Raw genomic sequence first — 128891 nt, forward strand, 5'->3', positions numbered from 1 at the left:
TACTATGATCTTATCATTCGAGCCAAGTTCAATTTATTTATTTTCTTTTTTCTAAAAAATCTTATTGGTTAAGGAATGAATTTGAGTTTAATTTCAAGATATGAATACGCTTCAACAAACTAAAATTATAATTAATATATGATTAATCTCTTTTTTCTTAGGCCTTTTATATTATCTATTAAAGTCGAGTAAGTGGAACTTTATTATATATAATTAAGATATTTGTTTTTAATTACAAGTTATAAAAAAACTCAAATTAATAATTAAGTCAACTTAAGATAACTCCATTAATTAAAATAATATTTCATCAATAAAAAAGGTAGGTTGAAGTCGAATTCGAATTCGAATTTCCTTAAATAATAATATTCGGTAAAAAATAAGTACTTTAATTAGACAACAAAGATAAACATTAATGCAGTTTTAAAAAGATAATATTTATTAAAAAAGAAAAATAAAAAGGAAATAACCAAAAGTTTAATTAAGAGTTAGTTTAATTATCATTTTGGTTCTTGAATTCTAAGTTTCATTCCCTATTAATTCTCATACTTTAAATAATTTTATTTAAATCCACTCCTTGTATTTTCAATCGATTTCGAATTATCCTTCCAAATCAATTTATATAAAAAAAACTTTAGTAACAATAATATTCATACAAGAAAATGTATTGTATAAATAAATTATCACAATTAAACATCAAATTTTTTATTTCTTTTATAAATTAACTCTAACCTAAATAAATAAAGTGAAATAAAATAGCTAGAATTGAAGAATGATATTTGAATTTGATAATATGTGTGATTTCTATTTTTTAGGTTTACAATATAGTTTGATAGTGAAAGTCCTTAAAGATCAAAAGTCATGTGAATATGTTATGTCATTTCATATCCATATAATAATATAAGAGAAAAGAAGAAGAAGAAGAAGATTCTCAATAAATTGACAACCCAATTGCCAGCATGATTTCATCTTTACCTCATCCTTTTTTCTATTTTCCCTTTTGTTTCTTTATTAATAATATGATAAATATAAGTAAATCTAATTTAAAAACTTACAAACGTTCGTTATTATTATAGATTCTTACGAGCTTGATCGTCGGTTTGCTTCTCTTGGCATTGAGGCTATAAGACATCAAATCAAGCATGATTAAGTTATTTTTAATTGATGTATATTATTTGGTTTAGTTGATGAGTTCAAAACTCGAGACTTTGACTTTTTTCTTTTGATATATATCTTCTTTTCTGTCATCTCTTCTGGGTTCGTCTAGACTTTGCGCCTATGACAACATTCATCAAATATCACTTTTCTTAAAAAAAAAAACTAAAGTATTTAATAATATGACTTAATTAAATAGTTTCTTATAGTAATCATCCTAAATAAACTAGTAATATGTCAAACCAAGTAGTGTACCACATAGAGAAGATGTCACATCAAGTTTGATTATTTTTACCATATGAATAAGAAAATATTTAGTGTCACATTTTTATTATTCATTAAAGTTTTACAATAAGAAATTTAACCTTACTTAAAAGGTTCAAAGAACCAAAGCTATACAATCTAATAATTTAATATCTATTCATTCAAGTAGCCTTCTATTTTTTAATAGGGCAGGGGGGGGGGGGGTGATCATATAGAAGTGGCTTTATTATAGAAGTCAAGTCAAAATTAACTATTCAAAATTTATTAAATTTGCTTTTACCATGTGATCTAAGAGCCATAATAATAAAAAATACTTTTCCAAAAGACTCATTATTTTGCCATATTTAGAATTAATTATTTGGGTTAATATTTAACTTTTTAAATTTTAGTTGATGAAAGTTTTAGTTAAAGATTTAAAAAACAAATGTTAAGAAATAGTTTTGAAAATGAGAGAGGGAAAAGAAAAGGTATGAAAAGGAAGAACGTTTATTTCATGAATAAAGAGGGAAAAAAAGGTGTTGTTGAGAAATCATCATGATGATCCAATGTTGACATCATATTCATGATTGGTTCAAACCAAAATAAAAAGAAGTTTAGAATTAAAGAAAGAGAGGAGCCCACCTCTCTCTTAATTTCCCCACAATTTGTTTTGAATCTTCATGCGTTGTCCAAACCCAAAAAATCCCCAAATCCGTTTCATATATAAATCCCCTAAATCCTCTCTTCCCAATTCACTTCATGAGATTTTCACTTTCTCCCATTTTCAAATCCCCCGCCATTACCATACCTCCCAAATTCTCCTTCTCCTTCTCCTTCTCCGTCGCAGCCGCCATGTCCTCTTCCGATCACTCTCCCCCTGCCTTCGACCGTCCTCGCTCCGTCATCAAAAAGATTCTCGCTAAACTCCAACACGAAGGTGACGGCGCCGTCGTTCGTCGCGGCATCGGAAGGTCTCTCTTTCTTTCTTCTTCTTCTTCTTCTTCTTCTTCTTCTTCTTCTTCTTCTCCGATCCGTCTCTGATTTTATAATCTAATCTCTAATTCAGGAATGATTTGAAGAATCTAGATCCGTTTCTTATGCTCGATGATTTCTCCGGTAATTTCAATTCGGAATCTGACTGGTTGTTGTTTCTGAATTCGTTTTCTCCGTTTCTTCTTTTACTCAATAATTTTGTTTTCCGATTGTTTCTTTCCTTCATTGCAGTCAGTCCGCCTGCTGGATTTCCCGATCATCCTCACCGAGGTTTTTTTTCCTTCTTCCGTTCCATTGAATTTTCGTTGTTCATTAACAGAATTGGTCTACGAACTCAACTACTACTACTATTAATTATTATTTAATTCGTGTTCTAACTTTAACTATTTTCACATTTTTAATTTATTTATAACATAAGCTCCTGTTTTATAAAATCAATATGTTTATACACGTTAGAAATGATGAATATTCTAATTTTATTTTATTTCCCTCCTTCAAATTCTAATATCAATTCTCTTCTTCTTCTTCTTTTTCCCTTTCAGGTTTTGAGACTGTGACATATATGTTACAGGTAATTTTTCTAATTTCTTTCCTGAAATGAAAATAAACTGCATTTATTTGTTTTATTAAAAAAAAAAACCCCATATATTTATTTGTTTGTTCATGTTCTTTTCAAAGAATTTATTAATTTATTTGTGGATTTATTTATCTTAGGGAGGGATTACCCATCAAGATTTTGCTGGCCACAAGGGTACAATCAGAACAGGGGATGTCCAGGTAACAGTTCAAAATACATGACGCAATAAATACTTGTGTATTTGAAATGCCTTAATCATTATAAGAATTTTCAAATATCAACTTTTAGCGTTCTATTTTCAATATTTTTTTTGTAAGGCTGCATAAGATAATTGCAGTATTTAAACGATGAAGTTGAATGTTTGATTTTTTTAAAATAACATTATTGAGATGAGATTTGATTTGATTTGATTTTGGGGGTGACAGTGGATGACAGCAGGAAGAGGTATAATTCATTCAGAAATGCCTGCTGGTGAAGGATCTCAAAAGGGTTTGCAACTTTGGATCAATCTAGCATCCCATGACAAAATGTAATTCCACACACTGTTTTCCATTAAATTCCTGATCAAAATTAAATGAGAAAGACTGTGATGATTTGATCTCATTTCAGGATGGAGCCAAGGTATCAGGAGATCTCAAGCGACAACATTCCAAGAGCGGAGAAAGACGGTGTGGAAGTTCGTGTGATAGCAGGAGAATCCATGGGAGTCCATTCTCCAATCTACACAAGAACTCCAACTATGTACCTTGACTTCAGTTTGAGACCAAGAGCTCAAGTGCATCAAAGCATCCCAGACACATGGACATCTTTCGTGTACATAATAGAGGGGGAAGGTGTGTTCGGGTCATCGAACTCGTCGCGGGTAGCAGCACACCATGTTCTAGTATTGGGAGGTGGAGATGGGCTAAGTGTGTGGAACAGATCTTCAAAGCCATTGAGGTTTGTATTGGTTGCAGGGAAGCCATTGAACGAACCGATAGTTCAATATGGACCATTTGTTATGAACTCACAATCTGAAATCGACCAAGCAATTGAAGACTACCATTATGCTAAAAATGGGTTTGAAATGGCAAAGTATTGGAGATCTCAGTGATGATTAATATTATTGGAAAAAGAGAGGAACAAAAGTGGTAGCTGAAAAGGAAAGGTTTCTAGAAGATACAAAAATGGTTATATCATTAAAGTTATGATGACGATGGAGTTTGGGGTCAGCTTATAATGTTAAGTCAAAATTTATGTTTTTCATTTTTTTATTTTTATTTTTCTTGCTCCTAAATTACTGTATTTCTTTTCTTTTTCATTATAATATTTTACCATTTCTTTTGTTCGCTAAATATATAAATTAATGTTAAGTGTTAACTTTTCCTTTTTCTTCTTTAAATAATTTACTCATTTTGTATGCACAATTTGGAATATACTTTTAAATGTTTAATTTTGAATATTAGAATTGTGTTTTGTTGGAAAGAGAGAGCAAGTGAGGGATTTTGTATGTTGTTGTGATAGGGTTTGTATATCATAGTTGGTTTTAGTTGAAGATGAGAAATTGAAGTGTTTTGTTGGTGGGATTGGGAGTGTTATGTGGTAGGGTTGGGGGCTTTATATATATTTCTTTGTAAGTTTGAGTTTCTCAATCATATCCAAAACATCCATTTCTGACCTTCCAACCCATAAACAAAAAGAATGTTATTGCTACAACCACTTAATTAGTGTAGAAAAGAAAAGAGAGATAAGTTGTTTTTCATTTTGGGCAAACGATTTCAAAACCCACCTCTTCCCTTTCTCACCCAAAACCCCCCTATATATATTTTCAAAATGGTGGATATAACTCCCAATAATATGGGTCACATTCCAATGCCACTTTTCTACATTTTATTTCATTTTCTTTGCTAATACCTTAACCCATTCCTTTATGTCTTTCTTCAATTCAATTCACAATATATAGTACGAACTAAAGGCTAATTGTCTAGCAAGTATTATATAATGGATTTATTCTCCCTTTCAACCTATTATATAATGTATATTTAATTTAATTTATAAGTGTGTAGTTTGACCTAGGCCTTTTTTCATACGGTTTTAAACTTGTATTAGGTTATTCTTCGACTCATATTAAGTTGGGATCGTGCAAGGGGTGTGTCTCGTTTGAAACTTTTAGCTATATGAACAAGAGATTTGCAATTATTCTTTATCATACTTTCATTGTTATTACATAAAAAACAATTTCGTGAATGTGACCAAAGTCTCACGTATTGAGTAACCAAAGAAAAAAGATAGTAATTAAGATAAATAATAAACGAGAATAATTGAGCTCCATTTCACTAATTACTTTGGAGTTGAATGTTAATTATATGAAATCTTAATATAATTCATCTTATAATTTTCTTCCAAAGCTTTTTTAATATATATTCATTCTAATTAATTGATAGGACTTCTCTTACTGATTTTTATGGTATGGTGTGAAATCAAAGAAATTGTAAGGTTTTTTCTTGCTTTCTTCTCTAATTTTAAGATCAACTTGAGACCTCAATTCAATCAATCAGAAAGCAGAAGTGATCACAGCTCATATTCATTGAGAAATATATATCTTAGATTTGAGTTTGGTGAAGTTTCACTTGAAAGCATATATAAATACTAATGATTTTCCCATCCCTTTGTTTAGGTCTTTGAGTTAATTATTGAGTATAAATCGTGTATTGGGAAATTATTGGATTGAAAATCATATGAAACACAAAAAATGTCAAAATCAGAATCTTTATTTCTTTTCCCATTTCAAATTGTCCACATTGCTCCAATTTATAAACCATCTAATTTCTTCTCTATTCATCTTTTAACCTATAGTTTCTAACTAATATTATTAACTTACTTAATATATAATATAGTGGTTTAAATCATACTCTAGTCTGTATGAATCTTTTTCATAAGATGTTGTTTTCGTGTTTCGAAGATACATAGTTAAATATATGAAATTATAAATGTTCGAAATTGTAGATATTTTGACATTATTCTTGAATAATTAGGTATGTTTTTATAATTATTGAATAAAAGTTGAACTTACCTAATATATTTGTTTTTATTTTTAATTAAATCGATATATGAATTATTTTATTTGTTTGTTTTCTAAACCTAATAATATATAATAACTTAAATTTAATTTTGGGTATTTCTAAAAAATAGAAATAATCATGACGTGATTAAAGAAAGTGAAATACATGGTAGATAATATTTATTTTGATTATAAATTAAAATAAAGAAAGGTGAAATTATATTCACGAGACAAAGAGGTTAAAAGAATAAAAAGTTGATGTCCGATCTCTTCAACACAGGAATCCAAAAAATCGGTGTTTTAAGGACATCCAAAATTTTGAAAATACCTTTCGTAATTAGGACATCATAAGATGTCCGAGAATCTCCAAATACTCAAACATCTTACATTGCCACAAAACAAATACGTAATCAAGATGATCATGTACAGTCCATAGAAATCTTAGATTCATTCCCACCAAACAAACGAACCCTAAGATAATTCTCTTTTGAAAATAGGGGAAACTCGTAGGCATATAGTTATTATACATGAATAAGGGTGTGAAAAGAGGTACACATCAATCAATTATATGGAAGACTATATGTGAGTTTAACTTTGTTTGCTTATATTCATTTTGCTAGAATACCTAACAATATTTTTGTAAATGTGTCTTCTTCTTCCATATTTTCAATCCAATAATTAATTTATATAGTTAAGTTATGTTTAGTTTCGTAATAATTTAAGCGTTGTTAGATAACTTATTTTTGTTTTTGTTTTTGAAAATTAAGCCTATAATTAATACTTTCATCAATTAGATCAAATTTTGAAAGCTAAAAAAAGTGACTTTCAAATTGTTATATATATATATAGAATTAAGGTAAGAATTCAACCAATAAATATGAATTGTAAGACAGAAAAAAAAATGAACTTAATTTTTAATGGTTGAATTTATTTTTCCTCTAATTTTTTTGATTTATTATTTAAATTTCTTAATTGATTATATCTACTTTTGACCAAAGTTTTAAAAAAATAAAGAAAAAACAGCTTTCTAGAGATACAAATGATACAAGAAATTGAGAGTATTGTGAATGTTGTCATCTTTTCCATATGAATTTCTTTTCTTATCATCTAAAAGGAAAATAATTAGGTGCACCTCAAACAACACAACTTCCAATTATAATTATTTACCATATATGGAATTCTTCTTACACTTTTTTTTTTTTTTTAATTTTTAATTTTGAAATATTTATTTCATTTTTTGTGTGTATAATAGTTGGAATACATGATGATAAAGATGCATTACTCTATCAAATATATATATATATATATATATATATATATATATATATATATATATATATATATATATATATATATATATAATTATATATATATATATTATATATGATAACAAAGGTTTCATAAATTCCAAAATGGTAGGTAGAGATGTGGTTAATAAAATCTTATGAGCTGAATATCCAATTAGCTCGACAACAATAATGTAATTAACCATAATAATAATTCCATTTAGGCCATATATTTATTATCTCATAGGTTGTGATAGAGCTTTCAATGTTTTCATCCATGGTTAATTTTTTTTAATTAAAAAAATAGTGATTTCTTGATTTGTCACATTGTAGTTAGGCCACAATTTTTGACAAAGTAAAATGAGTAACTCCAAGCTAATACATATATCTATATATTTATGGATAGGTAACTTTGATTTCTTAGGATTCATCCAATAATTTGATGAAACAATCCATGAGATAAATTTAATTTTTCAAGAGATCATTCGTTAGTGAACGGAGGTGTATTATATTCCTATATTCAACCACCTCAAATGGGAAAGTAAGTAATCTTTGTAGGTTTAACCAAGGAGATGTGGGTTAGCTATAAAGCCCACGAGAGGCCTCCAATGAAGCCCAATGCAGACGAGCTTCGAGCCCATTTTTATACACAGTAATTCCTTTTTATAATCTATAAAATAATCAATAATTTGAAGTCTGTTTAGTCATTGGTGTTGAGACAAATCATCCAAAAATATCATTTAGATTATCATTTTTGTTTTAAAACAAACGTGATGGCCTAAAACTATTCAACAACTCATACTATTAAGTTATTGATTTAATTTTCTTAAAGCTACTTTTTATGTAACATCGAATCAAATAACTCAATTAGTATTATTATAGACTTCAATGTGAATAAGTCCCAAAATCTACAAACCAAAATAATATTTATTTTAACTCTTCATATTATTTTTGCCACCACAGTATTACTTATTTCAACTAACCTATTTAGGTTACTCAAAAAAGAAATATATATTTACACATAAGATATTCTTAAATGAAAAAAAAAAAGAAGGAAAAACAAGACTGAAAAATCTGCAGAAAGTTGAAAAGATGAACAGAAAAAAATAGTGAAAAAGAGAGAAGCAATCAATCATTGGAATTATTAGATCCTTTTCATCATATTATGATTTATCTAAGGATCTATCTATCTGTCTATCTATCTCTCACACAACAAAACCCCAACTTTACAAACTAAAAAGATATTCAAAAATTAAATAAAATAATGTTCAAATTTGCTTGCTCTTACAATTTGCTTCAAATAAATAATTAATACAAAAAGTGTTTTCTTTTTCACTGTCTCTTCTTAATTAAATTGAAAGAAATGATTTCTTTTCTATATTTGGAAATGGTCTTACATATTGCATGCATATGTGGAGCGCTTTTGAGTGAAATTTATGAAACAAACAAACACATAAATTTGATTGATTCACCACACCAACCAAAAACAGGAGACTTTAGGAAGCCAACATGGTGAAAATAACAACACTAATTTTGTGGAGCTAAGAGATGAAAAGATAATCAATCACCTGGAACAGCAAGACAAGTATCCTTCTGATTGCTTCGATCCACCGTTGTTCACAAGGCTCACCCGGTTCACCGATAATTCTGCTTTGTATGTATCTGAATTCAGGACCTTCCTGCTCACATTGTTGTATATTTCTCGGATCACAATTTCAAATGCCCTTTTCACATTTGTTGAGTCTAGAGCAGATGTCTCCATGAAGAACAACCCTTCGGCTTCTGCAAGACTCGTGCCATCCTCGACACTTACATCCCTAATGTTCTCCAAATCGCATTTGTTCCCGACTAGCATCATTGCTACAGTTGTATCGGAATGAGCTGCAAACGATTTGAATGAAAAATTGATCACTTAATCAACTTTATAGAATAAATTCAACATTAGAAGTGGAAAAGAGCACAATAATACAAGACATTAACAGTGGAACAGAGATATCAAGCAATCAAGCATGTAGTAGCTAATGATGACTACTTATCAAACCGATTAATTTGGACTCATTAATCACAAAACACCAATTTCCATTGCAAAGGTTGATGATTTGCTCCAATTGATTAAGTAAGAATTACAGGAAGGCCGCTCGATTTTTACAGACAATTTTCCCAGCTCCAACCCGAAACTATTTTTGAAACCAACTCAACTAAGCAAGATCACTGTTGTTGAAAATAATGATTGAAAGATCAGAAAAAGAAAGTAACTGCCATTGTATATAGTAAGATCACTAGTCACAGATCCATCATCTTAGAAGAAATAGCTCTGTTGTTTCTTTGGAAAATAGATTATTTGTGTGAACGTACTAAAAGAAATACAGAACACACCTTTTAAAATAAGAACAGTTACCCAAACTACTATAATTAGAAGAATGTACAAGTAAACTAAAAAAAAAAGAGCCCATATCTCTTTTCACAATATGTTACTTTCATGCAATTCACAATGGGAGACAGTAATTTCCATTCTTAGCATCATACTACAAGAAATACAGAACACAAATTATTTATTTATTTATTTAAGAAAAAAAAGTTATCAAAACTACTAAGTTCTCCCTAAAATTGGAACAAGTGTTATTAAGTATGGTATCCGCTATCCGGAATTCCAAGACAGTGACAAAACCTAAGCAATAGAACAAATGACAGGGAGAGTTTCTTGATGCTAGCTCGGATGTAAATTTGCATCAAATTCATATCTACACAAGGTTTACATCAATTACTATTCACCCAAACAATGAACCAAGAATTACGCTAAATACAATATAAAGATTCACAGCAAGACCCAAACGAACAGAAATGCAAAACCTTAGTGAGCAAATCCAAATAATTCAAAAGTATAAAGACCAAAGTTAAGGGATTCAAATAGGATTTACCCCAACAACTTTTCAAGTGCAAGGTAAGGCTATGAGGTTAGCATCATCAAGGTAATCTCACTCCCATGAAAGGCGACCGAACTTTCGATCTAAATGGATACTCCAAACCAGAAATTATCTTTTCTTTCTTTCTTTTCATTTTTTTTGGAATAATCAGTCATGTAGGAATTGACCACATCTAAATTATGAGCAATTACTCAACTCAAAGCAGTGCCTAAACCAGAAATTTTGTAAGAACAAGTGACACAGGAGAGATTTGTTGATCCAAATGTAAGGCCAAAACATGAGCCGGTAATTAAGTTCTACAAATTGAACTTAATTAAGCCATTCTAAAAAGTAACTAGAAGTTTTCAAGAACAAGTGCATTTAGGTTGGCCAACACCTAACATTTGAAGCTTGAAGTCTGAGAATGAAATTTTCTTGTTCAGAACGGAGGACAGAAGCACCGAATTAGATGCTAATAAGACAAGCAAAATCCAAGAAACAGAATTTCTCATCACCCGAAATTGTACAGAACAAAGACAAAACCGAACCAGATCTGAATTATTTGAAAGATGAAAGAAAACTTAAAGTTCAAGAATCAAGAGTAAGCCATCTCAATCATCAGGATTGAGTTAGTTAAAGTAACTAAACAAAATCTTAAAAGCTTATCAATCCAGATCTAGACATCTCAACCAAAAGACCACAACAAGAACAAGATCAAAAGAAGAGAGAGAGTTGATTGAGTGAGAGAGAATAGAAAAAGACAGGAACTCACTCTTGAGCTCGTCGAGCCATCGGCCGACACTATCAAAAGTGGAGCGACGGCTGATATCATAAACGATAAGAGCACCAACAGCACCGCGGTAATAGGCAGAGGTAACAGCACGGAACCTTTCCTGGCCAGCAGTATCCCAAATCTGAGCCTTAACCTCTTTGCCGTCAATATCCATAACCTGAGTTTGAAATTCGACGCCGATGGTGGCTTTGGAGTGGAGATTAAACTCGTTTCTAGCATAACGAGAGAGCAAATTGGACTTACCGACGGCAGAATCTCCGATGATGACGATCTTGAAGAGATACTCCTCACCGCCTTCGTCGTCGGAGGATGACATTTGCGAAAAATTCAAATGAATAAAAGCAAGAATGTGGACGAAAGCTGGTTAGAGAGAGAAAGTGAAGAAGAAGAAGAAGAAGAAGCAATAATGGAGAAATGGAGGAATGGATGAAGATAGAAGAAGCAAAGCTGGCAGAGAGACAAGCTGCGCATGTAGTGCTACTGCTCTCCTTTCATCATCCTCTCTTTCCCAATTCCCTTTTTCTCTATATAATATATATTCTTACATTTTTCCATCCATATTTCTACCATTTTCTTTTAAATCCATTTTTCTATTATATCCTAATAATCCAATAACTCTCTCCATCATACCTAAATATTTTTACTCATACACAAAAGAGTATAATTAACATATCCATTTATTTACAACTAAAGAGTTTAATCTTCCAATCTTCTTGTTCTATATTGTAATGATATTCAAAGATATATTTTACCTCACCCCATAAATATTTTTGTATTTAAATAACTAATTAAAGATATCATATATCCTAAACTAATAGTGTATAGATTAGAAGAAGAAATTAGAGTTTGTTTGAGAGATTATAATTGGGAACAAGTATAGTGATGCCCCAAAAAGGAGAAAGTAGGGCCAATAATAATGCTATGTTTTGCTCCCCATGTTTGCAATAATCTCATTGCATTATCATAACATTGTTCCCACATTTGGTGTCAAACTATCCCCTAAATCCTAAATATATTTTTCAACCTTTATTATTCTTTAACTTTTTCTTTTTCATTTTAATTTGTAATGTAATCTATCCACATTAATCCCCTTCAAATTCAATTAGTTTCAAAACAAAAGAAAATTATATTTCCCCTCTTATTACCCCATTAAACATTAAACATATATATCAAACTAACAATGCATAGTATCTTTCAAATGACAATAGAAAAGATATATCGAACACCGATATTTTGTGTATCCTTACGAAGATATAGAATATCAAACTAAAAATGAAAGGATCACTTTGGTTTTAGTTACTATTATTCAACCATATATATACACACACATGGTAATCTAAAGCTAGCCAAAGAAATTGTCTAGAAATAATAAATAATTGAATATGAATAATGAAATTAAAAAGGGAATCAAATTTATATGTTTCTCTAATAATATTAGAAAGACAAATCAACAAAATGGACAACCCAAAAGAAGAATTCAAAATTATTTTACATGAGAAAAAAAAAAAAAAAGAAGAAGAAGAAGAATCAAAATAAACTTGAAATATTTTAGGTTACTTTGCATTATGTAACCTAAAAAATTGTGATTAAAATTTGGGAAATAATTAGAGCTGGAGAGCTGCTTCCAATATTATTATGTACAAACCAAAATGCCCTTTTACTCATTCTTGTTTTCTTTCGTCCCACCTTTTATTGTTTCTTTTAATTTTTTGGGTTAGTGAAAAGAACAATTTCTTTTGAAAAAAAAAGGCAAAATTTGAGGTAGAATAATTCATATTTCCAACTCTAATAAATTATTCCAAATGTTATAAGCATTCTTTGCTTCCACAGGTGCAATTCTCAACCTCTTTGTTAAGCTTCTGAAAATGAATAAAAAAATAAGAAGAAAAACAACAAAGTGTTAAATCTCAATAATGAAAGAGTTTTGATTGAATGTGATAATATATAATCAATCACAAGAAGTAAATTTTAGGTTTCTTTGTTAACGGAATGCATGAAGATATGGGTACAATCAAATATTACTCATATGAATAAAGAAAATATACGATATTATAATATTATAATTTTAATTTTAGTTTCTCTAGCTGAAAATATTGGATTTTACATTTCACCAAGTTTAGATTAGATTTGGACCGAGAATTAACTCGATTTTTGAACTTCATGTCCATTGAAAAAATTGATATGTAATATATGTTCTTAAATCACTACTAAACACAATTTATCTTTAGGTTGAATTAAATTATAAGAGTATATGATATTGTAAGTTTGTGTTAATAACGAAGTTATTCAACTTTTTAAAAAGATATATATATTAGATATAAGTTTGATATCGATCTTATATATTTTGTGTATATAAGATCTTTTAGTTGGTTTATTTGTGAACTCTAACGTGACTTTTGATCGAATCTCATAATGGGTATGGTTTGACAATTTTTTTTAGGGTTTAAAAATTGTAGAGTTGTTGAAAACTTTGAGATTGGGATAATCTTAGTTAACAAATTTGAAACTTTGATCTGTAATTAAACATTTGCTTCTCACATGGAAGCAACAATAATATTTATTTTAATTAACCAGACTCAACAATTGAAAAAAAAGAAGAAAATAATTTATGAGAATAAGTTGGATATTAAAATTTTAATAATGAATTAATTGGTGTAAATGTAAAAGATTGTTTAAATTAATACCTGAATTTGATTTTGAAGACCTTTGATATGCTGCACTGCTAAGTCCAACATGTCTGAATAACTTGTTTGCTGTATAAAAAACAAAGTATAAGAACATAAACAATTTATTTACTTACCATATCAATCTTTCATGTTAAAGGTTTGAATTCTCAGTAAACGATAGAAGATGATTGATTGAATAATGCATGGTATACCTTATCCATGTTGGGAACAAGCTCTTGAAGCTTTTTCAATTTTCCACTGATTCTAGTTCTCCTCTCCTGATTATAATTCAATTTTTTTTTTTTTTTTGTTAAAGTAATAAACAAAACAGAATCGTTATCAAAATATGTACTAAAATACACATGCAATGGACGTAAGATTTACCCGTTCGGCGATACTCCGAGGATGAGTAGCACAACCACGCTTGGCTCGAATCTTACAAGGAACGGAGTCTTCAGGAATTTGTAGCAGCCTCTCCACAGCTGCCATTTCTAGAGTTGTTTGTGGCAAGCTAAACTGATAAATTAAGAAAGTTTAACACCGGCTAGAGACTATATGTTCAGTACACTCAAAACACATAACATATATTATTATACGTACTTGAGATTCGAGGCCGGTGAAGAAGTCAGCATCGGAATGGTGCTTGGATCTTTTAGCATGAGGAGCAGCAAAGACAATGGAGTTACTAGAAGTGTCCCAAGAAGAATCCATAGCAAAGGCAGAAGAAGGAGCAAAGGAATGCGTTGAATTGGTGTTGCTTTGAAGGCCATTGCTACAAGAATTGGCTGCCTCTACAAAACTTTCACTAATTTCTGAGATTTGAGAAAGTGAGTTATCTTGCCCATTGAAACTCATTTGACTCTTTAATCTTCCCCCTCCATTTCCACCTCCACCTCCCCCCATTGTCAATGAAAACCCACCTGCTATATATAATGATTTGGTTAACTAGTTTGACGTAAAAGTATATGTAACAAACCATCAACTAGTGTACTAACTTATTCGAATTTAGTCACTCTCACTAAATTTAAAAATTGAACAGTAACTTTGTAAGTCAACTAAAATGAAAAAAGCAATAATTTAAATGATGGAATGGTCCAGTGGGAATGTAATCCTGTGGAGCATATGTCTTTGTATATATAATAAATATCTATACATAGTTCATCCATTTGTGGACCATAATACTTGTAGTACTACAATGATATAAAAGTAATAGTTTTTTTTTCTTCTTTTTTATTATTTAAAATATTCCATCTAATAATGTAAGGCTACAAATTTTAGAATAATTTGGTTCACCATTCACTCAAAACTTTATCACCTTTGTTTCATAACTTTATAATCATTTGTATTTTTCTTAAGAAAAAATTGTTGAATTTTTTCTAAATAATTTTTTTATAAAAAAAACTGTTTATTAGTGGGGGAGTGTTTACAAACTTATTTTAAGAAAAAGAAAAAAAAAGTTGTCAAACAGAATCTAAACTATTTAGCAATTTTCATGTAATATAATGTTATATTTGCCAAAATAAGCAGAACCTAAGTGGCCAAATACTTACCCAAATTTTCAAAAAGAAAAACAAGGTTATATTTATAATAACAAAAAGGTTTAAATTTTGTTTTCATCTTACTCACACTTTAGGATTTGTTTTGTTTGCTCAATTTCAATTACTCCTAATTTTAATAAACTTTAAATTTAGTTATTTGTTAGATAAGTCTAATCATTTTCATGAAAAACAATATGTTATATTTGATTTTTTTTTAAAAAATCTAAAAAAAGGTTAACTTAAACCTTAAATTGTTGGAGTTGTATTAATTTAAACTCTAAACAAATAATTGTATCAATTTAAACCATAAATTTTGGGTTGTACTAATTTAAACTTCAAATTAATAAACTAATAATTATATCAAATTAGTTGTTGGACTTTTATAAAATAAACTAATAATTATATCAAATTAGTTGTTGGACTTTTATAAGTGTATCAATTTAAACCCTTAACTTACACAATTGTATCAATTTAAACTCTCTAATTATAAGAGAGTGAAAGAAGAAAAAGGAAAAGGAAAATTGTATTAGATGACAACAAAATTTAGAAAAAAGTTGTCAATAACACTTTTTTTTTTCATATTGCAAATATGATAGGTAATTAGATATATCATAGGTCTATCTAAGAGCTATTAGAAGACTATTCACTTTTAAATTTGTTATTTTTGCAATTTAGAAAATGTAGTGATATGAGTTCTATTATCATAATTTTTTTTGCTATTTTTGCAATATATATAAAGAAGAAGAGAGAAAAATAAATCCTCAATTTATGTTTTATTTGAATACACTCGTCATAGCTGTGAGTTTAAATTGATATATTTAGATTTAAATTGATACAATTCAAAGTCTAATTTGGTATCACTATTAATTTGAGGTTTAAATTAAAATAACGGTAAAGTTAAGTATTTTTTTTATTTTGCATGATTTAAAAAAATAGCTGGAACTAAATTTAAATTTTATAAAAAAATTAAAACGCAACGTTTAGAAATGCATGGATGGATTAAAATAGAACCCTTTGAAATTAAACAAAATTAAAATTAAAGTAAAAACCAAAATAATAACAAACCATGTTGAAGTCAAATAAAAGAGGAAATTATTTCTGAGTTAAATACACATACACACATATATATATATATGTAAAGCTATAGGACAATTTTGAAATTAAAATGAGAGTAAAATGAATCCAATATTTGATTCACATTAATTTTTAGTGAAATTCAACACAAAAAAGAAAAGAAAAGAAGCTGACTTTATTGATTTAAATGAATGAAAACAAAAAAACAACGTTGGTACCTACTTTTTGAATTCATTCAACCATACACATTTTTCACATTAAAAAAACGACAAATTTTTTTTTCACAAAATCAAACCTACTAAATTAAATCAAATCAAATCAAATCGAGATCGACCCATTCAATCTCATCTAACTCTACCAAAAATTTTCAAAAATATTTTCAACCATCATCAAACCAAACCCTTTCTCATCATCTTACAATAACCAAAATAAAGCAATCCAAAATTGAATTCAGCGTGGAATCATTTTCCTATCTAAAATATATATAAATAAATATATATATAGTGGATTCCATTTCCACCATTATTTAAGATGCTCGAAAACAACGTAACTCCTTTAACCACATTGCCCACCGAAACTACATGTCGGCTTTCACCCATCCGATCATCGGAAAGTAATAATAATAATAATATTATATATATATATAAAAAAAACTAATGGACATCATCATGCAATTGCAATGCTGACAGCATCTTGCACGTGACGTATGACCTGGATTAGAAATTTTAAAAAAAATACAATACTTTTAAATTTAAAATTACATGGAAAAAAATAATTATATCTCAAAGTTAGATTATCAATTTGGTTTTTAAATTAGCCTAATAGACTTATTTTTAATAATTAGTAGATGAGATTTAATGGGAAAATAGTTGAAATATATGCAAGTTGTACTGACACTCACCAATATTAAAAATTAAAATTTTAAATAATGGAAATGTATAATGGGTTTTTTTAATTATTGGAAATACTTGTTTATTTGTCTTAGATGAATATATTGAAATGTGTTAAGACCCAAATTTAATGTGTAATTTAGGATTAGGACAGGATATTAAACATTAAACACGCAAAAAAAAGAAAGAAAGAAAGAAAGAAAAATCAAATTTAAAGAGAGGATTGTAAGCAAAGAAGGGAAAAGGGAGGTTAGTTTGGTAATTTTGAAAAGTCGATGGGTGTATTTTGGTAAATTTCGGTGTATAGTCAACGGCAAACAGAGTTTTGAGAAGAAACGCGGTGAAACCACGCGCCGGTGAAGCGAGATACAACATTTAGAGAGAGAGAGAGTACCGTTTGGTTCGGCGACGGAGAGATGGCCGAGAAATCCAGCTGGAGAGCTTCTCTGGCGAACCAACGGTGAAGAGGAAGAGGATTGACCACCATTACTATTGAAGTTTCTACCCGTCGAGAAATCCCCTAACGCCAAATCATTGAATCCGTACGACCTATTCAAGGCGGCGGCGGTGGCAGAAGACGATTTTAGATCGTTGGAAGTAGAGGAGGACTGAACAACTTTCCTTGAGGATTCGACGACGGAGGAATCGGCGGAGGAGAAGTAGTGGGCGCCAAAGGAGGGCGGGGCACGGAGCGTGGCGGCGGAGTCCGGTTGACGAGTTCCAATCACAGAATCGACTGCTGTTGTCAGGAAAGATCCAGGGGCGGAACCGTAGCGAGTGAGACCACCAGCAGAGGCGGGGGCGCCACCATGGGCGGAGGACATGGATTTTTGAGAGGAAGAAGAGGAAGAAGTTGATTGGTACATAGGATTTGGATTTTGGATCTGTGAGCTTTGGGTTTGAACAAAATGAAATGAAAAGAAAAGAAAGAAAGAAAGAAAGAAAGAAAGAAAGAGATTGATTGGGCGAAAGAAAAGCAAATGAAAAAATTAAAAGAAAAAAAAAACACTAATAACAAAGTACTTTATATAGGTATAAAATAAATGGAAATAAATATTTATTAAAATCGATGCTTTTTTCTTCTTGAGGAAACACCTAAGGCCTTTCATAACATTACTTCAACTTCATTTTTACTCATTCTCAATCATAACACATATAACTTCTCCATTTTTTTTTATTAAATCAATTAGGGTTGAGTTAAGTTTACTTTAGTCTATTTTTTCTAATCTACTTTAATGTTTTTTATAATTTTTTTCTACTTTTTTTTTTCAATTGTTATATTGTTATTTAAAAGATCAATGTTTATAAGCTATATGTAAAATGGTTTACAAAGGAGAGATTCTTTTATATACATGTTTTGTTTTATATATGGATGCATAATAAGTATCAATTTTACACTTTCATTCAATGATATATAACCGTTTGAATGTTGTATCTTTTAAGTTATTTGTTATTTACTAATTGGACATGATTACAACATCAATTCACATATGAATAAAGTATTTAGAGAGAAAAATACAATTAAAAGAAAGAAAAAAATGAAAAAGAAGTTTACACAATATTTTAAATGATTTGATTAGATGCCAACAAAATTATTTTTGAAAATTAAAGACAATTTAGTAAAAAGAATAACTTAACTCTATCGACATTTATATATGCAAAACATTTAAATCGCCCCAAATCATTTGTACTAAAAAATGTAAACAAAAGAAATTAGGTTGATCGTGAGACCATTTAAGTGTATAGGAACAATTTTTTAAAAAAAATTCTATTTTGGTTTTTTGGTTTTAACAATTAAGCCTAGCTAGAAAAGTTTCTTTGACCTATGAATTTTATTGCTTAGTTATATAGTTTTTACCAACTAATAATTATAATGGATAACAATTTTAGAAAGAATAATCAAGTGTATGTATATCAAAGTTTTTAAAATATTTCAAACTAGCAAAATTTATTAGTGATAGAGATTTTTATTACTGACAGACTATCGTTGTCTATTAGTGATATAACAATATTTGCAATATGATTTATCGTTTATAGACTATAACCTATATTGTTATATATAGAGATATTTAAATATTGTTATATATGTTAATCATTTGAATCTAATTGTTATATTTTTATTTGTCTCTTTAATATCAATATTTTCAAAAATCAAACTAAAATGTAAAAGGTAAAAATATAATTTAATTTTTTTTAAAAAATGGCTAAGAATTCGACGAAATATGAAAGAAAATATACTTTTTTTCACCTTATAAATTTATTTATTCTTTTGCTTTTTAGGATTTAGAAAAGAAATTATGTAGTTAGAAAAAGAATAATGGGTAAATAGTTAAGGAGGTTTTGTTAAAAACAATACTAAAATGCATGAAAAGAGAATGGAGTTTGATTCCTTTTATCTTTTCCATTTCTAGTTCCCACTTGACAAAAAGAAATTATTAATTTATGTCAAATTGCTAATTGTTAAATGATATTATATTAGTTATATGTGTATATATTAATATATATGTATGATCTTTAAAATTTGAAGAATAAATTAAGAGGTTTTTCTAAAAATAATTCAAAAAACAAATGACTTACCCTCAAACTACTAAAAGGTAAAATTAATTACACTTAGATAAATTTTTAAAAGAAAATTTATATTAAATATTTTACATTCTTAAATAGCTGTATTTGGATTAATTTTTAAAAATAAGTTATTTTAAAAAAAATTAAAGTATTTGACCGCCACATAAAATAACTTTTAAATTATATATATAAAGTTTAAACTTTATTTTTTTGGGTATTCAATCCAAATAGTCCCTAACTTTGGTATTCTATGCTATTATTCTAAATGATTAAATAAAAATGGATATATATAACGTGACAAGAGGTCAATTGAAAAATAAAAACAAATATTCTATTTATTTTTGATAGGGTTATTTTTAAATATAGTAAAATTAATTCAAATATTTACAAAAAAAATATAATAAAATTTTATATTATATGAATGATGGATCATTAAACATTTATAAAAAAAATTATATTTATTTTTACTTTCGGAAGTATTTCCACCAATCTTATAATTATTTTATATACATGCATAGCTGCATGGGTAACTTTTAACTATTTACTCATGAGTAAAAATTGGAATTTGTAAAAACTTTTAATAAAATTAATTATCCATTTACGTACATGAGGAGAAGAAGTGTTCAAAGAAAAAGTTTAATTAAAAATTTTAATCTAAAAGATAGCTAAAGTGAAGAGATGGCTATTGATTTTTCATTTGGTTCACATCAAACTATAATATTTCTCGGGGAAAAGTTCAACCTCTATGCAACTTGGCAATGTTAAACTCAAATTTAACCTAAGATTTTTATTTTATTTGATCGAAATTTGAATAACATTTTAAAAATATGTAGACTAAAATAAACAACCTCCAAAGTACTTAAATCAATGCAGAAAAAGGAAAAGAAAACTAAAATCAAATTATTATTTAAACTTTTTATTTATATGTGACGATCACAGCTAAAAAAAAATTAAATGTGAGATTTAGATTTCACGTGTTTGTTTGGTGTTTGAAATTTAAGAAAAATAAATAAAATATAAATAATCTCAACTTGATGATTAGTTTTAATGAAATTCAAACCCTAACAAAGCAATATCCAAAATACAAATATTAATAGCAAACATTAACCGTTTAATAAATCGAAAAGTTCTAATCAATTTCAACGCAAGAATCTAAATTTATTTTCTTGGTATTACTATATTTCCATCCATTTAGACTCATTTCATCACAATTTCATTGTAAAATTTAGGTTAAAACTAATTTTTAGAAACACATTCAAATTCCTATAAAGAATTGATTTTTCAAAACCCTACTATCTATCTTTTATACGTTTCAAAATACTCTTTAGCCTTATTAATTTGCTTCTACTTCTTAGTCCATATAAATGTGACAAAAAGTTTAATTTTAGTTTTAGAATAAAAAACCAAATTGGAACCTTTTTCAAGTAGGAAAAAAACACATAATCCAAATTTATGTGAAGAATATAGGTAATAATCAATTAGGGTTAATGTTGATGGTATGTTAAACAAAAACTATAAACTCATTGTTCATAATTTCTTTTAAAAAAACGATATCTAAAATAGAATTATAAGATTCTTCCTTGATAGTAAAAAAAAAAAAAAAGAAAATTGTATTTTTGAAATAGATTAATGTAAAAAGAGATTGTCTTACATGGCGTGGGGTGAGATTTAGAAGAAAGAAGCCAACTTGTTTATTTTTATTTAATTCATTAGTACATATCGCTATTCCCTATACAAAAATACAAACACTGTCCGTACACTTTTACAATTTTATACCCTTATTTATTTATTATTATTGTTTTCATTGGGAGAATCTTGTGAAGAAGATTCAAGATTCAAGATTCAAGATTCAACCATGAAGATATGTATGTAAATTATATGATAATTTAGAAGAAATTAAAGGAGATTATGAAAAATAATTTTGAAGATAATTAAAGACTATGTAAATATGACCTAACTCAACTCAATGGTACGATCTAGTCTCTACTACTACACATATAATATATAGGTTATTGATTAGAAACTCAATAATTGTGCACCCTTAATTATACTCTTCATGTTTAGGAAGAAAATTAAAACACACTTATAGTTGAGCTTATTGTTAAAATCATTTATGAATTGTAATATTAATTTCATTAAAATTGAGATTTATAAAAATGGCCAATGTGATTTTAGTGGCACTATTTTAAAATCACTTTCAAACATTACTTTAACGGTATGTTTGGAAGTGAATTTGATACGTCGAAAATGACTTTTGCTAATATCAAAATCATTTTTATCGAAAATAATCATGTTTGGCCATAAATAAAACCGATTCTTACAAATAAAAAATCACTTTAAATTGATTTTTGAAGTGGACGGGGATGAGGAGTGTCCCTCCACTCCGCTCTGACATCGTTACCAACTCCTTGATCAACTTTAGTGACCATGCTAACCTCTAATCATCATTTTCAACTACAAATTTTTCCCCAACTATTTGTGGCCAACTTCGTAGTGAAATGCTAGCATTTCTTGATGACAAAGGAAAAAATAAATGAATAAAAAATATATTTTATTATAATTATTTGGTTAAATAATTTCTAAATATAAAATATAATTTGTTAATTTTAATATAACTTTTGGAACAATACATCATCTTCCAAAATCAATTTTAAAAGTTTGAAACCTAACAAAAGTTGAATGGTATAGAAATCAATTTTACAAAATTAATTGTACATATTTTTTTTCTTTCTTTCTAATCTAATTATTATTATATATATTTTCCTCAAATAAAAATTTCCAACATAATATTTTTCTTTCTAAATAATGTTATTTTAATAAGTAAGAGCAAAAATAGGGTGAAGAAAAAAATTAACAAAAATAGAATTCCGAATCAAGTATTAGATATATGTACCTCGATCGACGCCTAATAAAATAAATTATGGACTTGATACATAGTTTTAAAATAAAATGAATATTCGGTCCACAACTTTAGTCTCACGTGGCTACTTAAGTTTCTGTATTTTGTCAAGTATTTCTTTCACGTTTTGGATAAGATTCTTATATTGACTACACGTACAATAGGAAAAAAGTCGTGTACGTACTCGATACACAATCATGGACTCTTGCTCGAGGATCACAAAGTTCATGGTCTCCCTCATATCTGTTATTCACCTCCTCTGAACTCCCTTTTCTCTCCAGTTTCTTCCTTCCAGCAGCTAGCCGTCGTCGTCCACTACTCACCACCTGAAGGGTTTTCTTTTTCATTTACATTGTATGATAGTATGAGTGAAAAGATCTACAGATCTAAAATTTCTTTTTGCATGGATGAATATCCCTATAGATCTGAAGTGTATATGAATCAAACCCAAAATAATATTTAAACCTCATCCATAGTCTATGAATATTATCAATAAGCTTCTAGTGGAGAAGGTGAATCATTTTTTATGTAATTTCAGAATCCGTACTTACTACAATTATTATTATGAAAAAAGAAATAATTCCAATCAATGCTCTGAATAATGAACATGTCTGTCTCTACCCCCATAAAATAATTTCTATACCTTTCTAAAAAATCAATTAAAAATTTTTAGACCATTGTTTTCTTATGTATTTTCTCTTTTAAATACTTAATTTCTAATGAAAATATTTTAAATCTCTAACCTATAATGAAATAAACTTTTATCTTAACTTGTATTTAGAATTTGTTTGGTTGATATTTCAACGTTCCAATCTAGATTCATTGAGTTTAAACATGTGTTTGACAAACAATTTAAATTATGTTATTAAAAGTTGTTTTATGATTCAAACCCTACAAATTTGATTAATAATATCATATTTGAATATTAAAAAAAAAGTTTTATCATTAAATTATTAAGATGGTTAGTAATAAATGAAATCTAAAGAAAGTTATGAAAAAAGAATATGATATTTTGACTAAAATTTGTGTTCCTCGTAAAGCCTCCATAAGTCTTTTTTTTTTTTTTTTTTTGACTAATCTCAATTTCTGAGTACCAAATTATATATATAATTACACTCTTTTTGGAAATATATGAAAGTAGAATATATTTGTTTTGAAGATGGTGGCTTTTTTAAACTCTCATAAAATAATAAAAATTAAGAACGTGATGAAATATAAATGGTCAATTATCACTCACCTGTCGCTGTAGCAATAAAGTAAAAAGCTTAAAATTATATATTTCTCAAAATTAAATAATAATAACACTATCCAATCTTCGAACATTATATCGTTAACGTGATAGTCTCTTGAGAATATGATACAATTCGTTGGTTTAGAATTTAGCAAACGTGTTTCACTTTTTAAAATACTTTTAATATAATCTTAAATTTGTTATTATTTCCAAACTATTCTTTAATAACTTATTTCTTCTTCCATTTTTAATACTCATCTCTTCTCAACCTATCAAATTCCTTTTCTTACTAGAAAGATGATTTGTTTCTTCGATAACATATGTATTTCTTCTCCCACTTTTAAGATCATAATCATCCTTTCTTTATATGGGAATGGGAAAAACAACTTGTTCTTCCTGCCTTGATCTTGATTTTAGGATATTAATGATACATTAATTGCAATATGAAGTATAATGGTTGCTGATTTGAGTAATTTAACTTCGCTTGTGATTGTTCCCCACTTTCTTCAATGTGTATTTTGAGTTGAATCTAATTTCAAATGATTTTGTTTTATTTTTTATGTTGGTTTTATTTTTGTTTTACTTTTGTACCAATTTTGTATATTACTGTCGTGAAGTATTTATATTATATGTATTAGTTGGTGATATATATTTACTACACATTTTTCATTGTTTCTAATTTTATGCAGTTCATTGTAGTATTATTAAGTATACGAACGATATAACTCAGTGTATCTTATCAAGTATATCAACAATATATTATTAATAAAAATCAACATATTAGCATGGTAAATCATTATCAAGTACTTTACAAGTGTATATCAATAGTATATCAAGTGTATAAGTAGGATTTTAAGCATTTCAAATGTATTTAATCTATTGAGTATATCATTAAAGAATACTAAGTGTATCTGCAGTTTATGTATCAAGTATATCACACGCATCAAGCTATCAAATTTGTTCAATGTACCGATAAAGCATAATCAAGTGTATCAAACTTATCGATAAAACATTATTTAAATGTATCAAGACCTAAAGAATATCAAGTAGATAAAAGTATGTAATTGTGGATGAATGTTCGGTTTAGGTTGGAGAAAGAGAAGAATAAAAAAGGGGATGAACCAAAGATAGAAAAAGAAAAGAAAAATGTGTGGTTTGAGAAAGAGACAAAAGAAGGGAAAGGTTTGAGGTTAGTTGAAGAGATTAAATGAACATTTAGAGATTGATGGATATATGGATGTTTGTTAGCTAAAGATTCAATGAACGGCTTAGGTTTCACGAGTCCCCTTTCTCTTTTCTGCCTTCATTCTTATCCATCATGATGCCGTCTTTGACCCACCAATTCACCACCCAACTTGTTTTCATTCAATACTTTAATATACATATCTACATATTCATTCAATTTAAAACAACTACTTACTACTACGGATGCCCATAGATTCCTTTTTGCAATTAGTTTTTCTTTAATACTATAACCTTATAACCTCGATGATATATGCATAAACAGATTGATTTTATTTGTTTACAAACACACCAAATAATCTTATATATCAAACTAGCTAATACTTAAAACTAAATGTAGCGGAGAGCTCATTATTTGAATATGAAGGACAATATAACATAAGTTTTATAGGTTCATTTTTCGACTCAATTTTAAGTAAATAGCAACAAAAGATTACAAATACTTTTGTCGTTGATAGACTTTTATAGCCTATCAGTGATAGATTACTCTTAGAGACATTTTTAAAAATAGTAAAATAAATTAAAATATTTACAATTAGATTCAAAATAATTAATTATATAACAACATTTTATAAAAAATTCAAATGTAGCAAAATCTGTAAAGGTCTATTAGTAAAAGAATCTATTAATGATAGACTATATTGTAAATAACGACTTATCATTGACAAACAATCATAAAAGTCTATCACTAATAAACTTTGCTATATTTTTAATTTTTTTTTAAAAAATGTTGTTATATATTTAATTATTATTTTTAAAATTACTATCTATTATAATTACCATCGAATTTAATGGTATAAGGTAATTATAATTAGTGGCAATTTTAGGAATAATAATTAACACTATATAATAATATTTTTAAAAAATTCCAAATGTAGCAAAATCTATCACTCGTAAATTCTTATGGTTTATTAGTGATAGACCAATATTTGCAACATGATCTATTGGTGATGAATTTCTATCATTGATAGACTTTGACATGTTTTGTTATATTTGTAAATTTTTAAAAATGTTTTGATATACTTAATTATTTTGAATTTAATTGCTATATTTGAATCCGAATGTTATATTTGGTTATATTTCGGTATGGACAGTACCAAGCTCTAAAAGCTAGCTATCATTCTAGGCTTAGTCCTTCGAAAGGTCCAAATTAAAGTTCTTTAACCCATTCATTAATTGGGCTTGGGTCTTCAAAGTATCCAAGGCCCACCATTGGACTTAAGGGCTAGTGATCTTCAATGAGACTTTATGGCGCTATTGGAACCATAAGCCAACACACACACATGTATACAATCAATTAAAACAAAAATGTTAATAGCTTTAGTGTTGGGTTGGTGGATGTTTTGGTAACTTAGTTCTTATTTTTGTCTCACTAGATATTCTACCAGATAGTCTCAAACAAAGAGATCAAAATTCTCTTTATTACAAAAACTATATGACTTTATGGCTCGGTCTGTTATGATCGACATTGTTATGATTCTTAATTTTCTTTGCATTTGGTTTCACAGGGAATTACTTTTTTCTTGAATAATAAGCATCATATTACGATACTTCATATGCTTTGCTTCTTAGAGTTTGAAGTCCAAACTCTTTTACTGTTCTCCCAACTTTTCCATATTTTGTCTATAACTTTGGCCCAATTTCTCCAAATCAACAACATCATCACTTCAAAAATATAATTCTACTACAAAACGTTTCATGGTATATATCATCATGTCAAACACTAATTTGAGACAACATTCACAAATAAAAATGCTTACGTTGTTGACTTAAAACCCATGTTTTTATTCATGATACTTCAGCCACAGTGTATTTATATTATATATGATCATCATGAAGTACTACACTCTCTCATAACCAGTTTTCCATAGCCGTCATGGTTGGTAGCCGGCGCGTCCAACCGCAGCCTTCTCTGCTGCATGGGGTTTGTTAATATAGTTGCCACCTCGAGGCAGAGCCGAACTCAGAAAACGACTCCCATCCCTATTCTTCCCATCCATATTCATCGTCTCAACTGTTACACCATAAAACACACAAAACTCAAGAACAACTAAAGCTCTAATTTGATCATCTTTCTTTTCTTATAATGGAAATGTTACTTATATATATAAAATGTTAGTCATGTAATTACATTTCTTTAATTTTTGGTTTTTTCCACCATTAATTTTGTGATTGGTTTTGAAATGACTTTGAAACATGTTGATAAACATTTCAAATTAATTAATTTAATGATTGATTTTATATTTTTAAATGTCATAGTACCATTCTACATCGCAAAATCTCTATTAATTGAGATGTAAGAAATAGAGAGGGATTGGTCTTTTTTTTCCTCTCTGTCACCAACTTTCTCATCCTCGATCGTTAACTTATTTAGATTAATATTCCATTAATCTTTTAAAACATGAATGATATTCACATCCATCAAAATTGATTTTAAATTTCTAAAACCAAGTTTTCAAAGTGATTTTGAAAATGAAAAAACTCACTCCCGAATCACTCCAAATGTAATGAATATTTGCAATGAAGAGGTAATTAAAAATAAAGAGAGGAGAAGTAGAATGGCATATGGGGACTTACAATCTGCATGAAGTGAAGTAGAATGGAAGAGTACTCTCCCTGTTGCCATATTTGAAAGAAGAAGAAGAAGCATAACACTAAAAAATATGGACTCTCTCTTTAAACCCATTGACCTCAAACTCTCTTTCTAAAAACCTTTTCTCTCTTTTCGATGAACTCTATGCCGTAGTTTCAAACTTTCATAGGTATATATATAGATTTAAAAACAATTCACAGTAAAAACACAAAAAGAAGTCGTAAAAGCATCTTTTTAAAGATTGTGAAAGTTGTCTTCTTACTGTTTAATCTTTCAACTTCAAAGGAGGCTGTAACATATTAAGATTTTTTTTTTCTTTTGTTCTTTTTGGATAGATTGATTAGTTTTATTTTACAGTACAACATGTCTTACTAAAAAGTTTCATTCAGTACACTACAACTGTGAAGATGGTAAAAAGACTGAATAACTTTCGTTTATTACCTAAAAAATTGTATCAATTATCATAATATTTGGTTAAGAGTTCAAAATGTAACTAAAAGTACTAGTGGATATATATTTTTGTTTTTGGTGGAGATATATATAAAATAATAATAATTAATGAACTTAGTGGACTTGGGAGTCAACCACTGAGGTTGAAATCAATTGTTCACCAAACCCACAATATGGCATAATTTATGGGCAGCAAAGATTGACTGTTTGGGATGCCCATGCCCTACCAATAATATAGGTCATAGGATGATCCACATCTTAGAAAAATTACAATAATGTTTTGGATTTATGTTTTCTGATCCTACCATTCACATTTCATTTACAATCATTCGAGTTTTTTGTTTCTGTAAAAAGTTGCTAGATTTGAGAAACTGCTAACTGCTACCTCTTTTCTCTTCAAATTACTTTTTTCCTTTTCAACATCTATCTCCACATATGTTCTTTCAAGAAAAATTAGGGTGTATATAGTTTGATACATTTGGTTTAATGGCTGAAGACATGAAGGTTAAGAACTTTGAGATGAATTGATGGATTGATGACCAATGTTGCAAAACCATGCATAATGCTTCAGTAAATAATGTTAAGAACTTCAAATATATAACCGGATAATAAAAACGAAACAAGAAAGAAATTATTAATAGAAATTGTTCACCAAACTCAATGTCTATTTCAAAAACGTTTCTTAATTTTTAGAAGCGAGTAACAGAATTAGTGGATTAAATAAGTTTGTTTTTCAAAACAATGAAAAGTAAAAAATTATTAATAGTAATATTTTCCCATCATTTATTAATAGTAATATTTCCCCACACAACACGATCAATAATACACACACTTTCTTAACACCGAAAACAATTTTCTCTAGGACGGAGGATACTACATCATGTCAAGTTTTCTAAGGCGTTATGGTTGGTAGCTTTGAGTATCTCAAAATTGCCACCTCGACCAGGTCGAGCTGTGAGTTCATAACTTTACTTTCCACCATACTCTTTTCTCACCTATATCGATCTTTCCAAATGTGCAATAAAATATTGTTTTTTTTGTTAAATCATCAATCAACTCAAAACTCTAACATGTACATAAATCAAAATAATAAATAAACAACAAACCGTACGCTTATAACTAATACTAATTCGAAAGGTTTTCTTTTTCTAAATTCTTAATATATATAAAATTAGGGCAAAATTTTGTTTCATATTTGTCCCTAAGAAAAAATTAATGAAAACTTTTTGGGTAGAATAAAGAGATATGTATAGGACTTAATTACAATGTGCATAAGGTAAAGTTATGCTTTGGGTGAGTCTCCCTTTTGCTGTATGAAATTAAAAGAGAAGAATCATAAAGCTTAAAATGGTGGACTCTTTCGTGAAACCCATTGAGTTAATTTCTCCTTTTTCTCTTTGGCGATGACTATTAATTTCATGATCATTTTATGGGTATATATTATATACAAGATCAAAGCAATTACGTAGATCTACAATCAATAAATTAAAGAGACACACTTTTGGAAAAGAGAACGAATTTTTAATTAGTTTCATCTTTGAAACACTATATATATATATATACTAGATTTGAGTTTCAAATGATATAGTTTTCTTTTTTCTATACATCAATTTTTTTTTTATAATTAATTCTTTCTATATATTGATATAGAAGAATAAAAATATAACTTATTGATTCTCTTGAGAAATCAATCTTTTAGTTGGACTTTGAATTCATTAGCTTCCATTTGATCCTCTTTATAAATTTAGTAAACTATCAAAGTCATAATTGATATATCAATCTATATCATTATATTGTGTCATGGTCTATTGATATATTTGTAAATTAATTTAAAATTATTGGAATGAAAAAAAAGAAATGTGAAAAATAGATAATGAGAAAACAATATATATATAGTTATATTATACCTAACTTAATTATCATTTAATCTTGTTTTATAATAACTACAAACTCACATGATTTTTTCCCCTCATTTAAGAAAGCTTAGTGGAAAGTTGTGGTGTATAGAAGAGGAAGTGGAACTTTAATTTGATGGCAAAAGAAAAATGGCCAAACAAATATATAATTAACTTCTTCTATTGTCTCTATATCTTTTTATTTTTAGATTTAATTTTTTATATAGGCTACTTAATATAGTTGTAACAAATTAAACACTTCCATTATTTTACTTAATTTCCTACCAATTAAGAAAATTATTTATAAATATTATAACACATGTATACGTACATACATACATATAGTTTATTCATTTTTAGTTATAGTGAGAGTGTGGGTTTGAAGTCAATCACTAGTACTTCTCCAGAAAATATCACTTATACAAAATGCCAAAAGTCCTTTATGCAGCCAACATAGACTTTAGAGAGGATGCCTTTATATATATATTTTGGGTCGAAGAAACAAACGGATATACATTTCATTTAAACATTTTTTTCAATTAAGAAACGAGTGAACTGTAATAGGATAGGTTATATGTATGAACATTTAATCGTTGTTCAACATATATATATTTTTTCGACGAGCTCTTCCCATGATTATGCCAACGATGAACAAGACATCAAACAGATTAATCATAAAACTTCTTTTAATCGTTTGCTTAATTTCTTTACTTCCCAAGTCTTCAATTTGTTATAACTTTAATTTATTTAGAACAATAATAGAGAACAATTTTTTTGGGTTATCATTATATTAATTATAGAATACATCATTATTATATTAAATGATGATTAAGTTTGAAATCATATCCCCTATTTTGTGAAGAAAATAGATATTTCTAAAATTTCAGTCAACTATCTCTGACCATCATTTTGGCAGCTATTATAATTAATGGTCAATTCAAACCCCATTTTCAAGATTTGAACAAGCTCTCAAAAAGTTGAATATTAGACATAAAACCAAAAATAAAATTCTAGAAGACAAAGATTGATAAACCTAATTGGTCAACACCAAAGAAAACTGATATCTAATCATATATATCCTCAAGTTTTAGGCTATTAATATGATCTTGAAATTGCTTTTTCTAATTACAAATATATATATTGGAGAAGATATCATAATAAAAATGGCTTCAAACAAGGACTCGATGTTGTTTAAGGCTTTATTTGTTGTCATTCTCATAATTACTTCTTCCCAATATGTAGCCTTTGGAAGATTGCATATTTCTGATGCTATTCCTCATTATCGATCTGGTAAGAGTCCCAACATTATTCAACATTTATTTGATCTCAAAAACACCTTCTTATGGAGAAATAAAATTGTTATAATTTTTTAGTGTAGTTCCATGTTCTCATAGTTGTAAATATGACTGCAGATCATAAAGATGATAGGGAAAAGGAGAAGACTATTTCAAGAGTTGAACATCTTTCCCAAACTGATACCCCAAGAAAGGGTAACTATGGAGGACGTGGAGAAGGGCCAACAAGTTAATTAAGACAGCTACTAAATTCATGGTTTATTTTGGGGAAAATTATATATATGTTGTCCAAAAAGTGTCCATGCTACTGTCATGATCATTATATAATTTATAGATTTTTCTTTGTTGTATTATTGGTTTATTTTGTATTTGTTTTAGGCGTGCTATGTCATATTGTGCTCACTCTAAGTTTAAACTTTCACTTGTGTACCTTCAATCAAAGTTAGATATTAATTTAAAGTTCATATGATTCAACCAGGCTTCCAAAAGAAATTAGTTTGTTAGAATGAATCTTTTTTTATTTGTATTGATTATAGTATATAGTAAGAACAGTATATCTTGTATTTGGTCATTTGATACTTTCTCTTGGAAAGTAAATTTGTCCCGTAGCTTGTTCTTGATTGTAGATTTATCTTGAGAGCTTTTTAATTAGATCGTTGTTGAAGCTATAATTCTTGAGTTTTGGAAGTCATTTGATCTTTGACGAAGTACTTTTGGTAAAGTGTATTTGATTCATCTCAACAGTTTTGAGAGATGCTTTGCTTTTTGGATTATCTATCCTAGAATATCTTGCAAGAACGTTTTTGAGTTTTTAACTTCAAGAGCTTTAGAAGGGTCTACTTAATTACTGGAAACTAAGTCTTATGAGCTAATTTAGTTTTCAAATTTCTAGAGAACATGTACTTAGAGCTTGAGAACTTTAGAGTTTGAGAGCTTTTGGTTGAAGGCTTTAGAGAAAATTATTACAAATGTTTGATTTTCAGAACATGAGAGCTTTAGAGTTCTGAAAAAACTGGAGAGCTCTTTGAGAAATTCAAATTGATATTTTGAAAATTGGAGATCTATCTCATATATGTATGCCTTTCAAAATTGGACTTTTGAAGAAATGAAACACTTCAAAATTTATGGCACCAACCTACTTATATATTTTCAATTGGCCACATTATTATATCAAATTAATCACAAAATTAACTGTCTTTATTTATAGACTTAAACGAGGAATACACTTAAAAAAATTCAAAATAATATCTCCTAAAAATAATTTAATTACTTTAATAGTTTATAACTTAAATTTATCCGGAGATAATGGCATAGGAAAAAGGAGAAGGATTCAAGAGTTGAATATGATCCCCAAACTGATGTCCCAAGAAGGGGTCATTATATGGAGGAAGTGGAGGGGGGCCATCAAGTTTAATTAAGGCATGCATGAGCTAGTAAATTTTCAAGTTTTATTTTATTTTGGTGTAAAAATATGTTGCCCAAAATGTGTGGCTATGCATGCTACTCTGATCTTTTGACAATTCATAGATTTCTTTTATGTGTATTGATAATCAAACACAAAATAGGTTTTTCTTTTTTAATACTAAGATTTAAGAATGGAAGATTTGATGTTATTCTGCACTATATAAACTCCAAAATGATTCAAAGAAACGTTCATAAACCGACCAATTTTTTCTTTTTGCTTTTGTAAAAAATGAGTGTTGTGAGTAAGTTTTAATTTGTCAATTTGGTTCTGTCATGTTCGTCAAATTGCATGGGTTGCCAGCTTGGGCAACCAACCCCACCACACCACTTGCCACATTATTCTTTCTTTCGAACTATTTTCTAATTAAGGAAATGAACTCAAATATTTATATAATTTAACACAATATTATTAGTAATATTATAATTAGGGTTTATTAAGATTATTAATAAAACAGAGACAAACTATTTACCTAAAAGAAAAACCTGCTGCACACTTGATTTTGTCAACTTTATCATTTTTGACAATTTTCTTATAACACTATAAGAAATTATGGATCTTGAAAGTTCTCCATAATCTTCCGACGCTATATGTTGTGTGTTTAAAGATTCTCTTCTGATGCATTTTGCTAGACCCTAATCCTAACGGACATTTGTGCATCAAGACATCCTTTCTCGACACATTTTCATATATTTTCCTAAGCTTTTGTGATTCGGAAGAGATCTCCTTTTCTTGTAGTATCCTCTTATATAAACCTTATTTTTAACAAATATGTATAAAAAAGTTTAAATGTTTGGATGAATTTGATTTGTAAAATCTTTCATTACTACTATTTAATTCTAAATAGGATTAATGTGGAAATTCTCTGAGCTGGAGAAAATAATTAAAAAAAATTAGTGTGGAGAAAAAAGATAACCACATAAATCTCTCACCAACCTTAGTCACAAAAGCACTCTTTCAAACTATTATACCACACAACTAAACTAAGTTAGTATACTAACTTTAAAGTAGTTCAAACTGAAACAACTGATAACTTAATTAAAAGTAGAAGATACTTTTATAGCCTTTGTCGTGACTGTATTTCATCGAATTTGAGCCTTCCTCTAGCTTGTTTGTACCTTTTTTTTTTTTGTCAATGCAACATTATTTTGGAGTGAAGATATGATGAGGACTCAAAAGGTGTGTTAACCAGCTGGTTTGAAGGTGCATGGACATGTGTCTACTGATCTCTCTGCTCTTATTTCTTGTTAAAAAATGTTGGGGCAACTACATTTTTTAATAGTTTTCCAAAAAAAAAAAAAGAAAAAAAGCTCAAAAGAATCTTTGTCTTTCGCTTTCTGATGTCGTGGGGATTGAAGAAAAAGAGTAAAGAAACAAAATCGTGGAAGTTGGCCCTCGTCTCTAATAAAAGTTTAACACGGCTACAAGTTTGAATTTTGACTCGTCTCTACTTAACCTATCGTCTTGTATATAAATACAAAGCAGCTTAACACACTAACAACAAATAAAGCTCAAAGAGTGATTACATCTTCTTCATTACAAATCATTCAGCTCTTTCTCTCTCATCTCGACTCTCTGTGTAACGACCCAACTTTTCTAAGTAAGTCGAGATCGTTAATTTTTAACAAAATAAAAGACTTTGATTAATGTAAAACAAAACATAAGCAATTTTAAAAAAAAACATCTTCAAGTCAGGCCTGATTTTTAAACATTCAAGAAAACATAAAATAATACTGTTTGCAACAAACGTTTGTAAACTAAATTTCAAATCAATCTTAATTAAGCGGAAGCAATTACACGTTTCCTATGGCATCACGCTTCCTTCCTACCCCTCGCCGGTTTGCTGCCTTTATCACCTTTGCCTGAAAATTAAACATAAGAAGGGTGAGTATTTTAAATACTCAGTAAGAGACCCTCTACTGGTCTCGTCAGGGGAAAATAAATTGTTAAAGTTCTATTGGGACACCCTGTACAGTCGCAGTCTTGTGATCCCGTAGGATACACATTTCAGTCTAACGCCCCGAAGTACGTACATATCAGTCTGACGCCCCGAGGGACGTACATATCAGTCTAACGCCCCGAGGGACGTACATATCAGTCTAACGCCCGAGGGACGTTCATATCAGTCTAGTGTTCTGCAGAAACACATATCAGTCAAATGCTCCCGAAGGTGCAAAATAAATTGGTGATCCCGTGGGACACCTACAAGGTAAACATCCCAATACAACCTAACAATTTATCCCCTCATTCCATTCAACCATCTTTCAGTTACTTCAAATCACAAAGTCCTTTCTTTCAACATCCTAACAGTCAACTTATTTTACTACAATCATCTGTCTGTCAATAATATGCTAATACATCAGTCAATCCACTATACAGTCAAGTCAATACACCCCTCAGTTCACCAGCACAAACCACAGTTCAGTATAATCCACATCCAACCGAAACAAATTCACTAGTTCACATCCAATCTTTATACAGCACAATCTATTAATATCATCATGTACACATAAGCATAATTTCAGTCATTCACATGTATACTTTCGGCAATCCACATCAATTCACACATCAATGTATATATATATGTTTCCAGTCAAATACAACATACACTAAACATTTAGTCTGCAATCAAACATATACATCTTAATCATCATCCATACAGTCCAACACAACTCAAAAACTTTAGGTGAGTCCAGTAGAAAACCCCTTACCTTCAAATTTGTTAAGCTCCTTAACCACGTTGAAGTCTATGAAGAACGAACCTAAACATTAAGACAATTTCTCAATAATTCCCTTCAACGCATCAGTCATTTAAATTCAACCCAATGTGAATCTTTTTGCAACTTACCCAAATCTTCGCGAAAGAAATCGAGCAGTGGCTTTGCGAAGAGATGACGTGCGACGGAGAGACCGTATACAGATGGTCGGAGAGTCGCGCGGCAGTGCAGACAACGGAGGAGAATGAATCGACGGCGGCTGGGCTGAAAACAGAGGAGAAAGGAGAGGGGAGACAGCCGGCGGTTACAGGTTCACGCGGCGGCCTTGCTTCGCGAACAGAGATGGCGGCCGACGGATGCAGCGACGTCCGGCTGGGTTTGGACGGAACGGAGAGGAAAAGAGAAGATGGAGATGGCCGACGGCGGTTGCTGTGCGAACGGATGGGGCGGCTGGCTGCGGCGGAAAGAAAATGGAAGTCGCGACGCACGGCGGAAGAAGGAAATAGGGGTGGCGGTTGCTGGGCTACGACGCAGATCTGGACCGGGCAGCGGCGGAAGAGCAACGACGCGGTCCTGCTTCGCGAACGGAGATGGAGACGGCAGATCGGGCGTTCGGCTTCAGTAGGGGAGACGCGACGGTGAGGTTGGGTCTGGAAGGAGCGGAGAGGAGAAGAAAAGATGGAGATGATCGGCGGCGGTTGCTGCGCGAACGGAGAGAAGAGAGGGATGGGCGTACGGGAGGAAGAAGAAAGTAAATTTTTTTTCATTTTCTTTTCTTTTATTTAATAAAATGTAAAATATATATAATAATAAAAATATAATTAAATACATATATATATATTTAATTATATTAATACATTTTCAAATCTTCTTTCTCCCCTTCAACATATTTTAAAAAAAAAAATCTTGAACAAATCGAAATAATTCTCTCAAAATAATTTTCCTTCAAGTTTGGGGCGTTACACTCTGCTTCTGAAATGGCTTCCAAGAGAGTTTCAATGATTTTGAATGTGGTGTTCTTCATTATTATGCTTTTAATTTCATCTAATAACAATTATAATGTTTCTGCAAGAAAATTTCTTGATGTTAATACCCCTCTTGATGATGCCTTCAACCTTCAAATGGATGCATCTTCATTATTCTGTGAGTTTTCTTAACTTTTTTTTTTCTTCTCAATCTTAAGATGTTCTTGTTTTAGTTTGTTTAAATGAGTTATTATTTCGTTTTCTATTTTATAATTAGGGTTATAAACACTATTCTTCAATATCTAATTCTGCCTAGTATTGTTTTTATCTAATTTTTAACCTATTTTTACGAGTGTGTTTTCAAAATGATCCAAACCAAAGTGCTAGCTAGTAAGTTACGTTATAATTATAATTATAGGGTTTGAAAAATGATGTTAATTTGAATCTGTAATTTGATTTACTTTTATGGCTTTAATTTGTTTCAGATAAAATGAAGGGGGAGCTACAAAGGAGATTCGAGGATTTATTAAAAGCAACCACTGATAATGATATTCCTCGAGGTGGAAACTACTAATTAAAATGGAAAATACAAAAAGTATATAGCAATTGATCGTTAATATCTTTTCATATCTTTTGTATTTGAAATTGCAGCATATTAATGAAATAACTTATGCTACTTTCTTGAGATGAAACTTTTTGAACTTTTTTTTTTTTCTCCTTTAAACATCTCTTTTATGGGTTAACGTTTGTTTGGATTGATTTTTCAAATATTTTAAACAATATTTTTTAAGTGATAAAGAGGTGTGTTTAATCACTTAGTTTAGAAGTTTAATCTAAATAAAAACCATTTGATTGCTCGAAAAAAAGCTTGAAGAATACACGAGGTAATCCTATGACTAAACTACAACTTTGTTTGGAAAGATATTCATATCATCGTCTTTCATTGATCTCCAACTAGAGGATGTCAACTTAGTTGGGATGCTTGAGTGCTCCATTTATTTGTTGGAATATTCGGGTGCTTCTTTTAATCCATCATCGTATCTTTTTATAAAAATGACATAATTAATGTAAATAAAGTAAAGGTATCATTCTTCTATAGAAAATCGTAACTCTAAAATTTTATAAATAAATTAAAAATGAATAGGAGGTTTGAATTGATCTTGAAGTGTGAGAGATTGAAGGATCAAACCTCTAATATCAAAGTCGATAGTACATGATTTAATTGGAAATTTTATTTATGAAAATATATACAATGAAGAGTTTGATTTATTCAAAGATATTCCATCTCAAAATCAATTAATAATAAATGTTTACCGTGAGTAATTTTTTATTAAACCTTAATTAAGAATTATCTCAAATTGTGTATCGGATCCATTGGTTAAGAAGGGTACATAGAACCTAATAATTTCATCAAAGAGAGAAAATTAAATGGCTCAACTATTCATATATTGTCGGATATGTTTGTCTTTTTAGTCTACATATTCTTTATATATTATAAAGAACTATGTTATTCAAATGCATGTGTAAGTTCATAGGTTTTGTTTAATCAAACCATTATTTCATATATAAAAGACTACAATAATGTCACTTTAGTTGACATATATATTTTCATTGATTAATTATAGATATAATAATTAGGTTAATACTCAATTCTAATCCGATATACTCTTGACTTCTACGTATCATGATTATTTGTATAGTGATTTAGTCTCTTAACACTTTTCAAATATCATAAAAAACAAAGAAAATTTTACCTAATTAATTAAACAATCTTGACTATCTAAACCAAAGTTAATAAGGATTGGACCAGAGTTTTATCTTGGAGTTGAGGTGCACATGCAAATCAACAAACTATACGTCTAATTATAAGTTTCAATTATAATAGACAATTTTTAAAAATAGCAAACTAAATTAAAATATTTATCAAGCTATAACAATTTTTTTAGATTGTATCAATAATAACGAGTGATATCCTAGTAATATATTTTAAGTAATTTTTAAAATACAAAGGTAAACTTATAGATCAACATTCTCTTCTACTTTCAGTTTTCAGGAAGTAAAATTTCTCAAATCATTTTTCACCACCGGCCAATTTCTAACTTTGCTTCTTCTATTTATAAACAACTCAGAAGACAAGATAGATTTTGATGATGGTTGAGTTCTTCAATAGAATTTTGGCGAGTTAACTATTTTTCTATGTTAATTTTGGTTACAAAGAGTTCGTGTTCTTCCACAAAATTGAGGCACATTTAAGATTAAAGAGTTTATATAGTAAGACCCGATGTATGGTTCTACAGACAAAAATTTGCTAGTTGCAAAATATTTAATTTTTGGGTAAGTAAGGATTACTGGATGGCTCTAATATAATTATCCAAGCTATTTACAACATAGAATTTAGATATATAAATAGAACTTGTGAATAAATTTATCATATTTATTAACTAGAAAATATTCATCATCTAATGGACTAAAAGTAAAACATGATTACAAAATCGATGGACATACAATGTTTAAATAAAACCGACTAAATCTGTTTAAGATTATAACGAAATTAATTATGAATAATCAGAAATTTTGACATGGCTCTGTTTAGTTTTTGTAAATTGCAATATTATTGCATAACAATTAAAAATTAAATGTTTTAGATGGATTGTTGACTGACCCTTGTCTTTTGTTGTATTTGGGAAAAGAAAATAATTTTAAAAAAGGATGAATTTTAAAGTTGAATAGTCTCACCATTCACATAATTATTTATCAAAATGAAGAGCATGCAATAAGATTAATATTTGTTTTTATGTATATAAATACATATTAAGCAACTTTTGACACACTAACAACAAATAAAGCTCAAAGAGCGATTACATCTTCTTGGTTACAAATCATTAAGCTCTCTCTCTCTCATCTTTCTGCTTCTGAAATGGCTTCCAACAGGGTTTCGATGATTTTGTATGTGCTGTTCTTCATTATTATGCTTTCAATTTCATCTAATAATAATTATAATGCTTCTGCAAGAAAATTTCTTGACGTTAATTTCCCTCTTCTTGACGATGCCTTCGACCTTCAAATGGGTGCATCTTCATTATTTTGTAAGTCGTCTCTCACCTTCTTTCTGCTTCTTTCACTTCTTTTCAAAAACTAAGTTTATAAATGAGAAATTTTTAAATATAGCATAGTAAAATTTAGATTCTATTCATGATGATAGACATTAGAATCGAAAAGTTTGACCATGTTTTTTTTTTTTTGTATATTTCAATAATTTTTCTTTTCAATACTTGGTTTTGCTTAATATTATTACTTTTTTATCTTCTAATTCTTACAAATGCTTTCAAAATAATCCAGACCAAGTTTTGCCTAATAGTTCGAGTAAAATAAAGAAAAAGAAGCATAATTATTTAAAGAAAACACGAAACTAAAAAATGAAATCATGAACAGACGAGATGTTAATATAGATTGTTTATGATTTTATTATTATTTGTAATCATTGAATGTATAATTTGATTTACTTTTATGGTTTTGTTTTTCAGATAAATTGGAAGGAGAGCTACAAAAGAGATTCGAGGATTTATTAAAAACAACCACGGATAATGATATTCCTCGTGGTGGAAACTATTAAATGTAAACACAAAACTATATAGAAATTTATTAGAAATTATTATATTCTATATGCATATGTATGAACTATATACATATATGTTCCCCTTTAATCTTGTACATGTGAAATTGAGGCAAAATAATGAATACAAGTTTGTATAAGTTAAAAAAAGGTTTTTCTTTTTCTTTTTTTTATGTGTAACTTATAATAGGTTTGGATTGACTAGTATACTTAAAATATCTTAAAGGTGTGCGCGATCTACTAGCCCTAACTCGTGCATTTGTATTCCATCCAAATTCCATAGTTAAACATGTTTTGACGAATTAAAAAAGTACTAAGTTTAGGGTGATGACTATTTGAAAAATCAAATTTTCTTTCCTTAAATTTTTTAAAAAAGTAATTTAAGCATTTTAAAAAGTCAATCCGCACACGCTTGTTAATTATTAGACGAATCATCTATTCTAAATTACTATGTAAATCATACTCAAACTCTCGCTTCACCGTCGTATATTACTTTTAATAGGAATGTTTATTAGGAATGGTTTCTCTAATAAGGTTTAATTAAACTCAAACTATATAATTTCTTTAAAAAAATATTATGATACTAATACTAATAAATTTTCTAAATGTATGATAGAAAAATTGAAGAATCATTTGAGAAAGAAGTAATTGATATAAGTTTATTCAAATAATTTTGATAAGAATGTTTTATTTTTTTTAAAAAAATCCTTTTAATTAGTATTATCTTTAGAGTGGTTGAGGAGAGCTTATCGTTGAGTAGCAATTAATTATTTCAAAAGATGTGAGCAAATTAATAATTTTGTGGTTCAACTAAAACCCACCTTTCTTAAAATAAAAAAATAATTTGTACTTGTTTAATTTTTCTGAGTAATTACATATTAAAGAAGTTAAGTACCTCAATTATTGTTCATGTATTGTCCGATGTGTTTTGTCTTTAAAGAATTACATATTGAAAAAGTTGAAGTTTAGTTGATATATAAATAAATGCATGTGTAAATCACAGCTCTTTGTTTGATGGAAGCATTTCATAATTTAAAAGCTATACATTGTCAACTCTATCCCTTAAAAAAACCACAATCTCCTTTTAGTTGACTTATATATTCATAAACTAAAATTTTAATTTTGATGCGGCTAACAATAGGGAAAAAAACTACAATACAATGTTCGAATGAAATCATATACTTGTTAGTTCATATGGCATTGTGATGATGCTAAAGAAGTGTCAACCTAGTTGAGATTTTCAGGTGTATCCACTAATCCCTCTTCTTTTAGTATCTTGTTTTTAAAAGAAGTTGAAATGAAGATTACCTGTAAATCAATAATTATACAATATGAGCGTTGTATGTTTGTCATAGACGAAACTCTAATACTTAAAGTTAGCTTCTAATAAAGAGTCCAACTTTTAGGAGAAAGATGTCCTTATCTAATATGAAAGTTATCATTTTCTTTACATTGTAAGATTAAACTTATCCCTTTTAAATAAGAACTCAATTTACTTCCTATATTTCAAAATCTTACAATTTTTTCTTAAATTTAAGTTTTGTTTTAATTAGTTGTTTAAGTTTTTTTTTTTAGTATTTACACTTTTAATCTTGATTTTTTTACTAATTAAATAATCAACTTTGTGCGTTTGGTGTTAATACTGATTTTTTTGTCGCTTTTAAAATTAAATTTGAGTTGTATTCATCAACAAAAGAAATATGAATCATGTCAACTCTAGAAGTTGATAATACAAGGAATGAGGTAGAAAAAAAACCTTCCAATTCAACCATTTAATTTGTAGATTTGTACACCACAGAGCGGTCATTTAATTGATATTTTTTCAAAGATAGTGAACAAATACAGAAAGTGAGTAGATTTCATTTTGAACAAATATATATTATAATTAACTACTGTTGTTGAACTAGTATGCGTTTTGGATCGTTAGGGTATGAAGTTTTTATATTTTAGACATCCTTTTTTTGTTGGAGTTGAGTCTAGGCATCATGTATTTTTTTAATGAGCCTTTTAGTAAGAGGAGAATGTGTTTTCGTGAGGAAGATCCATAAGGTTCTCACATTGGGATACAAAACTTAGTTGGATATATATGTCACTTTAGTGCAGGTAATATTATTGATTAAGGCGTAAGGTCTAAAGATTTGTTTAGTGTGTGTTTGTAGATTTTCATGTGTTGTGCAAACATAATACGTGTATCCATAGTGTTCTACTTTGTGCCTCCTATATGATAAGTTTGGATGTTCGGTTTGAATTTTGTTTATTTGTTGTTTTCAGTGGCTTGGGAACTTCTCATATGAGATTGTCTCAGTCATCGCTTTTTCTTGGGACCTTTTGGAGGTTGTTCTCACCAAATTTGCCAAAATCTTGAAGTCGACCGTGTAAATATGGTTGATCATCGAAGTTGGTCACTAGAATATGTTGTACTCATAGTATGACAGTAGTATAATCGTTGATAGTGACCATTAATAGATGAAACTATTGAAAATGTTGGAGGATGACATATTTGAAGAGACTTAGAAATGAATAGAAAAAAGTAACTCAACTCCACCGATACTTTAACATACAACGACACAACGATAGAAAGTTCAAAGATAATCTACCTCCCATGTTTGTGTTTTGTCTTTAATTAACTTTGGCATAATATTTATTCCAAAAAGAAATTGATATGTAAAGGGTTGGTAGTTAATAAATAAATGTGTGCAAGTTCATAGTTTTTTTTTTATTAATTGAAGGATTACATAATTAAACAGCTAATTAATTAAAATGTCACTTTAAGTTGACTGCTCTATATATTTTTGTCATTTTGGTGAGAAATTTCATGAATTATTTCCAAGTCTTCCCAAAAAGTACGATATATAATTAAAATATTCAAATCTTCATTTATTATTAGTTATATCAAGTCCTTTCCTTCTTTCTTTCTCTCTTTTTTATTTTTGAATAAAAGCACAGAATTACTATAGGAATGAATAAATAATAGATGTGCACTAGCACGATATATTATGTAAATCACTCCAATAATAGATCTTAATTATGTTCGACACATTTATAAGAATTCTTTCTCATGACGACATAGAAAACATTTATAAGAATTCTTTCTCACGACGACATAGAATGAGAGCTGGCAATTTGAACTTGAATTGCTAAATTATTAGGTTGGGTTGGATCCAAGTTACGTTCTTAAAATTCTGAGTTGATTCAATCCAATCTAAATTTCTAATTTTATTTATATATATTGTAACTCATTCACATGCATACATACAAAACCCAACAACCAAACCAACCTTACCTACGTACATCCTAGTTCACCATTCAAATTTCTATAGTTAAGTTTATTGATTTATTTATAATGATAGGGTGGAATATCGTAACTCGGACTTCGAGATGAATAATATAAATTTTATGTTTGTCATATTTTTTGAAAGAAAAATATAAATTTTATGTTCATTTTTTAGCCGGCTATGGAATATTGACTTCTTCTTCTTTTTTATTTTTTTGGCTTTTAACACGAATATTACCTAAATCGTTATCAAGTACTTAACTCTAGACTACCGTGTAACACGCTTCGCCCTAGAATTGTGATGGAATCTAGTGTACTAATATTGGGTATATAGGATGACACCCAACAATCGACATGTCCTATTGGCCTCTAACCTAGAAGTCTCCTCTTCTTTTAATGGAAAGTTAGTATGATAAGTACTTATGATAATAACACCAAAAGTAAATCACAATCTAATGTGGAATATTTTGCAAAATCTTACACCAAAGTCAAGTTAGTGTGGGGCCAAAACCTTCACGACTAAAATTACAAGAGAGAAATATTATCATACATAAATAAACCAAGTCTTTGTAATATATTTTTCCATGACATTTAATTTTTTTCTTCCAAACATTCATATGGAAAAAGAGAAAAAATACATACCCTTTAGGTGTATAAATATATGTGATTCATAATTCAAACTTTAGGAATATTTATAAATCTGTATATCCCAAACATGAATCCCACAATTTTTTTTATAGCATAAATATTAATTTATGGGTTCAATTAAAGTCTTACATATTTTGGTTGCACTTTTACTTATTGCCCTTATATTGGCTTCTAATGTTTCTTGTTCCAGGAAATTGCTTGATGTAGCTCGTAAGTACTCAATTTAAATCCATTTGTTTTTCTCTTCATTCTATTTTGTGTTGATTTGATCCCTAACTCTCGATATGTATATATATATTGAATCCGTTCCTTTTTAATGAATGCAATTTTTCCAATCTAATCGAAATATCTTGTATAGGCTATCATGTTTTAATCCCATCTTGACACTGTGTAGTTATATAATTTTGCACTTTGTGTGTATGTTTATTTATTACGATCTTACTTGAGCCTGATTTACATTGTGTCCTTATATTCTAAAGTTTTTATTTATTCATTTATTCATCTTATTCAGAAGCACCAAGTTATGGACCAGCAATGCTGATCCAGCCCGCTGATGCTCCCTTTGATGGGAACTACTCTTATGGACCAACCATGAAGCCAGCAGCGGCTGCAGCCAGCTGATACTTCCTTTGGTGTGGGAATTACTCTTAATAAATGGTCAAGGATGGAACTTAGTAAAGAAATATATATTTGGTCTTACATTTGAAAATTTATATTAAGAAGTTTGAAATTGTACGTCGTCAATACTTCAATATGGAATTGTGTGTTGTGTTTGTGTTTTCTTTAAATAGATACTTCAACAATAACGAAAATGAGAATATATTACAATCTATTCGTGAGAATATATAATATACAGAGAAATTTTACTATATCTTTTAAATGTTTTGATTTATTTTGTTATATTTGAAAATAGATCTAATAAAAATGCAAATAAATGAGAAACAATCGTACTAGCTAGAAAAGAGCCTAAAGATATACAATAGACCTAAGGCGCGAACTTCCCAACTTCCATAATTGTCAATTGTTATGGTTTGAGCTTGAAAAGAAATTGTGACTTATTATTATTAGGTTGAACTAATATTATTATTAATTTTTCTTTTTGTATATTTAATTTTTTTTAAAAAATTTAAATGACAAAACAATTAAAATATTAATAAATATAAAAAGGTTTTATAGTCGTCTATAAGTTGAAATATTAATAGATATCTATTAGTGATGTTGCGTTGTATTAGTAAATATAATTGGAAGCATCCCTTCAATTTTAGTTCATATACTTTCAATCAATCTTAAATTTAATTAGTTTATGAAAATTGACTAAACAATTATCGTTATCACTATCAATATCATGGAAATAAACAATATGGAAAAATATATTTTCAAAACTTAGGGTGGAAAAGCCAAAGTTCATATGGTATAAGATTTTAGGCTATCTTTTTTTTTTTAAAAAAATTAATTTACAAGACAAGAGGAATCAAATGGTACAACAACACCTCTCAACTAGGTATTCCGATTCATTAACTAAATTAAACCTTGCTAATTAGGTATTTAGATCCATCAATTTTGTATTTTTTTGATATTACGTGATCTCGACGTATAATCCTCATACATGATTGTGAAATATACTTTCAATTATTTTCGTCCTTTTGTGTTTCATTTTATGGCAACAGCCTTGAAGAAAGTTTCACAATCTGATATTATTAGTGTGAAAAAGAAGAAAGAAAGAAGGTATGAAAAGCAACCCCCTTTACTTATTAATTTGCTATTATTTTCCTCATTATTATTGTACTTTAATTCAAAATGGCAATAAATGGTCAAAGTTGTAGGGATATCATAAGTCAATAACTCATAGTATTTTCCTTTGTTGAACCACTAGTACAACATGGGAAACTGTTTCCTATTTCTTACGTACAAATTTGAGATTAGGGTTTATTTCAAATCTTCCCCTCATGTGTCCATACTTAGACCCACTAAAACATTTATATTTCCAATTCTTTTTAAAAAATAATTTCTTCTCACTCCCAAAAATTAAGCAATTTTCCATATACAAAATTAATTTTAATTTTACACTACTTCTAATAGGATCAAGTTAATTGTATTAGAAGATATATCACACAAAAAAAATTACAAATATAACAAAATTTATATACTAACAATATAGTGTATAGTTGATCAATCGTTTAATTAATTAATATCATATTGGAATGATGATGTTTGAATAAAATGTTTAAATTGAAAAGCCAACAGATGGGGTCAACGCAGTATATCATGTGAACTAAAACTCTACACTACACCTTTACTTCAGCTTTTTTTTCCCCTCAATTCTTTCAAAGCACCTAACGCGGTTTAGTACTCATATAAATGGAGCTTAAAAGAGCTCAAGCAAATGCACTCTGATCAAAACAATATATTATATCTTCCAAACTTATATTTCATAGTTTTCTAATCTACCATAAAAAAAAAACAGACAGCTTCTAAAATGGCTTCAATTATTTGGAAACTCTTCTTGATCATCACACTCATCTTAGCTTCAAATTATGTTCATGCAAGGAGATCTCCTTCCTTCTATATTCATCGTAAGCTTTTCCCCCTCTTAATTTCGCTTCAATTGTGCTCGATATCATGCCTTTTAAGTTTACTAGTAACCAACATGATCTTTTTTTGTATCTAGAGATTTAAAGTTTGATTCCAATCTTCATGGTTGTTGTACTAATGAGAGATAAAAGAAGAACACGGAATGATAAAATGATTTTGATTATTAGAGAGTTGATTGTGGTTAAAATTTATTATTTCTTATGGTTATTATAATTACATTATCTTTCCAAATGCTGCAGGTATGGAGTATGCTGAGCTAAATGTTGATACAATTGCTCAACCACCTAATACTCAAAATGATGAAGATGGTAGGGTTCTAAATAATAGGAAACTACTTTTGAAATTAAGAATATTATATATATATATGTGAAAATAATTAACTTTTCATCATTTTCTAACTGTAGGTATGAAGAACAATACAGAAACAAACAATACAACTACTGCTGCTCCACCACCAGCCAAACATGAAGATGGTGTGTGGGATGGGAACTTTTGATACTCAATATCAATGTAATATATACAGTATTCTTATTATCACAATTTGATTCAATTAATGTAACAAATTCATTTACAGCTTATTAATCATTCTTTGTTTTGGAAAGGAAAAAAAAAACTTAAGGATATGGAGTATTTGCTTCATATATGGTAAAAAGCATTATCTACAAATGATCACTAGTTTGCCGATATATATATATATAATTTCATTAGAACTTGGCTTATTCAGAGTTTAGTTTTAATAAAATGCTAACCAAACGAGAAAAACAGGAAGAGCACTAGAACAACATCTCACACCTTCGTAGCATCTTCAACCTACCGTAACCAAAAGCATTATATACATATACATTATATTATATAATTTTAGTTAAATATATAAATAGTATAGTAAAGTTTCATAATTAAAAAAGAACTTGATCCAACTACTATTCTATTTGAGTTCAAATGATCATGGCTTCAAATTGAGAATTACTTTAATACCTAATTTTGTGTGTACTCCAATCTGATACACATGTGCATCCATCGATACACTGACCAACACTTGCCAAGTGGTGGCATTGTTAATTGCAATTTCCTTCTACTCAAAACAAACATCTTCTTTTAACATTTGGGGTTCATGTTTTTTTTTTTTTTTTTTCAAATTGAATATCTCAACTAATTTAAGAGGTTTGTAACATTTTCAATGAATGTAAAGCCTAAAATTACGAATTTAGTATTTGAAATTGACAACTCATAGTAGAGATATCTTGATACATTGGATAAAGAAAATCAGATTACATAGAATCAAGGGCAGCATAATAAATAGAATCAAATAGAAGTATTAGCAGGAATTTAAGCTACAACAAATTAAAGGGCACAGTATCATTCAAGTCCAAAAACAGAAAATCCTTCAGTTAAATCACTCTACGGATGGAAAATTAAGATTTCTCTCAACTACATTTGTGTGTATATATATATATATATATATTGTTTTTGAACAAGTAAAAAGGAAAGGGAGATCAGCACACACACCCAAATTACCATCGGAAAATTAGTACATTGCATATTCACAAAAGGTTGGACTTCAAATTCTTCTAAAGTCCAACCAAAAGTTGATTATTGAATTCATTACGGATTCATTAAGTTTATTGTGTTTCCTTGTCTCTTAATTTTATCAGAATTAGACAACATTGTTAAAAATTGTAATATATAACACCCTAAAGTAAAGGATTTTCTCATTTAATTTTAACACTCAGTCGTTCATACATTTTAGAACTTTGTCCTAAAATTTCCATATCATCCATATTTGGAAAAAGGAAAAAAGAATGAAACAAAGAAACAAAGTTAATAATATTGACATCAATATTGATGACAAAGCGTGGGGAATCGTGAAGTCTTTATTCCTCAGCTTTGTAATATAATTTTAAAATGCAATCATCAATTTATTATTAACTATTATTATAATTGAGAAATTGCAACTATCAATTAACTACCAATGGGAAAAGAAGAAAACAAAAAAACACATTTTGTTATTGAGATTTGATTTATTTAAATATGAACAGTCCATCGTCAAAATTGTAGGGCTCATGAATGAATATTGATTTTTGTATTCAAGTCAATTCAATTCATATGACCTTTACCATTATGAAAGTTGAATAAGCAAACGTTTCTAAACCTTCAAGAAGTCATTATTTCAAACTGATTTTGAATATTTAAAAGTCGTATTAAACAAACTTTTTTCTAAAAAAAATGGGGCAACAAATAGGATTTCTTGAGTGGTCATTTAATTTAGTAACGTGTAATTACACCCGAGCACAATTAATTGTGAAATCATTTGTATATGATTCAGTACATTAGTGCTAGTACGATCGATTGCACTCCATTTCAAACAAAAATTCTCAATCACTAAGAGCAATTTCAAATATTTTTCATTTAAAATAATCGGTTATATTGAATCTCATGTTAAAAGACTAAAGAATCTCATAATCTTTATACAAATAGGTGAATTATACTTATCTTATTGTCTATTATAATTTTTTTGGACGGATATTTTTTTTCTTTCAAAAACAAATAATTAGAATAAGATTAAAAACAGAAGAACCCTAATAGATGCATCATCTTGAGAGATATATGTTCAGACTGCACGTTGAAAAAAATTAATGAATTAGAAAATTGCTTTAACTTTTTCGATTCGGTGTGAGAAGAAACATTACATTATCAAAATAAGATATTAAAAGTTAGAAAAGTTAGAAAACACAAAAATCTGATTCAAGAATGACTCTCATCCACACTCCGTTCTCCTGTTCACATTGTTATTTATAAAGACACATGAACTATATTCCCATTGCCAAATAATTTTGAGTATCATCATCTTTATCTACTATATATGCATTGAATGTGCTATTGAAAACAATACAACTAAGACCTTTTTATTATTATTTCTTGAAAGAATCCTAAGGTCAAGTTGCCAATAGGATGAAGAGAAAAAGTCAATAGATCACGAGGCCATTAAATTAGACCAAAAGCTCTACACTTTCAACTTGTCCTCATTTTTGTCTTTTATTAATTAATGATTCTTTCAAAATGGCTTGTCATCCATTGTATAAATTAAGATTTGAGAGACCTCAAACAAATGGAACTTCCTATTACAATAATCTCTTCCATAATATACATATTTCAACAATATCTCTTTCATTTGTCTACCCAAAACCAAAATTTGATTCAAAGATGGCTTCTGTTGTTTGGAAGAAACTCTTGTCAATTGTTAGACTCATTGTTCCTTCCAAAGCAAATGCAAAGAGATTGAGTTCCACAAACGATATTGATGGTAGGTCGTAATTTCTTTGAAACTTTGTTTAAATATTATTCATATCATTTTAAATAGGTATGCTTTTGTACCGTTCGTTCATGTTTGTTTCTCACACACTCAATAATAAAAGTGTGGTTTTTTTTCAAAAGAATATTTTAACTAAAAATATTGAAATAACAAACATTCATGTATATATTTAGTATATATTAAAGTTGGAGAGTTTAAACTTGAATCCTTTTGTTCTTAAGTATATAGAGGTGCATGCTAGTATATATGGAGCATTTAATTTATTTTGATTTTGGCTTTCTTTCATTTTCTAAATGTGTATAGGTATGAAGAAAAAGAAGTTTCCTCCTCGTCCATTTGATGAAGAAAGTTCTGCTGCTCCTCGCAATGGGAACTATTGATTCTTAAATTGTATATACAATTTTCCGTTATCATTTTTATTATCATGAAATAATTATACCTGTTGTTTTTTAATTTTCAATCTTTTATACCAAAGAATATATATATATCAATTCTAGCTCTAATCCGATTATTTCCTTAATTCAAAAAAGTAAAATTTAACACTTTATTAAGACATAATTATTAGTGAAAAGAACTTACAGAAACCGCATAAATATAGGAATGGCAGAGGGAGAGTTATGTAAAATTATTTTGATCTAGGTACGATATATGTCATGAAATCAACAACCAAACATAAAGCAAAAAAGTGCAGAAGGAACGAAGTTGACACAGATTTTTGTGGTTCATATTAAAACTGTATTTGCTATTTCTACGAGCAGAGTGATATATAAGAATATATTACATAGAGGCACCTCTATGTCAAGAGCTTAACTATTTTTGTAACCAACAAGCAAGAGCAACAAATAAGAAATAAAAATAATAAAAAAAGTGAAACAATTCTCCTTTGACAATCTCATTAAGAATGAGGGGAAGTAAAGTGTCTAGAAAACTTCTTCCTAGATCAGAAAAACAATTAAAAGAGGATGGAAAAAACCCACAGTATCAAGGGCTGGTCCATGGTTTTATTGTAGTCGCTTTGAGGAATATGACAAAAAGTGCTTAACATTTAAAGGTTGTTTTAAGCTAGTAAGTTGAGTTATGAAGTATGACTTCCTAAACATGTTGGGTTAGAAAATTTGTATTTGGTGTGTAAATTTTGTTTAGTATGGAGTTAGAAAGAAAATCTGTGTTTGAGGTTGCAAGTCTGAGTTATTAGTAATAATTTGTGCAGTTTTTGGTAACCTAAAAATATATGATTTGTTGTTATTGTTTGCTTGAATTTATCTTGTTTAACCCTTAAATTTCACATGTATATATATAGTTTCCAAAAAATATTTAAAATTCATTTGAAACGTCAACTTAAAACCTTCACACATATTTTACAATTTTTGCACTAAATCAGAGAACACAATGCAAAATAAGATATACAATAGTTGATCAATTTGGTCACCATCCACTTTCAGAGATTTTTTAATGACAGAAATCAACAGGTAATCAACAATCTGTAATTTATCATTCCGAACGACTATACCTTCAACGAAAACACCAAGAAACTGATGAGAAACCGATGCCTCTAAAACCAAGATCCAAAACCCACCGAAAACCACCTCCTCTGACTGGAAATCAACATGTGGAACAACCACCTCCTCTTAGTTTGGAAAAGAAAAATAAGTCCAATTTCTTAAAGGTATCCTCCATTTAGTAACTATATATATATATATATTCTCCACTGCATATAGACAACACTAGTTTTACTTTCAAATGTCTTCATTTATTATGTACATTTTAATTTTTTTTTGTTTTTTGAATTTGGTTAAAAAATCAACAATACACCTGACAAAATGTAAATTGTAGTAAAAGATAAGATTAAATAATAGAAAACTAAAAAATTGTTATCAAATGGGAAGAAAATATTTATTAAATGGGACTACAAAATATGAATACAAATAATTTCTAATAGATCTTTCAATCAAAATTTCCTCAAAACCCGGAAACACAACGAAAAGTCTTCAATTTTGGATGAAAAAATACAGTATAAAAAGTATGGAAGAGAAATATAAGTATTGCAAATTAAAATGTTAGTTTTAATTAGAAAAAAATGGTGCAGAAGAAGATTGCATTTTATTGGGAAATAGTTATGTTGATTATTGTTATGCTTTTATTGGCTTCTTCAACTGCATCAAGAGATCTAACAAATCCCAAACTTTGTAAGATATCATATTACTCTTCTAACTTATATTTATCACTTTATTTCTTCATTCTTTCTTCTTTTTTTTTCCCTCAAAGTTTGACAGTGTTAAATGATGATAATTTAAGCTCCCTTTGATATGTATCAGACAACAAAGTTAGGAGACTGTCATTTGATGATTCTCATGATGGTAATTACGGTATACAAAAGAGGATGATTATATAATAATTATGTACCCATATTATGTATATGTTCATGTATTTTCATTTTCTTGTTTCTTGTTTTTCATATGTTTATGTTTTTCACATGTGCTTAAAACAATGATATATTATGTGTAATAATCTTCTTTTCAATGCAATATTATATTGTAAAAATACTTGTGATCATTTTCATCAATGAAGCATCATCGAAGTTTCTCATAAAAAATAAAATTGAATTAGATCATTAGGGTTAAAGTCTAGAATCGTGCAACGTAATATTTAATATATAAAATAATTAAAGTAGATTTAGTGATCACAAGTATATAGTTTTTTCTTTATCATCTCTACACATTACATTAAACAGTATGGTTTATGCCTTTTTATTGTTTGGTTAGTCAGTAACGTAAGTTAATATTGTTAATTTTCATTAACAGAGACGATCAAGAATGAGAAAACGAGTACTACAAATAATGTTCATGTTGAAAGTCCTCCACAACCATGCAATGGCCAACGTAGCAGACGACCCAAACGGGACACCCCTTGGTGTGGCAACTATTGAAAGAAACTTATTTTTATACAAAGAGTGAAAACTGAAGAAGTACTGCATTTACATATTTCTTTTAGATATTTTTAAGTTGAAAGAGATCTGCTCAATTTAAAATAAATTGATAAATTCAGTTTAAAGATAGGAACCCATTTGAATTAATATTAATATGCTTTAAATGTGTTTACAATTATTTTTGTATATGCAGAAATGAGAAACAGAATGGTATTTCTGATCTTTTGAATTTATTGTTCTTAAGTCAATTTCTTGTTTGTTAAAAGAAAATTGTTTTAAATAATAAAACTTTTTAAAAATATTCACAGAGATATAGCAAAATATTAATTAAAAAAAAAAAAAAGATGCTTCATTCCCTTAAATCATTCTAAATAGTTTAGACATTAATGTTATGACATTACTTTTACTAAACTATATCGTTTCTTAATGATCTTTATTTTGACTTCAAGTAAACATTAATTACTTTCGAATATTGTTTTCTTTTTTCCAATTCCTATCAGGAATAATCAATCAACTTCTAATTCTTCACTAACCCACATAAAATTATTATTATTATTATTTCTATAATAATAGAATATCTTCTATTTATTTAATATATAAAATTTTTACAACTTTCCTTCTCGAATCACCTAAAATATCTCAAATCAATACATTAGATAACTATGTCTCTAACGTATATGTGTTACGATTCTCTTTCTATCTTAACCAATTTGAAACTTTGTTTGTACATCCAGTTCACTGTTTCTAAAAAAACTTAACCTACTACTAGGTTACCTAAAATTTAATTATTATATCAATACTATGATACATTTTGTTTGTTTATGAATTTAAAATTATCGACGAGTGAAAAAATATTAATAAAAGAAAGAAACGAGGTTACACAAAATTGAAATACAAACATCCTTCGTTTCCACATACCATATATTACTAAATCATAAAGTAAGATTTGTATAAGAGTGGATAAACCTCACTTAGGAAACCTACCTAAATAATTCCATTAAAAAAAAAATTGAGACTCACATTTTTTCCCATATAGTATATTAATATCATTTTAATTAAATTTTCTTTCAAAAATTAAATATAGCTAAATATTTATTTATTTATTTTTGGTAAAAGATGAAATTTTGTTATATTTTGTAAATATTATTTATTATAATAAATATAACTAAAATTACGCTAAATATAATAAAGAACAACCATCAAAATTAAAAGATAGCCTATAATTAAAAACTTGTTTGGAAGATCCCTTTTGATGCCTAAAAATATAACGTATTGTGTTAGTACAAAAAAACAAGTTTTATGTAGAATGATTTGTAAACTCTCTAGCAGCGAATGACGCAGTTCTGTATTTTATAAAACATTTTCTTTAATAAAATTGTTTTTTCTCTACTATATAGCTGTAACTAATTATATTATTCGTCAACCACGTATATGTATGAGTCGATTTTTGATTTTTAAGCTTTAAAGAAAAAGAAAAAGAATGAAAAATATGGATGATATGGGTGTTAGTGGTGGGTGGTGGGTATATCATTTTGGAAATTTCAATATTCAACTTCCACTCTAGTCAACTCTTGAGTGGCCAAACTTTTTTTACTTAAAATCAAACACACTGCACAACTATGATAACATTTTAATATATATCCTTACAAAACACAACAACCAAAAGCAACAACAAATTCTTCTACAAAATAATATGTAATTCTTTGTCCTCCCTTGTTTTGCTTTCTCCAAAAAAGGCTTCTAATTAAGATATCTATCATTTAGCAATTGGTTGTGGTTTTGATGGGTATTTTAAGTTATAGTATTGAAGGCAAGGAATTGGGTTTATACTCCTAAAACTGGTTGTACTATCATCCACTTTAAATATGTTTCTATCTACTTGTTTGTATAATCTGTTTGTTTTTTCTTACATTTTTCAGACTAGGATGTCATGTGAATCAAAAGCATATATAAAAAAGGTTGCTAATAAACCCATTCCAAGGAGTGATAATAACCTAAGGATATATAAACTTGGGGATGGAAATCACTAATCAAGTTGGAAAAATAATTAAAATACATTGGACGACTATGTCAAATTTTCATAACATTTTACTTTATATAATACAATAAACAAGCTTTATTAACCAAAATGGCATGTAGTTTCAATCTATTATTCTATAGATTCAAAATCATTGTGTCATTTAATATATATATATATATGATTATTTTCTGTCCGATTAATATATTTTCACTTGTTCATAGTATATAGATTATAATCGAATTTTATTATATTTATAAATATTTTAAATAATTTTAATGAGTATCTATAAGAAAAATAATAATAAAGATGGATGCTTCTTTCTTTGGATCATTCTAAATAGTTTAGAGATGACATTACTTTCATCATCGCTAATTGCATATATAATAATAAACTATATGTTGTTTCTTAATGATCTTTATTTTGACTTCAAGTAAACGTACTTAGTTTATTTTCCTATATTGTTTTCATTTTTCAATCCCTTTAAGGAATCAATCAACTTCTAATTCTTCACCAACCCACGTAGAATTATTATTATTTTAAATATGAGGATTTCTTTGACCCGCTATATTTTATAAATATTTTGCTAATTAATAAGCTAAAAAAATTATGTTAAATAAAAAATACAGCCAAACACAAACTCCAAACATAATATACAATGTCATATAATAATAAATATACATATAACTATATATTGAAGAAAAGAGAGTACATATATAGGAAACACAAACATACGACATAATATACAATGTCATGATAATAAATATACATATTTCAAAATTACTTATCATCATAACAATACACACAGAAAATACGTCATACTGAAATAAAAAAGTTATCTCCAATATTGCACAATAGTTAATTACAAGATAATGAATTAAACAGTTTATCTCATCTCCAAATTTTGCAACATAATATGATAGAAAACAAAAGCATCGAGTATTTTGAAAATTAAGTAATTTTTAGAAAGTAATATATGACAAAAAGAAAATAACTTTACAAAAGAACTTTGAATATCCAAAATTGAAGGTACATACGACCTATAACAATTGAAATAGTAAAATCTCAAATGAAAACAAATAAAAAGTAGAAGAAAAATTGGAAAGGGAAATCGGTGGAATATGAAATAAAGAACCGAAAAGAAATGGAAGAATACAATTGTATATTGAAAACGTAAACAAAATGGGAGATGAACGTAATTAGTTATCTAATAATATTCCCACAAATATGTGTTTATCTTTTTCAAGAAGATGCACAACACAACTTTGGATGTGATAATCCAATTTAAGACTATTGTATGTGTTTTTTTATATCATATGATAGAATATATAGTAGTATATCAACCATTAATAAATAGATTATGATAATTTAGTCATTTAGAATGATATTAAAAAATTGTAAAGTTTTTTTTCTTGGTTAAGCTCCTCTTAGATAGAATAAAAGTGATAATTAAAAACGTGTTTGAACAAGGTCGTTTTGGATGCTTAAAAATCCATTGTGCTTTTAGTACAATAAAAGTGATTTTTTAAATACTCATGGCTTTAATACCTTAAATTTGCTATTTAGTTACAAACAAAACCAATTACAAATATTTTTAAACTTTGTAATCCTAGTGGTGCAACTTTGTGTTTTGAAAACATTTTTCTAATAAAATTATTTTTCATACATAGTTTATAGACGTAGTTAACATACTATCTTTGTCAATTTAGTAACACTCACCCTGCTACAAATAACTTTAAGTTTTTTTAAAAATATACCACAGATGTTTAGCTCTAGAAAAAAAAATATGTTTTTGTAAAGGAATATGGTATTGGTCTTAGTGGTGGGTGGTGGGTGCCATTTTGGACATTTCTAGTCAAACTCCACTAGGAGTTTTCATTTTTGAGTAGCCAAACTTTTTTCTTTCAAATCATACACTACACAACTATGGCTATATTTTATTATGTAATAAGAAGCTGCTGAGAAATAATCTCTTCAAATTTTTGAAAGGGAAAAATATATCAAATCCCTATTTATATCCTTACAAAACACAGCAAGAAATGCAATAAAAAAAACTTCTTGCTCTACAAAAATTATAATAAGGTTTTTTTCTTTGTCCAAAAAAAATGGCTTCTAAGATATCTCTCATTTGGCAACTGGTTGTGGTTTTAATGGCTATTTTAAGTTGTAGTGTTGCAGCAAGGCATCGGGTTTCTACACCTCAAACTGCTTGTAAGTGAATCCTAAACCCATTTCTTTTGGATAAATATGGATAGTATAAAGTTTTTGCATTCTTAAACATACTTAGTTTAATTTTGTTTTCTATTATGTATATACATGTGTCTGTGTAGTTCCTTCCAAAACATGATGATGAAACTGCAACGATATGAAAATGATTAACATGATGAAATTACAAACACATCATATAAAAAAAGATATCTTGTCTTTGCTTATTCTTGGGTGGGGAATGTTTTTTCAGATTATGTATATGTAATCTAACAATTCGATATAGAACTCAGATGCTCATATACAAAGGTTGGTCCTGGTCGTAGCTAGGTTTAGGTTATTGGTCGCTCTATTTGATCCTTTCAAGTTGATCATATAGTTAATCAATTCAAATTCTTTGTTCAGTCCAACAAATTAATATCATTTCACAGTCTTTTCTTTTTATATGATTCATCTGAATTGCAGCTAAACATAAACAATAGAGTTTATATAATCATTTGCAACCATTTTAGACTATTTTTCTACAAAGTAATGGATCATACTATCTACTTTATTATGTTGCAATCTAATTATCTGTTTTATTTTTTTCTTATCTTTTACAGACAAGGACGCAGTGGGAATCAAAAGCATAAAGAAGGTTTTTAAGCCCGTTCCAAAGAAAGATAAACCTAGGGGTGGAAATTACTAATCAAGTTGGAAAAATAATTAAATACATTGGAGGATGTTAAGTTTTCATAACATTTTTACTTCATAATAAATTATCTTTTCGGTCAAAATGACATGTAGTTCAATTCACATAGCACTTGTCCTAAAAAAAAGTACTCTTGCCACACATATTACTCCAATGAATTCACTTGAAAAAATAATTCCTGCAATCTCCCTTTTAGCTTTTTGTCGAATTCTTAATTGAATATGCTAATCTTTTGTAACCCTAAACAAAATCAATTGTAAAAACTCGAGCAAGATGAACAATTATTAGAGGTATAGTTCACTCTTTTTCACATCCTAAATTGTCATTTAAGATGTAAAGGATTGAGAGAGATTTAAGGGAGGAAAATTTTATTCCCTTTTGTGTTCTTAAAAAAAAATAGGATTACCACTAAATCAAGTTTAATCCATATGTCAATTTAGGAGTTTAAAAGTTATCCTCTACTCTACAGTTACTAAAATAGAGATTCAAATAAGGTGACAGTTGCTAACAAGGCTACTTTATTTTGTTGTAAAACGCTAATAATTAAGGCTACTTTATAATTTATTCACACATTTGGTCCAATGGTTTGTTTGAAGGTTTTCAAGTACAACAACAATGGTAGGGATGTAGATCCAATATCCCCAATATCCCATCTCTAAAATGAGAAGTCAGATCAATTAGGTTTGACGATTTTTTTGGTTCCTGCATAAAAGTTGTTTGATATACTGTGGTTTATTATTATTATTATTATTATTATCAGTTATTGATATTTTCAAATGAAGCAAAAGTGTCATGAGGTTCCAATCATATATTTGAGAATCGATTTTTAAAAATTGTTCTCACTTTTATCATATACAACTGTGCCACAATTTCAAGAACAAAAAATCAGATTTATTGTAACTCTTTTTGCAGAAAATGAGGTATACTTTCAGTATCTTGTAAAAAAAATGCCTATATTTAGTTTTGGTTTTTATATATAAAATTGGTGTATATATATATATATATATATAATTTCATATATTTGATACATTTGAATTTCTTATCTTTAAAATCCATATCCATAAAATAATTATATATACCATCAAACAGTCTCTAAATGAAACAAGAAATAAATCTTGAAGTATGAAAAACCTTTTGTTTTCTGACTTTATTTCAAAATGAAAACAAACCGTCAAAGTTGTAGTGCTCATGATATAAGAAAAAAGGTCGTAATCCATATGGTTTTCTAATTAAATGCTTATGGTATACGATGGAATTGCTTATTTTTCAACATTTTATTATGCAATTTTATACATATGGTTTTCTAATTAAATGCTCTTGAAATATATATTTTGTATGTACTTCAAAATTCATTTTACGATATATTTTTTCTCGATTTGGAAGCTTTCTTCTAACCTCTATTTTCCAATTTGAACATAAATTTTGGTTGTGGTTTGTGCATCACAAGAATAACTTAACTAAAGCGATTAGTGATGCAAACAAGGTCTCATATTTGTTCAAGAAGAATTTTTAATTTTAAAAATTTAACTAACGTTTCTTTGAAAGATGTGAACCACATCATGAAAATTGAAAAAGGATATGTTTGTCAAATATAAGTCATACCAATTCAAATTATTTTACATTGACATGTCCTAAAATTTCACAAATAGTAATAATAAAATGTCAGATTTTATGCCTCTCTATTTAAAATTTTGCTATATTAATTTATTTTTTTATATTTGAAATTTGAAAATCCCTCAATAATTAACCAATTTGGTTGTATGTACAACGAAGGGAGAATCGTTCTAATCATATTAATCATTTTAATAAATGCCACCATCATCAATTTTATACTAATGAGAAACGACGAAAAGTGGGAAACCTTATAATTATTGGATTTTTAGTTCATTTAATATGAACAATGAATATCACAATAATTGTCAAAACTGAAGAAATCATGAACTGAGAAATAAAGTCATAGTTAAGCAAATAATTTAATTAGTAGTTTCTACAACACTTTTTCTACAATGGTAAGTGTCATCAAATTTCTCCCACTTATCTATATCAATACTTATATCTTTAATCTTTTATTGAACTTTTTATTGAGTGTGTCAATTTAAAATTTCTTTTGGATTTTGTTGAATCATCCTGCCTTAAACTTATAATTTGAATTAACTAAATGTTTAAACTTCTAAACTTTTAGAAACGAATTAATTAATTTAGAGATTACTTATTAAAATCATCCATCCATTCATTTTTATTCAGATCCAAACTTCTTCCAAAGGAAATTCTTACTCAGGGTATATGTGATTAGTAGAATTTGATTGTTACTATTTTAAATTAATTCATAGACATCAATGCTAATAATTAAAATTGAATCTTTATTTTAAAAATCAAGGTTAAAAGTATAAAATCTTGAAATCTAAGAATCTGAAATAAAACTCAAATATATCAAGTGATTAAACTATAACTACATCATTTTGAGAAACTAAGGTTTGAATCGAAACCAAATTCACAATTTAAAGATTATTTTTATAAAATCTAAGGTCCCAATTATGCAAACTAGACCTCCAAATTTAGGGCAAAAAATATTCCCTATAAAATATAGGGTTATTGGTAAAGGAATAGCGTTCCCACTCCGTGTTGGCTGGGCTCCAAAGAGAATAGGTTTGAAAGCAGCCAAAATTGAAAGGCAGTGTTCTTGTGTAAAGGTAACACATGTGCTTTGACTTAACAATATTCTGACCTCTAAAACTTTGATTTACAATTTTGAGTCAAGTCAATTATTGAAGGAGGAAGCTAAGATAAGTTACAATTACAAGCCTTATTTCTTCTTATATATAAGCCATTGAAATCAAGCTTGGTGCTCCAAACACAACTATGGCTTCCAATAATGTTCTATGCAAACTAATAATGCTCATCTTAGTTACCATCATCTTTGCCTCCAATAATGTTGCCACAAGGAACTTGCTTTCTACGCCTCATCTTGCTCGTATGTTACTCTCTTGTATTACATTATATTGATTGAATCTTGATGTTTAAATTGGATATCTTTTAAGTCACTTTTAAAGTGTAATTAAAAGTCATTCTAAATATATAGGGTTTTTTCTTTTTATATATATATATATATATATTGGTGGTTGTATTATGGTTTTTTATCTTTGAATTTTGCACCTCATTTAAAAATATAAATATACGTTAGACCACATTGAATGTTTATATAAGCACTACACAAAATTTGGAATATAATGCACATTTACGTATATAGAATCTAGTAATCAATTCATATTGAAAATGAGAACAAAATACTTTAAAAGATGATAACTATTTTCATTTTTTTTTAGTTTTTCATATATTGTATGGAAACATTTGAATACTTAATTAAACTTCAAAAGAAAAAAACAACTATCATTTTAAGTTAATTTTTCTTGTTTATGGCTTTTAAAAGGTTGTTTTCTCCATTTAGAATTTGGCTTAAAATGCAAAAATGTACCCTTTTACTTAAGATCTAATACAAATTATAATAAGAAAACGAAATAACAATAGACTTAATTTTTGAAAAGTAAAATCTAAAGATAAAAGGGTTACTAAACAAAACCACAATAATTAAATAAGAAATTGTGGTTGATTTTGAACAGATGTGAAGCATGAGGAGATGAACAGTACAAGTGTTCCTGCACCCAATCCTCCACAATCACCACTAGACAATGGACCATGGGATGACCCTTGGAGTGGAAACTTTTGAGGATATAACACTGACTTTCTTTCTTTTCGTTTCTTTTAGGTGTAGTCTGGGTGCTTTCATCTTTTGTGCATCCCAAAATATTTCTTCTTTTGCAAAATTTGTATGCGTATAATCAAAAGGTGAAAAGTATAGTGGACAAGTGCAGGTTAGGTTGGTTGTACTTAATCAACGTTCATTGAATGAAAATTTAAACTTTTAATCTTAAGGATAAATATAAATTAATATACTTTTAAATGTTGGTGTAGCTCATGCATCATATAAAGTAGGTCGTATTTGAAATTCTTAACAGTTTTTTTTAGTCATTGTATCGTCCGTCAAGGAATGACTATCTCAAATTGTCATAATATGTGTTTTCATAACAAAATATAAATATCATATATCCAGTACTATTGATAAATAATAAATGTCATTATTTTATATTTTATCACAATATAACTAATTATCATCAGCTCACACATATTAGAGTAATTATCTGTCATTCTTTACGTATTGACGATAGTTATAAAATGTCACGTATTTATATAATTTGACATTTTTTTTCCTGTCAAGAACCTGTCAATCTTGACAATTTTTTTTTAGAAAATCAAATTTCAGATACTCTTCTATTACTACATTTTTTTTACAAGAAAATACATTAAATGACAGTCCCTATTTCTTTTGTCGTCCTATCATTACACAGTTCAATTACAACGTACTTCTAATACAACACGTCCATGTGACAAAACAAACAAATAACACTTTAATATATATACATTATCATACATTTTGTAATATTTGTACAAAAAGATTGACTAATTAATAACCATTTTTGGTAGAGGGTTTACAATAAAAGAATAAACAAAGACAACTTTACTACGAACAAGTTTAAAATCAGTACATTGCAACCAAAATTTTGCTATCAACCCTATAAAAAGTCTTATAAATAAATAAGTTATTCCAATACGCCTTCACCCATCCAACAGATTCTTGCAAAACCTAATTAAGAAGACAAAACCTAATTTTAGAATATGACTCTACGTATCACTGAAAGAATATATAATAAGGTTTTACCCTTTGTAATGCCAACACAGATACCACCCTAGTTAAAAGGATAGAAAAATCAAATCTACTTCACCCAATTATTAGTTAATTGCAATTTAAACTAATACCAAAAAAAACTTATAAGAGTAACATTAAACATAAAAGGGAAATGTATACTAGACAGGTTACGTATATAAAAAAATAAGAAGAAAAACTAGGAGGGAGAAAACAGAAGTCACGATTTCCAAAGACTAAATATTAAGTATGAAGTTCATGCAGTAAAACTGGCAAGGAATATTTACATGAATCTTTTATAATAGATTCATAATTGCATTTACCTTGTAAGAAAGTGATTTACAAGAATCTAAGATAATTAGATTTACCTTTTCATCATCAAAATCCTTCAATTCAGCATGCAGCTGTGCGTGAAAATCATATTAACTAAAAACTTGGTTGTCAATCATAGCTGTTTTGCCCTAAGTAGGATGAGTTATGAACAAAATGCAAGAAATGGGGCCTTTAGATACCTCAATTATATATTTATTTTTTCAAAAGATCATGATTCAACTCATATCTTGATTCATGTTTTGTAAAACCCCTCTGCCCAGGTTAAACATCAGAAAATACCATCAGCTAATAATATTGAACTTGTTTGATTTTTTCAACCCTCTAGCAGAGAGAATTAAGACTGTGTTTTGGAAAGTATCGTTTTCATTAGAGCTTGCATTCTTGACTGAAGCCTCTTGGTTCCAAGAGATGGTGTTTCATTCAAGTCAACCTTCAGCAAGTAGCCAGATGGACCCCTTGGCTGGTACAAGGCCAGTATATGCTATTGCGGAACCTGCATTATCTTCAATCTCCATCGCCACCTTCACCTCGGCAGGGAAAAAAAGGCGAGCTAAGGCCACTGAAACGAAGGAAATAAATTTTGAGTTCTTGATGTGTCATAAAACTACACAAACAGTTGCATTTTATAAGAAATTGTTAGGATCATAAAACCAAAAGAAAATTACAATGCTAAGAAGATAAAATGATGCCATATGTTTCCCATATAAGTAGGCAAAGGAATTAAAACAGGCTAAGTTTGAAATATGAACTTGGCCTAATAAATATTAAACTTGATCAACTGAAATCAATTTGTAGGACTTCCTAAAGTAATATATTGGTCCAGAACCAACCATAGTATCATAATTCACTTTCATGACAGAAAAACCAAAATTTCGATGTAGAGCCCAATAATACACGTAGTTCAACTTGAATCATCAAATTTATGGGTAAACTAAACTTATGGCATGTTTGAGAGTGATTATTAAATTAGTACAGTTACGTTTACTTTTGTTTTTTTTTTGTCTTTAAATTCCACTCTCATACAATAAAATTTGATTTTAAAATTTAAATTATTTAACGCATGCTTCTCACTGATTTTGAAGTATATGAGAGTTGTGATTTTAGCCTTTTAAAAATTACTCCTAAAATGTATTTCTAAAATGAATCCTAATAACTTAAAATGTTTTGTTAACTTTACAAATCACACAAATTGAAAACTAAGTTCATGGATTACAAATTTTTCACCAACAGCAATCAAATACAACAGAATCAATTTTTAACGTTACACAAGGCCATAATCAATATCACGATATTACTAGCAAATTAAATAAAAAAAATATAAATGGTGTAAAAAAAAAAAAAAACTTCTAAAAACCAACCTTAACTACTGATTGTATTGAAGCTATTTGTTATATATATGTTCACAAAAATTATCTTCATGTTAACACATGGTCTCCAAATCCATGCCAGAACAGACACTTCCTCATATTCCTTTCTCCAGGAAGTTCAGCATATAATCTTTCCACTCTTTTCCAAAAGCCCATAACCTTGTGACATCTTAGGAAAAGATAAACAAGAAAAACAACGAACTACATGTTTCAGAGGCCATATGCATTCTTGACGACCTAGACTCTAGAAGCTTAAACACATTGTAGAATTTTCCTTCCTAGAATAGTAATGGCAAAGCAAGACTCGTATTAGCTATCTTATGAGGGAAAAATAGGTAAAGATAAATAAATAGGAAGAGAATATCACCTGTATTTTCTAGATAGTCTAGCATTGGAAATCTGAGTTTCCATTTCCATGCCACTAGAAAAAGAATTTCTACGCATCTCTCTCTCCAGCACATCAATGCATAGATTCCTGTTCTTTTTGAGTCGTCTCATTATAATCCCTAGGCCTAGTCAACCTTCGACAGATTGTAACAGCAGCTTGTCCATCAGCTGTAGGTTCTAATGCAGAGGCTCCCTTGTCCAGAAGAGCTACAATGATTTTAGGATCCTTACACCTTGCTGCAACATGGAGAACAGTTTGTCCTCTAAGGTTGAGATCTGCTAACCCTAGGTTAAGAACCTCCTTAATGATCTTAGGGTCACAATAGGCAGTGGCATAATGAAGAGCATAAACATCACCTGTCGGACTATTTCTTCATCAAAATCCAATGCTTTGTGGAGCCTCCTGCATTTTCTACTCACGGTGCAGATCCACTTCTTCCACAATATCTTGCTCAGTCTCTTGCTGAGATTTCATAGGAGTGATTTAATTTCAGTTGCAATCTCATCAGGAAGCTCTCTCTCTAGAGACACAGCATCAAGGTCCGACCTTGCGACTCTTTGAATCATTGTAATCACCTACTAAGGCTAACAACTGTAAGACTACGATTTAGCGCTTCTTGACAGATACGAGAGCCCACAAATCCATTTCTACCCAGCACCAGCAGCTGATCAAATCCACACACCAGGGTCGTGGGGTCTGAATAATATTGGGGACAAAGGCAATCACATTGTTCTCAATTTTGTCTCTAGTGCATAGTGAGACCGTAACTGACTACCAATGAACTGAACAACCCTACAGTCAAAATAATCCAAGTTTATAATCATCGAGGAAATATTTTCGCTTTGGATTGCTACATTAACAGTGAGCAGTTCGACAATGGGACAACACTTCTGGAAAAAACCCAACTTGCCAACAAGTCTAAAACCTCAAACTGAAATTCGACTAACAAAACAGCACAATCCTCCCGTTTCAGCACTCTTTTGGAGCTAATAGGTAGTAACGAACAAAATTAACCCCATATAAAAAGCTGAAGGCACAACAGAAACTCAGTGAAATCAGTGAAATCTAAACACCAAACATGTATTTAATATAAATTACAATCCGTCATTCTAAAACAAAATTGAGTGGTAAAATGAAATGAACTCACTAAAACTTGGGAACTTGGAAAACGATGATCTCGAATGGATCAACCGTGAAAGAGTCGATTAAGTCATATTTTTAGAACAAGCATTAATTACAACTTGGGAAACGATGTTCCCACTAGGGTTATTGGCAAAGGAGTAGTGTTCCCCTTCCCACTCAATCTGGCTGGGCTCCAAATAGAATGGTTCGAAAGCAGCCAAAGTTGAAAGGCAATGTTCTTATGTATAAAGGGACGTGCATTGACTTGACAATATTCTGGCCTCTAAAACTTTGATTTACAGTTTTGAGTCAAGTCAATTATTGAAGGAAGAAGCTAAGAAAGTTACAACCCTTATATTTCTTCTTATATATAAGCCACTGAAATCAAGCTTGGTGCTCCACACAGCGCTATGGCTTCTAGTAATGCTCTATGCAAACTAATAATGCTCATCTTAGTTACCATCCTCTTTGCCTCCAATAATTTTGCCACAAGGAACTTGCTTTCTATGCCTCATCTCGCTCGTAAGTTACTCTCTTGTATCACATTGAATCTTAATGTTTAAATCTGATGTTTTTTCAGTCAGATTGAAATTATTTTTAGAGTGTACTTAAAAGTCATTTTAAAATATACTACAAGAAATTTGGAAATACATACTATGTATATAGAATCTAAATCAATTCATATATATTGAAAATGAGAACTAAACACTTAAAAGGGTGATAACTACTTTAATTTTTAATTTTCTGTTTTTGAAATAATTTTTCAAACTTTTCTTAATTTTCTAACTGTGCGAAAAATATTTGAATACTTAATTAAATTTCACAATATGGAAAAAAGTACTTGCTACTTAAGATTTTATACAAATTATAATAAGAAAAAAAATAGACTTAATAAAAATTCAAAAGATGAAATGGTTATCAAACAAGATCAATATAATTGAAAAAGGTAACGTAAAGAAATTGTGGTTGATTTTGATCAGATGTAAATCATGATGAGATGACCAATTCTCCACCAACACCACCAAAAGATGGACCATGGGGTGGAAACGTTTGAGGATAACACTGCCTTTCTTTCTTTTCTTTTGTTTTAACTAGACGTTTCCATAACTTGTTATTTCCATACATCTAAAATAAGAAATGAACTTGAGTGTAGTTGGGATGAACAATATTATCTTCTTTCGAAATATGTATTTGTATGGTCAAAAGGTGGAAAGCATAGTGGTTCGATGCAAGTTAGGTTGGTTGTACTTGATCGTGGCTTGTTGAATGAAAATTTAAACTTTCAATCTTGTGGATAAATATGAATATACTTTTAATTGTTGTTAGTTCATGACGTGGTTATTGTTCAAATTTTTTTATAAAAGGTAGTTTGTGTTTCCATATTATTGTTTTGAGAATTGATGTTTCAATATATAATATTTTCATCGCATATGAATGTACTCAAGTTTGAAATTTTATAGATAATATATTTTCAAGAATCTATTTAATAATTTACCATATCATAATTATATATTGATTGATTCCATATTTGAAAAATCGAGGGCACAATTTTTTAGACAATAAAGAAGTTGTTCATCTTAATGTCAATTGATTTTGAGATAAAAACCCAGGTTAACTAATAACCCTTACATTTTCTTTTAAATTGGTTTAAAAGATAGTACTTGTGACCCTTTAAACCTAAAATAATTTTTCTTAAATCAACACAACCTTTATCGACCAACTAAATAAGAGTTTAAACAAATATTTTAAGATGTTATCGTGGTCTTAAAATATTTTACTATTGAAGTATTTTAAGATTTTTGTATGTTCTTGTCTTTACCTGAAAAATATTATTAAAAAATGATGAGTAACTCAGCAAATAATTTAGGTTACGAAATTAAATACATACAAATGATTTGTCATATAACTAGTGGCACGACCTTCATGCTATAGCTTATATTTTACGTTACGACCTTCGTATAGAAGTATTGATACTTAAAGCAATAGAACTAGCACAATAATTAGAGAAAAGCTTCGATCTACTAGTCCAAAACACCAAGGTAGCTTGTATGTCGTCCAAAATCGCACCAGAAATTTTTTCCAACCCCTTGAAAATTCTGTTATTTCTTTCAAGTCATATGGTCCAAATTGCAGCAGAATTTTTCTAAACAATGTATTATTATTATATACACTCGACGTAAAATTTCACTATAAGAAAAACAAAATACCTCTATGAACTACCTGTTCTGATCATCTTAAGTGATCACCAATTCAACCAAAAACTTACGTTGGTGGTTGAAAACCAATTTAATTATATATTACTAATAATTGATATATAAAAAAAGATATAAGAAACATACCATAGAGCACTTGAATCTCCTTGAAGAAAGTGAAATATATGCGTCTCGATCTAATTGTCGACATATTTGTTTCTTTAATACAAACTTCATTTTCCTATGTTATTTGTAATTTTTTCTTTCAACTAGTTAATTTCGAGATAAAAATGGAAATTTATTTAATACAAATAGATCACAAATCTCAAAAGTTTGTGACTAAACTTATACAAACCTTTCGTATATGAAAAAGATCAATTGGTAAAATATAAATTTGATGACATGAGAGAGAGATTTGTATTTGGAAAAAAGAGTCATAATTTTCAAAGAACTTATGACCAATTCTCTTTTGGGTTCAAATATGAATATTCAAATCCACGTCGCCATTATCTTTCACTAAAACCCTAATTAACTATTTATTATTCAATTTTAGTTTTTCTTTATTTACTTTTTTTCAGAAACCCCTACCTATTTTTATTTACTTGGTTTAGATAAAAATAATAATGAAACTCATCCTGTTAAAAAAAAAAATCAATCAAAAGATAAAGAAAACTTCTAATATTTTTCCTTATTAATTCGTTTCTAATTTTTAATATCGTTTACTTCGTAATGACTTTGAGCAAAGTAGTGAAAGATTTATTCATGAAAGTTCTCACATAAGTATATAAATATGATATGTTTTCGAGTCTCTACGACAATATGTATTTTTTTTTATAATGAAATCTCTCGTAACCATTGTTTTGTTTTACATTCTATGAATATTGTGCATATATAAAACATATTATGATATGATATATTTTACACTTTTTCTTTTACTTTATGCAAAATTACTTTATTAACAACAAGATTAGATTTTAAATTAAAATAAATAAAGAATCCAAATAAACAATGTGTACACCATATTTAATATTATTAATTTCTACATCCATTTTTTCCACAAGTCGGTCTATAGTTAGACTGATTGAGACAGAACTTGGAGTCCATTATTTTGATTTTAGGAAAATAATAATAAATAAAAATGTAAAACAAATGTGTGGTTATTGGTTTTTTCATTTATAATTTGGTCCAAAGAAAAATATATTTGTTCAATTCTACGTCACTCAACAGAACTTCCAAATTTTCTATTCTATATTCCAAATGCCACATTAATTCAAATGGGTTCTTTTTCAAATCTTCTATTCTGTTTTCCACATGCCACAATAATTTTCAATTTTTCTAATCTGTTTTCAAACTCCAAAACTCTAACTTGATTGATAGTAGGATATGATGTTTTAGAATATAGGAAATGAACCAATTCAACACCGTTTATTCAACTAATTGAAAATAAAAAATTTCTACCATTCATAAATACTTTTCATAGTTGTACTATTTAAAACAATTTTCTTACTTAAATAAAACGCAACATGCATTTTAAAGCTTTATTTCTAGTTCATTGTGTTGAAAAGCACAATAGTAACGAACAAAATTAACTCCATATAAAGAACTAAAGGCACAACAGAAACTCAGTGAAATCTAAACATCGAACATGTATTTAATGTAATTTACAATCCGCCATTCTAAAACAATATTGAGTGGTAAAATGAAATGAACTCACTAAAACTTGGAAAACGATGATCAAGAATGGATCAACCGCGACTCTTTAAGTCATATTTTTATATAACAAGGATTGGTTACAACTCGGGAAATGATGTTCCCACTAGGGTTATTGGAAAAGGAGTAGGGTTCCCAGTCTAAAGAGAATGGTTTGAAAGCAGCCAAAGTTGAAAAGCAATGTCCTTGTGTATATAAAAGGACATGTGCATTGACTTGACAATATTCTGGCCTCTGAAACCTTGATTTACAATTTTTGAGTCAAATCAATTATCGAAGGAGGAAGCTAAGAAAGTTACAAACCTTATTTCTTCTTATATATAAGCCGTTGAAATCAAGCTTGGTGCTCTACACAGCTATGGCTTCCAATAATGTTCTATGCAAACTAATAATGCTCATCTTAGTTACCATCATCTTTGCCTCCAATAATGTTGCCACAAGAAACTTGCTCTCTATGCCTCATCTCGCTAGTAAGTTACTCTCTTGTATCACATTTAATGTTGATGTGATATCTTTTGAGCGGGATTGAGATTATATTTTAAGAGTACTTAAAAGTCATTCTAAATATATAGTACAAGAAATTTTGAAAAAGTGCATTTTATGTATATAGAATCTAGTATCATTCTAAATCTATATGCATTTTATGTATATAGAATTCAAGAAATTTAAAAAGGTGATAACTATTTTAATTTTCTGTTTTTGAAATAATTTTTTAAACTTTTCTTAATAATTTTCTAATCTTAATTAAATTTCATAAGAAAAAAACTATCAGTATATAAATTAATTTTCAAATTGTTATACGGTTTTTGAAAGTTTGTTTTAATTTGTTTTTAGAATTTGGGTTAAGATGTAAAATTGTACTCTTTTTACTCGAGGTTTTATACAAATTATAATAAAAAAATGAAAGAAAATAGACTTAACTTCTTAGAAACAAAATTAAAAAACGAAATGGTTATCAAACAAGATCAAAATAATTGTAAAACGCAGCGTAAAGAAATTGTTGTTGATTTTGTACAGATGTGAAGCGTGATGAGATTAACAATCCTCCACAAACAGCAGATGATGAACCATGGGATGGAAACATTCGAGTATAACACCGACTTTCTTTCTTTTCTTTTGTTTTAACTAGAATTTCTATGACTTGTTATTTCCATACAATTAAAATAAGAAATTAACTTGGGTGTAGTTGGGATGCACTCGTGTGCATCCCAAAATATCTTTTTTCAAAATTTGTATTTGTATAAGCATAGCGGTCATGTGCAAGTTAGGTTGGTGTTGTACTTAATCGTGACTCGTCGAATGAAAATTTAAACTTTCGATCTTATGAATATACTTTTAATTGTTGTTAGTTCATGACGTGGTTATTGTTCAAAAGTTTAGCGTGACTCAAAAACTACGATTACTAATTTCTTGATAGAAGAGACTACTTTTAAAATAAAAGAAAAAAAATCGAGATGAAAGGTAATTTGTGTTTCATATTATTGTTTTCAAAATTGATGTTTTGAAGTATAATATTTCGATCGCCCATGAATGCACTCAAGTTTGAAATTTTATAGATAATGTATTTTTAATAATTTATTTAATAATTTATCATATCTTAATTACTTCAATTATAAATATTAATATATTAATTGATCTCATGCTTGAAAAATGGAGATAACAATGTTTTAAATAATAAAAAGTTGTTTGTTTTAATGTCAATTGATTTCAAGATAAAAACTTGTGTTAGCTAATAACTTTTATATTTTCTTTTAAATTGGTTTAGATGATTAATTAATTTAGGAGATTAATCCTCAATAAATGTGATTGATTGACGAACGTCCTAGATCAACAAACACTTTGTCAAGACCAATTAAATAAAAGTTGATACAAATATTTTAAGATCTTATGATCATGATCTTAAAATATTTCACTATCGAGAAGTATTTCTTGTCTCTAATCTGAAAAATGTTATTAAAAAATAGTGAGTAACTCAGCAAATACTTTAGGTTACGTAATTACATACAAATGAAACGTCACATAACTAGTGGGACGACCTTTATGTTATAGCTTATAATTTACGTTACGACCTTCATATAGAAGTATTGATACTTAAAGCAATAGAACTAACATAATAATCAGAGAAAAGCTTCGATCAAATAGTCCAAAACACTGAGGTAGCTTGTATGTGTCCAAAATTGCAGCAGAAATTTTTTCCAACCCCTTGAAAAAAAGAGTCATAATTTTCAAAGAACTTATGACCAATTAATTCTCTTTTGGGTTCAAATATGAATACATGCTTAAAGGAAGTTGGTGAAAACTGAAAATTCAAATCCAGGTCGCCATTATCTTTCACTAAAACCCTAATTAACTATTTATTATTCAATTTTAGTTTTTCTTTATTTTATTTTTTTTAGAAACCCCTACCTATTTTATTTACTTGGTTTAGAAAAGAAATAATTAAACTCATCCCATTAAAAAAAATCAATAAAAGATAAGAAAACTTTAATATTTTTCCCTTATTAATTTGTTTCTAGTCTTCAATTTTGTTTTCTGAATATTTTTCTTTTTCAAGGTTTTTCATAAAAGGTAATTGGGTTACTTATACGTGGTATTTTACTTAGCAAAGTATTGAAAGACTTTTTTTACGAAAGTTATCTCGTAAATATAAACATGATGTGTTTTCGAGTCTCTATACGATAATATGTACTTGTTTTTTTTTTTTTCTTGTAATGAAATCTCTATAAGTATTGTTATGAACATTGTGCATATAGAACATATTATGATATGATATGCATGAGTAATGTAAGTTGATATTTTACACTTTTTTTTCAACTTTATGCAAAACTACTTCATTAATAACACGATTAGATTTTAAAGTAAAACAAATAAAGAATCCAAATAAACAATGTGTACACCATATTTAATATAATTAATTTCTACATCCATTTTTTCCACAAGTCAGTCTATTGTTAGACTGAGAGAGACAGAACTTGGAGTTCATCATTTTGATTTTAGGAAAATAATAATAAATAAAAATGTAAAACAAATGTGTGGTTATTGGTTTTTTCATTTATAATTTGGTCCAAAGAAAAATATATTTGTTCAATTCTACATCACTCAACAGAACTTCCAAATTTTCTATTCTGTATTCCAAATGCCACATTAATTCAAATGGGTTCTTTTTCAAATCTTTTAATATTCTATTTTCCACATGCCACAATAATTTTCAATTTTTCTAATCTATATATTTTCCAAATCCAACCACTCTACTTCATGAATAGATGTTTTCAAATATAGGAAAAATGAGAGCCAACTTATGATAGTTTATCATTAATTAAAGGTAAAACTTATAAATATTTAAAAAATATTTTCAATAATTTTACTGTTAAAAATAATTTTCTTACACATTATTTATTTTTAAATGAAAGGCAATAGCTTTATTTCTTCTCCATTGTATTGAAAATATTTATATCTAAGCTTCTTAGTTAAAATTTTCAAATAAAAATAAACTTTCTAAACAATTTTTTTTTTAAGTTTTCAAAACTTGCATAAATTTTTTAAAATATTAATCAATAGAAAGTATATGGCAAAATCACCTTAGGCATGAGATAAGTATTTATAAACCTAATTTAAATATCAAAAACCAAAAGCTCATTTTTGTTCTTGTAGGTTAGCTCAGAATTTAAATATGAAAAATCACCAAATAAGAAATTAAAAAATGAGCACAATTTCCAAAAATTAAAAACTAAAAATGAACACTCCATTTGGTAACCAATTTTTATTTTTGTTTTTTGCTTTTATTTTTTAAAAACTAAGCCTATAGACAATATTATTTTCACTTCCAAAGTTTCTTTTTTAATTATTGTCTACCAGTTATTTAAAAAATTAAATCCAAAATTTGAAAGAAAAAAAAAATTGGTTAAGAATTCAACTATTACACTCTCCATTTTCAAAAACCAAAAAACTAAAAACTAAATAATTTTTGTTATCAAGAGAAGACCAAAATATATAGTAAATGGGACTTTACAAATATGAACACACATAACATTCAAGGGATCTTTCAATCAAAAAATTCCTCGAAATTGCCAAAGTCTTCAGTTTTGGATGAGAAAAAATGAGTATAAATACATTAGACAAAGTTTGGAAGAGAAATATAAGTATTATATTGCAAATTAAATAGAATATAATCTTAGTTTAATTAGAAAGAAAAAATGGTGCAGAAGAAGATTGCATTTTGTTGGGAAATAGTTATGTTGATTATTTTTATGCTTCTATTGGCTTCTTCAAGTGCCTCAAGAGATCTAACAAATCCCAAACTTTGTAAGATATCATATTACTCTTCTAACATATTTATCACTTTATTTCTTCATTCTTATTTCTTTTTCCTCAAAGTTTGACAGTGTTAAATGATGATATTTAAACTCCTTTTGTATAATTTTTTTTTGCAGACAACAAAGTTAGGAGGTTGTCATTTGATGATCCTCACGATGGTAACTACATACACAAAGGAGGATCATGATTATATAATAAGTAATTAATTATGTACCCATATTATGGTTATGTATTTTATTTTCTTGTTTCTTGTTTCTCGTTTTTCATATTTTATGTTTTCTATGTGTGCTTAAATCCAACTATATACTATGGGTAATCATCCTCTTTGAATAATGCAATATTATGTTGTAAATTATACTTGTGATAGAATTATATAATATTAAATTTTAAATTTATCGTTACCAATCGACCTATAAAAGAACATAAAATGTTTGTTTATAGAGACCTCAATATCTTAAAAGTCGATAGTATGTAACATATTAATTTGAAGACTAGGTTTAAATATCAGTGGTATGACTATCTATTTTATTCAAAGTTTATGAATATTTTAAAATTAAATACAAAAATTTACGTCGGAAGCTTTTTAATTTGGAGAAAAACCACGGACAAGAAAGATAAATATTTCATTATGCAGAAGATTACTAGAATGATACATAATAATTTTCTCTCTTCTAGCCCTATTTACAAAATCACTCTTTCAAAGCTATTGTTTCTCGCACTTTTCTCTCACTATCCCCACTAGATAATACAAAAGGAATTTAATTAGAGTTAACACACTAAATTAGCTTAAATTGTTTCTAGCTGAACAAATTCATGACTTTTCTAAACATTTTTTTTAATGTTAGATAACTGTGTTTTTAATATTTTGCCAAAAGACCCAACACTCACCCATTCATTTTAAATTGAAATGATATGTAAAAATTTAATAGAAAGTGTTTAAAAATATATAGCAACATTTTAAAAAATTACAAATATAGTAAAATCCATCAATGATAGACCAATATTTGTAATATAGTCTATCAGTGATAAACTTTTAATTTTGACAGATTTTGTTATATTTATATTATTTATAAAATATTATTATAAATGGTAATGTTTTGAATATAATTGCTATATTTTTAAATGGTTTCTTTTTTCGGTTTCAAGTTTCTTTGAAAATTAAAGTTTTAGATTTAAAATAAAACTAAAAATTGATAACAGTTATTGGAAATAGTTAGAAAAATAAGATGGAAAAAATTACTACATTCTTTATGAGTAATATTATGTGCAATTGGAACGATAAAATAAAATAACCAATTTGTGTACCCAAATTTGGAGGTGTCAAAATCTTAAATGAATTTTTGTGGTTGAGTCTCCAATTTGTTGAAAGAAAATAATATTGTATTAAATTCCTAGGAAATTTCATTTCAATGGGAGAAAAGCAAAGTCCAATTTCATAAAATTGTTCTTTTTTCTATGTCCCCCAAAGCATATCAGTTATTGAACTCTGAAATGATTTTGTGCCCTGTTCATTCAGAAATGCAATGAAATTGGCCTAAATGGGCTATGAAATTAAACTTCAATCAAAGAAACCCAATTATAAAATGATAACAAGAAAGCATATCGAGAACAGTGACAAAATAAACAGAGCAACAACTAGCAACATCTTCCTACCATGCATCATACACCAATAATAAATAGTTGTACAATGTATAGAACAGATCATGTTCAAGTTATGTCACTGCACCTTTATATCAATTGTACGAAGAATGTCATCCAAGTACAATACAACATCTACTATTTACTTCAATTGGTCAGCAGTATTTACAGTTAAACTAAATTCTCAAAGACATAAAGATCCCTTACCAGCAGTTATTTGCAAAGTTGAACATGTCATCATCTAATCCCCAGCAGTTCCGGATCAAAATCTCCCTCGCAGCCAACATGTCATAAATAAAGCCCTTACACTTACTTTATCTCGCAATTGAGAATTTTGCAAATGCAGCCGCTCAAGAGCAGGGCAGGAGCTCAAATACTCATCCGGACCAGGATTTGCATCAATCCTCTGACACGACATGATGTTCAAAGTCTTCAGATTCTCGCAATATGGAAGACCAGCCAGCCAGCCATCATCCATCCTATGATCACGAAGTGTCAATTCCTCCAACATTTGACAACACTGCCCAATGACTATAATCCCACCAAAACTCCCTTCACACCCACTAAGCTCAAGCTTCACCAATCTTCTACAGCCTCGAGCTACAATAGTCATCCCAATATCTGTCACCAAAGAGTTAAAGAACCCATCAACACTCCCAATTAACTTCAGTATTTGAAGATTCTCAAACGCAGCAATTCCTTGGAGAATGCAGTCACTGCACTTATGCAGTTCAAGTTCTTGCAAAAGCTCACATTCCTTAGCCACATTCAATAACCCCAACTCACTACCACCAATAACAAGCCCCAGTTTGCGCAAGTTTGGACAACCAGTGGCTAAAAGCTTCAACCCTCTATCAATCAACACATTTTCCAATACAACATTCTCACCAACATTCGAACAGAGCAAAAATCAAGGATCAATATGCATCGAAAGAAGAAACCCAACACCCAGATACCAAATCCACTGGATTAAGATTAGGAAACCTGGAATTTGTCCCACATCGGATAAAAAAGAAAGGGAATTACTTAATAAATAGGTTTTATCAAAAGTCATTATTGCCGTGGGATAGAGTGATCGGGTCAAAGCTTCTACTAGAAGTTAAACTCAGGAAAGTCCTCGGGCCGTCACCCGTAGAAATACGGATTCGGTAACGAATTCAGCCTTGTGAGCCCATTGGGTGCTGAGACACGTGTGGAGCATTAAAGCCCAATGGGCCAAAGGTTAATTGGCCAAATTAACAGTTATTCACTCAGCCCCTTTGGGGCTACAGAACGGGGCTTACTTCTCACGGCACAATTTTTTTCCCCCTCCTTGATAACTAGTTAAATTTCAGTGAGTGATACGAATTTAGAAGAGATATATATTATTGAGATTGATATGGATTTATATATGATATGGAAAGTGAGACAATAGAGAGGTGAATAATTTAGGAATAATAATGACATCAAATTTCACCATCCCACAAATCTTGAATAGTTTTGTATGGGCTTGTTGTGTCATTTACAAAATATTCTCCCCTCATAATCTTTTTCTCTTCTAATTTCTCAATTTCCAAGCAATCTTGATCGTCCAATTTGAGATCAAGGGCTCCAAAATTCTCTCTAAGACGATCTTCATTGAAGCTCTTCACTATCACACTTGATCCTTTCAACAGTCCCCATTGTAGAGCAACCTTCAACATTCATAAAGAAATAAACAATCATTAATCCAAAAGCTTAGGGGACAAAAGAAATAATAATGAATTAAGGGTGTATTTGGTTTTTGAAAAGAAAAGAAAACCTGAGGTGGAGTTGCATTGTGTTTGAGAGCAATTGATTTGATGATTGGATTCTCAATCACAGCCGTTGATCCCCATGCATTACCTGGCCCTCCCAACGGTGAATATGCACTCACGTGGATTTTACGCTCTTCACAATACTCTCTTAGCTTTTTTTGCCTCCACATTGGATGCATCTCCACCTATATATTATCATTCATTTCAAAACAAAACTACACATATATGTAACATTGTTTTTCTTCATTCCTAACTTATTAGGGTTTTACTAGTTTAGGCAACCGGGTGCTCACAAGCCAAAACCTCGGTCCAATCCATGAAGCTTTTGTATTGGTTCGATTAGGGTTTCAAAATTGTAAGAGAATTAGATCTTTTTAAGTTTATGGTTTAATTTTGCACAATTTGAAGTTTGCATCTACAATCTACAACCAAAGAGAATCGTTTTTAGTATATAGAAAATCGAAAACAAAATTATATATTTGTGATTCAATTTGGCATGAAATATATATATCCAAATCGAACTAATATGAACCTCTAAGTTTAACGGAATAATATAGGAGGATAAATGATTGAACCATCTTCTTCGATCTTAAAAAAGATAATAAATATATTTTTACTCGTTGATTAGATTAATTTTGAATCAACGCTATCCAAAAAAGTTGTTTCTTTTTTTTTTTCTCTAAAACATTGTTCTATTAAGAATTGAGATAGTATTTCCCTTCTATTATGAATTCACCACTATACATATTTTTTAGAATAAAAACAAATTAAAAGACATAACCAAGAGATAGTTCTTTGCAAGTATATATATATATATATATATATATATATAATTTTGGCCTCCATGATGTTATTAATAGTATGATACATTAATTAGTCCGTCACATTATTTTATTAAAATAAAATGACATCAACTTATTTTCCTTCTAAAGTCAAAATAATGTTATTATAATTTCTATGGTTGATGATTTAATCTCTCACTTATTATGCTATTATGTGCCAAATATGTAATAATACCTTCCTACAAATTTTAAAGACTCACAATATCTAAATAATTTGCTAGATATAGTAATTAATTTGCATCTCAAATTTTAATATGCTAGCTACCTGGCTTCTATATATATATACTAAACTTAAATGGTTGACTTTTTATTATATATATATGTATGCTTTCTTCAAATGATATCAATATAGTAGATTGATTATAGATTTTAATCCTTAATACTCCAATTTTAATTTCAAAAGTGGAAGGTATCAAACTTTTTTAAAAAAATATAGCAAAATTAACTAAAATATTTATAAATTATAGCGAAAGTTCATAATTACTGGTAGACTCTAATAGATTTCTATTTGTCAATAATATTAAATAAACACTAATAAACAGTGTCTATCATAGATAGAATCGATATTTTTTTTATAATTTATAAATATTTTCAACAGTTTTGCTATTACTTACTTTCTTGTTGATTGTAAAATGATTTTATAAACTTTTTTAAGTCTGTCGAGCCAAAACAAGAGTTAACCCTAGTTTTCTTTTTACAATATTTTTTTTAAGTGTAATATATACTTAATAAACTATTTACTAGTTGGGGGTGGTAATAAGAGGTTTATATATCTTCAAACTTTCCTAATTCCTTTTCCATATACTATAAAATACATATTAATTAATTAATTGTTTGAAAATTGTTTGAGAAGTGGATTAAAGAAATGTATTAGAGCATACCAACAACTAATTAAGTTTCCTTGATAACTATTTAGTTTTTATTTTCTATTTTTTATTTTAAAATTTTACATTTAATTACTTCTTTTTAACAGTTTCTATATCACCATCTTCATCTTTTCTAACTAAACAATTGAGATTATTTTTGGCAAACCTAAATAACATTAATAGAAGTGAGAGAGAGAGAGAGAGAGAGAGAGAATTGAACCTGATTAACAGCTGGAGGAATGGTAGCAAATTGCAAAAGAGAGTCAAGTTTTTTGGTGGAGAAATTGCTTACACCAATGCATCTACACAAACCCAACTCTAAGCATTTTTCCATTCCTTTCCAAGTGCTTTCAAGATCCAAAGTTTCCTCAAAATCACTTTCCTTGGGAACTGGATAACATGCCCATGGCTTCAATTTGAATGGCCAATGCACTAAATACATATCCAAGTATTCCATTCCCATGTTCCTATATAAACACATATAATACACACACAAAATATTACCAATAATCCATGGCTAAAACCAAACACAAAACCCAAAAATTTAAATCATATATTTTGATACAACCAAAAAATTTATACGGATAAATAAGTAAATTTTATCCTATATATATAACATCTCTATTGATTTAAAACATTCTTTTAAAAAATTAGGGTTTCACCTTCATACATACATATATGAATGAATATTAATAATTGTGTTATCGTGTCGTGGTCAAATAAGTCTTTCTCCGTTGAATTTTCATGAATAGGGTTCAACCCCAAAGAAAAAAAAGGAAGTTTGAAATTTCATACTTACATGTTAATTATTGTGGTAAGGCTATATATATATAACAATACCTTAGTGTTGTTTTCAATGCTGAAACAGGATCATGATGGTCACTTCCCCATACTTTTGAGGTAAGAAAAATGTCTTCTCTCCCCAAAGTTCTATAATTCAAAAACTCATCATTAAGAGCTTTGCCAACAGCCCCTTCTGATCCATATATAGTTGCTGTATCAAAATGCCTATAACCCATCTGCAAAAATCAAAATCAAAATAAAAACCAAAACATAATATATATATATATATAGAGAGAGAGAGAGAGAGAGAGAGAAGAGAGTTTAGAAGTACAAATGATCCATACTTTGATGGCCATATGAACAGCTGATTCAATGGCATTAGGGTCAATTTGATAAGCAAAAGTTCCAAATCCAAAAATTGGAAGCTTTACTCCACAATTCAAATTGATCACTTGATTTGATCTCATAATTTTTTCTCTCTAAATTAAAATTTATGTAAATAATAATAATAATTTGGAGTATTTATATAAGAGAGGAAGGTGATGAAGTCAACCTTTTGTTAACTGTCTCCTAACAGGACATTACAGCTTATGATGAATGAATCATTGATGTTGGTGTTTAAAAAGTTTTAAAAAATGTTTACTAATTAATTAATCTTTTTGTGGGATCTATAATATATATTTATATATCCATGTTTTATGGAACACCCTTGGATTGGCCATTTTTATCTTGTTCATCCAAGGGATAGGATAATTACTTTCATTTTGTATTATGTTTATTAATTTCTCTCCTCCTAAGGTGTCATGGAATTTTCTTAGAAATAAGTCAACAAGTTGGTTATACTTAATAATGAAACATTTAATTTGAAGAATATAATGGCACTTAACACCTATCATCATCTTCCTACCCTTCCCTCTCTCGTTTTATTTAATATATACCAACATTAATGATCATTATTTGGTTTTGAAATTAACAACACTATATGTGTTTATTAAGAAATTGTTTTAAATGAAAAAAAAAAAAAAAAACTAATAAAGAGATGAGTTTTTTTAACAATAATTCAAAAACAAATTATTCACGCTTTAAAGGAAAAACTAAACAAATCATATGGTAAAATAATTAACCATTCAAATTAAGTATGACCTCTTTAGTGTTCAACATTAAACTCTTGGTTCCTATCATCTTTTAACGTCGGATATTAACTGACATTAAAGCAAATTTTGTACAAATATTCACTATTGTCCATCTTCAACAAAATTAATAATAATAATAAGTTGTGTAGTTTATATTTAAGTTTGAATATATTCTCAAATATTTAATTTAAAAATATAAATAATTTTGGACAAAATTAGGATTAAGGAATATTTTAAACCGTTTTTATCAAAACAATTTAAATAAAATGAGGTTTTTTAAAATATATATTTTTTTCAACGAATGCTAATCAACCCTTCAATAAGTCCAAGTGATTATTTTATAAACACTTTGGTTCGTTTAGTCTAATGGTTAGGTTCTTTTTCTTTTCCTCCAAAAATCATTCAGCTATCCAAAATGATATTTTTAAATATGTATAGTTTTTTAAAAATAGAAGCAAAAGAGAAATTATGTTTTTCAAAATATATATATATAGCTCCCAAATCTACAATTGATTTTCCTTTTTAAAGGATCTAGAATTGATATTTAAGATACTTCAATGTCAAATTTTAATTATATTAAGAAAGTTGTGATCTAGGGTGTTGACTTCTCTATTAATACACATTAAATATAAAATAAAATCTTAAATTTTGCTTTGACTAATATTCAAGTCAACGTTTACTTAATTTTCTTTCTATGAAACAAATAAAACAAAATGGGATTATTACTTTAACCTCAATTTATATACCAAAGCCTTAGCTTAGACATCCACTTTGCAATAAGAAATATTAATCCACAGCCTACCAAACACATTTGAGCTGTTTTTGTTGGCTTCATGCATACATATATTGAGGAAATCTTCTTGTTAAATCAAAAATATATCTCTTTCCCTATTTTATGCACCACCCTATGGTCTTCTTTGTTAAAATATAATATATTGAAAAGTTGCAATCGTGACTATATCTCAACTTGTTGGGTAACGTTGGTTTAGTAGTCTCACTCGATCAAACATCTAAACTATAGTCATCATATATATCTCATCCTAACAACGATATTTTCTTTACGAGTATACATCACTTTCTTAGATGGAAGGTTTAAATTCCTTTACCACGTAATACTTCAACACAAATTGAAATGTTGTGTGATGATGATATAAGACAAGAGAATTTAATTTCATAATTTAAAAATGGTTGAATATGATAGAAAATGAATGGAGAAGATGACTTATAAACTTGAAAAGCCAACTAATAGATACAAAATCATGTAAAGTTGAATGAGCTGTTGGACACTTTTTGATGAACTATTAGATGCTTTTTAGAGTTTTACTTTACCTATTGGACACAATGTATTTGTATAACCTTTAGATTTAAATATGTAATTTAATCCATTTTCAAAACATAAATTAATTAATTAATATTACATTTTGTTAATTAAAATTCACTTTTTAGTGATTAAAGTTTGATAGAAGTAACAATTTAGTGCACATGTACTTTAAATTTCGTAATTATTCAGTACTTGTTGTAGGAATGAGTGTGAAACTTAATAAAGCAACAAATTAATTAGAATTCGATAATTTTATAAAATTATATAACAGTAAAAATTGATATCAAATTTTGATTATTTTGTATGTTTGGGATTAAATTGTTATAAATTTGAAAGCTAAAATTATCAATTACCAAAATTTAGAAACTAAATTGATACAAAATTAAAAGTTCACGAATTAAATCGTTACAAATCAATATTTAGAAACTAAACGGTGACTTTGAATATGAAACTTTTAAGACTAAAAATGTCTTTTTAACTTTAGTTGAACTTAGAAGTCAAATATAAGAACGATTATTGAGCATAATTCTAAAGAAATGTTAGGGTTAAATCTCAATACTTTTATTATTTTCCAAATTCATATTAAACGTTTCACATATGTTTTGATAAATTATTCAAAGAAGTCGCCATTACAGATATATCTAGATAGTTTTCTTTTACGGTTAAAATCTATTTTTCTAGAACTACGGTCATTTTTATATCTAGTAGTTATTAGTTAGAAAGGATCCAAGCAAGCAAATTCTTAAATGTTATAAAATAGTTAATTAAAACAGACAGATTTGAATAATTTTATAATGAAACGTTATACATACCCTAATAATATATCAATTTTAATTTTGGATATCATTTGTAAGTATACGTATAATGATATTGTGTAATTTAAAAACACATGGAGACAGTGGTTTGAAAAGTTAAGATCATATAATTAAGACATTAAAAAAACCTGTTAGGAACATGCTGGCCAAATTAATGATTAAGCTAAGATAAGTTCAATTAGTGCAATCATTAAGCACAAGAAGACACCATTAAACTAAATATGCCTTGCATGGCAGACAAAAATAATAATAACAATAATTATATTAATCATAACAATAATAATTTTACTAGCAATTAATTGCTATGTTTAAACATGTTCTCCCTTTGAGCCTCACAAACTCACATGTCATATATAAATTATCCTCTTTCATTTTGACTATATATATTATGTTAATTATGCAGCTGTATGGAGAAATTAGATCTTTATTAAGAAAATAAGGTTGTTTAATCAAATATCAAACAATATTAATAAATAAATTATTGTTGGATTTTAAATCTAAATTCTTGGTAATTAATTCGAAACATGAATGAATTTTGGGTCTCTTTGTTTAAAGTTTTGTGACAATTTCTCAGCAGTTCTTTAAACACTTTCTCAAAAGAGTTTAAATCAAATTAATCTTTTTTATCTATTTACATAACTTTCATACACTAACTCGACATAAAACTCGAGATAAAGCTGCCAAAATGCACTTCACTTAAAGGCTATTGACATAACCAAATAACCTTCCATTCTAGAAGCAGGTTTGATCCTCGTCTCTACAATTGTTCGACTAAGACAGGCATCAAGTTATCAATAACTTCTTGTAAAGTTCTCGACATTCCAACTATCCTTCTATAATTTACCAAAAAACTTGGAATGAAGTAAACAGGGAGATTCTTTCAAACGTCCAACCACTTAGTCTCATAATTCTAAACTCATGTAACAAGATGTACCCAGACCACCTAGAATAAGCAAACTTCTTTAGCTACTCTTAGCAATTGCTGACCAACTTCCAAGAATTCAAACAGAATATCAAAAGTTATCTAACACCAAAACGAAGGCCAAGGTCTATGTTCAAAGGATCAATCCATTGCATTTGTGCATTTCCCTACTAGAAGAACAATTCTTTACAATTCAAATAATCCCAAGTACAATAATTGGCATTTAACATTGCTAAATCATTTAATAATGTAGCTAAACTTTACTATGCTCTTGGAAAATCAAAGTTCTAGCAAATAGGTGAACTGGGTCAGGTTAGTTTCTAAGTGATCTGAAACTAAAATGTACTTTAATTTCTTTTATTGAACATCTAATCTAACCACCTATCTTCATTATATAAACCACTATGCTATGTATGTTTGAGCTAACAATTGACAGTTTGCAACATGGACATTCTAAGCACACCATGTAGCAAGTTCAATCTCATATTTGCTAGAAAAACCTCCCACCTTTCTTTCCCATACAAGTCCCGATCAGACTCGACGAGAGAAGTGATTTTGTATCTGGCCTCCATTTCAAATTCTTAAGAACCGAGAAGACTTCCGAAAGAGCAGGAGAGATGCAGCTATCTTTTATATTCTTACACGATACTACTTCGAGGCTTTGAAGCTCCTTCCACTGAAGAACTACAGACTCCAATCCTTCAGTCGTTAACAACGAACATCCTTCAAGCAAAAGTAACTTCACCCTCCTGTGCAATGAGAAAGAAAACACAAATCAGGTATCTGCTTTGATCAAAATGTTTGATTTCAATTGAAGTACTAGAGTCATCATTCATCAGGATATATTTACTTCAAGAAATTTTTAGCACATTCTTGGCACGTTCAGCTTTAAGCGCTGTAAATGTGGTCTGGTGGGACAAAAGTCACTTTTCCAGTTTAATCAAAGAGAAGCCACTTGAGTGGCAAACCAAAACTAGGTCCACTAGGTTATAATGTCCTCCTTGTGAGCATCGGTCACTAAGCCTTTTTGTAACCGTGATCTAGCTTTAACTATTTTGTTGGGTTTATTTATTAAGAAACAGAAGGAAAGAATACAAGGGCATACACAAAAAAGTAAAAACAACCGCTTTTTGTTGAGTTGGAATTTGTTTTTTAGTTTTCTAGAGTTTCCCTTTTATTTTGTTGGAATGGTTCTTTTATGTCTGTACATTCTTTCATTTCTATCCATGAAAGCCCGATTTCTTACCCAAAAATAATAACAATAATAATAATCATCGATGTTGACCATTTTCAGAAAACAAATATTTCAATTGCGCAAGATATAAATTCTACACTTGTGCTGTAATACTTCACCATGTTCATTTGGTGTTGAAATTGTCAGAAATTATGTCTAGCCAAAGTCCAAACAAACAAAAAATAATATCATTCTCTTCTTATGGACCCAAGAGTTCAAAACTCGACAGAAAATACACCATGATAAATAAATGACAAAAACAAGTAGCCATATATTGGAATGAGATAGTCACATAACACCACCCATTCAACAACAAAAATTATTGCTCATCCTAATTCATGAAATCAGATTTGATCAGTTTTAGAACCATCTATCTGTAAGAGGTTCCTATGTCCCCTCAAAGCATATCAATTATTGGCCTCTCAAATGATTTTGTGCCCTGTTCGTTTAGAAATGCACTGAAAATGGCCTAGATGGGCTATAAAATTAAACTTCAATGAAAGAAACACCCAAAAAAATGATAACAAGAAAGCATATCGAGAACAGTGACAAAATAAACAGAGCAACAACTAGCAACCTCTTTCCTAGAATGCAGCATACACCAATAATAAATAGTTGTACAACGTATAGAACAGATCCTGTTCAAGTAAAGCAACTACACTGATAACAAAATTGATGGCTCGAGTTCTTATTAGCCCTTCATATCAATTGTACGATGAATGTCATCCCACAATACAACATCTACTATTTACTTCAATTGGTCAGCAGTATTTACAGTTAAACTAAATGCTCAAAGACATAAAGATCCCTTACCAGCAGTTATTTGCAAAGCTGAACATGTCATCATCCAATCCCCAGCAGTCCCGGATCAAAATCTCCCTTGCAGCCCCACATGTCATAAATAAAGCCCTTACACTTACTTTATCACGCAATTGAGAATTTTGTAAATGCAGCCGCTCAAGAGCAGGACAGGAGCTCAAATACTCATCCGGACCAGGATTTGCATCAATTCTCTGACACGACATGATCTTCAAAGTCTTCAGATTCTCGCAATATGGAAGACCAGCCAGCCAGCCATCATCCATCCTATGATCACAAAGTGTCAATTCCTCCAACATTTGACAACACTGCCCAATGGCTTTAATCCCATCAAAACTCCCTTCACACCCACTAAGCTCAAGCTTCACCAATCTTCTACAGCCTCGAGCTACAATAGTCAGCCCAATATCTGTCACCAAAGAGTTAAAGAACCCATCAACACTCCCAACTAACTTCAGTATTTGAAGATTCTCAAACGCAGCAATTCCTTGGAGAATGCAGTCGCTGCATTTATGCAGTTCAAGTTCTTGCAAAAGCTCACATTCCTTAGCCACATTCAACAACCCCAATTCACTACCACCAACAAGCCCCAATTTGCGCAAGTTTGGACAACCAGTGGCTAAAACCTTCAACCCTCTATCAATCAACACACTTTCCAATACAACATTCTCTCCAACATTCGAACAGAGTAAAAACCAAGGATCAATATGCATCGAAAGAACACCATGACTCAACAAAATACTCGAATTTCTAGAAGAAACCCAACACCCAGATACCAAATCTACTTGATTAAGATTAGGAAACCTCAAAACCAACCTACCCGAGAGAAGAAATTCAAAATCCGTAACCCTAAGAGACCGTACAAGACGACCCTGCAAGTAAAGCCAACGCTTGCAAACAAGAAAGTTGGAGTTTCGTTGAGAATCAGGCAATTTGGAGAAAACACGAAGAAGAAGCTCGTCCGAAAGCAACAAAGTGAAGTCAATCAAATTGGAAACTGGGGATTTGGGTTTAGAGTCAGGGGAAGAAATGGGAGAATCACTGGACAAAGAATGGAGTCGCATTGAGACAATGACATGCTCAAAGAAGTCCCCTGTTTCTTGAACCAGAACCCTCCAAAGCTCACAAACAACAAAGCAACTTCTTCTTCTTCAAGCTAGGGTTTGGCTATGGCGAAGGATTGAAGAAAGGAGAAGAGGATAAAGAAGCAAGAACTTGGTTTCTCAGCCTCAAAATGACGGTGGAACAGAACAAGCAGTAATTTTCATAATAAAGAAGACATTTTTTTTGCTTATTGGAATTGGAATTGGATTGTGACATTTTTGAAAATAGAAATTTTAGGGATTATATTATTAACCAAAAAGATAAAGATCGATTTTTTATGCCTTTCTTTAGGTGGAAGGGACAACAATTAGGGTTAGAAGTTTAGAACTAGAAGTGGGTTTAGGTATCTTTTTTCTTTTATAAAAAAAAAAAAACCTAAACTTTATTTGGTTAAAAATGAATTAGTTAAAATCTATTGGTATGATCATGAATGAATGTATCATATTTGTTATCAAATCTACTCGAATGAGTTGTTTTTGTTATTTATCTTTCTTTTTTAAAAATTTTAGTTCTAAACTAGAAGATATGAATGAACATTTATAGTTTGATAATTTGAGAAATAGTTTTTTTAGTTCATGAATAAGTTGGAAGTTTAATATAAAATTTTAAATTAGTATATGATATCAATTTTATAATTTATCGAAATCACAAGAATAAAGGATCGGTGATAATATTCTGTTATGAAATAAATATAAATGAAAGAAATGCATTTTTTTTTAGATTGCTAAGTTTGATAATGTATTACTTTATGTGTGTGTGTGAGTATATATAAGAGATGAATCGTTGGAAAGTTTGGCAAAAGCACAAAAAGAGATATTAGTGACCAAAATATAATATTTAACATTCAGAAACTGTAGTAATCTACAGCCGTGCCAGTAATTTCTATTAAGCTTAACAAATGAAGGAAATGATGATATTTCCTTTACAATGTGTCCACTTAAACTAAGAATAGCAAATTACTAAACCAAACTAAATTGGTAAATTCTAATCTACACTATTTCCATGGAGTAGATAACCTGGCAGCTTCATCTTTCCCTCGGTCCAAAACACAAAGATGAAAGCCCAGTTATGTGTTGTCAGCATCTCAACATTTAATTAACAATCTTGACAATGACGAAGACGATTACAGTACGACAATATCTTCGGTTCGAGGGTTTTCATGTCTGTCGTGTGCTTGTGTGATCGTGAACACCAGGTAAAACTTTCATGTCCCATGTCTTTTTGAAAAATCTACCACCCTTCTTTCCCATGTGAGTGCCAGTGAGGCTTGAAGAGAGCAAAGATTTGGTATCTGGTCTCCATTTCAAATCCTTGAATATCGAAAACAGGGAAGAGAGTGCAGGAGAAATGCTGCTCTCTTTTATGTTCTTACACGATTCGACTCGAAGACTTTGAAGCTCATTCCATTGAAGAATTACGGACTCCAAACCCTGTGTTGTTAGCAGTGAACATCCTTCGAGAGAGAGGAATTTCACTCTCCTGTAAGAAAAGTAACTACAAATTAAACATGGATTGAAACATGATGAACAGTTGTTAATTTCTTCAAGTTCAAGGGGAATTTAAATATTGTCAGCAAAAGCTGGATTTCCAATCTGCAAAGAACAATATTGATTCTCTATGTTTATTAGTTATTCAAACTTTTAACTCAAATACCAAACTTTGGCCCCCTTGATCTATTCCAATGGATCCCTAAGAACAAGGACAAACCTAAAACCTAACCAAGGAAAAGTTATTCAAAAGAAGTATTGGAGGTGCATTCAATAATTTGTTTTTTTAGTACAATAGAGGGATTCCAAACCTTTTAGTCGCTAACATATATGCATGCTAGTTGTGCTCGTTTTGGCAATCTAATAATTTGTATGTTCCCAATAACAATATTATATAAATTCAAGAAAATCTTCTCTCTACATCTGATGATGAAAAACTGTAAGCGACATAGTAACGACTTTACCAATTAATTTCTTCTCACAAAGACAGTAAGAGGTTCAATTCAGGAAACTGGACCAGAAAAAAGACGACATGATTCTACTACTAAAAGGATTAAATAGTTAGCCATGGAGAATTTAATTGTCACATCCCAATCACAGACAACATGTTTAGGCAAACATAAATTTCTTGTGTCTCAACATTTCTTTCCTTTTTCTTTATTGCGAACAAAGATGCATTACAGCTTCCCATTCGCTTGTAACCCATTTGAACAGTGAACTCCATTAAAAGCCACAGAATCTTTGGAATAGTTAAGTAAGTCATGATAGAATAAATCGTTTCTTATCCCCAAAGGAAAAAAGGTAAGATAGAATAAAAGGAGAAATTATTTACCAGAAGTGACTTGCAAAGCTAAATATGCCATCAACCAATCCCCAGCAGTCACTGAAGAAGATCTCCCTCGCAGCTCCACAGGTAACAAACAATGCTTTAGCACTCCTTCTCTCTCGTAGTTGACAATTGTGCAAATGCAACCGCTCAAGAGCAGGACAGGGACTCAAATATTCGTCGGGTCCGGGATTAGGATCAATCTTCCTACATGACATGATTCTCAAAGTCTTCAAATTCTCACAATACGAAAGCGCAGCCAACCATCCATCATCCATCCTATGATCACAGATTGTCAATTCCTCTAACATTTGACAGCATTGCCCAATAGCCTTAATCCCATCAAAACTTCCCTCACAACCATTAAGCTCAAGCTTCACCAATCTTTTACAACCTTGAGCTAAAATAGTCAAACCAATATCAGTAACCACGGAGCTATAAAGACCATCAACATTTCCAATTAACTTCAGTATTTGCAAATTCTCACAAGCTGCAATTCCTCTCAACAGATTATCATTACACTTGTGCAATTCAAGTTCTTGCAAAGTTTCACATTCCTCAGCCACACTCAACAATCCCATCTCACTCCCACCAATAAATGCTAATTTGCGCAAATTTGGACACCCACTAGCCAATGTCTTCAACCCTTTATCAATCACCATATCGTCAAGTATATTTTCCTCACCAACACCAGGAACAGGTAAAAACCAAGAATCAACATGCATCGAAAGAATCCTATTACTCAACAATATGCCAGAATTTCTAGAAGACATCAACGACCCAGATACCAAATCCACACGGTTAAGATTAGGAAACCTCAAAATCAACCTACCCGATAAGAGAAAATTCAAATCCATAACTCTGAGCGACCGTACAAGTCGACCCTGTAGATTCAGCCACCGCTTGCAAACGAGAAAGTTGGAGTTTCGCTGAGAATCCGGTAACTTCGAGAGGATCCTGAGAAGAAGCTCATCGGAAAGAAGCAAAGTACGGTCGATTTTGCAGAAATTAGCAAGAAGGGGTTTGGTTTTGGAGTTAGGGGTAGGGATATGAGAGTCCTTAGAAAAGGATTGAAGTTTCATTGCAAGAATAACATTTTCAAGCGAGTTGGTATTCTTCAGCCACACATCAGACCAACGCGGTGTTCTCTTCTTCTTCACCGGTGAGTTAGGGTTAGTTTGAGGACTTGGAACAGAGGAAATGGAGCTTCGTCGTCTTTCACCTTCAAGTAACACCGACTGTTGTCGGTGATTTGCAAACCCCATGATGGTATTACTCTCTTCTTTTGTCTCTGTCTTCTTCAAGATTTAGTCGTGTTGTACCGCATGGATTCACCAATCAAGGCTTGAAATCTGACGAACTGGGGTTGCTCAAATTCATCAGATACTTCACATTCTAATTCCCAGATGGAATTTTTTGGGTTGTTATGCTTTGAACTTTCTTCTTCTTCACTCTAATTTGAATCGCTCGTCTCTTTCACTAAGCATTTTTGTATGTCTCTGTAGCCAACGGGCAAAGGGAAATTGTAGGGTCCTCCAATTCCAAATTTGAACATTTTTCTTTATTTTAAAGTTTGGTTCTTTTTGTTCTTATTTCCCATTTTTGTTCACTTTTTTTTCCTTTTTTTTTTGCCTTCTATGTAATTTCTTACCATTGAATTTACTTTCATTATAGCTTTGCTAAGTTGGATTGGATTTATTATTTGTTTAGGCATGTATATACATGCATCTTTTCATTATTTTACCAAATCTAAATCCAAATCAATCAGATCTAGTCGAGATTCATTTAAATCAAATATTATTTCACAACACATCCGTCGCAATTAGTTTCTTGACCAAATCATCACTTAACCAACTATAATTGATTTAGTAAATGTTCAAACTGATCCCAATCATTAAGGAGTATAAAGTCTTACAAATTTTTTAAAATGATGTCAACAAACCCTCCTTATCTCCGACCGACCACCACCTTCGGTTCAATTTTTCAGTCTCAAATCATGATCGAAAATATGTTGAGTTTGTTTTCTTCTATTCGATATCGAAATGTGTTATTTTCATTTTAAAAGTTTTGGTGTGGAAGGAGGAAGGAAGGATGTTATGCCTTACTTGATATCATCATGTTAGACTTTTACTTAGGTGAATGGATGAAATTTGTAGCAATACAAGAGAGGGAAAACTTTAGTCTCTATGATAAAGATATGCTTTGATTTCAAATATACCAAAGAGGTAGGCATCATGTGAGAGACTATTAGTCTCTTTTTATTACTATTTTTGTACGTGGTCCAATATTATAATGTTTGATTTAGATGTACAAAAGTACAAAAGTAAGAGAAACAAAAACTCATAAATTCAAAAAAAAAAATCAAAATCCTTTAAATTGTTACTTCTATCAAAGTTTAATCACTAAAAAGTGAATTTTAATTATGAGTTCAAATTTCACTGACAAGTTGCTAAAGGTTACTGTTAAATTGATCGTAAATGAAAACCTACTTCAATATAAGTTCCACTAATCGAGACAATATTTAAATATATATACTGCCAACATAGTTTTATACTATTATTTGAACTTTAGCTATATCATACTAAATTATACAATGTTTGAAAATAGAAAGACAATAGATTAAATTTTAACGAGTCATATTATAAAAAAAAAAAACAGAAAGTCATGCATGTCAATATATAAAATAAAAGTGTATGAATATTTAAATCGGGCAAGAAAATTGAATATAAAGAGATTAGTTTAGGTCAAAATTTCATTGGTATCTTCAAGGATGAGATATTAAGTATGGAATAAACAAATTCATTGGTTGCTGCCATTTTACTTCATCATGTAAGCTACTTAATTTATGAACTAAAGCTCCCAAACGTGTATATATATATATACAAGAGGTTCAAATTTTCAAACAAAATAAAATAAATTATTTATTATTTATTACATTGACATTTTATTACTTTGTATTATTACTACATAACGAAAATATCATAAATGTAAAATTTGTTAACATGCGAATATGTTGTAAAAATTTAATATCATCAAGGTCGTATTTTCAATCTAAAAATATGATGATATAACTTGGAATTAGAGTCCATGACAGTAAGAATGAAAAGGAAAGGATAGAGTAATACATATTTTATTTATACTTAAAACCAAAGTTTAGATCTAGATCCAATTATATATATAATTTTCTCTCTAACACATTTATATATCAATTGAGCTATATTCGTTTGAGTTAAATATAAGTATATAGTTGAACATGATGAAAGATATGTTTAAGTTTTGATTTTGTAATATGGAGTAATATGACACATTACTGTATTACTGTTGAGGAGTCGTTAAATCCAAATGTTATTTTTCAACGAATTGGGACCCTAAGTTTTTAATGATTGGAAGTGAAAAAGGAAGAGGAGAAGACTACAAAATGAAGTTCCTATTTTTCATCAACATTATTATTAGAGTTGAAAAGTGATCCAATATCAAATGATGAATTAATTTTATATTTTGTAGATATTAAATTAGCAAATAATTTTTAATATTTCTAAAGTAAGTCTTAAATAGAATGAGTTGAAATTTAAATCCTAATTCTATCTATTTAGGTAAAACAAACTTATCATGAAATTAAGGAAAAGTAATATACTAATAATTAGCTTTGTTAAAGCTTACACCCTCACAAATATATATGTGAGTTTAAATACTATTTTAATCTTTATACTTTTAGCGTAAGCGAGAGGTCTCAAAAACACACATATTGTAGTTAAGCTAAGTTCATGTTGGCAATACTTATATATTTAAAAGCTATAACAATATATTTTTCTAAAAACACTAATATATTTTATATGATCGATGATTTTTCTAAAAACATAGTCGTCGACAATTATTTTAAAAGTTACAACAATCTTAAACAAAATTATACTAAAAAGATCATCAAATCAAGGGAGATACATGATAGGATAGGAGTCATAAGACCTCGCATGAGGTTTTCAAAGAAACGTGCTTGCGTTGATGTTGATTTTAATGCAATGTAGTTCGCCCTCTAGTATTTTGTCATCATATTCTCTCAGTTGAATGTTTGTGCTTGATTTGAGAGAGTGAAGCACATGTTCTTGGGTAGTCGACCGTTAAGGGAGAGTCTTCTAATTCTAATTCTCTCTAAACCTTCTAGAGTAAAAATTTGTCATTTAAGCGAAGAAAACTCATGTGCTTTATGGACTTAAGTTTTATTGGTCAATGGATCAAACTCATGAGTTCAACCACATAAATTTAGATTATAGTTAGCATTTAGACTAAATTAAGCTTATTTTTTTACTCAATTGAACTTTGACCAAAATAGTTAACCTGATCCAAAGTTTAACATCATCAAAATTGGCTAATTAATGTTTCAATTTCAATTTGAGACACATCAACTTTTAATTAGTCTCAAATTCAATTATTTGTATTTTTGTCGTTAATTTGATAAATGATAGAGCAAATTGTGAATGATCCAAAATTTCTCGAGATAATCCACTGTCCTTGCAAATGACCTCAACTATACAACAATAATAAAATGATCCTTACTTATTATCCCCCAAAAAAATACTGTATATATACACATATGTATATAAACTCTATAAATAAATACACATCTGACAATGAACTGAAGAGTCATATGAACAATAATACCTTAGCATTCACATGGCAAAGGGAGCTGAATCAAAGTTCAATCTTTCACCTTCATCTGACACACATTAAAACAAACAACTAAGCAGAAGAACCTGTACAAGTTTGTATGCACCTATTTATACACCATACCAAAATAATTTATCACCCATTCCTACAACTATAAGAAATGTATTTTGAAATTCAAGTATTTTTACTTCTAATTTCCTTCTCTATACTTGCATCATAAAGGCATTCATCTCTCTTCTTTCACTTTTGCTTTTCTCACTCAGGAAGATTTTTCTTTTTTTTATTTCTGTTAAACTACAAGTTTAGACTCGGACTTCCATATTTATGTCTAATAGGTTCTTATAAAAATAATTGGGAAGCAAATAAATTATAACTTTTTTAAAGTTCAAGGACTAATTTGACAATCAAACGACAGTTTAGGAATAAACTTTGATATAACTTTTTTTTCTTTCCTAAGAGAAAAACAGTAAAAGAAATAAAAACAAATAGAAACATTCAGCTCAAAGAGTTTCCCAGAACAGCCACTTCTATTTCAAACCATGCTGAGTAGAGTACTCTCGTACACTAAGCATATACAAAAGAACATTTCTTTAGCTTTCAGCTTTTGATTTTCCTTCTCTACTTTCTCATAGATATAACTGTTAATTCTACAATTCATGGTTTGAACATGGAGAATATACATAAAACAGTGGCAAATTTTCCAGAAGGGTGAATAATTTGAGAATATATTGAAACAAAAGAAGGATGGGAATCATACAGAGATCGCTGAACAGCATTGAGCTCTCATAAATAAATGCAGCAGGAACATCACGATCGAGGAGCTGCCATTTGTTGCTTCTTGATTCTTTCTCCTTGTTTTACCACCCTGTAGTTAAAACCCCAAAACGTAAAGTGTCTCAATACTTCATCAGAAAATGAACTTGTGCATAGTTGAAAGAGAAGTGAGAAATTTGTGCCTACGCAGTTAAATTGTTAAAGATCACATCATTCACTATACCAAGTGAAACTCAAAAGACTTAGTATCTCTGTAATTACCCGATGTCATGAGGCGTGATAAATATCCATTGGGAGCCTTGTGCCAATGCAAAATCCACAAGAGTGTCTAAGCTAATTTTCCGACTTACTGCATCCTGTAAATGTATTGGGAGCTCGTGAAAAGACTTGATTCTTTTCGTGTTTCAAATAGAAATTTTAGACTATTTTATGTGGTGATCCATATCAGAAATATAATTAAACTATAAACAAATGACAAGAATGGAACAATATCTTACCATAAACACATCAAACTCATCCATTGCTCGAAATGGGGCTTCTGTCATCTCGTGTAATGCCAAAGCAAAGCATAGAGTTGAAAATGATCGTTCTCCGCCTAATATCATTAAATCTTTCAGTGAACAAGCTATATAATACATAGATAAATAGAAATTTGGGGGGGTGGGAATCATCCAAACAAATTAGAGGGAGGTACGTAAACATAAACTATTAGAGGTCTTAATAATCAGCAAGTAGGAACCCAGTAACATTAGGTAAAGCATTCAACTAATCCATTTAGAAAAACCGAACCAAATGGAAATGATGCCGTAAGTTTAGGAAGAAGAAACCTGAAAGTCCACGGGTATCACGAACAGAACTGCTGGATGCATCCTGGGGCATCTTCACCTGTCGAGTATTGAAGAGATGCATAATATTCAATTACATAAATCAACATGAAGTTTCTAGATTGGAAACCTTAAAGTGGAGAGAGAAAAGAAAAAAAAAATCCATTTAAAATGTTGGTGGAAAAGATATCTTTTCATTCCATGAAATCCATTAAGTGGGCTTACCTCAACTGAGAGGGTCTTTTCCTCATAATTAACTTTTATATTTCCGCTGATCCCTTTTTTTCTTAAATGGCCATTAAATCTGAACAAATGTATCATAGTCAAGTAAGATCTAACAAACTTTAACTAATATAACCAAATGTTGAAGAAAACAAACTGAAAAAATCTCTACGAGTGCAAAAGAAATTCATACTGCCAAGTCAATTGGCGCTTCAAAAGACTAGCATTCCTTTCAAACTTGTTCCACCGTAGCTGAAGAGCTTTCTGGCAAGCCTGTAATTTAATTCATGAGTAGGTTACAAGTAAAAATGCTTTTTTCGAGACTAATGATTACAAACAAGAATGCTTTCTTGGAGACTATGGAATGCATCAATAGGGTTACTGGTTCATACTGTCTTGAACAGATTAAAATGCAATTTGGCACGTCGCTATCAAATATTAACAGCTAATGCAACTAGTTTCATTTTCTAACATCATTTAAATTCAAACAATAAAGATTTCTGGAAAAAGTTTGCATTGAACTGCAACAAGATTTGTGCTATCTGTCAACCTACTATAAGCCCCATTTCATCCGTTAGCTAAGAAAGGAGATTAAACTCAAAACGCAATTTTTATAGTGGTCTTGAGAATCCCCTTCATAGTGGAAGTGAAGTTTATGATTAAATATCCCACCAAACCCAAAGCAATCAATGACAGAAAAACTTCAAATATAATTCCCTTCTTTTGGCAAGTTTGGTGCTTTTTTCCTCGTATACATAAAGGTCTAGTTTCATCAGATTCTGTAGTTCCTCTCTTTCTTTTTCATCCTTTGAAGAAGAAAAGTGAAGTTTCATGGTTTGATTTTATTAGAAGCATTTTATGGTGTACTTGGTCAGAAAGGAATCGTAGATTTTCCTTTTGTAGAGCTCGAAAGGGATTTCTTTGCTTTTGGGGGCAAAGTAAGAAACGCTGCAGATACAAACTCCATCAAACATATTCTACTTCGATATTTCATCCAACTCCAAACTAGGCCAATTCTGTTCAATAGAACGTTCTCAAAGACATTGCCAGCCTCCTGAGAACCAAAAAGAAAACCAAGGAGAGAATCCTCACACTCATAACAAAACTGTGTCATCAGAAATCATCAACAAGCTGATTGCAACAATATCAACATTTTAGGCAGCAACTAAGCCACTAAGAAAAGGTGGGCATCTAGATGCAAAATACCAGATTTTTAATGTTTGTGCATTTCATTTTAAACGCAACATCTTGGTGCTCTTAATCCAAAACCTTTAAGGATTACTCTTTGGAGGGGATTTTGCTGAACTGGCCAGCCTTCATCCTCCCTCCAATTTGATGTCTTGGACAGCATGTTCGATGGACAGCCTTTTTGTTTCTACAGCATTTCATTTTAAAGTGAGGATCGTTTTACGAATGTCTTTCTTTGTAATTGTTTGTGTTCTGCATGGTCCAAATGGTATGGTTTGATTTGTTTTGTATTGGCTTATATTAGCCTAGAGGAAGGACCATCTTTATTTCTTCATTCGCTTTATGGACATAATGAGGATGTTAAGGAGGTGTCAACCTAGTTGAGATGATCGAGTGCATCTATTGATCCGTCTCTCTTTCGCTCATTGTATAATCCTTTTGTACTATGAGCTTTTGTCTCTATTTAATTATTAATAATAGACTTGTTTCCTCTGCCAAAAAGAAAACTTTGTGCATTTCATTCTTAGTTTTGAAACGTATCGACAATCAGGAAAAAATTGCAATGCTCCTAGAACCACATGATTTATGGAATAACGCAAAATATAAATGTGTCCGTGCATGAGAACATAAACAAGATGTCAAAGAATAAACTATAAATCTCAGGTAGATAGAACACCCATGAAAATCATAGGAGAGACAAACATCAACTAACTCACATCCAACTTCTCTCTAAAACTTTTGTAAGTCTGTCGTTTTCTTATAATTGTGCGCTCCTTTTTCTCATACATCATCCTCAGGTCTTCCAAAGATTCAGAACATCTGGGATGGGCTAAAAAGTTAGTATATCTTAATTATTATTGAGACTTGGCATATTCAAAGTAAACAAGTTAATGTCAAAACCTTCTGGTCTCGTTATTAAGTCTCTGATTTAGCCTCGTTAATTGTGCACTGAGTTGTTCAGGCGTGCTCCCATCCCAATCACCTAAAGCCTCAATTTCACTCTCAGGACATATTATTGAAGCCTTACTGTAACTCTCCTGCAATTGCAATGTCATCATGCCATTGAAATGAACAAAAAGTTAGAGCATGCTATGCAGTAGACTAATAGACAGTATTCGTGCTTAATGCACGATCAAAATTAGAATTACCTTACGATGACGCTCAAGCTCCTGATGTTGTCTCTCTGCCTCTTTAATATCAAAAAGGACCTTATTAGTCATAATACCTTCATAATGATCCTTCTCCTGTGACATTTTTATATTCATATGCATAAATTAACTAATAACGAGCAGCAAAAATTTCAATGAACTATCCATAGATACAGGAATAACCTTTTCTGCAGAATGCAATTTTCTTTCAAGCTGCAACATATCTCTCTCAACTTCTTCAAATGCATCAATTTCTCCTTTTGCCGACTCTACATTTTTTTTGTATGGGAAAAGAAGGGGAGTGATCACTTAATAATGCGGAGAATTATGAAGAATCTGAATGTCAAAATCACTGCCTACATACCACACAGATTTTCAAATGATACTTTAAGATCTTTTGCCTTTGCTTCCGCTTCTTTCATCCTAACTCTAAACTTTTCAAGAAGCATCTTATTCTCTTGTATCTCCTCTTCAATTTTCTGGTAAACATTCACAAGAATACAATGATATTAAAAGAACTGTGCAATTAAGATTATTATTTTCTTCTTCTAGCATCTCCTCGTGAATTATGAAATTAAGAAAATAACATTCACATACTTTGACAGGTGTGATGGTAAATTTGTTTGCCCATATATACGTAAAACACAAATGTTACAAGTAGATCTTACAGAAATTTCTTGGTGTAGCTCATCCACATTTGATGAAGGTACTGAACTAGTTTCAGCAACTTGTGACTTTCGTAAATCTTGCAGCTCCAAATTTTTGGACATTAAAAACCGTTCTGCACTCCGACACCTCCTCTTTAGAAATACAAAAATAATAACAAAGAATCAGATGATGGCATGATAAAAACTCTTTTGCAGAAAAGATACAGAAACACAATCGCATCTCCTGGTTAAATGTGTTTTTGCTACAAAATTTTGTTCATCCCTCTTTTGGCTGGACCACGGTCATACCAAAGAACCTACACCAGGTACTGTTTTAGACACTCGGTGCCCACATCCCCCTTTAAGGATGAGAAAAAAACTCTTGGAGAAAATTTTATTCGTGCTTCTTGCTGGACCCTTTGGCAAGAAAGAAACCAGAGGATTTTCCAGTATAAGGTACAGTTAATTCATTCAACATTTGTTTATTGCTTTTTGTGGGAGCAAAGATAAGCACTCTTTTACTCATTTCAGTGTCATATTCAGCCTCCAATTGGAAATGTTTTTGTTACTGCTTCTTTGCTTTTGGGATTTTCCCCAGTTTCTTATTATGAAAAAAGAAGAAAGAAAAATTTCCAAACCACAACCCCAAATAAAAGAAAAGGTTCGCTCACAGTATTGATAATTTGTAATTCAAGAACGTAAATTCTTATTTAGAAATTAACCTTCAACAAAATGGATACAATAAAATAAGAGAATAAAAAATCTCAAAAAAAAAGAAGAAGAAGAAAAAGACAATTTCATTACTTTAGAATTTTTAACTGTCTTCTAGTCTACTGCAGTGTTGGCTATGATTTTGCCTTGCACCTTATTTTTATCAACCTACGCTAACCTTTAACAGTTAATTCTTTTCTGTCATTGAGAATTTCAAGAATTGGATTCTGGACACTAGAATCAAGCAACAACAGACACAATCCATGAGGTAGAAAGTGATTGCACTTCGGCTACTCCATCTCAAAAACAGAACACAGTGAACCTCACACCCAACCAAACAGGATAAGTGGATAGCCAAGGACCAAACGATACAAAACAATGGTTGCAAACTAGAATACCTTCGCATTGTTTAGGTTGTCTTCAAGATCCCGGAGTTGTTCTTCTGAAACTCTCTTCCTCTTCCTACATTGTTCAGCTTCTTGTTTTACATTCAATGCATCTTTTTCAAGACTTTTAATTTGGTCGTCAAAGGAGCTACAAAGTCTGCCACTTCTGGGCTTTCTAACTGGGGGAAGAATTGTCTGAACAGAACCACGTGAAAACCTATAAAGAAATTATGAAAAATTCTTTCTGATCAATAATTACCAAATGAAAAATAGAAACACATCTCATAATAGCCAAAACTATTGATATAATTAAATTTACCATAACCCATTAGCTTTAGATTTAGGCTAATGGATGATTTAACAAAGTGCCAGAGTAGAAGAGTCCTGAGTTTGAAACCTTCAAAAGTCATTTCCTCCAATTAATATTGAGTTCCACTTGGACACTCAACAAATCTTCAAGCTCACAAGTGAGAGGATAGTGGAACCCAACAAATCATCAAGCTCACTAGTGAGAGGAAGTGTTGCAATATTGATACAAATTCAATTTACCATAGCCCATCAATTAAAGCTATTGGATTAACCGACCATTTAACACAGAGCTTTACATTGGGCTTGGGCTATACAGTAGGAAGGAAACAAAAAAATCCTCAAAGATCAAATGGAGGATTTGGGACTCTACCATTTCATCAATCAATAAAACAGTTTCTTATAAAGTATAAAATTAAAATTAAAAATTAAAAATTGAGGGTATTGAACCACAATTATTACTTTTACTTATTTTTTGTGAAAAATGTGAAATTATTTAATTCAGCATTTGGCTTGCCTCGTCGTATTCTAGATGAACTAATTTTCTGCCCATCAGAAGTTTGGAGCACAGAAAACAGCTCTTGGATTTTGGATACAAGCAAGAATATTCAAGATGATGAAACCATGAAACTAATGAATGGATCTCCTCCATACAAAGCCCTTTCCCTACAGCCTCCTGGTTAAGTAAAACTGAGATATAACTATCAGCTTGAGTCCACAAAGTTCTTGAAATGCAAATCCATTAATTTATGGTTAGAACAGATGCAAACTGTGACTGAACTTCGAACTCTTTGTCTTATGAAATGATTTTGATATATGTAATCACTATCTAAACTCTAGAAATTCATAATTTTGTACACGAAACACGCATCCATTCTCAAACATTCGAGAGTGAAAATGATATAAGCAGAGGTAAAAAATATATTTGGATTCAATATTTCTGCTTACATTTTGTATCCATCTAATGTAAAGACCTCCTTGAGATTTGAGATCCGTTGGTCAAATGCAACTGATTTACCCACATTATAATCTTTAACAAGCACTTGCCTCTCAGCATCACCCTAGGAAGTAAGAATCATGGTTACAGAAGAGAACGAGACATAATTTGTCAATTATCAACAACATGGGGGAAAGGAGGTAGCCTAATCGAATAAGCTAAAGAAAAATATAAAACGTGAGAATTACCTTATCTATCAAAACATTGATGACAGTATGGTTTTCAGAATGAATGACAGAAAGGGTCGTAGGATGCTTTGTTTGAGGAAGCATGTGAGCTGGAATATTTAACCTACAAGAAGTAAAAGCACGGAAAACGATAAACTTAATGGCCAAACCAAAGATCATTAAAAACCAGGGAAGAAAAAGAATCCCATCCACCTACACTGGTCTTGAAAAGTCATAGATGACAATTGGGAGTTGCCTATAATTAGCTTCATTTGCACATCTTCTCAAAAGAAGAGAATCTTGGTGATCAGTCACGATGAAAGCATTGAGCAACCTCCCAATGGCAATTTCAACAGCAGGAGCCCACATGTCACCATTGACCAAATTCTATCGAAAATAATTAGCTCATCAATAAACAGTACTAAGCTGCTGCCACAGGAAGAACAATCTCCCGGAGACAAAAGAACCTCGATAACACACCAAATCTGAAACATGTTGATTATCAAAGAAGCCAATCCATATGATCATGACTGTAAGAAATATGCATCAAATTGTGTCTTTCTGGATAAAGCGCGCAACTTCTTCAGACAAGAAAACTTTTGCAATGATATTGCAAAGTTCTCAATGACTCGCCCAACTTCATCAATAATCCCACCTCTTTAGTTTGCATTTTCCCACCCAATTGTCACAAGGCAGATAAAAAATCCTCCCAGCATATCATCTAGATATCTAGATTAACATTTCCTCCAAACATTTCTTTCTTTAATAATATAACCTAGATGATGGCGTACAAAAACAAAAGATACCAATAATTTAATTTCTGGTTTCTGCTACTAACCAGATGGGAACCAATTGGACCAATGGGAGGTTTCTTGAACCTTTGATGGTGTCTCTCAATCGCACGTAATAATTGAATGACTTTGTCACCTCCAAAAGCTGTGACCTGTCCAAAACATAAGCTATGCCTTTATCATCATTGGAGGCAATAGGTTAAAGTAAGAGAGCATCTGCTGCTTATACATGAAAGTATGTAAGTTACATAAGCGAACAAAGATACAAGCATTCACATGCTAAAATTGAAAACCATCCCTAGTTTGACGGGTATCTAAAACCATAACCCATTTATTTTGCACCTTGTTGGTTTGATGCTGCTTGAGCTCTTGAATTGAGTGAGAAAATTCATAGCCTTTTTTCTCGTAACTTGCAATCTGCAAAACCACCATCATTTAAAAGTACATATGAAACAATTGTATAAGAAAAAATTATGCAACATAGCCCTAATATGTTCTGACACAGAAAGCATAGGGACAGCAGAACCATGGAAATATCCTTCACTTCTTCAAGCATTTGAAGAGAGAAGGTCAAGTCCAAAAGCAACAAGATGATAACACACATACTTACACTTGGAAACAAGAAGCCAAGGTAAATAACAAAGATAATTAAAATCAAAGATACAACAAGTCTAACAATATAACAATTTGAGTAAGAAAAAAAGAGTCTAACAACATAACAATTAGATCAGGAGCTATGAGTAAATAGGATAACTCGTGAGTCATGTGAATATTTCACACGGCTAATACATAAAACTTCCGTTATAATTGGCATGGACCTTGTAAAGCGCCAATTTTCCATCCCAAGTTCATTAGAGAAAAAAAATGAATATTTGGGACAGTAAAAACCAAGTTGATGTTGATCACACCCATTTGTTAAAGTCAACCCATTTTCAACCAGACTCCCAACTTCTAGGAAACATTAATATCATTGATTGCATTATGTGTACCAAGAAATAGTTTCAGTTTGATCCATCACTTATCAACATTTGCAAGTAAGTAAGTTGATAGAATTTATAAATTAATTAAAAAATTTAAAAGAGAAAAGTTCCTCGTTCATGCATGCAGAAAGGTGATGACCTCTCATTATGTGAAGAGTCACACAGTATCAACCATGAGTACTACAGGAAAAGCACAAGACAACCAAAGAGAGGACTCTTTTTCCATTCTTCAACGACACAACTTGCCACAAAATATCCAGTGGGTTGCCATGCAAGGATCCTCATCTTACCTCTTCGGCAATCTTTTTTATTTCATTTCTCCCACTGTACAGACTTTCCATCAAGGCATTCTCCTCCTCTTTCAACCTGTTGATTCAATAAGATATTATGCAGTCTTTTCTTTAAACAAATAAAAAAAGGAGGAATTATGAAGCAAATGAATAGATAACCTCATTACTGTTGACTTAGCAGCTTCAGTCTCGGATTCGAGTTCCTTCAACTTTTCTTCAATTTCAGATTCTTCAGCCTACAGATAATTAACAATCATAGAGATACTGAAAAGGAGAGAACTAAAAGTTCAATGAGAAAATGTATATTATCTACATCACATAACATCAAGAGACATGATGAAATCTCAAAAGATTATTTTTTTGTGAATATTATCAATAGAACTTTGACTAAAACAACTTTTTTAAGTAACTGCGAAGAAGAAACCTAATGCCAAGTGAACAACATGGACGCATCATTTATGGATCCTATATGCAAGATCTGTAATGGCTTGAAGATATAATAAAGGTAAACGCATAATGTTGGAAGGTAATAAGTGCACTGACCATACATATATTAGTACGCAGACTTGCATGCATGCACACAAACATAGCTACGGTAGGAAAATGAGAAATATATTTGGGAAGTAACTAAATGTGTAACTACCAGTACAAATTGTTACAGTAACGTACACAAATAAATAATTCAATATATGACATTCAAAATTAAGACAGCCTAGCCATTTCTACAAAATCCAAGAGAAAGGAAAACCTGGGTATTTTTTATGTGCTGCTCATGAATATCTTGAACTTGTTGCTCAAGCAGCCTAACACGCTTTGCCAGCTTTTGAATGTAGTTTATTTTACGACCATGCTCCTCTTCAAGTCCGAGCTTTTCTCTTGTTGCCTAAAAATTTTGTTTGCATTAGAATATTTATAAGAAAACGCAAAGGGATAGAGATTACTCAAGTTCTCATAAGATATATGCATTTACAAAATAGAAATAATTAAATAAAAATAAAAATAAAACTGAGAATAGCTCAATGGTCTATGCATCACCGCATCGACTCCTTCCCTTGAGGTTGGAAGGTCAAATCTAAAACGCATATTTATTGTAATTGAGAAAAAAGAAAAGAATGGAAGAAAACTATGAGTTACTACACAGCAGCAAGGAGTAACTATTATAGTACTTGTCCATCCAACGGATATCACGGCATTGTTCGTTTGTCTAATGTCATAGACTTCCAAATTATAGATTCTGTGAAATGTATTTTCAGAAATAAAATATGGTTTAATAGGGATTTCATCACAAATTGTTTGACGATGTATGTTCCGTTGACAAATTGATTGACCGAGGAAAGAGTTGGAATCTAACTCATATTACCGAGGTAAGAGTTTCCTGCAGTTCATCCTTCATTCTTCTCACTTCTGAAGTTCTCTCCATCATGCTTGCAATTTGAGTTTTTTTCTCGATATAGCGATCTCTTAATTTTTCCACCAGACCCTACAGCACCATTCAAAAGTTGAATGTAAGAAATAAGATTAAGTAACAACTGTCCCTGATATGAAAGAAAATGAATAGATAGAGCCCAATGGATAATCTACAGTTCCAAAAAGGAGAGATAGCATAGGTTGACATGGTATATCAGAAAAGTTCCCAATATTAAGTTCAACATGAGAAAAGTAGAAAGAGTGATGCATACCATAACCAACATTGTTCATTACTCACCAGCTGATGATCAATTTTTGCTCGACAAATAGGAATGCGATCTTGGAGCTTTCCTATTTTTGCACTTTGCTCCTGAAGCTGCTTGTCTACATCGTATACCCATGACCAAGCAAGCTTTTTCTTTAATTGTTGAACTTGTTGAGAGATTTCTTCTACTTGCTCCATGTTTTTTATTTTTCCTCGCAGTTCATTCAGTTCCTTCTCTACAGGTCGTATGGTAGACTCCAAGTCATCAACAAGTGCATTAGCAGATCTCAAATTATCGAAAATATTTTTCAGCAGATCGTCCACTTGCTGAAGAAGAGTTGCCTTGAAAAAGAACTGAACAATAGGGTGTCACTAGAGAACCATAACACCATCAGACTGAAAAAAACAGTTTGCATTACCTTAAATTTGTCTTTGTCGTTTCCAGAATGCAGGAACTCTCTACTTTTGTCCTGACTCATTATTACACATGGATTCTCAACATCTATCTGCAAAAGATAAAGCATATTGGGTTCATGGATTGTAAACTTCTGGAGATGAAAGATGATGACATTTCATATCCCCTATGTGTTCCAGGTGACAAGGATATGATCTTTTATTAAAATAACTGCTTTCATTAAGAAAAAATGAAATAATACAATGGCATCAAAAATAAAAAGAAATAAATAAACTAGGCTCACAAAAAAAAACCATTGAAGAAAAAGTTTCCAACCAAATACGATATTACCTAGGGAATAATTACAAAAAGTCTTCGAAACCCAAGTCCATATGAAAACAAACCCCACCAAGGACCAAACCTCAGTAGGGTCCCTCCCCACACCACATGACACTCAATTGGTCATTTCCCTCCAAAGATCCTACAATAACAGTCACACCCTCTGAACCAAAAAAACAACATTTCTCTTTGAAAGGCAGATGGAGGAGGAACTCCTCAGTCATCAAAAGTACGCCCCCTAAACTACTCAAAGAAACCATTCAACATGAAAGCCACAAACTGACGCTCCCAAGGAAGGTGGTTCAAGTTTTCCTCCGTCATTTAACAAAGAATATAACAAAAAGAACACAATAATGAAGTCATCTTTCTCAAAAGCCTATTCATCGAGTACACACTTGCCATGTAAAGTACTTGACACTCTTTGGAATCTTAACCCTATATAAACATCAAATACCTATTCAACAATAGGAAAGGAATCTAACAAAATCCTGAAAGATTTACAAGAGAAACGCTTCAAACGGGTAGGACTCTTAACAAAAATATCCCTTCTCACAAGCCTAAAGTCAAAACCCTCAATCAAGAAAAAAGAGATGTTAGCTCTTTTATTTCTCTATTGAACAATGGCCAACAGAAACCGAAGAAGAAACAGAATTCCTCCAAACCAAAAAAGTCTGCCATGCAATTATTTATCAAGAAGGACAAATGAAATAATCAAGGAAACACAAATGAGAGGGGGCTATCCCCTGTGATCTTACCTGAAATATGTTTCTATGAATATGAAAGAAACTGATAGTTAACATGATCCCTTAAATCCCTTAAATTTTGCAAAACCAACTCCACTTAGGAAGTAATACAGCAACAAAACGCAAAAGAATTCTTTAGCTCGTTTAAGAGTTCAGGACACCCCAAAAAATTAATACAACTTAAAAAGGTGCAGGCAGCACAAATTTTTAAAGCATCATGAATGATATATTGAATACAAACTTACACTTAGGTATCAAAACTGATGACAGGTGAAGAATAAATTTTCACATACTTTACCCTTGTTACTCCATCTCAAAAAATAATAATAATAATAAATAGAGAACCTCATGTAGAAAAGTAAACAGATTGCAATATACCAAGGCAGAAACTCACGTTAAAATGTTCTACTAGCTCTCGTAGTTCATCCCTTCGGCTGGCAACCTTTTTTCCTGTAAGATACATATATGTACAGAAATAAATAGTAGCTGTGAACCCCATGAAATTATACAATACTGCTTTTCTACTCTGTAGTCCATCCAATTCAAAATATGATTCACAAGTACGTCATTCAAAAATGCAATACGATTCACATTACTGGACAACTAGTCATAGGACAGTATCTGAGAGGACCAGTGCAAAAGCAAAACGGAATCATAGTAGTATACTGAAAAGAAAAACTGAAAAACATCAGCTAGAACTCAGGTGAGGTGAGTTTGAGAAACAGGACTCAGGTGAGAATTGTGTGACAAATATTGCAGAATGTAGATGTTTTCATTTCTAACCACAAAAAAATTCGTTGAGATGCAAAAATGGTAGCAACCACCTCTCCATATATGTGCACATCCTAAGCTGAATAATTTCTTGTGAAAACAAATTTACAAATAAGACTAATATACCGCATGCCTATGATGAGGTCCATTGGTCTAATGGAAAAATTGATACATAAGATGTTATGTTCTGATTTTAATTTTCTTACATACACACACACACATGCAGATTTCAATTTACCATTGGACCACATGGTGCAGGTGCACATAATAAGCTGAAATAATTTCTTGCATGCCAAGCATGAGGTAAGTATAACTCATTTACCTCCCTTGTACAAACAACGTCAATTTTCAAAACAAACTTACAAAAATGACTAATATACTCTGAAATAATAGACTCGTTTACAGCCTATAGTATTTTTGACAAAAATGTATTTGCATACAATGACCGAAGCATTCCACATGTCTACCCTTATTTGGTAAATTGATAAGTAGAATATGAAGGAAAAAGGTTGAACTTACTAATTGAAACAATTAGCCTATTTTTGACTAACGGAATATGAATGGAATACGAGATTTGAAAAATGTTTCTAACCTTGACAATCCTTTAAAACAATGGCACTAGTGGATTCAGAAATCCTTCTTTCGATGATTATTACGTCTCCATATATTCCATGCTTGAAAGCATCCTCCCCATTATTTTGCAATACAACATGGATGACAGCATGACTGTTAAGATCCAAAACCGTATGTGAATTGAAAACTCAAAACAGATGGTATACATGCTATTCAACTTGTGAGAACTTCTAGGCGAACGCAGTGTAGTTAAAACCTAATTCAAAATATTTGTATAACCTAATCAGCAAAAATTTGTGAGCATGTGCGCGCTTATAAACAAAATGGTTGAAAAATAAAACAGGAAATTGAAAAGTGATTGGGTTGAAGATAGTAAAGGGACTTGACCTCGATGATTGAGTTCAAATCCTAGGTTGCCACCTATCTAATATACAATCTTAGAGTGTCTACCAACTAAATATTTGGGTTGGAAATTATACTGTCAGAGTTGCACAAGTTAAATTACTTGTACTTGTGTGCGTGAGTGTAATATATAAACAAAAAAACGATCGAGCTAGGCCTCGGTAGCTCAAGATAATAAAAATCTTCCAGGTGCATTAACCATACAATAGAAAGGAACACAACTGAACAAACCTGCAACCAGTTTTAATAAAATCCTTCAACGTAGCTGCCCTTTGGGTCCCTTTAGCTCGACAGCCAAATGCAACACACAAAGCAGTCAAAATAGCACTCTTACCACCTACAAACACCAAATTTCCTGACATTAAAATCCCGATACAAACCATAACAAAATTGGGAAAAAATAAAATAAAGTTTCCTCCTTTAAAACGAAAAACAGCACCAATGGATAATCCAAATAATGGGGTTTTGTAAGATCTTCATTCCTAGCAGATGAACGCCTCCGGTAACAAAGTCCTTCAATACCCCATTCATTCGCATCACACTAAACAAAACCCTCAAAGCAAAATGCGTAGAAACAAATAAAAAAAAAGTCAAGTAACTCCAGTCTACTTACTTCCATTCTGCCCAGTAATGAAATTGAGCCACTCGCCAAATTGAATATACAAGTTGCTGTGACACATGAAATTCTCTAAACGGATACTTTTGACTATACCTGCTCCACTGCGATGAGGAAGAGCTCGGGAATCAGCCATGGTGAGGCTTGTTTAGGGGTTCTGCGAACCGTTGAGGAAATGGGTAAGGAGAAATATGTATAGTGTTGAAGAAGAATTAAAATTTTTTGGATTGAGAAGGAAGAAAAGGTTTGTGGCGGGAAGAAGAAACTCTTTATGTCTCTCTTCTTCCGTTTTCTACTGAGAAAGAGTGCAATTACAAGTTGCGCGGGGACTCCTTGAAAATGAGAAGGAAATTTAATAATATTAATTATATTTATTTGAATGCTTGCTTAGGTCAATTCTTGAATCTCCTCCATTACTTTCAAATTGCTCCATTTTGATCTGCTTTCAAGTTTGAACAATAATATTTAAACTTTGTATTTGAATTGATTTTAGTCTTTCAAGTCTTCAATCTTGAAAAATGTCTCCATGATCAAACCACCAAGCACCAATTTCGTGAAATTTAAAATTATAATCTTGATATCAATTAAAGGTTCTAAGTTTGAAGCCTGGAGTATTCAAAGTTTTTTAGGCGTTTCATTTTTTCAGTCTCACATTTTTCTCTCTGAATTGAATGATGAATATTCTCTCTATATTAGGTGGGTTTACGCCAAATCAGTTTATGGGCCAATAATTGATATCGGGATTGGGCCAAAGTTGAGCACTGTCCAATTTTACTTGGCCCAGTAACTCTAAAGGTTACGATATAGTCTATCAACTATAGATTTTGACACATTTTGCTTAATTTGGAGTTTTTGTAAGAATGTTGTTATCTATTTAATTATTTTAAATATAATTGATATATTTTTCACTATTCATTCGATTTAATTTGATAGGTGTATTATTGTAATCAAACGATCATGAAATGAGACAACATTTTAATTTCAATGCAAAAACTTAGTCGTTTCTAATTGGTCATAAATTTAATAAATAAAACAATAACATGGTTGAAGGTTTAAATCGATGTAATTATTATCTTAAAATTTAAAAATATACTGATATTTGCTTTTAGAATAATAACTATAAAAAAAACAACTCAAATGTTACCATAAAAGGCGATAAGTTAGGAAATAATTACACGAAGCATCAGATTCTATATTTATCTTCACAACGTTGAAGAAATTGAACTATCATAATATAAGCACATGATAAATAAGATAAAATACATTGTTTAAACGTGACTGAAATAATACAGTTTGAGTTAAAATGTAAAATCAACGAGTATGACACACTCTCGCCATCAATTTAAGAATCACATTCTCGTTTTTTTTTTTTTTCGATTATCACATTTTCCTTTACAAGACTAATCACATTCTCGGTTTTTATTCCGTAAATTGCTATTTCTTTTCGAATTGTTTTGTTTTGTTTTTGTTGTTTATATGTCATGTACTAAACAACGTATACCACATTTTTGTTGATTATTTTTCAAATTTTATCACTCCTACTTATGTTCATTTATTATTAACAAAAAATGTGTTGACAAACTTTTACTTGACACAACATATTAAATGTCATTTGTTAACTTTTATTTGTCTATATAATCCAATCTTCTATTTAAATAGAATATCTTTATTTGACACGTCATATAAATTGATTTGTAGTTTTATAGTGCAACTTTACCTATTCACTGGACTATTAAAAATGAGTGAAGGATCGCACATCTCGAAATCAAAGTACAAACAAAACACGACAACAACAAATGAAAAAAGATGGAAACTAAAATCAACCAATTACTACTGATTTTGGTTTTATAAACATACGTATTTAAATGGCAAGAGTTAAGTAGATCCATCATAAGCTAAAAGTTTAACGACTTAGGTTTATATTTCGATTTTTAATTATTTATTTAAATTTAATTTCCATTTCACCATGATTTGTTTTGATTTCATGTAAATAAATGAGATGTGGGTTATTATCTATATTTCTTAATACAATGTGATAAATTCAACCATAAAGGTGTTCTTTTTCTTTTTTTTAAATATTAACTAGTGAGTGAATACTTCACTTTACTCACATTGAACACATAGAAACACCCTTCAATTCATAAGCATATAAAGGCAAAATGAGAGAAGAGAGTCCACAAGGACACATTAAAGCTACATAATAACACTACAAATTCCAATGGAAAATAAAATTGGAAACAAGAAGAGAAAAAAAAAAGAAGAAAAAACTTCTCCTATACCAATCCCCACCAATTGAAATTACCCCCCCCCCCCCCCTCCCTCCATACAAAAATATCATATTAACATTCATCTACCGTCTTATGACCTAAAAGGACGTCACCATCGCCATGACGACGGTTGCAAATTATATTATCACTACTATCACAGTTACCATTTCTTTCATGGATGATGTTCCCGAATAATTTTCTCTTTGGTTTAGCCTCTTGTAACATCAAAACAACGTCGCGCATTGACGGTCGGTCAGCAGGGTTACGACTGGTACAAAGCAATGAAATACGAAGCATTTGTATCATTTCCTCTCTAACAGACACACAAGACGCGCCCGCATTCTTATCTAATATTTGACTGACTCCATCCTTAATTTTAATCTTGGATCTCACCCAGTCCACAATACTATTTCCATCGCCAAATTCTGAGTCCACCGATTTCTTGCCACTCAAAATTTCCATCAACACAACTCCGTAACTATAAATATCACTCTTTTCATCCACTTGAAGTGTATATGCATACTCTGCACAAAAACACACATCATCAAAACCCATTTAAAACACAAACTTACTAAACATCACATCAGTTCGTAAACTTAAACAGTTAGTTACAACTTAAAACGAAAACATAGTTGTTACGTAGAATCCTCATTTGTTTGATCTTGGTGAAAATGAGAAAATACACAACTGGCCATGAAATTTAGAGGTGGGGTATAGAGAACGAAGAGATCGAAAAACAAAGGATTTAATTTTGAAAAAAAAAAAAGAAAAGAAAGGAACAAAAGAGGGAAAGCTAAGAAAAGAAGCTTGAGGCACAATATATAGTGTTGGATTGGGTTAAGGAAAAAAAGAATTGCATGTGCCAAAAGAAGGATTGTTTAGTTGTGTCCCAAATTCATTGGCTTTACAATTTTGGGGTATGAAACTATTTCTCACACACAATAACAAGTTTGGTGTGGCCTCACTCATATTGCTTTTTTAAATAGGTAATATTCTCTTGGATCTCCATTCAAAAATTAAAGTTTTAAAGTGTGACACTCCTTGGTTTATGTGCAACATCATTTGGAAAAAAAAAAAAGTAGACATAAAAATCAATTTAGGTTTTTCTTCTCTTCAGAAATTACATCAATATTACCATCAGACTACAGTGATAGTGATAATTACACACTCAAAATCGAGTCTTAAACATATAATTATAGTAGAAATTAGACTTTCAAATAATAAAAAATTTAATCTCGAACTTATAAATTGTAACACTTAAATTTCTTTTATTTATGTACATGAATTTTAGGACATAATTTTGTAACTAGAGTTCTATTTTTCATGATTTTTCCTGAATTTTGTAAAAAAATCAACGAGTAGATATATATATAAAAATAGAAAAAATAAACTATTTACCCAATAACAAAATTCGAAGGGTAAATATTTTTTTTTCTTTCCTTTTTAAAAAACCATAATTTAAGGTATGTTTAAAAAAGGGTATTAGAAAAAAGAAGAAGAAGAAAAAAAAAGGATTATATTTTAAATTTAGTATTGAAAATTTTAATATTGGTCGGTACAACTTTTGAATTTGTGGTTACCAAAGTAAATACGAAAAGTAGAAGATTTATACGAATTTATAGCGACCGTTTTTCAATATAAATAAATACATAAAATATCGTTTTTAAAATATGATTTGACACTGAAAAATCCAATATTAGTAACTCCATTATTTGTTTTTAACTTCTACAAATAATAAAGTAAAAGATTTACACGAATTTATTGTTTTAGTTTACATTTTCTTTTATAAATTATTTTCAAATAAAACACATTTTATAATAATTGAAATTAGAAAATTATCAAGAAAAAAATAGAGAGAGAGAAATAGTAGAAACCTGGTGCAATGTAACCGTAGGATCCGGCGATGACAGACATAGATTCATCGGTCTGGATCAATTTAGCGACACCAAAATCCGCGACTCTGGCTTCCATCTCACCGTCCAATAAAATGTTACTGGGCTTCAAATCGCGGTGAACGATGACGGGATCACAGTCATGGTGAAGATAACAAATTCCTTGTGCAACACCCAAAGCAATCTTATACCGAGTCATCCAATCAGCCCCTAAATTTTCACCCTTGTTTTTACCGTGCAGTAAATCATCCAAATTACCATTAGGCATATACTCGTAGAGTAACATAGTACACTCCCTGTTACTGCAGCACCCTAACAATCTCACTATGTTCCTGTGCCGCACGTTCCCAAGTACATCCACTTCAGCCAAAACCCCTCTCCGCCGTCGGATATTCTCTTTGTACTTCCCCCATAATTTCTTCACCGCTATGATCTCGCCACCTGGCATCTCCGCCTTATATACGGTCCCTGTGGACCCCATTCCCAGTATTTTATCCGTCATTGTCAAACATTCCAATACTTCCTCCGCCGTGAAGTTCAACCGTTGAAAGGCGGTTAACTTCCACGGTCCGATTTCCTCTTCCCCACCGCCGAACCTACGGTTGTAATTCGCCTGAAAACACCGCGTTCCTGCTACTAATATGAACAGTCCGATTCCGAATGCTCCCGCCATTATCCAAACTATTGCTCCTGCCGTCCTACGTGGTTGTTGCGGCCGGACCTCTATTGCGCCGGCGGTTAATGTGTCGGTGTCGCATGGTTTTGAAACAATCTCTCCGCAGAGTCCATCGTTGCCGATGAATGACGATGGGTGTAATGCAGGGAAGATCGTTCCGGTTGATGGAATAGGGCCGGTGAGCATGTTGTATGATACGTTGAAGCTTTCGATTGTGCTACAGTTTTGGAAATTTGAAGGAATTGTGCCTGTGAGGGAGTTATGAGATAGATCAATGGCGGTGATCCCTGGTAGCGTTGATATCTCCCATGGAATAATGCCGGTTAAGGAATTCCGGCCTAAATTCAGAGTGATTAATTTCTCGCAGTGGCCGATTGTCCATGGGATACTGCTGTTTAAGTTATTGTCCTGGAGTTCGATCTTGTAGATGGACCTACAGCTGATGAAATCCGGGATTTTACCGATGATTTTTGAAGAACTTGCTGAGAAAATCTCTAACCTCGTCGAATTCCAGATATTCTCCGGTAAGGAAGTTCCGAAGGCGTTCTGTGAAATGTTTAAGTACTGTAACCTAACCGCATTACCAATATCCGCCGGAATCTCGCCGGAGAAGTTATTGTTGCTGAAATCGGCGAATGTGAGATTCTCTAGCAAGCCGAAACCGTAAGGAATCGAGCCGTTGAGGCGGTTATTTTGGATTCGAAAGCGAATGAGAGATTTGCAGTTGGCTAAAGACGCGGGAAGTTCATGCTCTAATTTATTGGAAAAAAGAATGAGCTTGAAGAGCTTATTTCCATGGCAGAGATCCGGAGGTATCGAACCGGTGAACATATTTGACGATACATCAACTTGAAGCAACTTACCGTTGGAGCCGAGTTTTTGAGGGAGTGGACCTGTGAACGAATTGTTCCATAATCGCAAGGACACGAGATTAGGAAGATCGCCAAGTGCTTGTGGAATTTCCCCACTCAAATCGTTCTCCATCAAACTCAAGTCCGTCAATTCCTTCAGATTATACAAATCCGACGGAATCGTTCCGGTAAGTTCATTCTCAGACAAATCAAGCTCTTCCAACGCTTCTAATTTCCCCAAACTTCTAGGAATTTCCCCACTGATTCGATTCTTGAATAGAAGCAGATTCTGAAGGTTCGTCATGTTCCCAATGTCTTGTGGCAGAGTCCCAGAGAGATTCGCTTCGGCAATATCCAAGTATTTCAGATTCAACAGCAAAGGAAATTTCGACGGAATCCCACCGGAAAGGGTATTGTAACCGATCTCCATTCTCTCTAATTTGTTTAAATACGCAAGCTGTCCCGGAATTTCCCCCTCAAGAACATTTCCACCCAAATGCAAATATTTCAACCGTGATAAACCGCCATAGCTCGCCGGAATATTTCCACTGAAGTAGCTTCCTCCGAGGCTAAGCCATTCTAGAAAGTGGAGATGGGGAAGGTCTTGAGGTAACGGACCGGTGAAGTTATTACTGTAGGCATTGAAAACGTTCAAGAACTTGAGCTTGGAAATCCCAGGTGGGAAAATGGAGCTGAAATTATTGTGACTGATATCCAAAGTTCTAAGGTGAGGAAGCTCAAAAATGGCGGTGGGGAAAGCCCCAACAAAGCTGTTGCCACTCAAATTCAAATGGATCAAGCTGGTCAAGTACTTGATTTCAGAGGGAATATAGCCAGAGAGATTACGTTGAGACAAATCCAAGGAACTGATTTCAGCTGAGTTTCGATGACATTCAATTCCAGACCACGAACACCAAATTGGGTCTTGAGAATCAGCTCTAGTGAAAGTGGGTGTAGGATAATCCCAGTCATGGAAGGTTGAAGATGGGTCCTTAATGGTGGATTTTAAGGAAAGCAGAGACAGAAGTTGAAGTGGTAAAGCTGTTGGAGTACTTACAGAAACAACAACCTCAAGAAGAAAAGTGTTGATAATCAAAAGAACTACAACAACAAACAAGAGGAAACTAGAATAATCTGGGTTCATGACTTTCATTTCAGTTGCTGAATTCTTGATTTGGGCGAGACGAAGAAAGGAAGAAGAAGAGAAGAAAATATAAGGAAATGAAGGTTTTGTTGTTGTTGACGACGATGATGAATTGAAGTAGAAGTGCTTTTTACAAGTGGTGATTTGAGCAGAGAGTGTTTCATGATGATGATGATTGATTTCTCTTCAGTGGGTTTTGGTTGGTGGACATGATCAAGAAAAAGAAAAAGAAAAAGAAAAAAACCTCCTACAAAAACTCTAGATTTCCAAGTAACTACAGGTTCTTGATCTTCATCTTCCTCTTCTCTTTATTTCTACTACTGCTATTTGCAAGTAACCCAGTTTTTTTTCTCTCTCTCTTCTTCATTGCTTGCTTTAAATTTTTGTTTCTCTCAGTATTCTACCTTTGTCTGATATTCATATACTTTTGGTTTTTATGAATTTTCTTTTCTTTCCTTTTTCTTTTGGTTCTACTTTTCATCATTCCTTGTTTTCTTTATGTTGGATATCAAATTGATAAATATTAAGAACAGTACACACTGTCTCTCACAGGATCCAAGAAAGTTATTTCAATTTCCCACCATTCCTCTACCACCCACCCATTTCTTTTTCAAAATTAAACCCCTTTCAGTTTTCTATTTTCTTTCGTTTTTTTCCCCCTTTATTTCATCCAATCTCTGTTTCTTTCAATCACTGGTTTCAACGTTATGAATTTATGAATTGCTCATTTCTATTTTCTTAATACAACGATTGAAAGTGAATGAGAGATTGTACTAATCACAGTTGAACTATATCATTATTTCTAGTTATATGAAAGATTAATATCATATACATACTATCTTTAATTCTGTCTTAAAAACATATCATTCACAGCATTTGCATAATCAATTTCTGTACTTTTTAGTTTGTTTTGCTCATTTATGTAATATGTTTTGGAACACATTTAATTTCAAAGTTATAACTATATAATTTGTGTTATATCATGTATATTTATTTATTTCTCTAAACTTCCTTTCCTCTTTCCTATATGGCAATTGGCAGCTGTAGCAGTTGTTAAACAAATAGAATAGATAAGTGTAGAAAACGAGAGCCTTTTTTTCCTTCAGTAATTTAATGCTTCCGTACTTACTATATATGTATATAAAACAAAATCATGTTGATTGTGACACATTCTACGTCAAACATTAATACATTTTAATATTATTTGTTTTTTTTACACATAAAACAAAAGTGAGTTTAATTAATTGATATACGAACATATTAAACTCGTTTCGAAGTTTGTGGTTCAAATTCTCATGTACCCAATTATACTGAAGTAGAGAAAGACAAACAACCAAAAGTATCATGACCTACCTTTCCAATACTCTTAAACATTTGCTATTTGTACAAACACAAAGTTACGGTGGTTGATTAGATATGTTCACCTCGACAAAATTGTATAGCGCTATTTGCATTTTCGTGGAATCTCAGTTTCGGCATGGAGGATTCTAAACATGCGTCACTCATCTCTCTAGGTGAATTTATACATTCACAAAAAATAATATAATTTCTTGCATGATCACAAACTATCCAATTAAACCCACCTTGATTACTCTTTGACGACCAAGTTGTGTCACTAGGTGAAACAAGAGTGACACATGAATAGATAAAAAAACCTAGTCGACTAATCGAACCAAAGACATTTGATCGATGTTGGTTCGTAAAAAAATCAATTAAAAAAAAACTAAAAACTTAAACTAATTAATTGATAGATTTGTACTGATTAAACATTTAAACAAATTGATTGCTAACCCCAACCTAAGTTTGGCGAGTTACTTTTATGGATAATATTTGTTATATAGCCTTACTGTTTAAGTTTCTTCTCTTATGTTGATCTCTTTAATACTTTTAGGATAAGTACGAATTAGAGTAATTAATTCCTTAATTAATTGTTGTTCGTTATGTTCTCTTTTTACAATAAAGTATTTCTAACCGAAAAAATAAGCATTTATTAATGAACTGATTTGAAAAATTGAACATAAAATAATTTTTGAAAATTAGAAAAATAAAAAATAAAAAGCAACACATGCAGAATCATAAATGAGCACCCTAGACATGAGACATAAGAGGCAGCTTTTTTCATAATTTGTGTTGAAAGAAAATTGCAATTTCATATATAGATACTATAGAAGTCCTTTTTTAAAACTATTTTTTTATGAAATAAATCAAAAAATTCCAAAATCCATCTTTTTTGAATTAAACATATTTTTTGGGATACACCAAAAAAGAAAATTGAAATGAAATTTAAAATAGAATAATGAATATCCCTCTCTCTGTGTTTGACTTGAATAAAGTTTTTGTGGCATGATGTGTGTTCTTGCTTTGTATCATTAATGCTATTTAAAAGCATTTCTCAAGATAACAATAAGGCTTCAAACACAATCATCTCATCTCACTCATTATACTATTTTCATCTTTACTCTTTTTTTTATATATATAATTTTTTCTTTGATTTGTTTGTATTTAACTTTTCTTCACACTAGTTAAAAACATGTATTTACTCAAGAAAAATTAGCACATTGATTTTTCAATTATCAAATCATCTTTATCCCATGCTAAAGTTAATTGGCTACTATTACCCAATAACTAAATAGGTTAAAATCTAGTTTCCTAAGATTTTTTAAAAATAAAATTTAACCTTATGAATATTTTCTTTAACAAAAAAGCTACAATTTGGATACTTGAAAAATTAATTTAAAAAAATATGAGAAAACAAAATTAATTTAAAAAGACAAAGAGAAAAGTAAAATAAAACCTAAACTATTTAGTTCATCAACATACTTTAGATCCACATGTATAAATCTTATTATTTGTATACATTATTACTTTACACACAATGATATATAAAACCCATTTTGGATTATTTTGGAAAGGGTTGTGTCAAAACTCATATTAGCATACTTCCTCCCAACCTTGACTAAACCTCGCAAAATAGCTAATCACATGCTCCTATACAAAAAGACACTCTAGGACGTTACCTCTCTATATAAATATGATAACTTGAATCATACTATCAAACTATTTCATTTTTTAGCTTTTAAACAAATTAAATTCATTTTTAATACCACGTATAAGTTAAGGTCAATTTTAACATCAACAAATTCTAGTAGATCGTGAAGAGATTAATTAATTTGATATTTAGCTCAAAACTTTTTATCTTTCTTAGTTTGATCACATGGTCTTAAAAAGCACTTCTACATTCAAAATATGAAAAATAAAGTTGTTGAAGAAAACATAAAATAAAATACACATTAAATTTTGTTGCTTAAAGACCTACATCAGAACCCATTTCAGAAAGAAAAAAAATGTACTAAGAAGGGCTTAAAAAAAATTAAAAGAAAAAAAGGAAGAGAGAGAGAGAGAGGAAAATATAGGAAATAGAAGGGTCAAATTGTAATAAAATAATTGAGAGGGACAGTTGAATAGTTAAGAAAACAAAAGAAAAAAACTGATAGGAGAAGCCTTTTGTCATTCATTCAATTCAATTCATTCCTTATTCCCTTCTTTGGACCCCAACTTCTTCTATTCCTTCAATTCAGAATCTCTCCATTTTCTTTCCCCATTTTCTTTTAATTATATCAATAAAATAACTTTTCTTTTTTAAACTCAATACAGTGTCTCTTTTCGGTTTACCTATCTTGAATCAAATACGTGTTTGAGATCCGATACCATATTTAATAATGATGGCTCTTTAGATTCATCTATCTTAAACCGAATACTGATTCAAACTTAATGGGGTATGATACGTGATTTGATAGTATGAGGTTCCATATCAAAACCAATTAGCTCATTTATCTTACAAAAATTGTGAATCTTTTTCCTTTCAAACTCTCAACAATTTATAATTTAAGCGTTTATACATTAATATTTACCGATGGGGTAGTCAATAGACTATAAAATGTATATCATAAATATATGACATTTTCATCTTTATAAATACATACAATTTAAAGTATATCTTATATTTTTCTTTTAAATGAATTTTTAAAGTACGTGAAATATCTTCATTTTTCTTAATTTGATATCTAATTATATATCATTTACCTATTTCACCAAACTCTATTAGATATAAATTAAAAGTTTGGAGATTTCATAAATATAAACTTAATGTTTCATTTTTCAAGATAAAAGGTATTACTCGATTGTGACACTAAATTTTAATCAACTCATTAATATTTTCATATTTATATGGTTCGACGTTGACATGAGAATCAACATATTTATGGTATTGTAACATCCACGAAACACATAAAAACAAACAATGAGATAAATATAATATCAACAATATAAACATTTTTTAACTTGTCATAAAAAAAGCATAAAGTATTTATGGATTAATTTAAATATTTATATACATTGAAAAGAAAAAGTAAATGAAAATTGAGGAATGTAAGATTTTAAAAGGTTGTTTGTTGGTGGCATTAGATAAGGGTATTATGGGAATTAAGAGAAGAAAAAAAAGGGTTGGAGCAATTCCTTTGGTCATATCCCTTTTGGCGCGTGCCTAACACCCTTTCCACCGCTTCCTTTCAAAATTGCCCCTACAACAATCATAACATTTTCTTTCACCTTTTTCCCATTTATTTACTTTTGTTATTTAACCTTCTATTTCTACCCTTCTATAATAATTGGAGAATCGTAAAAAAATAATTAAATTTAACCGAAGAAAATATAAATATTTACGTTATATAGTAAAAAAAATAAAAACTTTGAACGTAGAGTTAAATTTTTTATATGGATGGTAAATAGTTTTTCAATTCTTCTAGTTTAAAAATCTCTCTATCTATAAATATTTAGGTTTATTATTATTTCCTTGCGTTTAAACTAAAATGTTGTCACATTTTTCATATTTTTTCTACTGCTTATGTTCATCAAATTAAAATTTTATGTGATAAATTAATATAAGTTAATATTGTTATAAAAACGAAAAATCTAAGAAATATAATATTAAAACAATAAAATATAATTATATTACAATATAAATAAGAAACAAGAAAATTAGAAGTTTCTCTCAAATTTCTATGTTTTCTTCCATTAACTTGGAAACTCCTCCACTTCGGCCGTGTCTTACAATTCCACAAAATGTCACTGTTTATAGATAACTTGGCTGGTAGGATGTGACATTAGATGGTTATTAAGAGATCATATTTGCTTGACATATGACATAAGTGTTGGATGTTTAATGAGATGACAAATGTTGAAGGCTTGTTTGATGGGTATATATATATTAAACAAATTATTCTATATTTTCACCTATGTTTTAAAAGAAACGTTGTTTTTATCATTCAATCATCACACTTTCATTTTGGCATGTCAAATAATTTCAAATATCTTGAAATTGTACAAGACATAGATGTGAATGCCATTATTTTATAGATTGAATGATGTATGTTTATTATTCCCTTGTATTCCAATATTTCTTCAATCTAATCTTGGTGTTTAAAGCACTTCACTTTGAAGTTTCTCTTGCATGTCATCATTTTTACTATTGAACATCAAGTGAAATTGCAAAATTTAAATGATATAAGTAAAGTCTCAAAACTTATACTAACTTATTAGAAATCAAATTTTAGTAAATTGAAAAGAGAGGAATTCATGTAATATTTAATACAATTGAAATAGAAAAAGATATATAAATTACAAGGTATTATTAAATATAACCAAAAAGAAAATGGAGGAGCCATGAGGGGCTTAAAGGGGAAAATGCTTTGGCCCAAAAGGAATAAAATTGAGAGGGAAATTTCAAACTTTTAAAGTATGTTTTGGATGAGAGTGTATAAAGTCTCAAACTTGTGGCAAAAAGACATCATTGCCCATTCTCCATTTCCATTATAAAGTAATTTTGTCCACTTCTTCATCTCAATTACCTAAATACCCTTCATTCCCTTTGTTCCTTAAAAAAGAATTTGTACTTTTTTTCTCCTTTTTCTTTTTGTATGAGAGAAAAAAAAAAAAATAGAGAAGTGGCTTTCCATGTATATGGCTTAAAATACTATTGATTATATGTTCTAGTGAGTAAGTACTCAAATGACCAAAAGTTATAACAATCTAAGTTGTCTCTCGTCTCGAATATAGTTCAATTGATAAGCAAAATGTTGAATTTTGGAGATGAATTAAAGTGAATAGAAGAAGAAGAAAAATAAAAGAATTTGAACGGTAAGATGTGTGAGTGAAAGTACTATCAAACCAAATATTAGCTACTTGAGATTTGTTCGACACAATGTCGATGTCCATTTCATGTAGCTACTTTTGAGCTCCAACATTTATGCAAGTATACATAGGGTGACATAAGATTAGGGTTAGTTAATAAAACTTCTAACCTATCGATCGAAAGTCAACCAAAACCAATAGAAATCCAACCAATCTATAGTATATATAAAGGTCCTGTATGGAGAAATTTTGTTAGTCCATTTTACCCTTTTGATTATAAGTATTCTTACTATTTATTTGACGACAGTTTTGTAATTCAAGTTTGCATGAATAGTGGTAACCTTTTCTCTCCATTTCTCTAACCGTTATGATATTTGATTGAAAAATAAATAATTTTTGTAGAGATGATAATGAATTGAAGAAAGCGTTTTTGTGATATGGAAATAACAAAATTGGGATTGTGACCTAAATATTTGGTAAAGAAAACAAAAGGAGAGTAAATGACAAAAATAGCCTTAGAGAAAGAATAGTATGTCTCTTGGAATCTGTTTTCCCACCTCTGGCTTTAAACGTGAGTGAGGAGAATGAATGAGAGCATGGCATGCCATAGGCCCAAAGAATGAAAATGGGCTAGTGGGCCCAACCTTTTTCTTTAGAAAAGGAAAAGAATTGCTGGGACCCACATCTCTCATTTTGTCTTCTTCATTCCCTTCCCTCATAAAAATGATTCTAAAATTCCAATATAACAATTTTTGTTGATTGGGAAGATTGGATTGGTGCTATGTAGTAGCACGTGCCTGGCACCGCATGACAAATAGGACCCCCCACGGCCCCCACCCCATCAAAATTTCTCACATCATTTCATCACCACCCCCCACCCATCCCACGCCACGCGTGATCTTCTTTCCTTTCTTTTACAATACATACGACGACGCTTTTCTCTTTCCCTTTTCTCCTTTATCACATCTCTACCCAACCCATCCATCTCCATGCATTTTCATACCTCACCTTACGTTACAACAATCTTCTTTTCAAATCAAATCTAAATTATATTTACACCTTACTGTATATATGAGTTATCCACGTTAGTTAATTAAATTTCACCATGCACAAGGAAAACTTTTATTTTAATTATATATGCTTTCTTTTTCTTTTATATCAACAAAATTATTTACACTATACCAACCTGGCATATTCTCTATCTACATCCAATCATGGTTTTCTTAGCTAGCTGGTTCATATGTATATAGCTCGATGTATTGTAATTTACGTGGGTGAGTTTCTTAACGATAATTTAGAGATTATTTGTAAATCAGTGCATGAATGAAATATGTGTAAATGAATAATTTGATTTTTTATTTATTGATTATATTATATATTAATCATCATTTAAATATGCAAACACATATTATCTTGATAAAGAGTTAAAAGAAGTCATGAATTCAATCCATACATTTACCTAGATTTTATTATCTTATATAAGTTTTTTTCTACCATGTGCCAATCTAATTGATAAACGCATATATAATATAGCATCTGTTTTTGTTTATTGTTTATATTTTTTTCCTATTTATGGTATTCAACTTAAATAAGGTGGGACAATTATTAAAAGTAAAAATAAAAAGTATGTTAACCACTTCTTTTATATATAATTTGTTGATAAATTTAAATCTTCTTATGCAAATGTTAAATTAATTCCTTACAAAAAAAATGATATAAATGAATAAACCCAGAATTTCATTTAGGGGTTCCCCTAAAGAATAATATACATAAAAATATTTTAAATTTTTTAAAAAGTGCTACCTTTTTTCCTTAACATTTCCAAGATCAATTGAAGAACTGCAACATTAATGTTGAAAATTGAAGTGTAATTGTAATTGATGTAATTAATTAAGCATGCACGTCATGAAGCTAATTATGCTTGATTAAAACTTTAATTTGGAATTGGGAGAGTATGATAGCTTAGCTCATTAATTTAATTATAAGAAACAAAAGATAATGATTAGTAACTTCAATTATGATTCTTTAAAACTTTTCTTTATGTCATTTAATTAATTTGTCAAACATGCCATAAGCTACACCCCACCAAACAAAAGGGCCACTATTATTTATTTGGATTGAAACAAAAACCAAAAATATTTATTTTGTTTTCCATTTCAATCCAAACAAAAAACCTCATTTCCCTTCAATTACACTACTCTATTTTTCTCTTATTACTATTATTATTTTAAAAAAGCTATTTAATATTCTTTATCAAACATTTCTCCAATAATTCATGGTTGTATTTTACTCATTTTTCATCACTAATAATAACAACTCCTTGATATTATGTATAATACTTAGAAAATGATAATATAATATAAAAAATGTCAAGTACAAAACAAAACTAAAATTTTGGAATACACATCGATAATTAAGAAATTGAGAGGGTAGGTTGTATGATTATATAATCTCAACTTCATTGGGAATACATATAGGTATGTATATATATATATATGTATGTAAATGAAATTAAGAATAGAAAGTTTTGAAAGTTACTTAGAAATGAAGTAGTTAGGAAATCCAAAGGTGACAAAAGAGAGAGAGAGAGAGATCCCAAAAAGAAAGTTAGAAGGATAATTGGTTTCGCTTTAAAAACAAACAGAATGATTAAAAAAGTTTGCATTTTTCAGAAGTATGGGACCCCATACCCACTTCATTCCTTTTGCCCTAAACCTTTGACTTTTAATTTTCCTACTAAATTACATACATACATATATACATATACACGATACGTTAATTAATTTAAATAATGTAAAGATGAATATTAGTAGAGAACGTACAATTTTTTAATATACTAAGGAAATACATAATTTTCCATTTTTCGTCTAATAAACACAAAATTTCAAATTCTAGAATATTTATGAATGGTTTGAAATTAATTGAAAATTTAAGAGACATGGAAATATGGTTTTTTTGAAATGTTAAATGAATAAAGTAAATTATATGATCTAACATTAAATTTTGTAAATTTTATGTCCAATAATATTGTAAATTAGAAAAAAAATGTTGAAGAAGTGAAAGAATCTATCTAATACAAAATTGGCATAAATATAAAATATAAAAGTTGTATAAATAAATAAAAAAATTTGATTGAACCTAATACATTGTTTTAGTGGGGAATTTCAAATAATAAAGATGTTTTTAATTTCTTTTTATACAAAAATATGTTGGATGGAAAAAGGGTATAGGTTTTTTATTTTAATAAATATAAAAGATGATTTATGAAGAAAATAGAATTAAAAAAAGGAGAGTAAATAATAGTATTATTAAAGTTGATGATCTCTATCTTTTTTACATGGTTATTACAGCAAATTAAATAGGTAGTTTAATTTATTGTCATGCAATCAATTTATTATTGTGATATTATTGATTTGAAACAAACTATATTAATTTTAGTAATTTTGATTTGAATTTTGAAAAATCTAAACTGCATGAAAAGATTTACACAATCACCATAAAGTGACTTTTTTTCTTCTTCTTCTAATTTTATGAGGGTTTTATTATAATAATTTATTTTCAAGTGGAAGACCAAATTATGAGCATATTTGAAGGCAAATGAAGTGAGGAAGTGATATAAGTATTGACTATATTGAGAGACATAGATATATATTTTAAATTTGAAATTTTAGATTTTTCAATAATAATAATAAATAACAAAACAAAAACAACAATAAATTTTGAGCTCCAACTATTTTCCATAATTGTAAGCTTTAGTTTGAGTAAATTATAAAAAAAATGTTCCTAAATTTTCAATTCCTTTTTGGATGAAACTCGTTACAATTTTGTATAAAAAATTCCTTTGAATTTTCAAACATTTCAAAAGTACTAAACTTTCAGAAAATATTAAAACAATATGTATCGTATATGTTTAATATTGATCTATTTTAGATAAATAAATGTTAAATAGGTATACAAGAATTAATTTCAACTTCAAAACACAACCAAGCAAAAAAAAAAAAAAAAACTTGTGGAGAAATTTCAAAATGGTTAAGTAAACATAAGAGTAAAAACAATAAAATTAGGTTTGCAATTAAAGCATATTATGATTAGTGGAACCAACTTCTATTAGACTAATTTTAATTGTGGATTACTAAACATAGCCATAAAGTCCTACCATAACAATATGGTCATTTGAGATTAAATTAATTACATATTTTTTTTCTTTTTTAATTTTAGATTTAACCTCATAATTCATAATTGATATTTTGAGATGATAATTAATGGTGCTTTATTTTCTAAAATATGTTCAAATTGAGTAAATAAAATACAACAATTCATTTATACAGAAATGACTATTTTTGTTTCCAAGATGTGTGATTTCACTATGAATTCAATATAATATGTGACTTTGAAAATTTAAGTGTTTGGTTTTTTTCACTTTTTGAATTTGATTTAATCACATTCCCATATTTCTTATTGTAAATTTAAAAGATTTATTTTGGTTTAGTATTGTTACAAAAAGGGACATTTTTTTTTTATATTCATTAAAAAACCATCCATATAAAATTTTAAAATTTGTTGAGATATAAAATTAAAAGGTTAATATGATAAACTTGTAAATGCACCAAACTTAAAATGAATATTTTCAAATATAAAAATCAAATTAAACATTTTAGAAGTATATGAACTAAAATTAAACAAAAAAAAACTAAAAGTACGAGGACTAAAGTAATATTATTAAGTATCGTTTGATAACCATTTTGATTTTTTAAAATTAAGTCTTTAGACATTATTACTTCACTCTTTGCTATCTATTTTCATAATTGATTTAAAAAATCAAGTCAAATATAAAAACGGAAGAAAAGTAGCAACTAAAAACTTGTTATTGTTTTTGGAATTTGACAAATAATTCAACCATTATACTTGTGAGGAATGCAAGAAAATATGCTAATTTTAAAATAGTTACTAACAATGCCTAAATTATTCTAAAATTTTATTTCGGAGGTTTAATTTTGACTACAGTCTAAGAGATTAAATTGATTTTTTTTTCTCCAAAAGATTATTGCTTCTTTTTTCTTTAATAAAAAAAATACTTATAGGATAGTAAAACAAAGCATGTGATTTAAAATTATGTGAAATTTGAAAACTTTTCATTAGGTTTGGTTAATGTTTAAGATATTTAAATAAATCTTGCAAGATTAAGAGGCCCCATACAAAATCATTACATATCATCAGCCAAAATATAATGCTTTTTGCCTTCAATATTAATCAAAATTACCAATTCCACATATATGTTTAGGGCTTGGAAAAAAAATGTTAAATAGAAAACCAAATGTTTTAGCCTACTTATAAATATCGAAAAAAAGAAGTTATAGACAAGTTACAAAGTTGTATATCATATGTAGAAAATTTTTGTATACTTCGTTTTCTAATTTTATACGTTTGTTTGGTTATATCCTTTATTCGTTGATTTTTTTTTAAAATGAGTATATTATGAGTATTATTTTCCATAAAGAAACTGTTGTCTTTGATTGATGTATTATTCTTAAAATATTCTTAATTTGATTACTATAAAACTTAGAAGATATCCCCTCAAAAAATAAAAGTAAAAATAAAAGAACTTCCCATTCAAAAAGCTGAATTAAGCATAAAATTTATGTAGTTTTGGTTAATAATAGTTAATTATTCTTATTCTTAAACTTTAGGACTTCTAGCCATATTATTCCTTTCAACTACCGATTAATTTTGAACTAGATCAATAACGACTTGAAGAAGTTCAAAAAATTGTTTATAACTTTTACGAATCCTAAAGATATGTGATAACATTTTCAATGGTTGAACAACTTTCTTGTTCGAAGTTCTTTTACTCGATCAACAATATGCAAGAACAAAAATTGTATTTAAAATTTTAGTACTTTGATGCTTGACATAACTTTTAAAATCCTAAAATCTAATTTACTATTAACTATAGTTAAGTTAATACACTTTGTTCACATAAAAAGGTGAACTAAATCGTTGGAAGGGAACACCAAGGTCCTCCAAAATCTATGAAGAAAATCAAACTTTATTGTGCTAAAAAGTATTTGAAATAACTTTAAGAATTAATGTTTTCTAATGACACTTTTTGTATCCATGCTTTGAAGGGGGCAAAATATTAAGTACTAGAAGTATTTGAAATGGTTTTTTTGAAGATTTTATATGTACCCAAAGTTGAAAAGTATTACTTACACTAGTGGTGACTCATAGGTTTATTCTAATAAAAACCATAAAAATTTCCCATGGCATTTTGAAAATAAATAAATATTTTTCAACCAACTTTTCTTTGGCCTTGATAATGTTTATGGCAATCATGGATACTGCAATTTGAAGGGAAGAAAACAAAAAAGAATATAGAGTGAAATTCATGAAAGGAATCCAACCACTGAGGCAAGACTCAAAAACTTTCATCATTCTGCTTTAGAAGATGTAACATACTTTATAATGAGGTTTTGATAGAAATCATGGCTAATAAAATAAAGAAATTATATATATATATATATATATATATATATATATATATATATATATATATATATATATATATATATATATATAATAACCCAAAGTCTACATTTTAATCATAAGTTCCATTTCACTTTTTTCATCTTTTTGTTACCTTTTTTCTTCATGCTTTCAGACCTTATAATTTCCTCTCTGGACTATTTCAGGTGAAATGGAGGCCAACCCACAAAACCATGGCATGTGGCCTATGAAAATCATCACCTGTCCTCCTTTGCTCATCTTCTCCCTTCC

General features: G+C 29.8%; 9 protein-coding genes, 9 long non-coding RNA genes and 1 pseudogene across 22 annotated transcripts; 10 read left to right on the top strand and 9 right to left on the bottom strand.

Moving 5' to 3' along the window:
- The first annotated feature begins 2091 nt into the window (after nt 1-2091).
- On the top strand, nt 2092-4293 carry LOC101205861 (pirin-like protein). Its single transcript, XM_004152030.3, has 7 exons — nt 2092-2366; nt 2462-2511; nt 2620-2658; nt 2931-2959; nt 3103-3165; nt 3391-3494; nt 3575-4293. The coding sequence occupies exons 1-7, from the start codon at nt 2155-2157 to the stop codon at nt 4056-4058; spliced, it is 981 nt and encodes a 326-aa protein (XP_004152078.2). The 5' UTR covers nt 2092-2154; the 3' UTR covers nt 4059-4293.
- Nucleotides 4294-8496: 4203 nt separating this feature from the next.
- Nucleotides 8497-11512, bottom strand: LOC101205627 (ras-related protein RABA5d). The gene is made up of 2 exons (XM_004152029.3): nt 10967-11512; nt 8497-9172 (listed from the first exon to the last, which is right to left on the bottom strand). Exons 1-2 carry the CDS (start codon nt 11301-11303, stop codon nt 8856-8858), a joined length of 654 nt encoding a protein of 217 aa, XP_004152077.1. The 5' UTR covers nt 11304-11512; the 3' UTR covers nt 8497-8855.
- Nucleotides 11513-12520: 1008 nt separating this feature from the next.
- LOC101205392 (transcription factor bHLH128) lies at nt 12521-18156 on the bottom strand. 2 transcript variants are annotated; one of them, XM_004152028.3, is made up of 6 exons: nt 17550-18156; nt 14254-14573; nt 14038-14169; nt 13866-13931; nt 13672-13740; nt 12521-12846 (listed from the first exon to the last, which is right to left on the bottom strand). In XM_004152028.3, exons 1-6 carry the CDS (start codon nt 18019-18021, stop codon nt 12793-12795), a joined length of 1113 nt encoding a protein of 370 aa, XP_004152076.1. In that variant the 5' UTR covers nt 18022-18156; the 3' UTR covers nt 12521-12792. The 2 variants fall into 2 exon arrangements, with proteins under 2 accessions (XP_004152076.1, XP_031739984.1); XM_031884124.1 differs by having other exon boundaries at nt 14254-14576; nt 17550-18123.
- Nucleotides 18157-26740: 8584 nt separating this feature from the next.
- Nucleotides 26741-27828, bottom strand: LOC116403386. Its single transcript, XR_004216166.1, has 2 exons — nt 27670-27828; nt 26741-27106 (listed from the first exon to the last, which is right to left on the bottom strand). It is a non-coding gene; the product is annotated as an uncharacterized LOC116403386 (long non-coding RNA).
- Nucleotides 27829-35071: 7243 nt separating this feature from the next.
- On the top strand, nt 35072-37161 carry LOC116403190. 2 transcript variants are annotated; one of them, XM_031883751.1, is made up of 3 exons: nt 35072-36255; nt 36577-36647; nt 36955-37161. In XM_031883751.1, exons 1-3 carry the CDS (start codon nt 36095-36097, stop codon nt 37041-37043), a joined length of 321 nt encoding a protein of 106 aa, XP_031739611.1. In that variant the 5' UTR covers nt 35072-36094; the 3' UTR covers nt 37044-37161. The 2 variants fall into 2 exon arrangements, with proteins under 2 accessions (XP_031739611.1, XP_031739610.1); XM_031883750.1 differs by lacking the exon at nt 36577-36647 and having other exon boundaries at nt 35098-36255; nt 36955-37145.
- Nucleotides 37162-39300: 2139 nt separating this feature from the next.
- LOC116403470 lies at nt 39301-40245 on the top strand. Its single transcript, XR_004216230.1, has 2 exons — nt 39301-39555; nt 39994-40245. It is a non-coding gene; the product is annotated as an uncharacterized LOC116403470 (long non-coding RNA).
- Nucleotides 40246-44030: 3785 nt separating this feature from the next.
- LOC116403498 lies at nt 44031-44846 on the top strand. The gene is made up of 2 exons (XR_004216271.1): nt 44031-44214; nt 44516-44846. It is a non-coding gene; the product is annotated as an uncharacterized LOC116403498 (long non-coding RNA).
- Nucleotides 44847-49702: 4856 nt separating this feature from the next.
- LOC116403478 lies at nt 49703-50426 on the top strand. Its single transcript, XR_004216240.1, has 2 exons — nt 49703-49897; nt 50210-50426. It is a non-coding gene; the product is annotated as an uncharacterized LOC116403478 (long non-coding RNA).
- Nucleotides 50427-56820: 6394 nt separating this feature from the next.
- Nucleotides 56821-57946, top strand: LOC116403297. Its single transcript, XR_004215977.1, has 2 exons — nt 56821-57060; nt 57657-57946. It is a non-coding gene; the product is annotated as an uncharacterized LOC116403297 (long non-coding RNA).
- A 2151-nt stretch (nt 57947-60097) lies between these two features.
- On the top strand, nt 60098-61869 carry LOC116403467. Its single transcript, XR_004216227.1, has 2 exons — nt 60098-60716; nt 61363-61869. It is a non-coding gene; the product is annotated as an uncharacterized LOC116403467 (long non-coding RNA).
- Nucleotides 61870-66106: 4237 nt separating this feature from the next.
- On the top strand, nt 66107-67044 carry LOC116403455. Its single transcript, XR_004216207.1, has 2 exons — nt 66107-66236; nt 66695-67044. It is a non-coding gene; the product is annotated as an uncharacterized LOC116403455 (long non-coding RNA).
- A 2860-nt stretch (nt 67045-69904) lies between these two features.
- Nucleotides 69905-70961, top strand: LOC116403485. Its single transcript, XR_004216253.1, has 2 exons — nt 69905-70086; nt 70634-70961. It is a non-coding gene; the product is annotated as an uncharacterized LOC116403485 (long non-coding RNA).
- A 2785-nt stretch (nt 70962-73746) lies between these two features.
- Nucleotides 73747-74285, top strand: LOC116403500. Its single transcript, XR_004216277.1, has 2 exons — nt 73747-73918; nt 74047-74285. It is a non-coding gene; the product is annotated as an uncharacterized LOC116403500 (long non-coding RNA).
- A 1278-nt stretch (nt 74286-75563) lies between these two features.
- LOC101216018 lies at nt 75564-76478 on the bottom strand (annotated as a pseudogene).
- Nucleotides 76479-76906: 428 nt separating this feature from the next.
- LOC101209223 (NADPH-dependent aldo-keto reductase, chloroplastic) lies at nt 76907-80303 on the bottom strand. Its single transcript, XM_004146873.3, has 5 exons — nt 80179-80303; nt 79892-80070; nt 79272-79518; nt 77349-77528; nt 76907-77241 (listed from the first exon to the last, which is right to left on the bottom strand). The coding sequence occupies exons 1-5, from the start codon at nt 80299-80301 to the stop codon at nt 77014-77016; spliced, it is 957 nt and encodes a 318-aa protein (XP_004146921.1). The 5' UTR covers nt 80302-80303; the 3' UTR covers nt 76907-77013.
- A 3850-nt stretch (nt 80304-84153) lies between these two features.
- Nucleotides 84154-87420, bottom strand: LOC101208979 (F-box protein At5g07670). Its single transcript, XM_004146872.3, has 2 exons — nt 86073-87420; nt 84154-84774 (listed from the first exon to the last, which is right to left on the bottom strand). The coding sequence occupies exons 1-2, from the start codon at nt 87140-87142 to the stop codon at nt 84516-84518; spliced, it is 1329 nt and encodes a 442-aa protein (XP_004146920.3). The 5' UTR covers nt 87143-87420; the 3' UTR covers nt 84154-84515.
- A 576-nt stretch (nt 87421-87996) lies between these two features.
- Nucleotides 87997-91067, bottom strand: LOC101208735 (F-box protein At5g51380). Its single transcript, XM_004146871.3, has 2 exons — nt 89502-91067; nt 87997-88661 (listed from the first exon to the last, which is right to left on the bottom strand). The coding sequence occupies exons 1-2, from the start codon at nt 90758-90760 to the stop codon at nt 88340-88342; spliced, it is 1581 nt and encodes a 526-aa protein (XP_004146919.1). The 5' UTR covers nt 90761-91067; the 3' UTR covers nt 87997-88339.
- Nucleotides 91068-93968: 2901 nt separating this feature from the next.
- LOC101208493 (structural maintenance of chromosomes protein 6B) lies at nt 93969-109448 on the bottom strand. 3 transcript variants are annotated; one of them, XR_004216315.1, is made up of 29 exons: nt 109096-109446; nt 108714-108819; nt 108100-108233; nt 107131-107186; nt 105680-105766; nt 105294-105614; nt 104949-105068; nt 104337-104471; nt 103748-103824; nt 103589-103664; nt 102661-102735; nt 102366-102470; nt 101745-101914; nt 101549-101651; nt 101312-101424; nt 100070-100274; nt 98982-99113; nt 98678-98792; nt 98497-98582; nt 98314-98409; nt 98066-98202; nt 97882-97984; nt 96171-96250; nt 95981-96059; nt 95759-95816; nt 95429-95526; nt 95193-95287; nt 94915-95022; nt 93969-94206 (listed from the first exon to the last, which is right to left on the bottom strand). XR_004216315.1 is itself a non-coding variant. In XM_031884760.1 (28 exons), the coding sequence occupies exons 1-28, from the start codon at nt 109232-109234 to the stop codon at nt 94965-94967; spliced, it is 3159 nt and encodes a 1052-aa protein (XP_031740620.1). In that variant the 5' UTR covers nt 109235-109447; the 3' UTR covers nt 94666-94964. The 3 variants fall into 3 exon arrangements, 1 of the variants encoding a protein (XP_031740620.1); XR_004216316.1 differs by lacking the exon at nt 93969-94206 and having other exon boundaries at nt 94666-95022; nt 95193-95324; nt 109096-109448; XM_031884760.1 differs by lacking the exon at nt 93969-94206 and having other exon boundaries at nt 94666-95022; nt 109096-109447.
- A 1736-nt stretch (nt 109449-111184) lies between these two features.
- Nucleotides 111185-116404, bottom strand: LOC101215776 (leucine-rich repeat receptor-like protein kinase TDR). The gene is made up of 2 exons (XM_004146898.3): nt 113240-116404; nt 111185-111889 (listed from the first exon to the last, which is right to left on the bottom strand). The coding sequence occupies exons 1-2, from the start codon at nt 115935-115937 to the stop codon at nt 111438-111440; spliced, it is 3150 nt and encodes a 1049-aa protein (XP_004146946.1). The 5' UTR covers nt 115938-116404; the 3' UTR covers nt 111185-111437.
- Between the last annotated feature and the right edge of the window lie 12487 nt (nt 116405-128891).

Source organism: Cucumis sativus, chromosome 4 (genome assembly GCF_000004075.3).
Source record: "Cucumis sativus cultivar 9930 chromosome 4, Cucumber_9930_V3, whole genome shotgun sequence".
Lineage (NCBI taxonomy): Eukaryota > Viridiplantae > Streptophyta > Magnoliopsida > Cucurbitales > Cucurbitaceae > Cucumis > Cucumis sativus.

Coding starts and splice junctions, on each gene's coding strand:
- LOC101205861 (XM_004152030.3), top strand. CDS start 2,155: ATGAGATTTTCACTTTCTCCCATTTTCAAATCCCCCGCCATTACCATA. Junction 2,367..2,461: donor GTTCGTCGCGGCATCGGAAG/GTCTCTCTTTCT, acceptor TCTCTAATTCAG/GAATGATTTGAAGAATCTAG. Junction 2,659..2,930: donor TCCCGATCATCCTCACCGAG/GTTTTTTTTCCT, acceptor TTTCCCTTTCAG/GTTTTGAGACTGTGACATAT.
- LOC101205627 (XM_004152029.3), bottom strand. CDS start 11,303: ATGTCATCCTCCGACGACGAAGGCGGTGAGGAGTATCTCTTCAAGATC. Junction 9,173..10,966: donor ATGGCTCGACGAGCTCAAGA/GTGAGTTCCTGT, acceptor AATCGTTTGCAG/CTCATTCCGATACAACTGTA.
- LOC101205392 (XM_031884124.1), bottom strand. CDS start 18,021: ATGTACCAATCAACTTCTTCCTCTTCTTCCTCTCAAAAATCCATGTCC. Junction 14,577..17,549: donor CTCCGTCGCCGAACCAAACG/GTACTCTCTCTC, acceptor CATTATATATAG/CAGGTGGGTTTTCATTGACA. Junction 13,741..13,865: donor TTGTTCCCAACATGGATAAG/GTATACCATGCA, acceptor TTTTTTATACAG/CAAACAAGTTATTCAGACAT.
- LOC116403190 (XM_031883750.1), top strand. CDS start 35,679: ATGACGTGCGACGGAGAGACCGTATACAGATGGTCGGAGAGTCGCGCG.
- LOC101209223 (XM_004146873.3), bottom strand. CDS start 80,301: ATGAGATCAAATCAAGTGATCAATTTGAATTGTGGAGTAAAGCTTCCA. Junction 80,071..80,178: donor CTGTTCATATGGCCATCAAA/GTATGGATCATT, acceptor TGATTTTTGCAG/ATGGGTTATAGGCATTTTGA. Junction 77,529..79,271: donor TTCCTCCAGCTGTTAATCAG/GTTCAATTCTCT, acceptor GATAATATATAG/GTGGAGATGCATCCAATGTG.
- LOC101208979 (XM_004146872.3), bottom strand. CDS start 87,142: ATGCGACTCCATTCTTTGTCCAGTGATTCTCCCATTTCTTCCCCTGAC. Junction 84,775..86,072: donor AGCTTTGCAAATAACTGCTG/GTAAGGGATCTT, acceptor CTCATTGCACAG/GAGGGTGAAGTTACTTTTGC.
- LOC101208735 (XM_004146871.3), bottom strand. CDS start 90,760: ATGGGGTTTGCAAATCACCGACAACAGTCGGTGTTACTTGAAGGTGAA. Junction 88,662..89,501: donor AGCTTTGCAAGTCACTTCTG/GTAAATAATTTC, acceptor CTTTTCTTACAG/GAGAGTGAAATTCCTCTCTC.
- LOC101208493 (XM_031884760.1), bottom strand. CDS start 109,234: ATGGCTGATTCCCGAGCTCTTCCTCATCGCAGTGGAGCAGGTATAGTC. Junction 107,187..108,099: donor TGTTTTAAAGGATTGTCAAG/GTTAGAAACATT, acceptor TGTATCTTACAG/GAAAAAAGGTTGCCAGCCGA. Junction 105,767..107,130: donor AGCTAGTAGAACATTTTAAC/GTGAGTTTCTGC, acceptor TATCTTTTGCAG/ATAGATGTTGAGAATCCATG.
- LOC101215776 (XM_004146898.3), bottom strand. CDS start 115,937: ATGAAAGTCATGAACCCAGATTATTCTAGTTTCCTCTTGTTTGTTGTT. Junction 111,890..113,239: donor CTACGGTTACATTGCACCAG/GTTTCTACTATT, acceptor GTTTTTGTGCAG/AGTATGCATATACACTTCAA.